The 133518-nt window shown below is 35.0% G+C and overlaps 7 protein-coding genes across 7 annotated transcripts in view; 5 read left to right on the plus strand and 2 right to left on the minus strand.

Annotated features, from left to right (window-relative positions):
* LOC132562887 (STAGA complex 65 subunit gamma-like) overlaps positions 1–10692 on the minus strand; it is a 14781-nt gene extending 4089 nt beyond the window's left edge. Inside the window, exons 1-7 of the mRNA XM_060227667.1 lie at positions 10638–10692; positions 9628–9800; positions 8243–8363; positions 7250–7368; positions 6617–6726; positions 2495–2616; positions 1704–1888 (exon numbers count right to left, since the gene is read on the minus strand). Coding sequence (XP_060083650.1) covers positions 1704–1888; positions 2495–2616; positions 6617–6726; positions 7250–7368; positions 8243–8363; positions 9628–9788 — 818 coding nt within the window. The 5' untranslated portion in view covers positions 9789–9800; positions 10638–10692. The remainder of the gene's footprint in view (positions 1–1703; positions 1889–2494; positions 2617–6616; positions 6727–7249; positions 7369–8242; positions 8364–9627; positions 9801–10637) is intronic.
* A 1086-nt stretch (positions 10693–11778) lies between these two features.
* Positions 11779–18231, plus strand: LOC132563072 (tetratricopeptide repeat protein 29-like). Its single transcript, XM_060227834.1, has 9 exons — positions 11779–12017; positions 12620–12843; positions 13171–13359; positions 14410–14625; positions 15135–15220; positions 15583–15674; positions 16063–16186; positions 17009–17243; positions 17876–18231. The coding sequence occupies exons 1-9, from the start codon at positions 11779–11781 to the stop codon at positions 18016–18018; spliced, it is 1548 nt and encodes a 515-aa protein (XP_060083817.1). The 3' UTR covers positions 18019–18231.
* Positions 18232–53924: 35693 nt separating this feature from the next.
* LOC132562602 (uncharacterized) lies at positions 53925–54779 on the plus strand. The gene has a single exon (XM_060227356.1). It carries the CDS (start codon positions 53925–53927, stop codon positions 54777–54779), a length of 855 nt encoding a protein of 284 aa, XP_060083339.1.
* A 100-nt stretch (positions 54780–54879) lies between these two features.
* Positions 54880–55599, plus strand: LOC132562613 (uncharacterized). The gene has a single exon (XM_060227366.1). It carries the CDS (start codon positions 54880–54882, stop codon positions 55597–55599), a length of 720 nt encoding a protein of 239 aa, XP_060083349.1.
* Positions 55600–58776: 3177 nt separating this feature from the next.
* On the plus strand, positions 58777–91204 carry LOC132562768 (uncharacterized). The gene is made up of 19 exons (XM_060227534.1): positions 58777–58921; positions 60306–61278; positions 61802–61943; positions 63089–63207; positions 63376–63562; positions 64835–64974; positions 65894–66038; positions 66996–67172; positions 68489–68617; positions 69287–69372; positions 71417–71616; positions 72887–73009; positions 83793–84077; positions 86024–86166; positions 87102–87254; positions 87976–88167; positions 88871–89044; positions 89458–89540; positions 90363–91204. The coding sequence occupies exons 2-19, from the start codon at positions 60330–60332 to the stop codon at positions 90617–90619; spliced, it is 3684 nt and encodes a 1227-aa protein (XP_060083517.1). The 5' UTR covers positions 58777–58921; positions 60306–60329; the 3' UTR covers positions 90620–91204.
* Positions 91205–98228: 7024 nt separating this feature from the next.
* On the plus strand, positions 98229–106938 carry LOC132562665 (leucine-rich repeat-containing protein 59-like). Its single transcript, XM_060227423.1, has 7 exons — positions 98229–98649; positions 99911–99970; positions 100212–100475; positions 100842–100914; positions 102186–102347; positions 102560–102610; positions 103032–106938. The coding sequence occupies exons 1-7, from the start codon at positions 98557–98559 to the stop codon at positions 103370–103372; spliced, it is 1044 nt and encodes a 347-aa protein (XP_060083406.1). The 5' UTR covers positions 98229–98556; the 3' UTR covers positions 103373–106938.
* A 4858-nt stretch (positions 106939–111796) lies between these two features.
* On the minus strand, positions 111797–113173 carry LOC132562752 (uncharacterized). The gene has a single exon (XM_060227514.1). It carries the CDS (start codon positions 113171–113173, stop codon positions 111797–111799), a length of 1377 nt encoding a protein of 458 aa, XP_060083497.1.
* Between the last annotated feature and the right edge of the window lie 20345 nt (positions 113174–133518).

Below are 133518 nucleotides of genomic sequence, written 5' to 3' on the forward strand. Positions count from 1 at the left end.
ATTTAAAGTAATGTTATTGTTATATTCAACTCTTTATTTATATGAATTAGTATAGGTATAAGGGAACAAATTATGAAATTAATCTCTGTTAATTAATTCAAAATCATAACATCAATAATTTTGTTGATTTATTTGCTACAAATCAAACTTTATAGTATTCAGTTGCATTGACAACACTACAAACCAAATCAAACTTTATAGTATTCAGCTGCATTGACAACACTACAAATCAAACTTTATAGTATTCAGTTCCATTGACAACACTACAAACCAAATCAAACTTTATAGTATTCAGCTGCATTGACAACACTACAAATCAAACTTTATAGTATTCAGTTCCATTGACAACACTACAAATCAAACTTTATAGTATTCAGTTGCATTGACAACACTACAAACCAAATCAAACTTTATAGTATTCAGTTGCATTGACAACACTACAAACCAAATCAAACTTTATAGTATTCAGTTGCATTGACAACACTACAAACCAAATCAAACTTTATAGTATTCAGTTGCATTGACAACACTACAAACCAAACCAAACTTTATAGTATTCAGTTGCATTGACAACACTACAAACCAAATCAAACTTTATAGTATTCAGTTGCATTGACAACACTACAAACCAAACCAAACTTTATAGTATTCAGTTGCATTGACAACACTTCAAACCAAATCAAACTTTATAGTATTCAGTTGCATTGACAACACTACAAACCAAATCAAACTTTATAGTATTCAGTTGCATTGACAACACTACAAATCAAACTTTATAGTATTCAGTTGCATTGACAACACTACAAACCAAATCAAACTTTATAGTATTCAGTTGCATTGACAACACTTCAAACCAAATCAAACTTTATAGTATTCAGCTGCATTGACAACACTACAAACCAAATCAAACTTTATAGTATTCAGTTGCATTGACAACACTTCAAACCAAATCAAACTTTATAGTATTCAGTTGCATTGACAACACTACAAACCAAATCAAACTTTATAGTATTCAGTTGCATTGACAACACTTCAAACCAAATCAAACTTTATAGTATTCAGTTGCATTGACAACACTACAAACCAAATCAAACTTTATAGTATTCAGTTGCATTGACAACACTACAAACCAAATCAAACTTTATAGTATTCAGTTGCATTGACAACACTACAAACCAAATCAAACTTTATAGTATTCAGTTGCATTGACAACACTACAAACCAAATCAAACTTTATAGTATTCAGTTGCATTGACAACACTACAAACCAAATCAAACTTTATAGTATTCAGTTGCATTGACAACACTTCAAACCAAATCAAACTTTATAGTATTCAGTTGCATTGACAACACTACAAACCAAATCAAACTTTATAGTATTCAGTTGCATTGACAACACTACAAACCAAATCAAACTTTATAGTATTCAGTTGCATTGACAACACTACAAACCAAATCAAACTTTATAGTATTCAGTTGCATTGACAACACTACAAACCAAATCAAACTTTATAGTATTCAGTTGCATTGACAACACTTCAAACTTTTAAACTTTTAACAACAAGACGAGGCACATGATATGTGTAATCTGATGATCACAACAATAATTTTCAAATTATCAAAATGTTGAATTATCAAAGAAAAGGACCATGTTAATCTATATATATATATATATAATCTAAACAACCCGCTGTTTAATTCACCTGATGACTGGCACAGTCTCCATCTTGATCATGGTTGGTAATTTCATCTTCTCATACTCTGTGACAAGCTGCTGACAAGTCTGTTCCATGTTTTTTTGATAGTTTATAATATGACTTTGATAGAAACTATGGAGTGTGGTCACACTACCAATCCCCATCTGGTGGAACACCTCTTCAACAACATCCTAAAACAGTCAAATGAAAGTTATGTTATCAATGTGTTAATGTATCTCCTTTCAAAAGAGTTCCAATCACAAATATGATCAATAAATTTCAATTAAATCAGTTTTTATATGTATATCTATAAACAAGTTGACTATTTCCTTTTTAAAAAGAATTATTTTTTCCTTCTGGTGTTACCTAGTATTAAAGTACTGTACAATGGGACCTCCTCTTAAGATACTAATTTACTACAATTTTCTATGTATCTGTTATTTGATACCATTCATGTGATTACTTAAATGTGAAAAGTGACATATTCAACAACATATTGGCCAACTAGAACTAGTCAGGATATGCAGGTCTTGAAATAATGTAAAATTAGGGTTCAGATTACACAGGATGTCAATTAACACAGTGATCAGATTTGACAGGGTTTACTGTATAATCACATTATATAAAACATTTGTTTCTGTACAGTATTTTGGTTTCACCTTTACAGTTATAGTGACGGATCTTTAGTGGGAATGAAAGATTTTACTGAAGCTGAATTTGATAACCCATAATGTCTGAACTGGACTATAGATCAACAGTGAACACATATACTGTAAGCATGGATGTATGTAACATACCGGAAAACTATTATATCCTTGTAGGAGTCGGTTGTCTACGGCAGTACAGAGGTGAGTGGTCAGCTGCTGGAAATACTCATGTGTGATGTCGGTCAGTGTCTCTAAGATTGACTCATTTGTGCCTTAATCAAAATAGAATGAAATAAATAACTATATTTGTAATGTAAGCTGTCATCTAATTATATATGTAATGTAAGCTGTCCTCTAATTATATTTGTAATGTAAGCTGTCCTCTAATTATATTTGTAATGTAAGCTGTCCTCTAATTATATATGTAATGTAAGCTGTCATCTAATTATATTTGTAATGTAAGCTGTCATCTAATTATATTTGTAATGTAAGCTGTCATCTAATTATATATGTAATGTAAGCTGTCATCTAATTATATTTGTAATGTAAGCTGTCATCTAATTATATTTGTAATGTAAGCTGTCATCTAATTATATTTGTAATGTAAGCTGTCATCTAATTATATTTGTAATGTAAGCTGTCATCTAATTATAATTATATTTGTAATGTAAGCTGTCATCTAATTATATTTGTAATGTAAGCTGTCATCTAATTATATTTGTAATGTAAGCTGTCATCTAATTATATTTGTAATGTAAGCTGTCATCTAATTATATTTGTAATGTAAGCTGTCATCTAATTATATTTGTAATGTAAGCTGTCATCTAATTATATTTGTAATGTAAGCTGTCATCTAATTATATTTGTAATGTAAGCTGTCATCTAATTATATATAATGTTTGTAATGTCTAATTATATTTGTAATGTAAGCTGTCATCTAATTATATTTGTAATGTAAGCTGTCATCTATTATATATATTTGTAATGTAAGCTGTCATCTAATTATATTTGTAATGTAAGCTGTCATCTAATTATATTTGTAATGTAAGCTGTCATCTAATTATATTTGTAATGTAAGCTGTCATCTAATTATATTTGTAATGTAAGCTGTCATCTAATTATATTTGTAATGTAAGCTGTCATCTAATTATATTTGTAATGTATATTTGTAATGTAAGCTGTCATCTAATTATATTTGTAATGTAAGCTGTCATCTAATTATATTTGTAATGTAAGCTGTCATCTAATTATATTTGTAATGTAAGCTGTCCTCTAATTATATTTGTAATGTAAGCTGTCATCTAATTATATTTGTAATGTAAGCTGTCATCTAATTATATGTGTAATGTACGCTGTCCTCTAATTATATTTGTAATGTAAGCTGTCATCTAATTATATTTGTAATGTAAGCTGTCCTCTAATTATATTTGTAATGTAAGCTGTCATCTAATTATATTTGTAATGTAAGCTGTCATCTAATTATATTTGTAATGTAAGCTGTCATCTAATTATATTTGTAATGTAAGCTGTCATCTAATTATATTTGTAATGTAAGCTGTCATCTAATTATATTTGTAATGTAAGCTGTCATCTAATTATATTTGTAATGTAAGCTGTCATCTAATTATATTTGTAATGTAAGCTGTCATCTAATTATATTTGTAATGTAAGCTGTCCTCTAATTATATTTGTAATGTAAGCTGTCCTCTAATTATATTTGTAATGTACGCTGTCCTCTAATTATATTTGTAATGTAAGCTGTCCTCTAATTATATTTGTAATGTAAGCTGTCCTCTAATTATATTTGTAATGTAAGCTGTCATCTAATTATATTTGTAATGTAAGCTGTCATCTAATTATATTTGTAATGTAAGCTGTCATCTAATTATATTTGTAATGTAAGCTGTCCTCTAATTATATTTGTAATGTAAGCTGTCATCTAATTATATTTGTAATGTAAGCTGTCCTCTAATTATATTTGTAATGTACGCTGTCCTCTAATTATATTTGTAATGTAAGCTGTCATCTAATTATATTTGTAATGTACGCTGTCATCTAATTATATTTGTAATGTAAGCTGTCATCTAATTATATTTGTAATGTAAGCTGTCATCTAATTATATTTGTAATGTAAGCTGTCATCTAATTATATTTGTAATGTAAGCTGTCATCTAATTATATTTGTAATGTAAGCTGTCATCTAATTATATTTGTAATGTAAGCTGTCCTCTAATTATATATGTAATGTAAGCTGTCATCTAATTATATTTGTAATGTAAGCTGTCATCTAATTATATATGTAATGTAAGCTGTCATCTAATTATATTTGTAATGTAAGCTGTCCTCTAATTATATTTGTAATGTAAGCTGTCATCTAATTATATTTGTAATGTAAGCTGTCATCTAATTATATTTGTAATGTAAGCTGTTCTCTAATTATATTTGTAATGTAAGCTGTCCTCTAATTATATTTGTAATGTAAGCTGTCATCTAATTATATTTGTAATGTAAGCTGTCATCTAATTATATTTGTAATGTAAACTGTCATCTAATTATATTTGTAATGTAAGCTGTCATCTAATTATATTTGTAATGTAAGCTGTCATCTAATTATATTTGTAATGTAAGCTGTCATCTAATTATATTTGTAATGTAAGCTGTCATCTAATTATATTTGTAATGTAAGCTGTCATCTAATTATATTTGTAATGTAAGCTGTCATCTAATTATATTTGTAATGTAAGCTGTAAGCTGTCATCTAATTATATTTGTAATGTAAGCTGTCATCTAATTATATTTGTAATGTAAGCTGTCATCTAATTATATTTGTAATGTAAGCTGTCATCTAATTATATTTGTAATGTATGTCCTCTAATTATATTTGTAATGTAAGCTGTCATCTAATTATATTTGTAATGTAAGCTGTCCTCTAATTATATTTGTAATGTACGCTAATTATATTTGTAATGTCCTCTAATTATATTTGTAATGTAAGCTAATTAATTATATTTGTAATGTAAGCTGTCATCTAATTATATTTGTAATGTAAGCTGTCATCTAATTATATTTGTAATGTAAGCTGTCATCTAATTATATTTGTAATGTAAGCTGTCATCTAATTATATTTGTAATGTAAGCTGTCATCTAATTATATTTGTAATGTAAGCTGTCCTCTAATTATATTTGTAATGTAAGCTGTCCTCTAATTATATATGTAATGTAAGCTGTCATCTAATTATATTTGTAATGTAAGCTGTCATCTAATTATATATGTAATGTAAGCTGTCATCTAATTATATTTGTAATGTAAGCTGTCCTCTAATTATATTTGTAATGTAAGCTGTCATCTAATTATATTTGTAATGTACGCTGTCATCTAATTATATTTGTAATGTAAGCTGTCATCTAATTATATTTGTAATGTAAGCTGTAATTTCATTATATTTGTAATGTAAATTGTAATTTAACATTACATTGTATTGTAAAATTGTAATTTAACAAACATTGTATTGTAAAATTGTAATTTAACAAAACATTGTATTGTAAAATTGTAATTTAACAAAACTTTGTATTGTAAGGTGTAGATTAACAATACTTTTATTGTTAGCTATTATTTAACTCCATTTGTATTTTAAAGTGTAATTTAACTATATTTGTATTGTAAGGTGTAATTGAATTATGTTTGTATTGTAAGCTGTAGATCATATCACAACATGCAATAATTGATATTTTCATGGTGATCTTATTTTCGACTTTCTAACATAAAAAATTATGGTAGGACAAGGGTGATGACAACACGAACAGCTCCTTCCCAATTCACAGTTTATTTATGCATCAAGTTGTTGACATGTTTCAGATAAAAAGTGGGCACTTTGATCTTGACCTACATTCTACCCTTTTTTAGTGAGGACTCTGTATACTTTTTGTATCCATGGAAGTTCCCGGAAAATTTACTAAATATGATGGATTGTAGGACGTTTTGCCTCCACCCAGTGATTAAAAAAATATTGTATTTAGTGTTGTGGTTGTGCTGATCGTAAATTCTGGAATTGTTTTCTATGGAGATTTTGAAAGCATCAAGATTTAGGGTGTACCAAATCATCATTGCACTTTTCTGTTTGTATCTGGAAATTGACTAAAATTAGAGCATACAAAACTATGTATGGGTACTTGAAGTAAAAGACAGGTAACTGTTCTGAGACAAGTCTGAAGAATGATGTAAGTAATTGTAGGTATTTGTTTAGCTTTCCAAATCTTTATAGTGATACCTACTGTCATAACCAGTATGTGCACACACAGCTGATACTGATCTCCGCAGAAGTTTCCTACAAGCGAGATCATCAATCTCTGGGGGTGGTTCACCAATGCCCTTCACAAAGTCACTGTGGAATTGATATTTAACATGTCCATTTCTTATCATAACATTTTTATGTTAACAATATGCCACTCCTTAAATGTTAAGATGATTCAATTTTTTTTCATAATTAGACAACATTAGATAAAAAAAATGGCTTCTATAAACCTAAAAGTGAAAAGACAAACTCTGAACTATAAAACTTGACAACAAGAGTATACCAATAAAGATGTTTTTTCTAAATGAAAAAATTTTTGCTTTTATGAGTTAATACACTATCATGCAAATTATCAAGCTATATATCATAGAAAATTCTCTTTCAATCATCAAATATGAAAACAATTCAGCACATATTCAAATAAACTGGACCAAATTAAAGAGATCAAGAGGTATCGGAGATCTCACTAACTTTAAGTCATGTATACATGATTTAACTTTCAGAATTACTGGTCCCTTATTCCCATAACCATGATTTGTTTCTTATTAATACATTCAAAATACTTTTGTCCCAAAGTCAGGACTGTCCTATATTACATGCATTTTTGACAAACCTTTCCATTTCCTTTGGCATAAATGGCACTGGCCCCTGAACTTTATGTTTTGGTCCTGAACCTGTGAATTCTGGGATAGGTGGTGTAACAGGATAAGTTATCTCACTCTCTCCATTTTTCTACAAATTAAAACATGTTCAACAAAGTTAAGGTACTGACCCAAAAATCTTAATCTCCAGACAAAATGAAAACAAAACAACCAAGATTACATTAGATTCTTTTTTCCCTTTTTTATATACTTGTCTACATCTTGAAAATTCCATATATTTGTAATTCAAATCTTTCAATTGTTCTTCTTTAGCCTGAGGCCTCTTTTTGACAATACTTTTCCAACTGTAAATTTATAAGACATTTTAAGGTGAAATAAAAAGTTGTATATTTCTGTTGCCTTACTGTCTATAACATGGTGTCTGAACTGTCAGAATTAAAGTAAGCCACATTCCAAAATAAGAAAGAAGCTTATTCATTTACTTCAATTTCCATATCTTCATGAGTTTTAGTACAGATAGTGGAAAAAACTGAACTACCATCGTAAGTAAAAAGATTTGTATTTAATGCATAAAATTCTTGCTATGTGTAAGTAATGTCTAGGAAAAAATAAATAATTCCATGTGTACTTGCAAACAATAAAAAGAAATATAAATGAATTTTATAAAGCATTTTGTTTGAAGTAAACGCTTGAATGTCAGCCATATTGCACTGCAACCCTTGGATTGAACTGGATGTAGTATAGATAGCACATTAGTAAAAAAGACTGCCTAATAAGGTAATTGCAGTTAATCTTGTTCTGAATTCAAACAAACGAACATTAATGTTCATTTATTAAAGGAATGGTTCGTTTGTTTTGTTTTGTTTGTTTGCTGGATTTATCGTCTCATGGATAATCAGGGTTATTTTGAGGTGGGGTCTTCTTGTAGCAGCTGATGGCTACCTCACTGAAAAACCAAAGGAATGAAACAAAACATGCTTAGAAACATGAGATTAAGTACATACTACAGCTTCCTGTTGCTGTTGGACACTGGAGATAAGTTGTCGGAGTTTCTTGGCATGTTGGACAAGTCTAATGGTGTGCATGACGATAGGATCCATCTCAAATTTTTCACTCGGTAAGGGACTGTAACATATAATGACAATGATTTCACTAAGTTTCAAAGTTATTATTTGATGTTTAGAAAAGTAATTTTGCAATCAAACATTTACCTATATACATACATGTACAAGCTCTACATCTGAATTAAGACATCTGCAAAAGTCTAAAAAAAAAAAAAACCCAGGCAAATTTGCTTGATTTGTCTCTCCATGAAACACCAGGATAATTTTAAGGCAGTTTCTCCTTGTAGTAGATGTTGGCTACCCCATTGAACAACATACGAGAGACTCATTGCCCTAGGACACAACTATGTCAACAAAGACTTGGCTTTTCCTTAGCTTCTTGAGAAACACAAACTGAAAGGAAGTGTCAAAACAGTGTCATCTCAGATCTTCACCTGAGTGTATGTTGGCCATTGTTCTATCTAACTGAGCTGTATCATAGAACCAGGCCAAAGGGTTCACTTCAGTAAATACTACTTAATTTAAAAAAATACACAAGTTCAAAATAGCTGCAATTTAAGCAACTGTATTTGTAAGCATACTGTATGTCACCCATTAAAAGGTGTTTCTACATGAAGGATGTAAATCTGAGATATCGTAACATAACACTGTCAATGGATGTTCTGGGGACAGGGGTACATGGTTACTTATTATTGTAGGTGTGGTGACAGGGGTTCATGGAAGGTGGTCGAGCGGTGCAGTGGTAACGCACTTGCCTTTCACCTAGCCGTCTGGGGTTTGATTCCCGAAATGGATGTCAAAAGGTATGGGATCACCTGTCTGACCACGTGGGTTTTCCCGAGTACTCCAGTTTTCTCCCACACTAAGACTTTTCTCGCGCTTCCATCTGGGCCAACAAGACTGATTAATATAAGTTGGAAAAACTTGCTTCGCAATTGTTGTAAAATAACTAAAAATTATTTATTTGCTACTTACTTATTGTAGGTGTGGGGACAGGAGTAAATAGATACATACTTGTTATAGAGGAGGGACAAGTGTACAAGGATACATACTTATTGTACGAGTGAGGACAGGGGTATAAGGATTCATACTTATTGTATGAGTGAGGACAGGGATATAAGGATTCATACTTATTGTACGAGTGAGGATAGCAGTATAAGGATTCATACTTATTGTACGAGTGAGGACAGGGGTATAAGGATACATACTTATTGTACGAGTGAGGATAGGGGTATAAGGATACATACTTATTGTACAAGTGAGGATAGCAGTATAAGGATACATACTTATTGTACGAGTGAGGACAGGGGTATAAGGATACGTACTCATTAGTTGGAGGATGGTGTCTACTAGATGGCTGGTGTAGTCTTGGACCCTCCACATCCATTGGGCGAGGTTTTGTCATCTGTTCCCTTTCGATGGCTGCAATTCCTGAATCTGTATCAGGGAGACTGGGTAGTTCACCCCAATATGATGAGGATGTCATTGTGTTTTTTCACTGTAAGGTCAAAGGTCATTCTTGAGTATGGATATCAAAGATATTTACGGCAAATGATGTTAGTAATTTTCACAGCAGCATAAGTTTTCCAATTTTTTACTTTACATATACATATTGTGTGCAACATTGTCTACACATGTCACTTCTAGGCTGGCCTTGTACTTACCACCTTGACAAAGCCATTTTGTAACCCAATGAAAAGTGAATCCCATTCATTTTTTGTAACAACAAAATAGGAATAAATGGAAAATCATTTATATTTCAATGCAACTGACAAAGGAAAAAAGTCTTCATATTTCATGCTGAAAGTAGAGTGCTATATAAATAATGCATGGTAATATTTCAGTTGCTCATAAAATATAAATGAATTAAATATTTGATTTGCCTATAAAAAAATGGAAAGACATTATTTATCATGAGAGTTAAATGTTCAATACCAAAATTACTTTTTACTACTAATCATTTGGAAAAGACTTGTTAAGTACTTTAATTTGAAGCAAAATGGTATACAAACACAGCAGGGGTATGCCGGTTTTTTTTTCGCTGTTAGGCCTATTTGTTTTCGGCCCTAATAATCAGGGAAAGTGGTTCACTAAAAAAGAATTCACGAATTTGAAATTTTCATAATCATCACCAGAACAAAAGCTAAATTTGTGACATTTAACGTAATGTATCAATGTTCGTCTCGTCCTTATTCACGGTCCTGTAGCCGACTGCAACTATGTATACCGTATAAGAGATAACGATACTGGCATTTAAGACTATAATTATAATTCCAACGTACGTATGAACGTCTTTTGCCTTAACCACCACTTTGTGTGTGATAGACAAATATACCTGAATAAACTGTGAAGATCCAGGTCAGTACCTACACATGGAACGGGAACAACAATATTATTCAACCGGAAGTTTACAGTGAGGTGCCCGTAGTCTCGGAGAGGAATGGAATTAATATTCGCATAAAGATTCGAACAAAATTGCGATGTTATAAGTTAGCAGTTAATCAAATATATCGTTTTAGCTCGATATTTGATGATATCACTATTTTCAGGATATGAAAACATGTTTGTGCCATACTTATATTCACTGCGCATCTGTTGTTGTCCTAGCAACGAAAAACTTATGGCAGCCGTTGACTTGCACTGTATAACGTCAACTCGTGTTTAGGAGGTAAATGAGGCTTATTCGTGATATATATTCACAAAATAAGAAAGTAGATAACAAATGCATAACGCTCACTGTTGTAAAATCAAAACAAAATGTTTCGTCTCGTTTGTTTCTAGCCTATTTTTATGAAAATTATTTCGTTCCTCAAACTTTATTTCATGATTGTGAGGTATCGATATGAAATACCTCCTGCATATCTAACTGTTGTAGACAGTGGCGTACATTGTTAAAGGCGTGTTTGAAATGTAAACACTGCAGTGTACTTAATTACGTTGTTATGAACTGTTGACATAAATTTTGCAGATTGTTTTGGACTGTCATTGACAATGTTGTATAATATGTTTGCAAATACTTTTAAGTGTTGTTAGATTATTGACTGTAAACTGATGTCGCATTTTCATAGCATTACTAACATAAATATCGATACCATTAAGCTGACACGATTGTAAAATTATCTAGAAGAATTCAATTCAGGCATCGGCTAATGAAAATAATACACTGAGCCTGCAGCACCAACTGATGTGGTGATGTAGTCAAGGTTTTCATTGGCACCTACATGAGATGTTTGAGGCATTTGGATGGACAGATGACCACACCAGATATCTGTCTAACAAAACGAGTAACATTTGGGGAATAAGACAGAGGAAGCCTAACACGCTGGTGGTGGTGCACCAATATTTTTCAAACCTATTATTGTGTTCACTTAATCACAATGATCTAGTACATACTAATATTAAACTATCACTTCGTAAAACATATGTCAGTGTCAAATATCAGGTCAAGTAATAAGTAACATTGTGTTTACAATACTATGTTTGTTTCAGTGAGGGCCACCATGGCGGCCACTCTGCCGCCGATCAATGGGTCTGCAGGGAGCAGGAAAGGGCAGAATGTACAGCACTTCATGCCCTCCCCTCCCAAAGGACCACCTAGTGGAAAGAAACTTAAACCACTTCGTAAAGTTCCTGGGACCCCAGACAGAGATATATTTGTCAAACATGATATACTTCGACAACAACAACCCGATCTTTCCAAAAGGCAAACAGCCAGGTATGTTTGTGTAGTTGATAATTATCCCATTACATGAGGAGGTATTTTACAACTTGGAGTGATATTGTTGTTTGTAAGTAATCACTTGAAAAAAGTAACATCAAATACATTTCCTAATGATGGGTTCACCTTTATTTCTTTCATACTGTCCCTTAATTTTCCATTTCTTCGTTCTGTATGCACAACCATGCTAAAATTTTCTTAAACTCATTAACCAAGGTTTCCTTAAGAGTTAGATGTTGTTTTATTATCAATTAAAGATTGATTTTAGATTCATATGCTGCAAGTGCAATGCTATGGATTTGTGGGCCCACATTTAGTCTAGTTTAGTATAGTATTTTCGTCCAGAAAATAAGTCTGTTTTTATATTGCATGTATTATTCACACGTTAACTTTCATAAAACATGTAGGGTTATTTTCAATTAAAAATATTGAGGCTTAAAACTTACTTTAAGTGATATTTAGGCAAAAAAAATAATATATAAATATGTTCTAGGGATTGTAAGATGCATTCTTAAAAAAGAAACTGAATTTAGAGAACAACTTCTTCCCTTCAATTTCACCAAGCTTATTTAAAATCTTTTCTGTTTCTCTGATTTCAGCTACAGGAATACATACAAGCATAATCTGTGTTTGGACATGCTCCAAGAAGGTTATCATAAATCATTTAGTGAACTTTTTGCATTAATAAAACAGCAAGAGGAAGAGCGCCTTGAGAGAGGCCCAGAATCTCTCATGTGGACAATGACTTTGTTAAAAGATCAACATGCAAAACTGGACATGTTAAAAGTGCATTTAACTAAAGCAGAGGAAGCTTATAGAAAAGGTAATAATAAACATATTTTTTTTTATTATTGCAAGATAATAAAACCCCATAAAGACGTTACACATAACTTACTCAAAAACTTATTGTTGTAAACAAAAGAACATTTAATACTGCTAAAATGTTGTTGCAGAAATGTTAATTACCTCCAACTCAAAGTCAGGGATGGGCTTATTACAGGACCCAAGGGGTGCAGCACATTACCTATGATTCATAGTCAGGAAGACTTGGCTTATTACAAGACATTGAAATGGTATTTGCTGAAATTGATTTGCCTATTATCGGGCATGTATATAAGGATGTGTCTGACTTTGTTTGTTGGTATTACAGGTGACTTTGCTGAAGTGTACAGAAACAGGTACGAGTTAGCCCGGTATTTTCAGTCAATGAGGGATGATAAATGGCTAGCAGATCACTTCTTCACAACTTGTTTACAAACAAGTATGGAGGTCAAAGGTGACCATGGAAAGATGCAGGCCCAAGGTCACTACAATGTAGGGGTGTCCTATGAAGAGAATGGTAAATTGCTTTATTTTTTTTTTTTTTATTTTTTCCATGATTTAATATAGAAAGTAACGGGATTTCAACATCTGTCACATCATTTGTCTAAATGCCTGTCTCTGTTTCTTCAAATTTCACAAACATTAATACACATATTAAAAGAAATTTAGCTTTCTCGCATTTAAGTAGTCATTTCTTCAAACAAAAATGTAAATAAAACATGCTTGTGTTTCAGATTCCCCATTCATGACTTTGAAATAAAAAGAAAAATTACATCTTTGTTAAACACAAAGAAAACTTAAAATAATTTAATATATTTCATATAATAATTATATATTTTGATATTCATCAGAAAAGTTTACAAAAATATTATTAATATATATGGGACATACAATTTCCACTGTATTCACCCATCATACTCAGAAAGCCTTTGCTATCTGGAACCTTAGTTAACTAGACATAGTGAAACTATATAGCACTGTAAAGATATCTCCAAACATAAAATGAACTTGTTCAAACTGAATACCTATATATACCAGACACCTGACAAGGTCATACAATATACATTTCTGTGTAAACTGAACCTGTATCACCTGAATATTTGTATGATCTGGATACCTGTATAAAAAGGATACCTGTATACACCAGACAGCCGACAAGGTTCTACAATATACTAGGTACATTTCTATGTAAATAGAACCTGTATATTCTGATTACTTGTATAAATTAGACAAATACATTTCCATCTAAACTAAACCTGTATTACCTAGAAACCTGTATAAAACAGACATTGAACAAGTCTTGTAGCAGGTCAGTTACAGGCTTACAATATCAATATCTATACAAACTTGACCTGTATATTCCGAATACTTGTACTAACCAGATCTTCAATTAAGATTCCTCTGTATATGATGTGCATTTAGTATAACCTGTGTAATAAGATGACTCAGTTCATCGAAATTATCTGCCACTTTCAACAGGTTTTACTCTTGTCATTTCTTTTTCATAACTACAAAGATCAGGACAAAATCATCTCAATGACCTCTGACTTGTCTATTTATGTCACAGGTGACAATTACGAGGCTGTGGATCATTTTGAAGCCTACTATAAATTAGCTGTGGATCACAAGGAGTGGATCACTGCAGATGATGTAACTTTCCACACAGATGCCTGTATCAACCTATGGAGAATCTACACTACCATTGGCTTGATCCTGGAGCGACAAGAGGAGCTAGAAAAGGCACTGGACTTCCTCACGAAGGCTCTTAACATGGCCAAGGAATGTGAGTGTTGTTTTGTGTCATATAATGATGTATCTGCTTTTCTTTCCTACAATACATAGTAGGCAGCTTCAATCTTAAAGTAGGTGGGTCAGTCATACATTGTATCCTGTATCAATGAAATAGCATTTGTTGTCATTTCTACTGAAAGTTATATTTTGTTGGCTTAATACCAAATATGGGGGCACTTATTGCATGATAAATGCTAGTTGCCTTTTACCCAAAGCTTCTTCATTTGGTTACGTAGTCTATTTTTTGTTAGTGCGGAACCTTTTCAGAATTCAGACTTGACAATCAAAACAATAAACTATTTATCTAGTGATTTCATTTTTGTTAATGAATTTCTTGTAAACGGTAGCTTTCCTATCTGATATAGAAACACTAAGTTGTTTTTATAGTTTTGCTTCCATTTCAGTAATTTTAGCATGTAATAACTTGGTGAAAAAAGACTCTTTCTATTTGCCTTGTATGTGTAAGTCCTAACAAAAATTATCTTTACTTCAATCCTGTAGGTAATGACAAGTCCCTTGAAGGACAAGCATCATACACACTTGGGCTGTCACATGAGAAATGTGGTGATGGCAAATCTGCACTTGTGGTAAGTTTAACTCCTCTTTCTGAAATGAAAATATGCCTTTCTTACAGAAATCTAACAGCTTTGAAATTTTCTAAAACATTATCAATAGAAATCATTGCTAAAGAAAATAATCCATGTTCACTTTCTATGTAGAAAATTCAGTTTCGAGTTCGACAGAATCTTTGTTTTCATTAAGTTTTAAAGGCCTGAAAATATTTGAAAAATGAATGTATTGGTATTACATTCCTAATTTATACCAACATTTTAGTTGAGATAACACTGATGTCAAGCTAATGTATATGACAATATTAAAGATTTAATGACAAGAAAGATATATGTACATAAAGTGTATTCATTATTATATGCTCATTGATTGGTTGCAGCACCTGAATAACTTCTTAGATGTATGCAATGAATCAGGTGACAGTGAGGGTATAGGAAAGGCTTGTGATGCTATCTCCAAAGCCTATGCCAGGTATGCATTATTCAATTCTGATTGATAAATTCATACCCATTTTAAATTTCAGCACAACCTTTTCCTCAATTCTGTTTCAAGCAATTTGATAGCTAGAGCTATCACAAGTCTTTTTGGTTAAATCATGGATATTATTTCTTTTTTTTATTATCAGTTTTTTTTTTTCAATGAGAAATATACTGCTTTTCATAATCTTTACCCTAATCAAATGACAAAAAAAAAATGTTTTAAATCCCAATTTTTTTTGCTTTGTCATTTAAACTTTCTTTTTTTTTTTATGGTAAACCAGAAAATTTCCATCTTGAGTGACACTTGTATATTTTGTCTTGAGGAGATATGATTGACCATTAAATCCAGGTGTTTTGTCAATATGCTATTCCTGTTGTAGTCAAGGTAAGCTTGAGGAGAGCATTGAATACCTAAGAAAGTTTGTGGAGGTTACAGAACAGAGTGGGGAAGAAATAGCTTTCAGTAAGGCTTGTCACAACCTGGGAAATATCCTGAATTCTTTGGTGAGTTATGATTTTCATTTCACCTAACAAGTTTTATAAGTGACAATCATTGATTCTAATAAAAAAAGAAACTACGAGTCATTTCACCAAGTATGAAAGCATTTAGGCCACCATTGGACTTTAATCTTCACAGATGATAGTCATGCATTGGTGGTTAAGCTTACTATAGTTTGAATATAAAGGCCCTCAACAGGTGATTATTTAACTACCTTTTTTATAGAAGTATATTTTTTCCTTTGTGTGATTATTTTCATAATCAATATTCTTGTATTCAAGTTGGTATGCCGTCTTTCCCCGAGAAGATTCTTTTAAAGCATTGATAACAAATTTTCATTCAAAATGAAAATTTCTCTATTCTTGATGTGGAATATTCATATAACTGGAGTACAATCCAAAGTCCTAGCTTATGGGTTTTGGAAATGACATTTAACAACCGAGTCAAGCCAGGGAAAAAATAAATGCAAAACTAAATATATTTAATAAGACTATTGGATGGAGATTACTGTTCTGTAATATTAATGCCAGTTTCAGAATATATTACAACTGTGGAATATTTTAGCATTTTTTTTTTTTTTTTTTAAACTTTAGCATTCTCAATACTTGAGATTGAAAGAAAGAAAAAACCCAACATGTTGTGACATTTTGGCTAATCAATTTGATGAATTTGTCAAGTTAGAAATTTAGGAAAGGATTAAGGATTATTGTAAGAAGGATACCAACAAGTAGATAAAACCTATGCATTCCAACACCTTAATATGTCAGAAAAGACACAAGTTCTACATAAATCTTTAACATGTCACACAATATCATTGTTTGATTCAGGGTCGTTATGAGGAGGCAACAGATTACTTCAGCAAAGCCTACAATATTTCCCGAACGCTCTCTGACAAGGAGGCCATCAACACCAATCGTGTACAGTTTGGTATTGCCATGGCACACAGAATGATGTCAGGCTTCCATGGTCACGTCGTCCTTGAACACAGAAATGCCCTGGAACGCATGATTGAGTGGAAGAGTGCAAGAACAGATGATTTTGAGAAACCATTCCCTGAACCAAGTAATTCACCTTTATTCCTTTTTTGTGAACAAGATTATATGTGTAATTTGAAATAGTGTTCACAGTTGTGCATTTTGTTTTTCATTAAAGATATTTACTTGATATACTGGATTTAAATTTTCATATATGTGAACTGTGGCTTCATTTGAAAGTTTGGATTTGAACAAAGGCCACCTAGCTAAGAGAACCTTTTTTTCCGTGGGGAAAAATAAAAAAAATAAGATGAAGATGTCTTTAATGTAGGAATACTTACTGCTTTTTAATCCAACAAGTAACTAAATGAAATTCTCTGTTGGCTTTTTTATACATATTCCAGACTAGTAAAAACATCAGCAAATTCTCTATCATTGTTTTGTAAAAAGTTCACCTTTATTTCAAATTAGTTACTCTAAGCATACATATTTCAGTGATAAAGTTTTTTTTTTTTTTTTGCACTTTATTTGCAATTTCTGGATTTCTTGATTACACCAAATTAGGCATGTTTACAGTATATGTTGGTATGTTTATTATTTTGAAAAATGGCTTCTTTTGTATATATTTATTTCTTTTATTTATTTATGTAGTTTATGTATTTATTTAACAATATTTCTGTTGGAAAAATTCTAATGAATTTTCTAATTTTGTTGGTACAGAAGAGGAAGAGCCGCCAAAGCCCCCCTCACCAGCCCCTCCTGCACCAGTGGAGGCTGAAACAACACAGGATGAGGATGCCACCAAAGAGACAGAACAAAAGGACAATACCATGACTGAAGATTCAGGCACTCTGGACAGTTGAAAAGCTCCAAGGCTGTGTGACCACACCTATTTACTGAACCACGCCCACCATGATACAGTAAATCATCTACAAGGGTTACAACCTTGAGAACTTTTTGTATTTTACTAAACGAATTACAGGCCATTCCTTATTTAGAAGATGCATGCTTTGTTGGAAAGTTGATAGTTTATTTTGGGGTGGTCTAAGTAAGATGGTGTAAGACATCTTTCTTAAAACAACATTTGAACATGTCATAATTCTTTGGCAAAAGGGGAGATATTTTTTAACAAAGCAAAATATCAGTTTTGTTTACTAGCATATTTTGTTAATTACTTCTCTGCCAAAATTAATTGATTTTTATATCAAGATGACATTCAATATGAATAAAAGATTGTGTGTTTTGAAAGTTTATGATATATGGTTTAAATTCTAATTAAGAAGGCAATATTGATATGAAAATATGATTTACTGATATTTATAATGAACAAAAGCAAAGTAAAGCCTAGAGATACATATTCTTAGTTACTCTGACATTCTGTCACTTTCTTTCATATTTGCCCCACATGGAGACTTGACTCCAGACCTATATAAAAAAGTTCATGGAAGGTTAGAATAATTCAGTCGAAGGGACACATATAGATGAATTTCTCAGTACGAACTTTGTTGAATGCATGTATCTTAGCTGTTTAGGACCATTTAATAAAAAGCAGTATAGCCCCATTCTGGCTACTTATTAAACCGGTACCTTGTGACTTCAAGGGTGCATATAACCAATAATCTACGATTGGAATTCATGTCAGTTACAAATTTATAATGAATTGTTAGAAGTCTGTAAAACAAATTTAAAAAGTTATAATTTTTTTGAAAGTTGAATTTATTTTTGAATTAGCAATTTCTCGAAAAATTGCTCTTGAATATTTGACATGAGGAAGTTCAGAGTCTGTGATGAAATGTGTTATTTATGTGGTTAAATGTTCTTCTTTTTGTAAGATCAGCTACATTTGTATTATATAGATTAAAGATGTCAAATAATTTTGTATCATTTTATCATTCACCATACTGAAACTGCTGTTCCTTAGTATACTGCTGATATTGTTGTTTTTAAATATTCATATGTATATGCACTGATGTTTGTTGTACATGTTTTTGTATCATCAATACTTTACTTTTATTTCTGTGTAATGTGTATATTGTTCTGAAAACATGTATGACACATCATATGCAGGTGTATACATTGTATTTGACATGTTTAAGACAAATTTGTGGTCAGGAAAAGTGAAAATTTACATGTCAAATTGATTCATGAATTCATAATTGCTTAATAAAAAAAAAAAAAAAATCCAGTCTTCACGAAAAAATTGAAGCTTGTCAGAACCTTTGAATCTAAGACTAAAATTTATCTAATGTACTTGTACAATGTTTCAGGAAAATTTCCCTTTTGGATAATGTAGATATGTAAAATACTTAATAAGAGTTTGTCAGAGCTTTAGCCTTTAAATCTCAAACAACAAACTGCTGTTTGAGTGTGAAAACATTAGTGACTTTACTTAGTGCTGTAGCTAGCTGCCTTAGTTAAGTGCCTGTTCTGGAACAGAATACCAGATTTGGCTTTAGGTTCTGTATTTAAAAAGAAAAAAAAAAAAAAAACGAAAAAAGAAAGAAAGAAAATTAACAATTTTCAAAGAAAATAAAACTAGCACCTGGTAAATCTGGAAAAGTTGATTGTCAGTGATCTCACAAAAAACAAACAGAAAATTAAGATTGGAAGTTTGTATGCATTTAATAATTTTCATCAACAAAAAATGTATAATTGTGAAAACCAGGTACTCATATGAAAAATGAAAAACAACTAATGCATTGAAAAAAACTCTTTTAAAATTCATTTTTTTCTGTCTTTGTCTCTCTCTCTTTTTTCAATTTATCTGTTGTTTCTGATTTCTTTTTTTTAGCAGCCAAAGCCTCTGGTGTTAAGTTCCATACTGCTAAATCATAGGCCGTGAAGCATTAACAATAGGCTCATGTCGTGTTTCATTCATTACTTTCTGCAGTTTTTTTGCAGATGGAAGTAATCCATCCAAAATCAATGTGATATTTTTACTACCTATTTGAAAATATATGCATTTTTGTAAATTGAATGTTAAATGTGTATTAAGACAATTATAAAATGTATATTTAAATTATCAATAAACTGATGGTACATTCTATAATTCTGTTGGTTTTTTTTTTTTTTTTGTTTTTTACCTAATTTAATTTTGTATAAATTAAGTTAGTATGTTGTCTCTTTTGCTTTGATTTTGGGAAGAAGACTCCTCATCCCAGATTTGCAAAAGTAATCTTTCATAAAATATTTACAGATTTACAGAATGGTGTTTATCCATTATTAGAGTTTGGTAATTCCTGAGCTTGTCTCACACCTTGAGTAGCCATTTAATAAGAGGGTAATAAATGTCAAGGTCATCCTATGAAAATTTTAACCAAACATAGGGGATCGCTAAAAATTATGACCCAATTTGGATTGAATGAAATTCTTGTTGGCAATATTCTGATCAGCAGCAGGTTCAGGATTTTGGATTAGTGGAAGGTGTGGTAAGGAAACATTTTAATACTTTAGACACCATGAAAAAAAAATCAATAAGAGCAACTCACAAAACCTCCAACATGGTGTTGTCAGTTATTTGGATCCCAAACTTTATATACCTTTCAAACTAGGAACCTACTTTTTAAAGGTGTTCAGATTCAGATGTTAAGAAAAAATTTTCAACACAGTCGACCCAAAACGTCTTCAGTTAAGGCCAAGTTTGCTTACGCAATTCAAACAAACAGCTGACAAACTAGCATGACGCCAAGCATATTTGTAATCGAAGAGAGTTCATGAAGATTTGTACATTTGTCTCCAATACCTCGAAAATTGTTGAAGGTCACCCCAGTTTGATATCCCACAATACACAGTTACTTCCCTTCGTTTTATGCCATCGGTACGACAGTCGATGAACTGGGCATGAGGTTACCTATTCCGATTTATTTTATCCGTTTTTTTCCCTGGAAAAGATGTTTTAAACTATTATGGTTGTAATATGAATTTTACCAATGTTATTTAGTCAAAACTTTAGTATCATTATTGATTGAAGTAATCAAAGATTGGTATTAAATACTTACACTGTCTGGATATAGGTTTACGGACAATCGGTACTTGGCAGTCTACCATGACCAACCTCTGATTACTCTAATACCCTGTATTCGTACTGTAAAATCACTAATTTTTGTGGGACTCAAATTGTGAATTTTCCATTTCTGGATAGCAATATTCCTGCATCAAATAATAATAAGCGGATTCTTCTTTAAGTAATTGATATCAAACGAGATCCTCTGTTTGAATGTCTCGGCGAATGTGATATGCGAGTCTTGAAGTGGATTACAAAATTGAATATTTTATTCTTCCGTTGTTTGTTACGTGATAACAGAATTTTCACAGGTCTGTGGTGAATAATAAAATTAATAACAGAATTTTCACCGGTCTGTGGTGAATAATGAATATGCTCGTGGGTGGTTAACATTTTATTAATTAAACAAAATGCAGAACATAATCATGACATAAAACTTGGACGTGATGGAACATCCAACACTTTTATTGGAAATATCGGAAAAAAAGAGAGTTAGTTTCCGGATTTTTTTTGTTCTCGAAATTAGCAACCACGGTATATGGAACTTTCTATCAGAATTACGTAATTAGGTTAAATACATAATCAGATACACAAATAAGTCGACCTACAGGGGCTGTAGCAACGATTGTACCAACGGTACAAAAACTAATAAGATTCTAATCGATTACAAGTTAACGCTTATGAATAGTATTATATAATAAGAGCGAGTGATCGATACACAATGAAATTGATCCCTAACAATATTGATGCACGTTTCGCCTGGACTAGTTTAATAATTTTGCCTTACTCTGCACGTGGACGGCCTTCTGGAACCAATCTGACCAGGTAAGTTAATCTTTTCATCATAATCATACACGTTTTGTATAGAAAATTTAAGTATTTTTCATATCTGTAAATCTAATCTTGCTTTGTATTGTTTAAAAACCATTTTTATTACTCAGTATTTCCATTTGTCCAGGTACTTTGAGTATCTAGATAGCATCAATAGTTTGTTATCTAAACAAAAGCCAGAACTCAGTGACGGTACATTTTACAGTGGTGTCCACATAAATCAGAGTTTTATTTAGAAGCAAACTGATTTATCGTTATAGCCAATGATTATCACTGATAGCAAAAAACATTGTTTTAATTTATAACGAGAGTGAATAACTCTTCATCCCATTATTGTTATATTCCATGCTACCATTAATTTGTAATATATCATCTTGAAAATTTTACATACAGATGCATCATACTGTAATCTTAAGGTTCTCTCATATTTTCAACCTGATCTTCATGTCAGCTGATCTGAGGAGGTTCAACTTCACTTAACAGAGAAGAATCTCAATCTTGGTTTTTCCAGCACATCTTCTTTTAATCAAGGATGACAGACATGATGGTATCTTCAATAACGACTGAAGGATGGAGAGAACAGAACATCCTTACCCCAGCCCAGGTGTGCGGTGACGTCATCAATGTACTGAACGGCGTGTCTCTTACAGAATGTGCTGTATACTGCTTGGGACAAATAGTCATGTGCTTCATGTTTGAATTCATTTACCTGAATAATGTTTGTCGTCTCTTCTCCGGTATCGCCTGCCCAAACGGTACACACTTGTTGTCATGGAAACCATTTTTGGCCCACAAAGGACTTTCCAGTGAGTATAATTATCACTTCCATATTTAAATAGTAGTTTGGTTAAATAATTATTGAATTATGCATCTATGACGTGTGATGCAACGGTTCACAATCTACGTCATGTTGCACCTCAATTTTTAGGCACTCTAACAGATATGGAAATGACGTAGCTTACAATATGAACGGAATATATCTACTAAACTTTTCTCCATTCAGTAGTTAACAGTTATTTACACAGATTGTGAACGGTCTGGATACACACATGTCAGGGCGGAGGAAGCTATTTGCTTCAAGGCATTTAAAACAAAATTGACCTGGCGTGATGCTCGAACAAAATGTGAAGAAGAGGAAGGAAGACTTCTCGTATTGAGGAACTACAGATATACTGAAACTGTCATGAACCTCGACCTAGGTAAGTGATATCTAGACACTTTGAAGTGGTATAATAAATCCAGCGTTGACTCGAAAACAAGGGATTCCCTTTCTAGCAATGTTCTTTCAAGCGAAAATATACATCTCGACATCGGAAAAATAATGTCGAACATGTCTTACACGATCTATGATGTTTTATAGAAAATATTTTATAATCCAAAAAGAAAACGACGGCAGCTATAGAACTGTCTTGAAAGCAGAAACTCGCACATAACATATCTGTTGTTTGAAATGGCATGAGAGTTACAACAAATAATATGCAGTGTCTTGACATTTATAACTAGTGTAACTAACTAGAAAATGATGACTAGAACAAAATGTCGGGAACATCAGAATAAATTTCTGCATAATAGAATGTAACAATTTCAATTATTTTGAAAGTAAATCTTTTACATTAAATCTATTTAAGTTTCATCATAATTAACAATTTCTGCGAAAAAGTGCCTCCGACCAAGAAAAAAATTCGCTTCGATTCATGGTCAGTCTTGCATATAACAGATTTAGACTATGAACCAAGATAAACAGGTTTGCATAGAAACTATGTTTAAACATGCAGATTTTTAAAAGTGCAGCGTTTACACCACTGCCAGTGAATAATGACACTGCTACACTTTTATTTCGGAAGATTTCGATTTTACTCAGCAGCCTTCTAGGTTTCCACCAATGGATTCTTTTGGCACCATTGACGAATCCGAACACAAAGGAAACGCTGGATTTTTATTCTTATTTCATTTTGAAGGATGTTTTACGCTATCCTAGATATTCTCGCAGTTACGATAACTTTTCCTCTGTACACCTTTGGAAGTTGCCATGGCAAAATTGAATGTTCTGTGTGCATCGCCTTGTGGACAAGACGAAAAGACTAGTTTGGTCCATTGCTGTTGTTCAAACGAATCTCTGGGTCGCATAACGGGATATTGTAATGGTTTGAAGTTGTTCGTACATGTAGACTTAAAATAAAACCCACCAAAAAACCCCAATCAAATCATGCAATCAATAGCTTGAGATAAAAGTCTGTGACGTCACTCGTGCCGTCAGTAGTTACTTAAAGTCGTATACCCACGAAAAACAAAATAGCAAGTCAGTACCTGCTGCGGGCACCTCTTGCACGAATCCTTGCACGGATTCTCCTCTATGCACAGATCATTAAATCGCCTTTTATACACAGCCAAAACGCATAGATAACAGTTAAGCTGTTTATTACACTTAGAGTATAATCATACAATGCAGCAGATGACGTCATAAAGAAAAACTAAAACTAAACTTTGGCGTATCGGGGCTACTCACTCAAACAAGCTAACTGACTAGAAACACTAACGAGCGTACACCAAACAGAATAACTTACAGCTCTGCAAGAAAGGCATCACCGATATAAATATACATTCCGGCAATACCTTTCAAAGTATGCCCGATGTCTCTTGAGCGATTCAAGACTAGTCAAGCATAAGAAATACCATCCTTAAGTATAAAGCTTTTAAGCGATTTAAAAGCGAAGGATACCTTGAGCGATTCAAGAAAAACCAGACTTAAGCGATTTAAGAACTGGTATAACTCTTAGCGATTAAGAGAATTCAGACTTAAGTGATTTAACAGCTGATAAGACAGCACTCTTGAGCGATTCAAGAGAAATCAGACTTAAGCGATTCAAAGCTGGTATGACAAATTCTCGAGCGATTCGAGAGGCTAGTGAATCTAAGTTAAAATGAAAATGCCATCAAAAACAAAGTTGATAAGCAATCAGAATCAAGACATACAATGTATAAAACTAATATCTAAAAAGTATTGGGGGAAAATTCCCCAGGAATTAAGACCCTATTAGAGTGAGTAACCCAACTTAAAACAAGATATTCAATGCATAAGTATAATTAAAACAACATGGTGTATTGACACAATGGCACAAAGACAAATAACCATGAAAAAGATAAAAGCTAACTGAAACGAACCCTAAACAAAGACAAAAATAAGAAAATAATTCCCAATAATCAAGGGAGTAGATGGGGAAGGTGGGTGGGTAAGTCACAAACAAACACCACCATTCATCAGAAAACAATTACTGAAGTCTGAAACTGCAATACATCATACCCCTCTAGGGGTTAATGGTGATTGGTCAATAATCCCAAAATTCCCCTAATTTGCATATCAACATAAACAAGCTTCATTAAATAGACTTACACAGGCCTTGGCAAAGCAAATCCTAGGAAATACACAGATACAAAATGAATAAAAACATAAGATTTAAGCCAATATAACAAAGGAAATAAACAGAAACAAAAATATACCAGTATGGTGAAAATTAAAGTTAAATTATCATTAAGAGGAATTTGTTCATTCTTCAGTTAATGCTGCGATCAACTGTGCGCGGTAAGTTTGGGGGTGTGTGTGGGGGGAGTGGTAAGGGGTTGATGTTTCCTAATACACCTGTCCACCACATCCTACAGATGCTCATTCGGAGACATGTCGGAGCTATATGGAGGCCATTTCAGAGGCTGAACGTTGTTTGCCGTGCGAAAATCACGACAGACTCTGGCAAAATACGGTCGAGCATTGTCTTGTAGGAAAGCTAGGTTATGACATCTGAGAAGTGGAAGGACATGTGGTTGGATGATCTGGTCATTGAGGTTTGGATCCAGGACCACTTAGGTGAATTTTGCTCCATGGCAGATGCCTACGCAAACCATTACAGAAGCCCCATCGAATATATCGCGTTCAACCACGCATGCGCCGGCGAAACGCTCACCGCGTCTGCGATATACCCTTTTTCTTCCGTCTGAGCGATACAGACATATTCTAGACTTGTCGGTGAACATCACACACCTGCACCGACGCATCCCAAACCTATTCGTGTCATGTCTGCGCATCCAATCAAGACGCCCTTACCCCCTCCATGGTGTCAGATGTGGCCCGACATAAGGTCAGCGCGTGATTTTCTGGCAATTTGAGCACTTATGTGTCTGCCATGAGTACCTAATTTATGCGACGCAGTTTCTACAGCAGTCTTGAATCTGTTGCGCAAGTGCGACAATCGAATCGCCCTGTCTTGTCCCGCGGTCGTTACACGCAGACGGCCGCTCCTGGGACGATTCCAAAATAACCCAGTAGTAGACAGCAGATTGGCTATGACCAACCATCAACATCGCATTTGCTTTATCCCCTGAATAAGCGTTAAGAGGGATGGAGGAGTTTTTGCATATCGGTCAATGAAATCAAAATGCCAACGTGAAAAATTGATGTTGAACTTAGATTATCCGTTGAAATTATACGTTTGAAAAAAGCCGGCTTGGCTTGATCACGCCGCTTAATTTGGACTAAAGAAGCTCACAAAGTCAGAAAATGACATATTCATTTTTAGCTCATTTTAGCGTAGATTTTCAAGAAGGGAGATCATTCTTGATGTTTTACCTGACAAAATTTTCCATTATTTCCTTAGTTCTTAGGTGTACTACAAAGGGGAATTTTGCAGAGAGCGAGTGATCGTAATCCCTGTAAAATCGAAGATGGGCTTATCCTTGTGTGTCATTTGTACAATATAAGACACAAGTTGAAAATCAAAATATTATATATGTGACATACTATATATCTATTGCAGATAAGTTAATAGTTAGATGTAAATGTTACAACAATGAATATGCAAACAATGTTTCATTCAATTGTCAAGTTTATAACAAAGTCTTTTTGATAAACATTTGATATAAAGTGACAAGATATCGTCAGTGCTTACATGTCAAAAACAACGATGCTGCTCTGATGTATTTTTTATTGTTACAGGTAGATTCAGTGCGTGGTTTTGGATTGGATTATCTGATGCGGAACGGAATGGTGACTGGAAATGGGTAGATGGTACCACTTTCAACACCTCAGTTTGGCACAGAATAACAATAGATGGTAGATCTAATACCTACCCAAGTGAGCCTAATATAGCTGACTGCATGAGAATCAAATGGACAGCCAATTACCTGAACGACGCTAACTGTAAAGGAACCTCGGTGTTTTTGTGTGAACGACCTCAGTTACTTTAAACAACACTACCAAATACATCACTTTCAAAGCAATACCTTTTTAACAGAGGTCGCTTTTGAAATTCAATTCATCTAGCAAGATTTTTGAAAATTCAACAACAAAAATAAAATGTATGATTATCTCTAAAGAATAAAGATAAATGATGATTTGAAATGATTTCTTGGCTATATGGTACGGCTATCTAGGAACCTTGAAGGGTGGTCTGGTGGTGGCGTAGTTGTCACACACTCGCTTTTCAACTTGGAGTTCCCTAAGATTTGATTCTACTAACGGAAGTGAAAAAAAAATGGAATTACCTACCCGATCACTTGGTTCTTTACTACGGGTAGGCCATCAAAAGTGATAAGTTGAAATAAATTATTCCGTAGTGGTTGTAAAACCCCAAGAATGTACACTTAAATTCCATAGTGGTCATAACTGGATATAATGTCTCTAGGTTTCCAGAAGGTAAGGGAGGAGGGGGGTGTCTTACATGATGATCAATGACCAATGAGAATTCGACAACGCCAGTGGTAGCCCAGTCTCACAAATCATTCTCAAAATGTCCATGTTATGGATCATATAGGTAAAAAGACAGTGATGTAGTAACACTCTCACAATAAAGAAATTAATCCGTATATTTCCAAGAGTCGACGTAACAAAGCATATATACTACTTTACTACTTTGTTGGGAAATGTCCATGATCATAACATATTCAATTAGCTAAGAATGAAGTAGGATAGAATGATTTTTCTTTGAACACAGCTGGATTGAAATGTGACGCATTTATCACACAAATGACCCCAGTGTGAAGCGTTCTAGCACTGACGTATACAGTGTACGAGTTGGTAAGGAATCTACCTTTTCGGCAGTACTATCATATAAACCAAGGTAGAAAATAGTGTGACAAGAAGGTAGAACAGACTTTAAGAATCTTCTACAAGTTGTGTTGAAAGAACTTATATTCTATTGGCATTACCAATCTAAAGAAAAACTTTGAAAGTATGTGTTGTTAAAAATTGGCGACATTTTAATGGTCCTTTTACTTGAAAAAAGAAATCTTAAATAACGATAAAAACGACTCGCTGTTAAACATTCACTCTGCTGGAAGATTTCAACAGTTAAAATCGACTGTTTGATAACACTACTTGCCATATATCAAAGGTTTCATCTTGATGTGTGTGTCGTGAAATAATTAAACAACATAACGAAGTTAGGTATATGGCAAGTTAAATGTAGAATTATAACAGAAATTCGTTTTCCCCCTTTACTCCTCATTGCAAAATCAGAACGAAGTATGAGAAGATCTTATAGGGCCCAAAACTATTTTTAAAAAGTGGGGGATAAGACAGGAGCTTAACTATATTGCTGGCCACTCAGTATCAAAATTTCTGGTTGGAAATGTGTAACAGTGTAAACGATAAATTTGAGAGTAATATATCTTTCATATTGACCTTAGATATTGTTATTAACCAATCATTTTTGTTTCTATTTATTGCGTTTGACCTTTTTTATTATTGACATGTTGGATACAGGCTACATTCTACTAGATAGGAAAACATGTTTATAAAGAATCATTCCATTATGTAATCAAAAAAATATGCACGACAATTGGTCCCGATTAATGTCAATATCAAATGGGCGGTACACTGATTTTTTTCTTTAATTTCAAACTCATTAATCCCTTCATTCATATAAAATATATGCGATAATATGGCGCAATCAATAAAGTACCTAAACCGAAGAGTATAGATTGCATGTAAGAAAAGTTAATTGAAAAGTTAATGGACGACTGCGTGGATTTTTGTCCGGTTCAAAATACTGTTCAAAGACAACAAAGACTACGGTAAAGGTTGTAATTTTGAAGGTAACATTTTTTCGTGGTTTTATAGATAAAGCTTCTGTAAAATGAACTTAATATTTGCTATCCCCGTACTGTCTCTTACACTCATCCGTGTCCACGGCACAGATCCTTGTACGCTTACACCATCCCAACATGTCAGCACCACCAATGTTTCTGTCTCTTCATGTTTATCAAACAGAAGAGTTATATAAGCTTGCCTTTAAACACAACAACGATAGTAACATTACAAATTCTGTTTGTCTCGATATATTAAACAAAGGAAGACCAAACTGATAACATCGCCAGTAACAAAAGTGTCAAGCTGTAAATTAAAGTTTTAATATGATCAGTCTTTTAATTAACACGAGTCTTGATTATCTCACCAGACATCGACATATTTGATACCAAAGCATGACGAACTGTGGACGGATTCAATAGGTGGTATACGAGTATAGCCTTAAGTTACATGAATTTGTTATAGCCTGAAATATTGTGGATATCACTTTACATATGGTATGTTTGTATAGTCTGAAGTATTGTGTGTGTCTGTTTATATATGGTATGTTGGTACGGTCTGACGTATGACGAATGTCTGTAAACTTAAGGTATGTTGGTATAGCCTGCAGTAATGTGGATGTCATTTTATACATGGTATGTTGATATAGTCTCAAGTACTGTGGATGTCATTTTACATATGGTATGTTGGTACAGTCTGACGTATGACGAATGTCTGTAAACTTAAGGTATGTTGGTATAGCCTGCAGTAATGTGGATGTCATTTTATACATGGTATGTTGATATAGTCTCAAGTACTGTGGATGTCATTTTACATATGGTATGTTGGTACAGTCTGACGTATGACGAATGTCTGTAAACTTAAGGTATGTTGGTATAGCCTGCAGTAATGTGGGTGTCATCTTATACATGGTATGTTGATATAGTCTCAAGTACTGTGGATGTCATTTTACATATGGTATGTTGGTACAGTCTGACGTATGACGAATGTCTGTAAACTTAAGGTATGTTGGTATAGCCTGCAGTAATGTGGATGTCCTTTTATACATGGTATGTTGATATAGTCTCAAGTACTGTGGATGTCATTTTATCCATGGTATGTTGGCACAGTCTGAAGTACTGTGGATGTCATTTTACATATGGTAGTTGGTACAGTCTGACGTATGACGAATGTCTAAACTTAAGGTATGTTGGTATAGCCTGCAGTAATGTGGATGTCATTTTATACATGGTATGTTGATATAGTCTCAAGTACTGTGGATGTCATTTTATCCATGGTATGTTGGTACAGTCTGAAGTACTGTGGATGTCATTTTACATATGGTATGTTGGTACAGTCTGACGTATGACGAATGTCTGTAAACTTAAGGTATGTTGGTATAGCCTGCAGTAATGTGGATGTCCTTTTATACATGGTATGTTGATAGAGTCTCAAGTACTGTGGATGTCATTTTATCCATGGTATGTTGGTACAGTCTGAAGTACTGTGGATGTCATTTTACATATGGTAGTTGGTACAGTCTGACGTATGACGAATGTCTAAACTTAAGGTATGTTGGTATAGCCTGCAGTAATGTGGATGTCATTTTATACATGGTATGTTGATATAGTCTCAAGTACTGTGGATGTCATTTTATCCATGGTATGTTGGTACAGTCTGAAGTACTGTGGATGTCATTTTACATATGGTATATTGGTACATTCTGACGTATGACGAATGTCTGTAAACTTAAGGTATGTTGGTATAGCCTGCAGTAATGTGGATGTCATTTTATACATGGTATGTTGATATAGTCTCAAGTACTGTGGATGTCACTTTACATATGGTATGTAAGTATAGACTGAAGTTCTACGGATGCCACTTAACATATGGTATGTTTGTATAGCCTGAAGTACTGTGTGTGTCTGTTTACATACGGTATGTTGGTACAGTCTGAAGTACTGTGGATGTCGCTTTACATATGTAGTGTTGACATAACCTGAAATACTGTGGATGTTACTTTATATATGATATGTTGGTACAGTCTGACGCACGGCTGATGTCATTTTACATATAGTATGTTGATATAGTCTGACGTACCAAGGATATCTGTTAACATATGGTATGTTTGAGTTGCCTGAAGAACTGTGGATGTTACTTTATATATGGTATGTTGGTAAAGTCTGACGTATCGTGGATGTCCATTTTCATATATGTTTGTATAGTCAAAAGTACTGTGGATGTCGCTTTACATATGGTATGTTGGTCTAGTCTCAAGTTCTATGGATGTCACTTAACATATGGTATGTTGGTATAGCCTGAAGTACCGCGGATGTTATTTCACATATGGTATGTTGACATAGCCTGAAATACTGTGGATGTGACTTTATATATTGTATGTTGGTATGGTCTGAAAAAGCATGGATGTTATTTTACATATGGTATGTTGACATAGCCTGAAATACTGTGGATGTTACTTTACATATAGTATGTTGATATAGTCTGATGTACCACGGATGTCTGTTAACATATGGTATGTTGGTATTGCCCGAAGAACTGTGGATGTCACTTTACATATGGTATGTTGGTAAAACCTGAAGTACCACGGATGTCTGTTAACATATGGTATGTTGGTATTGCCTGAAGAACGGTGGATGTCATTTTACATATAGTATGTTGATATAGTCTGACGTACCACGAATGTCTGTTTACAAATGGTATGTTGACATAGCCTGAAATACTGTGGATGTGACTTTACATATGGTATGTTGACATAGCCTGAAATACTGTGGATGTCACTTTACATATGGTATGTTGGTCTAGTCTCAAGTACTGTGGATGTCACTTTACATATGGTATGTTGGTATAGCCTGAAGTAATGCGGATGTCATTTCACATATGGTATGTTGACATCGCCTGAAATACTGTGGATGTTACTTTATATATGGGATGTTGGTATAGTCTGAAAAAGTATGGATGTCACTTTACATATGATATGTTGGTACAGTCTGACGTACGGCGGATGTCATTTTACATATAGTATGTTGATATAGTCTGACGTACCACGGATGTTTGTTAACATATGGTATGTTGGTATAGCCTGAAGTTCTGTGTATGTGACTTTACATATGGTATGTCGGTAAAGTCTGACGTACCGCAGATGTGACTTTACATAAGGTATTTTGGTACTGCCTGAAGTACCGCGAATGTCACTATACATATTGTTTGTTGTTATATTCTCAAGTACTGTGGATGTAACTCTACATATGGTATGTTGTTATAGCCTGAAGTACTATGGCTACACAAGATGGTACAGTTTGTATTGGAAAGTTTTGATATTTTTGTTGACTTTGTCTTGTAATAAAACGAAAACTGTACACCCAGAAATGTTATCTATATACTAATTCCTGCAAATAGTTCATGCTGAAGTCCCATAGTTTTTCACACAGGTCTGGAAACGTTTAGTCGCATTAAAATCAATAATATTTTCAAATATGTGAGAATTTAGGTGTACTTTCATTTTCACATATTCTTTTAGTTACTATGACAGCAATGTATAAAACAAAACAAAAATGCATTTCCAATGAAATGTTACGTGGGAGGAGAATCTCTTACACTCGTTTTGTCATCCCAACATGTCAGTGTCTGCACCACCACTGTTTCTGTCTCTTCATGTTTATCGAACAGAAGAGTTATATAAGCTTGCCTTTAAACACAACAACGATAGTAACATTACAAATTCTGTTTGTCTCGATATATTAAACAAAGGAAGACCAAACTGATAACATCGCCAGTAACAAAAGTGTCAAGCTGTAAATTAAAGTTTTAATATGATCAGTCTTTTAATTAACACGAGTCTTGATTATCTCACCATACATCGACATATTTGATACCAAAGCATGACGAACTGTGGACGGATTCAATAGGTGGTATACGAGTATAGCCTTAAGTACCAGGAATTTGTTATAGCCTGAAATATTGTGGATGTCTGTTTACATATGATATGTTGGTATAGTCTGAAGTACCGTGGATGTCTGTTTACATATGGCATGTTGGTATAGCCTGAAGTTCTGTGTATGTGACTTTACATATGTTATGTTGATATCTTCTGAAGTACCGCGGATGTCACTTTACATATGGCATGTTGGTACAGTCTGAAGTACTGTGGATCTCACCTTATTGTATGTTGGGATAGTCAGAAGGACTGTGGATCTCACCATATGGTATGTGGGTATTGCCTGACGTTCAGTGGATGTCTCTTTACATATGGTATGTTGGTAAAGTCTTAACTACCGCGGATATTACTTAACATATGGTTTGTTGACATAGTGTGAATGACTGTGGATCTCACCTTATTGTATGTTGGGATAGTCAGAAGGACTGTGGATCTCACCATATGGTATATGGGTATTGTCTGAAGTTCAGTAGATACCCCTTTACATTGTTAAACTATAAACCGTGTCGTGATATTAAGATCAGACAGAAAGTCAGTAATGATTTTCTTCTGTACTTACTATCATACTTTTTGTCTTTTGAGAATTATGGAATTTAAAATACAATATTTCCTTAAAGAATGTCATGCACTGATACTAGATGTGACGGGTTTACCGGCTGAGATTGAGGGAAATGTGCACGAGAACAAAAGTGATTACCGGCTGTCGGCGGTACCACGGGGGAATCGCTTGTCTTTGGGTTTGTGGGTAGGAGGGGGAGGGTCGCTTTCCACAGGATGGTGCAGTTTGTATTGGAAAGTTTGATAATTTTGTTGACCTTGCCTTAGACGGAAGAAAAAGCTTATATCACAGACGCGATGATAGTTTCGCCGATGCATGCGTGGTTAAACGCGATAAATTCGGTGGGGCTTCAGTAATGGTTTGGGGAGGCATCTCCCAAGGACTAAAATCCCCCTTAGTGGTCCTAGATTCAAATCTCAATGCCGTTCGATACAGTGACCAGATCCTGCGACCACATGTCCTTGAAATTATCAGACGTCATAACCTAATTCTCCTGCGAAACATTGCTCGACCGCATGTTACCAGAGTCTGTCGTGATTTTCACGCGGCAAACAACGTTTAGCCTTTGTAATGGCCTCCATACAGCCCCGACATGTGTCCCATTGAGCATCTGTGGGACGAGGTGGACAGGCGTATTAGGAAATCACACAATTCGATTGGACTCACAGAACAAAGTTTTTTAATGTGTTACATTGTATTTCGTGAATTCCCTTCTTTGTCGCGCTCGATCTACTGAATGGTGAAGCCATTGTACCAATAGGGCATTCCTGTCTTGTGCCGTAGTGGTAAGTGTCTTACTAGATGAAGAAAGCAGTCACGAAACAGCTGTCTGATTCAGTTTAATTCAGCTCCGCTATATCAACCTCTAATTTTGTATTTAAAGGTACCGTTTACGTGTGTGGTTTTTGTACAATCTTTAGCCCTCGAATTTTTACCGTAGCCTGTATGCTGCTTTTTAATAGTGACACATTAAGAATATACACATGGGATTGACGTTGTTACTTATGTAATCAGGAAATGTATTGAATTATGGGGTCAAAACATGTAAATTTTGACCATTCTATTCGATCGATCACTTTGGAAATTTCCGTCAGTCACCTCTTAGGTTTTAAGATGTAAACACATAACTGGTGATTACTAGAAGGACGATACAGCTTTATGATGAGAAATTCCTTGTTTCGTTCTAGATATTAAACAATAATTCTGAAATTGTATGTAAAAGTGCAATTCACTTTTACATGTTTTACACAAAAATAACTCGTATTACTGTTAAATAAACTGAAAGTATGTGAAAAAATATTACATTGTATAAAGAATTTTGTGTTAATGTTGAAACTTTGGTTTAAGACTTGTTTCCGGTTGGACGAACCATACATCGATTGTCTGCATTAGGTTTTCTACACCTCCGCTAGAATTAGCTTCGAAAACACAATATGTGCAGTCTAGCATAGAAAAATGGTACCACGTAGACGTAATAAAGTCTACCCATAAGAATTCTATATTAACAAGAAGAACTCGCGCTACGCTTATGGAGTCCAATAGTTGCGTTATAAGAGGACATTACAAACTTACATGGGTATATCAAGTTTTCGACTTGTGATCTTCAAGATGAAAGGTTTTTTAAAAACGGCATCAGTTTGGTTTCAAATATTTGATATCAAAATCTAGTTGTTTTCTCACTATTTAACCTTTAATCCCAGGTGCAAAATATTGAGTTTTGGTTCATATCTCGGTCACTGTTTGATGTATTGACATCCGACTCAGTATGAATGTACACCTTTAGTAGTGGTTCATTACACACTGATATATACCATGACCTTTCTATTTTAGATACGAGATTCACATTTTCAGCTATTATATTTATAATGTGAATATCGTTATGTTAACATAACGAAAATTAACCCCAAAAGTCTTTCTGTGTCTTAACATTTTCGTAATCTAAACACATTTTCCCATTCATTTTCAAGAAATAACGAGATATTTAATTTGCCTATATACACAAAAAATATTTCGTAGCTTGTGTCATTTTAGTAAAGAAGTAGGGTCGTTTCATTGGTTCAAGGTATGCATGTATATGCTTTCCTTTGAGATAATTAATTATCAAATATTTTGATATTCACTTTGGACATTGCACATCTCCCCATCTGAGATTTCCTCTGTCGCCTCCTAGCTAAAGGTTTCAACTGTATTGGTCATTAGTATCACACCCGAGTCCTGGTCGCATCAACCATTGGTATCATACAGTTAGTCGATATATAGAGAGTTTTATCGAACTCTTGATACATTTCTTTGTATCTATTGAAAAGTGCTATTCACATACAATGTGTATGTGGCTTCTTAATATTCTTCTCTCCGCAAAAATACAATTTTTGATAAGCTGTCTTGTTCCAATAAGGACATTCTTCTATGTGTTTAGAATGACAGCAAACATGGCGTCTTTAATGACAACTGAAGTTTGGAGAGAACAGAGCATCCTTACCCCATCCCAGGTGTGCGGTGACGTCATCAATGTACGGGAAGACGTGTCTCTTACAGAATGTGCTGTATACTGTTCGGGACAAGTAGTCATGTGCTTCATGTTTGAATTCATTTACCTGAATAATGTTTGTCGTCTCTTCTCCGGTATTGCCAGCCCAAACGGAACACACTTGCTACCATGGACACCTTTTTTGGCATATAAAGGGCTTTCAAGTGAGTATAATCTCATTATCGAACTTTCTTTAAACCTGAACCTATAACAGTTGCGTAGAATACAGGAGAAAAGCAACTGAAAAAATATTCGGAAATATACCGATCGAAATGATCATCATATAATTTAATATTCATACGTAATGAGCATCCGCCCACGTAAAAAGGATACTAAAGGAAGAAATATACCGGAAAGAACTAGTGATAAAGTGATATGGAAAAAATCTATCGGAAAGAAAGAGGTGAATAATGTAAAAATTTCATTGAAATATTAAAGGTACTTATATCACTTTCGGCACAAGTAATATATATACAATAATTTCCTCCAGGAAAGACGAGATGTAAGTTGCCATACTCTATCATCTTAAAATACTAACTCATCTTTGAAATTAGAAAATAAACCAAAATATATTACCCCATCAAGTTCGCGTACATACAATTTCTTCAAGGTATATGAAATTCAAGAATTCGCCTTCTAGATTTCCTTTCAACTGCTTCATCTTTATTAGAAAAAAAAGAAGTCATTTTAATTCAAATTCCATCTTTGGTTGATTTTTATACAGATTGTGAACGGTCGGGATATATACACGTCATGACAGACGAAAGTTTTTGCTTTAAGATACATCAGAAAAATGTGTCATGGTTGGACGCTCGAACTAAATGTGAAGAGAAAGAAGGCAGACTTCTCGTAATGAACAACTCCAGACGTGTTGATGCTATCTTGAATTTTTCAGGTAAACTGAAACTTATCGATTTCCGAAAAAGAACAATCATTTAAGATTAATACTAATTAATGTAGAATGTGGCACATAGGATTATTGATTTCTGAACCTGATAACAAAAATAGAATGTCTGCAAAATTTCATTTTAAATTCCAATAGATGGTAAGTCCATCACAATTATAGGAACAGAGGTACGAACCAAATTAATACACATATATTTATCAAGGTATTAAGTGCAAGAAAAATGAAAACAAATGTTCAGGAAAGGTACAAAAAATAGATTCGGTTTAATAACAGAGATGGTCGTGAAAAAGTTGACTATCCAGCGCTAGTTGACGTTAATGTAAAATATTACTGTTCACGGAAGGAATAGTTTATCCCTTTCGTTTTGACTGCTTGTCTAGACAAACTAGATTCTGACATAATTGATTAACCGTATGCGTTACGTAAAATCACTTGTTATTAATATTTACATACGTTTATAATCAATATTGATAAGTACTGGCTTACTTCGCCCGCCTCGTAATCTAACTGTTCTCTTTCCGCATACTTGATTTTAAATTACAGATGGAATAATTCTTCATCCCGAAAAACTTCATAACTTCATTGTCTTTATAACAACAATGTCATTGTTGATAATCTAGTCCACCAGTTTACGTCATGGCTTTCAGTATGGTCTTTTTGAATTGATAATTACCGTAAATGAAAACGACCCGAACTATAAAAGTTTATTTTGTTTTTTTATTTTGTTTTCTTTCTTTTTTTTCTCTCTTTTTTATTATTTTTTTATTTTTGTTTTGATTTGACTTTCAAGCACAACAGCAATTAAGTATTATAGGTAGATATACTATAAAATCCTGAATGGTTTTTACATCAAAGTTACAAAGAAATCTTTTTTTACTACATAGGATCTACTTTTGTCAGCTCTGAACATCGCGTCATAATGATGTCAAGATTACAAGATATACATGTTTACAGGTAACTTGCCTGCATATTTTTGGATTGGATTATATGACCCTAACAAAGATGGGAACTGGAAATGGATAGATGGCACCACTTTCAACACATCAACTTGGCACAAGGTTAACATAGATGGTAGGTCAGTGCAATATCCTGGTGCAAATGGCAAACCTGGCTGTATGAGGATTAAGCGCGAAACACAATATTTTCATGACACTTACTGTAGCGCTTCCAATTCCTTTTTATGTGAACGACCACAGTTACTATAAGTTACATCAACAATTTAGAGCGTATACCGCTCAGGAAGTTGTAAAATGATTTTGAAAAATATCGGTTTCGAACTAAATGTACAGATACAGCCATTTCACTATTACTTACATAGTTAGATGTTAGTTTGAAGAAGTACTTAACAAACAAGAAGACATGTAAGTCTATTTCGAATTAATTTCTCGGCAATAAAATACAGGTTTGAAAATAGAGAAGTAGAAAACAAACACATTTCAACGAGGTTTGTATACCGTAATTATGGGAGAATACCTAATTCATACATTTACTTTTAATTGATAGAAGAATCGCTCGTAGTATTAATATTATATTATATTGTTGTATAAATGTACTGATCCACCCCTACATTGTTGTATAAGTGTACTGATCCACCTTTACATTGTTGCATAAGTGTACTTATCCACCCCTACATTGTTGTATCAGTGTACTGATCCATCCCTACATTGTTGTATAAGTGTACTGATACATCCCTACATTGTTGTATCAGTGTACTGATACATCCCTACATTGTTGTATCAGTGTACTGATACATCCCTACATTGTTGTATCATTGTACTGATCTATCCCTACATTGTTGTATCAGTGTACTGATCCATCCCTACATTGTTGTATAAGTGTACTGATACATCCCTACATTGTTGTATATGTGTACTGATACATCCCTACATTGTTGTATAAGTGTACTGATACATCCCTACATTGTTGTATAAGTGTACTGATACATCCCTACATTGTTGTATAAGTGTACTGATACATCCCTACATTGTTGTATCAGTGTACTGATACATCCCTACATTGTTGTATCATTGTACTGATACATCCCTACATTGTTGTATCAGTGTACTGATACATCCCTACATTGTTGTATCAGTGTACTGATACATCCCTACATTGTTGTATCAGTGTACTGATACATCCCTACATTGTTGTATCAGTGTACTGATACATCCCTACATTGTTGTATCAGTGTACTGATACATCCCTACATTGTTGTATCAGTGTACTGATACATCCCTACATTGTTGTATCAGTGTACTGATACATCCCTACATTGTTGTATCAGTGTACTGATACATCCCTACATTGTTGTATACAGTGTACTGATACATCCCTACATTGTTGTACATTGTTGTATCAGTGTACTGATACATCCCTACATTGTTGTATCAGTGTACTGATACATCCCTACATCCCTACATTGTTGTTGTATCCACCCCTACATTGTTGATACATACATTGTTGTATGTACTGATACATCCCTACATTGTTGTATCAGTGTACTGATCCACCCCTACATTGTTGTATCTCTACATTGTTGTATCAGTGTACTGATCCATCCCTACATTGTTGTATATGTGTACTGATCCATCCCTACATTGTTGTATCAGTGTACTGATACATCCCTACATTGTTGTATATGTGTACTGATACATCCCTACATTGTTGTATCAGTGTACTGATACATCCCTACATTGTTGTATACATTGTTGTAGTGTACTGATACATCCCTACATTGTTGTATACATTGTGTCTGATACATCCCTACATTGTTGTACAGTGTTGTTGTTGTATCAGTGTACTGATACATCCCTACATTGTTGTATCATGTGTACTGATACATCCCTACATTGTTGTATATTGTGTACTGATACATCCCTACATTGTTGTATCAGTGTACTGATACATCCCTACATTGTTGTATCAGTGTACTGATACATCCCTACATTGTTGTATCAGTGTACTGATACATCCCTACATTGTTGTATATGTGTACTGATACATCCCTACATTGTTGTATATGTGTACTGATACATCCCTACATTGTTGTATATGTGTACTGATACATCCCTACATTGTTGTATATGTGTACTGATACATCCCTACATTGTTGTATCAGTGTACTGATACATCCCTACATTGTTGTATATGTGTACTGATCCACCCCTACATTGTTGTATATGTGTACTGATACATCCCTACATTGTTGTATATGTGTACTGATACACCCTTACATTGTTGTATCATTGTACTGATACATCCCTACATTGTTGTATATGTGTACTGATACATCCCTACATTGTTGTATATGTGTACTGATACATCCCTACATTGTTGTATCAGTGTACTGATCCACCCCTACATTGTTGTATATGTGTACTGATACATCCCTACATTGTTGTATCAGTGTACTGATACATCCCTACATTGTTGTATATGTGTACTGATACATCCCTACATTGTTGTATCAGTGTACTGATACATCCCTACATTATTGTATCATTGTACTGATACATCCCTACATTGTTGTATACATTGTTTTGTACTGATACATCCCTACATTGTTGTATCAGTGTACTGATACATCCCTACATTGTTGTATCATTGTACTGATACATCCCTACATTGTTGTATCAGTGTACTGATACATCCCTACATTGTTGTATCAGTGTACTGATACATCCCTACATTGTTGTACTGATATACATTATTGTATCATGGTACTGATACATCCCTACATTGTTGTATCAGTGTACTGATACATCCCTACATTGTTGTATCAGTGTACTGATACATCCCTACATTGTTGTATCATTGTACTGATACATCCCTACATTGTTGTATCAGTGTACTGATCCACCCCTACATTGTTGTATCAGTGTACTGATACATCCCTACATTGTTGTATAAGTGTACTGATACATCCCTACATTGTTGTATAAGTGTACTGATACATCCCTACATTGTTGTATCAGTGTACTGATACATCCCTACATTGTTGTATCAGTGTACTGATACATCCCTACATTGTTGTATATGTGTACTGATACATCCCTACATTGTTGTATCAGTGTACTGATACATCTCTACATTGTTGTATAAGTGTACTGATCCACCCCTACATTGTTGTATCAGTGTACTGATCCACCCCTACATTGTTGTATCAGTGTACTGATCCATCCCTACATTGTTGTATCAGTGTACTGATACATCCCTACATTGTTGTATATGTGTACTGATACATCCCTACATTGTTGTATATGTGTGTACATTGTTGTATGATACATCCCTACATTGTTGTATATTGTATACATCCCTACACATTGTTGTATACATTGTTGTATAGTGTACTGATACATCCCTACATTGTTGTATCAGTGTACTGATACATCCCTACATTGTTGTATATGTGTACTGATACATCCCTACATTGTTGTATCAGTGTACTGATACATCCCTACATTGTTGTATCAGTGTACTGATACATCCCTACATTGTTGTATCATTGTACTGATACATCCCTACATTGTTGTATATGTGTACTGATACATCCCTACATTGTTGTATATGTGTACTGATACATCCCTACATTGTGGTATATGTGTACTGATCTATCTCTACATTGTTGTATCATTGTACTGATACATCCCTACATTGTGGTATATGTGTATAAGGATTTCTCAGTCAATGGAAGCTTGGATACCTTGTAGTTTGTCAGACTTTTGATGTTGGTATTTTTTGATATGTAGAATGGGTTTTCTGTGCCACTGTTAGTTGAAAGTCGCTGGTCATGTTGATGCAAAGTACTCGCTTGTAAAGGAATATGTGGTTAAATGTCAGAGGTAAACCAACCGAAATTGTTAGAGAATCAGAGACCAACAATGAGAGGTATTGAAATTGGTTACAAACGCATCAACGAAGTTTATCATATGATATATCAGTGGTGAGCGTGATAAAATTATGGGATAAACTATGGTTTAGATTTATCTTGAAAAAAATGTTCATTTATCTAGTCCCCGATTTGTTAATTATCGCTTATTATCATTGTTCTCTCGTCATGTATAGAAAATAACATGCTCAACATCAGTCTTATCGACATGCTATAAATGCTATATCAGAAAATATAATTATACATTAGAGTGATACCTCTGTTGACAGTACTGTCGCACGTCACATCAGTTCACATTTTAATTTTTGTATCTATAGGTTAATTGTGTAATGTGGACAAATGTCGTTTTTAGGCAGTCTAGACTTTTTGAAGTTTGCTAATTGTAAAGGAATAAAGATATTTTTGTGTATTATGTAATATTTGACGAAACATACAACCATACTGAGATAGTTTCCAGCACGTATATGAAGTTACGAGGTATAGGCCTACGATGATGCCCACGGTGAAAGCTGGTAGGTTTATGTTAAATCCTCCACTTTGTTAGAAATTGTTAACGTTTCTCTGTAGATTGACATGGTCATATGATATGAACATGATGATACTGCAAGTACAAAGATGTTAGTCGAACATAACCATAACTTCTATAGTGTGTCGCCTTAAATCTCTAAATTATTTCTGTTGTGATATCCAAGGATCTTTAACTTAATAAATTATGTTAAGTTACATAGATTATGCCTAGCTGGATATCATGCGGTATATTTATGAAAAACCTTTGCTATTATGTCTGGAAAATTGTATGTGTGATCCATATTTTAGTTTAATTGAAAACGCAAGTATAAAATTTACATTTCAAGAATTGCACGATATGAGACTGAGTATAATTGACGTTAAGTTAAAGATATTTATTTTTGACTATAAAACATTATATAGCAGTATTGACAGGCTACTGACATATTTGTAAATATTGTTTTATTTACATTGCTGACGGGAATGTTGTATATCTAAGTTGTATGGATGTAACAAGGTTACATTATCATATAGTATAGGGGAAATAATCTAGTTCCAAATGTATATGAGTTATTCCCCTTCATCGTAAATCTTTTGATATTGAGATGTATTTGGATTCTAATAAACGACTGAAACTATAATGAAGTGTTTGTGGTCATCTTTTAATTTGAAAAGCGAGTTACCAACAGCTTCTCAATCACTTTATAAGATGTTTTAAATATATAACTAAATTATAGTTTTAATTCATTATTCTTTTTTTTCCCATTTATCAGTCAAAAGTTTCTGGCATTTGTTTAAGAGAATATTTACTCGACAGACGTGAGATTTTACATTATTCATTTGAGTCTTTTCAGAAGTGCACTTTGCATCTTATTTGACAAAATTCGAGATGATGGTCATTTTCTGGCCTTTCGGTCAAAAGTTACTCGTTCAATTACTTTTTTCTATTTTGTTCTTATGAAAATTTGCAGAGCGAATCTTCATATGACACTTTGTGACTTAAAAACATCGACATCGAAAACAAAAAGGCCTGAAATCGGAGGGTTCTGATGGGACGTAATTTAGGTAGACGCAGTTGTTGTCTGACGTTAGGATCACCATGACGGAGTCCATTAACATGTGAGAATATAACAACACTATCCTTCATCCAAGGGCCAGGACATTGAAAATGGTATTTGTGAAAAACTCACTTTAGCCAAAATTATAGTTTTCTCGGAGGTCGATGTAAGGTTATCGAAAGATTTAACATGTAGAGAAAACCACATAGACTTACTTATATCGATTTTGATTGCGATTGAAATGCCCCCATCACCTATGACCCCGAAAAATGGAATTTGAGTAAAACTCATTTCTGACCAACATAGGTTCCCAGAGAGATGATACAGGTAGCACAAGTGAGATTTTCGAAAGATGTTAATCATAGGGAACGTTACAAATATTATGAACAATGGATTTAAATTCTGATTGAAATGCCCCTTCACCTTGACCCAGGAACACGAAAATGAATTAAATTTGAGACAAATTTTATTTTGAGAATCGTGGAATATACATATGGTATTTTGGTATAGCCTGAAGTACTGTGGGCGTCACTTTTCATAAATACGGTATGTTGGTATAGTCTGAAGTACAGCGGTTGCATTTGTACACTTGTAAGTTTTGTACGATCTCTATTTTATATGTACGTCCATGATCATAAGCAAAAGCTGCACCTTGGTTTAAAATTTTTTGAGTGCATCTATAATAAGTCGTTGTTAGGGTTTTCCATCAAACGGTGAAAAGACCTATTGTTTTTGTTATGTTTCCTGTTATTATTCTTCTTCCGAACTTGTGGGTTCGTAATCTTTTAAACGGTAAGGGATAGGCACGCAAGCTTGTTAATGTCACATTTTTAAGTAGGTCAGAAATCTAATATGGCCGCCATGACCCAATTACCAGAATTACTAGAAAGGTAGTTGTATTTATACCAGCCATGTTAATTAACTGATGAAGTACTGATACACATTAAATAACAGGTAAACATGGATTAAAGTATACATGAGTTATCGACATGGCCTTGCACACATAAATGGCAATAGATTCGGCTGTTTACAACAAGATAGGATTACACTGACCATCGTACAACTGCTGAGATAGGCTTCAGGTAATGACTTATATAATCAGGGAACGAACTAATACATGAACATGTGTAGAAGATAAGTAACGACAGAATACCTCTGGCCACTGGTCAATACATAATTTTTCACCGTAGATGTCAGTACTAAATTAACACATGCAAATACATTATGATGAAACATCTGACTTATGTCTAGCATACTTTTGAATAATTGAATCTTACATATCAACTTTTAATAGTTCACCAGAAATTCTAAAAATAGTAATAACTTGAAAACTATTTGTCCTACAAATTTGCTACAATTATGTTTCATGTAGAGGAGGGTCATGTTAATAGAAATTCTTTCAAATAAAAAAGCTCGCCAAGAGGTCAAGGTCAACTAAAAATAGAAAACAAGATGCCGCAAAGCGTGGCATTATCCCCCGCGCACAGGTGCTGGTATTGAACCCAAATATGCTATATATAGCACTGTAATAATTTGACACTTCACACACTTATGTATCAGTACTTTGCACGTGAAGGTCTATTACAGTAAAAACACTAGTAGAAAATAATAAACTCACATCTCCTCAACTTCAACATTATAAATACATATATAGAGATACAATTGAAAATATAGAATCAACACAACAAATGTGTTTCAGTATCGTTTTCAGGCATAACAGCTATCTTCAGGCAACAAAAGATTTACTATGTAAGAGATGTAAAACATGTAATAATAATGATAATGCCTTAAAGTTGTAGCTCAGAAAAAGCCTTCTTTTGAGGTTTTTAACTATATTTTTGCAAAAACTGAAAAAATATTAAAAAAATGAAATGTTGTTAATAGCAAAAGGTTCAACTATGGCACTAAGTTAATATGTGCAGAAAGTTTTGTGAAGTTGAGTGGAACGGTTTGGAAGTTATAGCCCGGAAAAGCCCTCTTTTGGTGTTTTCTGATTAAGTTTCCATGGAAACAGAAAAAAATATATATAAAGTGAAATGACGGCAATAGCAAAAGGCACAAATAGGGCACCCACTTAATATGTGCAGAAAGTTTTGTGAAGTTGAGTGAAACGGTTTCGAAGTTATAGCCCGGAAAAGCACTTGGACGGACGGACGGACGGAGCCCAATTTAATATATTTATTTTTTTCATTTTTTCCCCACAGTTCAATGCAGAAGGTCAATCCGATCATTTAAGTGTCTTTCTTTGATGTTTTACGTCATCTTAAAAAAAAAGTTCAATGTTAAGTGCAGACAAAAAATTTTCTTCGCGAAGATTGCGAGACTTCCGGTACCACAAGTAGTTTGTTCATATTCGTCTTGGTTGGGATAGACATTAAAATTTTCGTGTAGCGAACCCGGAAACTCCTTACAACTGGAGTCTGAGCTCTGTAAGGATTGCTACATCACAATTTTGTTCGGATAGTACCTTGTGAATACACAAGGACGAGATAATTCCTCTAACATTCCAGGTAAGTATGGATAACGAAACAATGCATTTGAGATAACTCAAAGTTGATAATGTTCTACCACCCGTCATTGCCATTATCGTTGGTTACAGATAATTTTTTGCGCCATTCTCTATTACGTAGCCATCGGCAGCATTTCACTTTGTGCGGCCAAAATGAAGCCTCTTCGATAGTATGAGTCTGATCGCGAGGAATATTAAGTTTCGCGGAACGAAGGCCGTTTCTGACTCCAAAAAGAATCAGGTTGGTTACATGAACGTCCTTTTGGACTAGAAAGTTAATGATTCCATTCTCGGTTGCTCGTTCATCAATATTGCTGAGGAAGTACTGAGCATTTCTCCTTCTCGTAGCTCCTACGAAAACATCGGCGTTTCTTCCGTTTGAACATGCACTTTTAAAAGATTTAGCGTCCGAATCTCTATTTGCGATTCTCACAGTAATAGGAAATGTTTCGTTGGGGTTGCCCCCTCTTTAATCTGGGTACTATCATTGTTTTGTGTAGTTTTAAAACAGTTTGAGACTGTAGCGGAACGACGCGTAATGTCGGTGCACGACGAAGAAGGTGCGTTGTGTTAACGTTCATCTCTCCTGGGTTATCAAACTTGATTACCGGCCTGTGCACGGTATCGTGTGAAGTTTTCTGAACATGTGTGTAGCTGTGATGATTTTATTGAGTTTGAGTTATCTCCCTTCATGTAATATACCTAATTAATGTAATTAACACTGATTGAGTGATTTGTAAAGGAAACTGGTGTTTTCTATATATGTAATCATACTTTATAAATGAATAAATATATACATCTTACGTATTTTGGGTTATGAGATAGTTTTTGGTGCTTTATTAATCTGCGAAATAATGACACCCAGAATGTTACACCAAATTTTGTATAAAGGCTAATTGAAACCAGTACTGGAGGCCGAACATCACCAAACGTATCGCTATTACTGCATAAGACGTTAGATAAACATCACGACCCGATAGGCGCAAAACACCTAGCATTAGAGTTGATTGATAATAAATATAACAACTTCGTTAAATTTTATACCGATGGCTCTAAAAATCCAACCAATGATAGAGTAGGGATAGGTATATATAACGATACATATAACATCAGAAAATCTCTTCGACTAAGTGACAGAGCCTCGGTCTACACAGCTGAACTCATGGCTATTCAAATAGCATTACTAGGTATTAAGAAAAACCACACCAAATTTGAACGAGTAGTCATTCTTTCGGACTCCCTCAGCTCCCTACAATCCTTGACAACTGGAAATAGCAGTAGACCTAAACTGCTTAATGCAATTCATTATATGATCACCGAGATCGATCAATTAGGAATAGATCTAAAATTCGAATGGATTCCATCTCATGTCGACATTTTAGGTAACGAGATAGCAGATCAACTCGCTGGAGCAGCCTTAGGGTCACGTGATGTTTATCTAAATATAGACTTGAGTGTATCAGAGGTCGTCAGTATAATCAATAACAAAACTCAATTGATAAGGCAGGAAAATTGGTCGAAATTAACTAATAACTGGCTCTATTCCATCGAGAGCAATGTTAAGATCCAACCTCAGTTATATAGTTATAATAAAGTAGAGGATACTGTTATCACTAGACTTCGATTAGGCTACACCAAACTCGGTCATAACATCAACCGTATTAAAAAGGAAGTCAGTCCATATTGTCCAAACTGTGGTGAACCGGAAACCATAGAACACATTCTGTTCGAATGCACCATCCATGACAACTTTAGATCAGTTTTCCAAAACCAAATTGAGCATATAGACAATATGAAATTCGATTCCAAAACGGTACTCAACCCTCCAAAACAACATAGAAAATATGTATTCGACCAATTAACCTCCTATCTAACGGATATTGATTATATTGATAAAATCTAGGAAAGCGATATAATTATAAAAAAAAAACAAAAAAAAAAAAAAACAAAACAAAACACACACACACACACACGCAATATACGCAATTATGAGTCCACGTCCAGTATAGAATAAAAACACAAATAGGTACTACTTGTAGATCGTACAACCACTGCTTACTATAACTGGATAAACAGTGGACGTATTCGAATCTACATGTGCCCAATGGGTGTTCAGTAACTTATTGTAGGTAGGGAAACCAGGATACACAGCCCTCTGTAATTGACTTTACAGGGAGGTGTATTCAACACTGGACACAGGACTATAATTTCACCACCTCACATATATCAACAATACCCTTTAATACATGCCAATAACACACACCACATCCCTTAGCAGGGGACACTGTAGAAAAACAGTAAGATCCCCCCCCCCTTTTTTTTTAAGTAACCATACCCACAACACCACATACATACACAAAAACATCACCTACATAAATACAACATACACTGGGCCGAGACCCAAAGCCAACGACCTTTACAAAATCTCTTTCACTCTTCCTTCCACCTTCTAATATACAAATCCCTGTTCTAGTAGGGTAGACATGTAGACGATTATACACAGTAATCTACAGTCTCCCGAACGACATCGTTTGTATAATAATTCACATTAATTCTCACTAATCCCAAAAATCTACGCTAACCCAATTCCAGCACATTCTTTACATCACCCCATCACATCCACTCTCATAACTGAACTCAGTAATAACACAGTTCCCCACTTTTAAAATCCACTCTAGACCAGCATGACTAACCTTGTCAAATGGTGGCTAGTAATCCCATCTACAAATAACAAACCTACACCAGCTAACAAGCTAAACCTATTTTCCAATTTCCGACTTTCCCATACGCTCTCTCCCGCTATCTTCTAAAACTTCTTGTCCTTCGGAAGGAACGTTAAACGGGGGCCCGGTGTACAGTGAGTCACGCCGTGCACGTTAAAGAACCTCTGCTGGTTTTCGAAAAAGAGAAGGCTAGCCGCCACAGAGCATAGGTTTATAACAGGGAAATATAAAGTGAGACTAGAGTAGGACTAGGCGTTTCTGTGACAGTCCAAAATTTCCCCAGTTTTTTTTTTTTTTTTTTAGACGTTAGGGTATAGATTTAGTCAAATCTGTCCTCCCCATATTAGACCTGTTTGGTGATTACTAAAAAGCGAAATTGCACACCCTAATGCCTCGGCCCTACCAGCCCCCTCCCCCTTAGTGTCCTAGGCTCGGTTATAACCGGAACAAGGACGTTAAGCTAAAAAAAAAAAAAAAAATACTGGAGGCTGGAAGTTCTGAAGACACACAGAGTGTACAGCCAAAATAATAAGGTAAGCATTGGCTGCATACTGTTAACAGAAGCTCCTGCATAAGGGGTTGCCGGAATAAGGCTACTCGGGTAACAGTGTACGTGTGGTTGGTGCCAGTAAGTTGACGAGTCAGGTACGCCAGAAGCTCCTGGATAAGGAGTTGCCTGCAAAGGCTGCTCTGGTACGTCTGACTGCTGATACAAAAACTGACACCTTACCTTTGTACTTTGTAACAGCAGGACACTGGCAGGCGACGTCGGAGCTGTACGGTGGTCAGCTCGGCGACGTACCTGTAGTAGTGACAGTGTTGTGGTGCTGGCAGGCTGTTGAGTGTTGTTGTGTGTTGTAGCCTTGTGGTGTGAGCTACGTCCAGGCGACGGTGTAGGGAGAATAGGGGTACTGTCCATCCTATTGTAGTGTATATTGATATATTGTTTGTGTTATTTTGTTCAACTGTTCGGCCAGGTAGCCGAGGTATCCCGATCGCCTCTGGAGCAGGTAGCTCCGTATAAACTGAGAGCCCGGCGTGCACGCACGCTACCATAAGGGTGCACGTTACATTTTAATGGTGGCAGCGGTGGGATCATAGTTGAACGTAGCTGTATTTGTTGTATGTATTAATTTGCAATGGATGATATAAACAAGACCATTGAGGAGCTGGAGGCCCGTATCGCGTCCTATGGTGTGGGGCAGAGACCAGGAGGTGGTCCAGCCAGGCATTCGACTCCGAAGTGTACTAGCACAGTGACCTTAGACGAGGAGAACATAGCTGACTCCGGAATAGTGACTGTGCGCAGTTCAGATGTTGATTCCGGTGCTGGTTTGGGGCAGACGTCGAGGGATGCTGACCTACGTACTAAGTTTGTACAGTTTACCCCGCATACACCAGACAAGGAGAGATACAGAAATAATACTGGCGATAGGTTGTTGCAGGAGCAACCAGGTCCCTTGTCTGATTACTACAGAAGTACCAGTATGATGACAGTACATCCCAACCTCGCAGCAAGCGCCCGGATACAGACGACACAAAGACCAGGCGTATACCAACATTTAATATCAAGCCTGCAACCTACGACGGCAGTGGTTCCTGGTTGGATTACAAGGCGCATTTTGAATCATGTGCTGCGCTGGCTAACTGGACCGTGGATGAGAAGGGTTTGTACCTAGCAGTTTCCCTCAGGGGCCAGGCACAAGGAGTGCTCGGTAACCTTCCGGGGGGGGGGGGGCACTAAAAAAATATAAGGACCTGGTATGTGTTCTCAGTGAACGGTTTGCTCCACCAAACCAGACCGAACTCTATCGTGCTCAGTTAAGAGAAAAACGACAAAAGGCAACCGAGTCACTACCAGAGCTGGGGCAAAGCATAAGGAGGTTAGCAAACCAAGCGTACCCGACTGCACCGTCCTATGTCATAGAGGTGCTTGCAAAAGAGCAGTTCATTGACGCCTTGATAGACTCGGACATGAGATTGCGGATTAAACAAGCCAGGCCAGCTAGTCTCAATGAAGCTATACGCCAGGCCTTTGAATTAGAGGCCTTCATTAAGTCAGACCTGAAGCACAGGGAGTCGCAAGGATTCTTAAGGCCTATAGCACAGGAGGAGGCTAATGCCCAAGAGACTGACCAAGGAATAAAAGCTTTGACTGAAGCTATGAGCGAGATACAAGAATCCCTGGCCGGTTTAAAAACTTAAGTAGCGGACTTGGAGTCTAGACACCGCAATTGGATGCCGGCATCTAAATTCTGCAACAGAGGTACCGGCGGTAAATGTTTTAACTGTGGTGAAAAGGGTCATTTTCAGAGGAATTGCCCAGAAGAGAGAAAGGATAACCAGCAAGGTAATAAAAAAGAAAGAGCCAACTCCGCGACAAAGAAAGAACAAGCTGGCGTGAATAGACAAGCTGGAGAGCAGGGAATCTATGTCAATGTGGAGATTCAGGGAGTAAAAGGAAACTTTCTAGTGGACACGGGAGCGACTGTGTCGCTCGTATCTGACTATGTGTTTAAAGCAATATGCAGTAGAGATGAGTACCAGCACCCCTTGACAAAAGTGTCCCGCGACATCTTGTCAGCGAATGGAGAACCACTGGCAGTAAGTGGCCATACAGTTTTACCATTATTACTTGATAACCACTTGTACATGAAGGGACTGGTGGTAGCCAAACTATCAGTTGATGGAGTCCTTGGGTTGGATTTTATGAAAGATGAAGTGTGTTGTCGATGTAACAAAACAGAAACTTACAATTGGACAGCAGGAGGTTGAGTTGCTAAGTATGGGGAATATAGGATGTTATCGTGTGGCTGTTGCCAATACTCTTAGCATTCCCCCGCAATCTGAGATGGTTACATATGGACAGGTAATTCTTCCTCCTGGTACAGCTGTGCCCAACGGTGTTAGCATTATCGAACCTGCACTGACATTTCTGGACTCTGATCGAGCTTTGATAGGAAAGACTTTGGTCAGTAATAGTGCAACAGTCCCTGTGCGGATTATGAATGTATCCCCAGATGTAAAGGTGGTGCATGCAGGGACGGTTGTTGGGTCTCTCACACCGATAGACAGTGTTATGACGTGTGAACCAAGCAGCAAAGAGAAAGACATTTTAACTCCGGCACTTCAAGATCTGTTAGACAGGACCAGTAAAGGGCTTAGCAGAAATCAAGTGAAGCAAGTACGCGCACTGCTAGTTCGACATTCCAATGCCTTTGCAAAGGATAATCAAGACATTGGAAAGACCAGTGTTGTGAAACATTCCATCAGCGTTGGTGAGCATCCACCGATAAAACAACCCCTTCGTAAGCTCCCGGTGCATACAACACAGAGAGTAGACGAGCATATTGATGATATGTTGGACAGGGGGATAATCGAGCCTTTAACTAGTCCTTGGTCGTCTGGTGTCGTCCTCGTAAAGAAGAAAGATGGGAGTACCAGATTTTGTGTGGACTACCGGCGCCTCAATGACGCAACCATCAAAGACGTTTACCCTTTGCCCAGAATTGACGAATCATTTGATCAGCTCTCTGGGGCATGCTGGTTCTCTAACCTTGATTTGTGCTCTGGATATTGGCAAGTCGAGCTGGAGGTGGAAGATAAACCAAAAACTGCTTTCGGTCTTTGCAACGCCCCGGCAACTTTCGAAAGGCTGATGGAAACCGTGTTGCGGGGACTGCAGTGGGACATCTGCCTCATATACCTTGACGATGTGATTGTCACTGAAAGAACTTTTGAAGAAATGTTAAGCAATTTGGGAAAGGTACTGGAAAAAGTGTACGCTGTGTGCCAGAAAAGTTGAGTTCCTTGGGCATATAATTTCGCCTGAGGGGGTTTCCACAGACCCTGGCAAGATACAACTAGTGAAGGATTGGCCAGAACCAACGACTAACTGAGGTCCGATCTTTTCTCGGACTGAGTGGCTATTATTCGTCAAGGACTTCTCTGCCATTGCAAAACCACTGCATCGGCTCACCGAAAAACACAAACGTTTTATATGGACTAAAGAGTGCCAGGAAGCCTTTGATTGTCTCAAAGCAAGGCTATGCCAGTCCCCGATATTAGCTTACCCGGACTTCACTAAACCTTTTGTACTTGACACCGATGCAAGTGACCTGGCTATAGGAGGTGTACTTGCCCAGGTCCAGGATGGACACGAAAGAGTTATTGCATACGCTGGTCGGACACAGTCAAAGTCAGAAAGGAAATACTGTGTTATAAGAAAAGAGTTGCTGGTCGTTGTCTTTGTCAAGTAGTTTCGCCATTACTTGTATGGGAAACATTTCCTTCTTCGTACAGACCACAGTTCCCTGCGTTGGCTCCTAAACTTCAAGAACCCAGAGGGCCAACTTGCAAAATGGTTGGAAGTTCTGAGTATGTATGACATGAAAATCGAACATCGGCCAAGATCTCAGCACTAAAATGCAGACGCGCTTAGTAGACGACATTGTCAGAAGTGCAAGTTCGATCCTGAATGGGATTAGGTATCGAAGCTGTCTGTTGGTGGCTCGACAGAGACAGGGTCTGGCAAACAAGAAGAGGACGACAGGCAGAAAGATGAAACCGGAGAAAAATCTTTGTCAGTTCTCCAGCAAGAAGATCCAGATATTATGCTAATTAAGCAGTGGACAGAGGGCACTACCAAGCCAAACACTACAGACGTGCACATGGGCGGTACCATTGTGAAGTCCCTGTGGTCACAACGGGATATGTTGATAGTCCAGGATGACGTGCTGTATCGCAAATGGCAAGACTCTAAAGGCACCGCGTTGCAAGCGGTTGTACCGATGGCTGAGCGCAGGAGCATATTGATATGTGTCATGATCATCGGACTTCTGGTCATCTGGGAGTGAAGAAGACCTTGAGCAAGGTAAGACAAAGCTTCTACTGGCCTGGTCTACAGAGAGATGTGAGACAGTATATAGCAGGCTGTGAAGTGTGCTCAAAGAAAAAGGGACCGATGAAAACTCCGAAAGCGCTTATGCAGGTCGTTGGTGCCGGTATGCCTATGGAAAGGATAGCAACCGACATACTTGGAGATTTGCCAGTGACTAGCAAGGGGAATCGTTATGTACTAGTAGTGTCTGACTATTTTACTAAATGGACTGAGGCATTTCCAATGCCGGACATGACTGCGAAGACCGTGGCTGATATTATTGTTAGGGAGATCGTCACCAAGTTTGGCGTGCCAACGGTGATCCACTCGGATCAAGGAAAACAGTTTGAAGGACAACTCTTCTAACAGATGTGCGAGGTATTGCACATTAAAAAGACTCGAACCACTCCCTACCATCCAGAAGGAGATGGTATGGATAAGAGGTTCAATCGAACGCTGATTTCCATGCTGGCTTCCTATGTCAATGACCACCACACAGACTGGGATGACCATCTACCATTTGTTACTATGGCATATCGATCTGTAGTTCACGAAACTACTGGCAGCAGCCCGAATGCCCTTATGCTTGACAGGGAAGTATCAACGCCACTGGGCATTATGTATGAGATGCCCACAAGCGCAAAGAAAATTCCAACACACCAGTGGGCTTGGGAATTAAAGGAAAAAATGGAGACAGCCCATGTTCATGTCAGGAAACATACAAATGCAGAAATGCTGCGGCAAAAGATCTGGCACGACCGAAAGCTCAGCTGGCAAACCTTCTCGGCTGGGGATCAAGTCTATGTTTACTTCCCGAGGTATCTACCAGGCCATTTTCCAAAACTTACAAGTTATTGGAGAAGACCATATGAGGTAGTGAGCAGATGTTCAGATGTCACCTACAAGGTACTGTGTGGGGCTCGCGGTGCACCCCAAATAGTTCATGTAGATCGCATGCAACTGAAGAAAAGACAACAGCTAACAGGCGAGTCAACATTGGACACAGAACCGATAAAATATACCTCAGAACATAAAAAGGGTGAGGTTAGAGGCAGAGTTGGGCAAGGTCCCGAAACCGTTGGGGACGGGATCAAATCCAGTCCCACTGGGGATGACAGTGAAAGCGCCGAGAGGAGTGAGGGCGAATGTGAAAGCCCGTTCCCGTCTCGACGTACGAGACGGCCACCACGCTGGCTGGCCGAGTATGCTACTGATTTTGATTAATTAGAGTACTGATAATATTCTTGTATTCCTGATTTTGTTACTTGGTCACAATATTCATACATCCTTTGAATCCTTCCATCCCTTCTTATATGTTGTAGAGATGGTGAAGACAAAGACCACTCCAAGGAAGGAACAGCGATGTCCCATGTGTACATTCACTTGTGTGGATATTGAAAGGATGAAGGAGCAAATTGTCAGGTGTGGTTTGAAGGAAATGGAGAAGAAATCCTTCGTATGTGAAGAATGCTCCTTTGCTACCACCTCAGCAAGCAATCTTCTCCGGCACACAAGGAGAAGGCACAGTGCAGAACATACGGCACAGCCAGGACTCTCACACGAAGGAGGCAACCTGTCGACTGAAAGAGAGGATGAAGAGTCGTGGAAAGACAATGACCCTGGTGATCTTGCTAGCATCCTAGGTGATGTGTCGGACTCTGACAATGGAGAAGACAATAATGATTCTGCTGGCGTGGAACCTGATGTAGAGGCCATTCCCGATCCTACTGTGAGGAAGCTTACACGGCCAGATAAAGTGTTCACCTTTAAACGGGCGCCAGAGAAACTGAGTCCCAAGGATCCCAGGAATCGTATCCCACAGAAACTCCCAAGGGTAGAGAGGCCTCCTACTAATCTCCATCAAATTCCTAAGGTGTTAAAAGCAGTGGCGAGTGTGTCTACTCAGACAAAACCTGTTGTACAGAATCATGTGGTCTGGAAAACGACAAGGTACACCGAGGGAGATAAGGAAATCGGACTGGTGGAAATGCAGGAGACGGAGACCTTCTGTGGTGTCTGCGGTGCTACAAAACTGGACAATTAAATAAGTGTAGGCGGAAGTGTTTGTGTCCTTTGGACCTACTGAAAGTTTTACGTTTATTAAATGTGAAAGACTGTTGTTGTTACAATGTGTTTTGCATAAGTTTGTAAATATTGTATTTGTCATGCGGGACGCATTGACTTAAGGAGGGGGAAATGTGATGATTTTATTCAGTTTGAGTTGTCTCCCTTCATGTAATATACCTAATTAACGTAATTAACAATGATTGACTAATTTGTAAAGGAAACTGGTGTTTTCTATATATGTAATCATACTTTATAAATGAATAAATATATACGTCTTACGTATTTTGGGTTATGAGATAGTTTTTGGTGCTTTGTTAATCTGCAAAATAATGACACCCAGAATATTACACCAAATTTTGTATAAAGGCTGATTGAAACCAGTACTGGAGGCTGGAAGTTCTGAAGACACACAGAGTGTACAGCGAAAATAATAAGGTAAGCATTGGCTGCATACTGTTACCAGAATCTCCTGCGTAAGGGGTTGTCTGAATAAGGCTACTCGGGTAACAGTGTACGTGTGGTTGGTGCCAGTAAGTTGACGAGTCAGGTACGCCAGAAGCTCCTGGATAAGGAGTCGCCTGCAAAGGCTGCTCTGGTACGTCTGACTGCTGATACAAAAACTGACACCTTACCTTAGTACTTTGTAACAGCAGGACACTGGCAGGCGACGTCGGAGCTGTACGGTGGTCAGCTCGGCGACGTACCTGTAGTAGTGACAGTGTCGTGGTAATGGCAGGCTGTTGAGTGTTATGGTGTGTTGTAGCCTTGTGGTGTGATCTACGTCCAGGCGACGGTGTAGGGAGGACATGGGCACTGTCCATCCTATTGTAGTGTATATTGATATATTGTTTGTGTTATTTTGTTCAACTGTTCGGCCAGGTAGCCGAGGTATCCCGATCGCCTCTGGAGCAGGTAGCTCCGTATAAATTGAGAGCCCGGCGTGCACGCACGCTACCATAAGGGTGCACGTTACATAGGCAAAGTTCTTAGAAAGAGAATTACGTTGGACCCGTGTTGGATTGTCCGCCTCTATGATAGCGGGTGACGGGTCACCTCGTTCGTCACGGTCATGCTCCCGGGTACCGTTAAGTTCCTGAGTGAGATGCGATTCATCTGTCCTGTATCGGTGTCGGGTAGGCCAGTGTTACCTGTCTGACAGGCACTGGGGCTCTCAAGGGGGGCACATGTTACTTTATCACTTGCCTTTCAATTCGATTTCGAGATCCCATTATCGACAGTTGTTAGCTGAGTTAACTGAGAGCTTAGATAAGACAATATCGCGTCATTAATGCGGTAGTCAAACTCTCCAACATTTTTAAATACGCACGAGACCTGACGTTGGAACGCGTCGTATTTGGCTGATTTTGACCTTGTTTCCGCAACATGGGATACTAACGCTGAGCGCAGTGTGTCATTTTCCTCTTTTAGATATTTCAGTTCTTGGGATAACTTCTGTTCGTTCTTCCTGCGACCGTCTACCAATTTTTCAAGGGACACTAACCTTTCGAGGGCCACATGTGTATTGCTGGTTACCTCTACGAGTTTGAGTGAGGACGTTTTACTTACTGGGGGACAGGCAGGGGTTTCGATACTAACAGTACGCAAAAAACATCATCAATGTCCGTATTATCACCCTGTATAAACAGTTGTAGAATGTGACAGTCTTTAGCGTATTTCCAGGCACTACTATTCTAAGTAGTGTTTTTCCCTGATCGTAAGTCTCCCTTGGGACACCCCTCAATTATCCTTGCCCTGCCAGCTGATATGGACCTGTACCAAGTAATGGTGTCATTACTATTGTGCGAAAGTTCCAGTAATTTGACAATGTATTCAGTTCTTGTGATGTTCGTTAGTTCCCCATCAACGTTTACTATATGACTCTGTCCATCAAGAATGACAGTTTCCTGAGATTCACACTGAGACAGATTCAAGTCACAAGTTATATCACGGTCGGACTCAGGGTCCAGGCTTTGGTCATAAGATGACACAACAGATTTGTGAGAAATAGACAAATCGACACTTCCAATAACATCATCAGTGATACATGCAAACTCACCGGCTCCCGGCAACTCAACTGGTGTGAGAGTTGTGTACGTCTTCGGACTTGTATTGAGTTTACAGCTAGGCTAATGCCGTCACTTATATCCGCCATACTGGTTATCTCGCAATGCAAGAAGTAATTGCATAACCAGGTTATACATTTTCTGATTTGATCAACAGTTATTGACACTTTCCCCAAACTGGTAATGTAATGCCCAGTTCACTCATTTATTCATAAATGATCATTATTGATAATCAAAAGTTAGCTTCGGAAGAGTGTTGTAGAGATAATTACAAGGATCGTTTAGATGCCTCTAAAACGGTATTATCATCGTCTGACCATGCGATTTCTTGAAATACATGTAACTCTGCGGGAGCCTTTAAAAATGGCAATTTTACCGCTTCTCATTTTTTTTCTAAAATTTTCACGGTTTACTCTTCAGAAAATGAGCCAAATAATTTGATAAAAATAGTTGATGCACTAAAAACAGAAAAAAAGTAGTTTTTTTCATGCAAGAAAACTTGTTTTTTAACTGAGAAACTGTTGAAAATGTCATTTTCCTAGTTCGAGATTGTTAATTATTATTTCATTAAATATGTTTATATTAATTTTTGTCAGAAACATGTAACATAATATTATATAATATATACTTATTCAAAAATGACATTCTATGACTATATACACCATTTTTTAAACATTTTTTGAGAAAATACTGACCCCAAATCCCAACAAAATTGACTAAAATTGAAACAGTAATCGTTTGACTTTTAAATGGCAGCTTTACGGCTTCTCGATTTTCCTGAAATTTTCACCGAATGCTTTGATATAATGTATAAAAATTTTGGTGCGCTCCTTTAGTAAATATTAACCGCAATTTGACACAAAAGTCAAAATCAGCATGTGTCTGCACCGATTAGATGACTGGGGTGGGGGTTAGGGACACAAGCTGTAGAAATCTCAACAATATCAGGCCTGAATCCATTTTGGCACGGTATCCCACCGAACCTACTACTGCACTGTCAATGTATCGAACGAAGGGAGATAACTCTAATACTTTCGGCGCATGATTGTTGATGGTGCAATCGCAACAGAAGGCGGTCCATCCAGGAGTGCAATTAGCTGTTTCTGTTGTTATAGAAATGTTGCATCACTAAAATGTTTGGCGTATATGTACCAACAACTAGACAGGGCATTATAAATTGAACAGACTTGGACATCTTTGCAAGGGACTACGTTTAGATGGTGTACGTTTGTACAGGTATGTCTTTGCTGTTGTGATGAAAACAAACGCGGAAAGCAAAGTAGGCGTACGTATGTGATTTTAGTCGATCTGTAGAGTGTCAGAAAATTCTTCAAGGATAGTCTGAATCGTTTACCATTGACCGCGGGAGAGTATATTCCTGATACAGTACTGTAAATCCAACTGAAATGGCCGATTCCGATCCCGATCCAAAGTATTTTCCGAATTAGGCTAATCTGTTTTGTGATTCTGTCTTGGGACTCATTTATATCGGACGTTCAACAATGCCCCTCGTCCAAACGAGTCCCAAGAAGGAATCCCAAAAGGGATTGTTTCCGAATATGATTATTTTTGCTTTTGTCACAGACAAAGCACAAGTTTATACTCGTTTAGTGACCTAGCATGTATACTATATTTTTTTGTTTTAGAAATATATCACAGGGATATGATAACACACACACACGCAACCCCCCCCACCCCAACAGGGATATGGTAATGCACAGTCCGAAGGATTATGACTTTGTATCTGTGATTTTATTATTGTCCTCTTGTCCTCGGCAAAAACAAAATAAAATCGTGGATAGATAAAACATCAGTGTTAGTCATGACAAGAACGCTATAGACAAGATAACACCCTCTCCTTTTGTATAACCACAAGGGACCTAGACATATCTAACAGTAGCAGATTGGTATGGCTTGTATATAGTGTTAAATACGGTCTCTGTCACTCATTTGATGGAACATCTTTTTTTGACTCGGTTGGTAAAGTCAGTTGATTATCACCCCAGAGACCCTGGTTTGATTCCTGGTTTGGGCACTTGACAGGAATGTATACTCTCCCAGTTCATTTACATATGTTGGACAATTTAATCTAGTTTGTTGAAGATTTTAGTACTGTCTGTATATACAAGTTGGAATTTTTTCCTAATTTCATTACAGAAAATCTACTCTTTGTAAGTAAACAATGGGTACATAGCAAGTTGGTGTTCACAAGTTTACTTTATTTTCATATGTTGCTGGCAAGTGTAGATCCAGGACAGATGATCATAGCTTATTGAATTTAGAATCATTGTTTATGATAATTTACATGTAAATGCTTACTGATATGGTGTCTTTTGAAAGATGAATATATTTTTTAACCATTATTTTTACACAGTCATTCTTTCTGTCTTCGTATCATGTTCAAGATCACATAGTTTAAAATGCATATTTTCAATTGATTTTAAAAAACTTCTGTAAAATATAAACCCTGAGCAATGATATTGTCACAACCTAGTAATTGGCATGCACAATGTTATAAACAAAGTGTAGACAAAGCTTTTTGGTTTAAGGGAATAAGGTATCCTGTTGGACCGCTCAAACACCATGGACATAATTGTGCATTTATATTAACACTTTGCAGGATTGTGCAGTATAGTGTAACGAAATGGATGAGGAAGAGGGGCTGGATGTGCTGATAGCCCAGAGAAGCCAGCGACCATCTTATGCTCGTATGATATCTTGGGAGTTTGATGATGCAGAGGAACCAATGGTGGTGTCGATGCAAAGACGACGAAGAAGGAGGTCAAAACAGCAATCAGGGGAGACAAATGAGCACACAGCTGACCTTGACCCTGAATTGAGGTCAGGGGTATCAAGTCTGTCACTGAAGAGTGATTCAGATGAGGAATTCTTTTCAGCAGAAGAATGGTTAATTTCAGATTCCGAGTCGGTTACAGAAAATAGTATTGTATCTGAGAGAAGTGATGGAGTGCAGGAATTGACAGGGGCAGAATGTGAAAGTGATGAAAACTCAGTATTTTCAGATGAAAACACTAGTTTGACTACCAGTTCTTCAAATATTAGATCTTCTAGACTTAGCAAAAAACAAAAGAAAAAACGTCGAAAAGAAATGAGTACAATGTACGAAAATCAGATACGGCCATTTATGGATTTAGAATTTGATGATATCGAACACATACTGCCTGACCAACCTTCTGTTGATAGAATGTTGGACTTATCCAAAGATGTTCCATCACTGGTTCAATTGTGTATCAGATCATCTTACAAATTAAACTTCAAATTGATGCCTGAACTTCCGAACAAATTAAAAAGACTTTTCCATGTAGATGATGATTTCTCTTTACAAAAAATACAGTTGTCGTGGTTGCATTCAACATTAGCCCGTTTTGAACCCAAAGAGAAATTTACAGAAAACTGTATGTTCAAAATGAACCCTGATAGACCCGTATTATTGCACCCTGTCAGAAATGTTTGTAACAAGACGTCCAGTGTGAACCATACTGATCATACTGTACTGGCCACACTACCGCTAACAAGTATTGACTGGACTGACCCAAACTTGGAACAAAGGAGAGCGATCAGCACTTGGGCAGGTAAACATTGAACAGAAAATCTGAAGTAAAAAGGCAACATATGTAAGGAATTAGTTTTTTTTTTACAAACAATTAACATGCATTTTTGAGTTACAGTAATAGAGATCAGTTTTGTTCTTTATAAAACAAGTGGATCTTCAAGAATGATACCAAAATGAGACTATGATACAAGAATATATAATAGGCATTGTAGGTGTACTTACATGATGTATAATATATATATACAGAGTAAATATAAGCATGGAGGTAGGGACAGGCCAAAAGGAATGATTAATATCATAATTTTGTTTTCTTTGCCTAATATTTGATTTTATTGTTTCCAAAACAGTGAATTAGTTCAGCTCCTATGGGGAGCCCTGTGTATATAAATAAAATCCTGCTGTTATTAATTCTTGAAGCATAGTTAGTATATAATTCAATAACAAGTTGTCAAGTGTATGTTATTCAGTTTATGTATCTGACAACTATCAACTTATTTCAATGTTGAAATGGATAAAGGTTTAATTGACTTCTTTATTGATAGTGGTGGCTGCCACCTTGGAGCTGATGATGCCTCCATTTTTATCTGCCAGTGCCTACAGACACCAATCAGAGAGTGAAGATGACCGCATTGTTAGAGCTACAAGGAGTTTGATGACCAGATTGAAATTTGCTATGAAGAGCAGGTACGCAATATGATGTACACATGCACCAAAAAAATACTGATTTTTGAGTTTTTAGTCCTAGTTTTGAACTAGGGACCCTAGCTGAGGCATAGGCTGACGGAGGTGGGAGTGTGTGTTGTGTATCAAATTAGGCCACTCTGACCTTTATTTTGACCTTTGACCTACATCATTGAACAAGATTTTCTGTGTGCTATTTCCTTCACTACTTTTCACTAGAACTTTATACTGGGAGCATGGGTTTACTGAGGTGAGGTGATGTATATGTGTCGTGAACCAGACATAGGTCATTTGACCTACATTTTGACCTTCAACCTTAAGTAGGAACGTGGGTTACCTTTGATTCAAATTAGTGATATTGCCTCTTTGCCACTATGATGTAACTTAAATGATTTAGTGTCTGTATCACCAGCTAAATTAGTGATATTAGTGGAAGATAAGGTGTCATCATGTGTAGTTAAACAGTAAAATACCACCTCTTCCTGATTTACACCCAGCACATTCATTTGTAAGGCTGACAATATTGACATTACTGAATACACTAGATTTGGTCAATATTTATTGTCTAGAATTCTGTACAAATTTATCACATTTGCATGCTTAGCATTTCACATTTGCAGAGAAACTCTAATAATGAGCTTTTTTTATCCACTGGTTATTTTTTTTTAGGAAAACACAGAAGTTTCAGCCTTTCAGAAATCTTGTCATGTGATATCAAGTTCTTGTAACACACATTGATTGATAATGTGATGCAACAGTTTATCACAAATGATAGTGTAACTTTGGTAAAAACCAGCTGCAATATACCGCTCGGCTAGAGAGAACTTCTCTGTAGCTTGATGGGTTGAGCATTAGACTAGTAAGCCAGAGGTCCAGGGTTCGAATCCTAGCAGAGACATTGAAATAAATAATGACCTCTGTTAGCAAAGTACACATTTCTTTGTCAGATGATTTTTGGTAAATAATTGATAAAAGCTTGCAGAGAAGATGTTGACCTTACTCTTGATATTAATTAGTGTTTTAATTTTTGTGATTGTATAAAACAGTTTGAGACAGGTAGATAGCTAGTTATAATCACATAGATATTGCCTGGTGGATGATTTCATATTTTGGAGTTGTGATGTTGTATTGTGTGTTTTTATTGTCAGATTTCCCACTGTAGTGTCGCACTGTTTTGATGATGCTGTGCCGTATGCTTTGTGGGCTAGGGGAGACATCCATCAGGCTACTGAGTACTTCAAGTCACTTTCACAGAGTACAGATAATAGTGAGTATCAATGACACATTTTGATTCTGGATATTAGAGAAAGAAATAATTAGTAATTCAATGTGTCTACGTGATCTAAAATGAATGTCTTTTTTTCAATATTTATAAAATGCTTTAGAACACGAAATCATAACACAGGTGTATGTTAATATGTTTGCCTTCTTACAGAAGCCTTAAAAGCTGTTTACCATAATGAAGTGGGCCATATGCATGCCATGATTGGGGCCACAGAAACAGCAGCAAAATTCTACAGATTGTCCTCTGATATTTTACTGAAGGACGTCAAAAACAGTCTCTGTGCAGACAATATTACCACTAATATGTTGTTGCTGGTTGCTAACCTCTATGACCAGGGGTAAGTATTTGATGAGGTCACTATGGTCATCAAAAATACTCCTAATATTCCTAATATTTTCAGTACTTAGTTTGGTGTTTTTGGTGAGTGCCCTCTTTCAAAAAACTGGATGATTATTAACATAATTAGTTAAAATGTAGTAAGTCAGTGTTTTACACAAGTCACCCTTAGCTATAATGCTGTTTTCCTGGTGTTGGTGTCAATGTCAACGTCAGCATCCTGTCCAAAAACTGAATTTTTTGCAAACTTTCAAATTCATATGTATATATCCCCACATTTGGCTACTAGAAGTCTAAGATTGGTATTATAGCAACAAAATGCAGATTTTTGGGCTTATTTATTTCTTTTGCGAAATTTATCAGCTTTTGGACTGAACAGTTTTGACATCAACCTATTTAAAGTTTTTGGATGTCTGTATAAGTGCATAACTGTACCTCCAACACCCCTCCTATTTGGCACACTCATTTCATTTACATTCCAGGAGCGATCATGATGTTACAGAATTTTCATGTTCAACTGTTGTATGAACAATATTTTTGTTTTATAACTTTGGAAAGTAAAAATTAAAAAAAAAACATTTTTGCTAAGCTGGGTTCATTTGAAAATTTTAACACGAAGAGAAAAAATGTCCTTATTTTTATGTTGCTGTACCTTTTTAGAGTTTACAATGCATAACATACACATAAAAAATCAATGTGTTTCTATCTCTCTCTTTGGTATTATCCTGTTTCATATTGTCTCCCCTTGAAATGCCAGAGGGTACAAATTACATTTAAAGTTTTTGTGTTGCAATAAGTGTATTATGAATTTGTGTAGTTGCGATTAGCTGAATGTTTCTTTTGTCATAACTTCATGACTTGATGTCACAAAAGAAAAAGACGTATAGTAAGAATATCACTGATATAAATTGTCTACTGCAGTCTTATAAAATGCCATTGGTACAAATATGTTGATATGTTATCTAAGAGTCTAAGTTCAGTTATCTTACATTTGTTTTGTATAAAGCCAGAAGTTGTGAAAATAAAAATGGGAAGACTTCTTTCATAAACTTCATATGAAAGAAATCCCAAGATAGATTCTCTATATGTCTAACGCTGTCAATATTCTGATGGCAATCAAAGTTCAAATGTCATGCCCTTCAATTCTAGGTCAAAGGTCATAGAAGTTATTCCTTTGAGTTAATGCAGCCTGAAAACCTAACAGATGTCATTTTGTTTTTCTAAACATTCGTGCAATGTTGATAAATTTATGTCACAATCTTTCTCCGATAAGGATCTTTACACCTCAGAAAGGAAAACAATCAGCCCATGCTTGGAACGTTGTATTGACCAGTAAGTACAGTCAAAAGGTCGAAGGTCTGGAGCGACACATCATGGATTCTTACCTTTGCACACACTGTGGATCAGTTCAGGGTAAATTCATTTTTTTCTTTTCCAATCTTTTGCTGAATTTTTTTTAACCTCTTCAAATTCACAAAAATAAAATGTTTAGAGCATTATTGCTGCTGGATGTTTCGTAGTGTGTAATTATATTCAAAGTGGTTTGTATCCTCGGTTATGTAGTAGCATAAAATAAACAAAAACACATTTACATTTAGATGATCCAGCATGTTAATTGTGTCTGAGCCAGAGTCTGTACAATTAAGCTTTTTACATGTAACAGTCAATAAATATACAAATTGCTTTCAGTAATTCAAATATACACTATAAGTTAGTTAATATGGTATGTCTTGTTTACAACTTACTATGATTAAACAAATTACTGTAAAATTACTGTAAATATATAGATACAAACTGTATTTGCTTCTCGGAATATTTCAGCATTTATCCAATTTTAACAGATTCGAAGGATGAATTTTGCAAAATCACTTTTTTTTGAATAGATATATAAAACAAACAAAATCTGAAACCATAATTGTATACGGAATTTCCATTTTCATCTTGCAATAAGCCTATGCCATGTAATAAGCCCATCTAGTAGAATTGATGTATGCAACAAGCACTATTTCAGTGTCTTTGATAAGCCCACTGATTCTAGTAATAATGTGTTGGCATTCATCCAACAGTAATCCCTTTTAATAAGCCTACAGTAGCATTTCCAACAAACATTTGAATGTCATGTAATAAGCCCACTCCCAGACATTGAGTAAGTGGAAATATGCTTATTGCAGAATATATATACACCAAGATGCTAGAACATATTGATAATCACTAAAGTGTTGGTGTTTTATGGTGGAGAGGTTTGATTATGAATACACTACTGATATTAAATTTACCTTCCTAGTTCCTCTGGTTAGCCAATAGCATGTGTACATTGGTCGTCTAATTTCAGGAATAGAATGGTTGGAGCAGGCCAAATCCATGCTGACTGATCTTTCGACCTCTGACCCTGAACTTGTATACTACCTCAGTATGGTCCATGCCTTATTAGGGGAGGAAAAACAGGCACACACTGTCTACATGGAATATGTCAAAATGTATTTATATCACATAAATCTTAGAAACCATTTCTGTGTACATGTATTGTGTAATTGGATATTTTTGTGGTGAGGTAATTTTTGAGGGTTTAATGAGTGACCTCAAAAATATAAATAAAATAATTGAGTCATTGGTCCGCTAATTGTATGTTTTTATATTCACGGAGTTTTTAAATTTAACAATGAAATTTCCAATGTTTGAACGATAGAAATGATATAAAAATATACATCAATTAGGCTGTTTCTTGTAAGACTTTGAGTTTCATTACATGTGGGAATTTCTGTCTTATTTCTATTTACATGTGGGAATTTCTGTCTTATTTCTATTTACATGTGGGAATTTCTGTCTTATCTCTATTTACATGTGGGAATTTCTGTCTTATCGCTATTTACCTGTGGGAATTTCTGTCTTATCTCTATTTACATGTGGGAATTTCTGTCTTATCTCTATTTACCTTGGGAATTTCTGTCTTATTTCTATTTACCTGTGGGAATTTCTGTCTTATCTCTATTTACATGTGGGAATTTCTGTCTTATCTCTATTTACCTGTGGGAATTTCTGTCTGATTTCTATTTACCTTGGGAATTTCTGTCTTATTTCTATTTACCTGTGGGAATTTCTGTCTTATCTCTATTTACATGTGGGAATTTCTGTCTTATCTCTATTTACATGTGGAAATTTCTGTCTTATCTCTATTTACATGTGGGAATTTCTGTCTTATCTCTATTTACATGTGGAAATTTCTGTCTTATCTCTATTTACATGTGGGAATTTCTGTCTTATCTCTATTTACATGTGAAAATTTCTGTCTTATCTCTATTTACATGTGGGAATTTCTGTCTTATCGCTATTTACATGTGGAAATTTCTGTCTTATCTCTATTTACATGTGGGAATTTCTGTCTTATCTATTTACATGTGGAATTTTCTGTCTTAACTCTGATTGAAAAATTTAAGGTTGGGAGAAAACTCTTTTGAAGCTGCTGGTAGAGAGATTGTGTCCCTCAGTGGAAAAGGGGCCAAATGTAACCCCTGGAAACCTTTGGTTACCATGGTGAAAGAACTTGATAATAACGTCAACTTCTTGCCTGTGATATGGAGAGTTCAGCTTGGACATCTAAAAATTTCTACTGGGTAAGTTACCACTCCTCTATCACAAGGACGTTAAATGTATCAAACCTTTTCACCCTGTAGATCACAAGGACGTTATAAGTATCAAACCCTTTCACCCCGTAGATCACAAGGACGTTATAAGTATCAAACCTTTTCACCCTGTAGATCACAAGGACGTTATAAGTATCAAACCTTTTCACCCCGTAGATCACAAGGACATTATAAGTATCAAACCTTTTCACCCCGTAGATCACAAGGACGTTAAATGTATCAAACCTTTTCACCCCGTAGATCACAAGGACGTTATAAGTATCAAACCCTTTCACCCTGTAGATAACAAGGGTGTTATAAGTATCAAACCTTTTCACCCTGTAGATCACAAGGACGTTACAAGTATCAAACCTTTTCACCCCGTAGATCACAAGGACGTTATAAGTATCAAACCTTTTCATCCCATAGATCTCAAGGATTTAAATAGATGTGTGAGAGAAAATGAACAGATACTTAAAGAAGAGACAAAAAGGAAAGAAAATGAAGGATCAGAAGTTTGGTTTACTGTTGCTTTATTTCCTACTAAGAGCATGAAGTGTCATTTAAGGAAGTCCAGTGCCAGGTTTTGGGTGGTGGAGGAAAGCTGGAGTTCCCTCTAAAAAACTCCTGACCTGCGGTCATTGCCTGGTGACTGTCCCAGGTCCAGAATGTGGGACATCGAGGTGGAGGGTTAATGATAAAGGTGGTCAGACACCTTCCCATTCATCCAGGACATATTGTTCTTCTGTGCACTAATTAAGCACAAAATAGAGTACTTTCCCTCCCCTAACGTAAAGTGGTTTCCGTCTTGACCTTGATTTCATTCCATGTCATGACTTAACCCTGAGGTATTTTTATACGCAAAATATCACTTACCAAAGGTAACCACTAGAAGACCCGAATATGCACCCATTCATTGGTTAAATCCAAATTGACATACCATACAAACAAGGAATGTATATGATTTTATGTTGATATTTTAAATATAGATCAATTTACTCCTTGCCATGATTTAAATATGGATATAGTGCCATATTTCATTATAAGTATTCCTAATGTCTTTATTTCTGTATACTATACAACAAGATGAATCACATAAATGTCCCTGAATTATTTTTTCTTCAATTTTTGGTTCGTGTGTTTTCATATTTATTTCATAGATCGGTCTTATATGTATCTTAAGTAGGTACACTTGATTAGTGACTGTGGAGCAGAACAAGGGCAGAAAACTCACATTGTCTTTATCAAATGTAAAAATATTTTGTTTCTAAGTCTTTTAAAAGGACATTTCTTTCCGATATTTACAGGAAAGGCTTAGAGAGTGATATTTGCAGTAAAACACTTGACCTGCATTTTGATAACAATGGGTATTTGACTGGAAATATGCAGATGTATCTGCCTCCTATCCGAGGGATACAAATCAACCCTTATACAGGGTAAGTTAACATTGTCTTTATCATGCCCCAACAAAGGGTAATAAAGGGCCACATGTGGCCCTAAATGGTTAGTATATGGCAAACGTAACCTTTTCTTGGGGCAAGTAAGGGTAACAATAGGACCCTAAAAGGGCCATAAAAATGAATGCTCACACTTGGATCTTAATGGTTAGTAAGGACATGCTCAAGCTCCTCCCCCCATCCTACACACCAGGTAAACAAGGTTGCACTAAATATCCAAACAAAAAGTATAGAAGGTAATACTTTGGCATTACATAGGACAAGAAAACAAAAAGTATAGAAGGTAATACTTTGGCATTACACAGGACAAGAAAACAAAAAGTATAGAAGGTAATACTTTGGCATTACACAGGACAAGAAAGCAAAAAGTATAGAAGGTAATACTTTGGCATTACACAGGACAAGAAAACAAAAAAAACGGAAAAGAAAGGAAAAGATCCAAGTTTTAAAGAACAAAAAAAACCAAACAATGGTTTTGCCCTGATCTCTTGATATGTGGAAGAATGAATCTTAACTGAAATGATTGATCTCAGTGTTGTTGTCAGAATAGAGCAATAGTCAAAGGTAAAACATATGATTAAGGAAACATAGAAGGCTGCAGTCTGATGTAATTAAGATGGAGTTACCATTGTCTTCATGTTGTTTCAGTGCCTTGCATTTCAACCAGCACAAAAGTCCAACAAAGGTACTAACAACATGGGATTGTAACAGTGATCAGAAGTATATCACAGCAGGTGTGTATTGAATCTCCATGTCTACTGGCTAATTTGAGCTATTTTTTATCTCACCTGCTCCAGAGGACTATTAAACTAATGATATGGCACAGTATCTGTCGACTGTCTGTCAACTTTTTCTACCAAATGGTAAGAAGCATGAACGATTGAACAGATTTTGACCGAAGAAGCATTCAGGGAAGGGGACTTTAGCAAATTGTTTAAAGGGTTAAGTGGCATTGCCTTATAAGGTAGATAAATGTTATTTTTGAAATCCATCTTTTTGGTTTAGGATAATCAATTTTATGAAAGTCATTGGTCTGTAGAGAGGCCCTTTGTTGCAAATGGAGGTAAGGGTTTCAACTATACTTTTTCTATTTTGATGAAGGTATTTTTTTTTAAAATCAGTTTGGAGCTGTAAAATTCCTCATCATTTTTTGGAAAAATATAACATGATGTTTGTAAGTAAAATACAGGCCTTACGGGCCTGTTTTTCTATTTGAAAAAATCCATTTGAACTTGAGGCCTTTGGCTATAATGGTGTCCAGTTAGATGTATGACTTACTGATCACAAGACATGGCCTGTGATAAGATTTCATGAATATTATCATAAGTACTTTTAAAGTATGATAGCATCTTGAATATAAATATTTATAGCTTTTGTAGTTTTGTTCTTTTCTATCCTTCTTTCTTATCTTTGTTTATTGTAACTGCTGTGAGAATACACTGCATCTGTTGCAAAAAGAAGCAGCAGAAATGGCCTCCAAATCTTTGAGAATTTCACAAAATTTAGCTATTGAATTTTCAGAAATGGTAATCCTTCATTCACTCCAAAACAAAATTATCTAGATATTGTTGAACCTGTTCAAATTACATGAAATTGCTGTTGTGAATATAAATCAGAGTTTGACCTATCACAGTTGAAATAGCCCAAAATCATGACAAAGTGTTGAACAGTGTACTAGCAAGGCATGAAACTACTGAAAGATAAAGGCATTTTCTGAAAAAAAATCTGTTGGTCATGATATGACTATGACTGTCAAGGTTACTGTACTGTAGTACATATTAACTGGCTGTTGAGAAATCATTTTTTTATTTTGTTTGTCATCACGTTGGATATCATGATGAAGAAACCATGTTAAATGTAGCCATTAAGAAGGATGTGTGATGTCTGCTTGTGTATTGATTGGAGTTTGTGTAGATGAATGACTATGTGGAGTGTGGTTGGAGACTTAATGTGACTACATATTAATGTTTGTTAAAATCTCTATGACTCGTACAATTCTTGGGATAATCTTCACATAAGTATCTTATATTTGAGAGTACACATGCCGACATCTGTACTCTATGCACCTAACGCTTGTAATACAGAATCGGGGTCTCAGATTATGCTGACTGGCCTGAGCAGAGTTTTACAAAAAGATGTGAAAGAAATCACATTAAATCAATGCTAATTAAGTGACATGTATGTGTATAATTTGTGTTATCTATTGCTAATACCACAGCCATTTACCGCTAGCTACCCACAGAATCATGTGAATAGTGACCACATATAAAGCCATTATTGGGATGCCAATATCTTTATCAATAGTTATGTGCATTCTCATGATAACTTTTAACATTTCAAATTGTAAATGAAACAAGACTTGAAAGGGTTCGAGCTATCTTTACTGTAACTATGTTTAATGTTTATGTTGAAAAAATCATGTGTACAATCTTACCCACATATTCTAACTGACTGGAGATTTGCCTCAACTATTACATTATTTTCAGATAACTGTTTTATATCTAATGTAAAGCATTCATTGCCAATTGACTTAATTTAACTGAGATCTTATTTCTAGTATTTTGTGATTTATCTCTGTAGAAAAATTGAAAGCAAAATTTGATTTTATTGCCTTTGGTAAGGTATTTAAAACACAACTACAGTTGGAAAATTGATTCATTTATATAAGTTTTGATAGATTGGAGTGTCAGGATCACTTCTACAATTATAATTATATATGGTTATTGAAACAGAAAATATTTAAAACTTGAATTCACAAGCATTGAATATACTATATAGGTACATTTGTGATACCAACACTGCTGGAGATATATAACAAAGATGGCGTCAAAGTACACATCATGCTCGGACGAAAAGCAGGAAATTTGAATAATATCAACAAAAACTTCCTTGACATGGCAACTCTGATCTGGACAGGTCCTGATGGACAGAAAGCTCGCTTGAACATTTACAAGAAGTTCCGCGAGCATTGTATCAAGGTGAGTCAATTCTAATATTGTTAAAATATTGTTCTCATTTTGTTATTAGCATACAAAGAATTACAAAGAATTGCTTTGTAAAATTATCTACCAAAGATGTCTTACTAGGTAGTGCTTTCATATACATTTTAGCATATGTGATTAACTTTATGTAGCCTACCATCTATATATATATGTGGTCTATCTTAAGTAATACTACTGTTATAGCTATTTCTTCAGAAGTACTAAACAGATTATTTTGTTCCTATGGGTCCCTAGTTTTCTTGTAATATTTTCAGACTGACTGGATTTCATACAAAATGGCCAATATGCAGCCACATTTAAATAAGACAGTAAATTAGTTTGTTAGTCTCTAATTTTTCAGAGGTGTTGTATTATTTTTACTGAATTTCATCTGTATGTTCCACTAAAAATTGTCACCAGGTGGTCATGTTCTGTTCATTTAGGGAATTATATGAAAATTGACTGAAAAACAGACATCTTTGATGGTTGTTGACACTATTTTGCCTACATGCATTCTGTCATATCTGATTTTAGGTCTAAAATCAAAAATGAAAAAGGAAAGATGTCTTGGATTTGGACATGGAGAGTTTATAGATACTATTTAGAGTCCACCATCAACTGATGGATGATCATTTAAAGTGTCCTATGGGCATAGTCCATCAACTGTCTGTTTGCTAATTTCTTGTTATCACTATTTCTTGCAAAATACCCGAGGAATCTTTCTCAAATCTTACATGATAAGGTTCCACTTGGTCCCTAGACTGATCAGAAAAAGAAAATGGCTGACAAACAACCATCTTTGATTTTGACTTTGAAAAATTGTTATCACTATTTCTTCAGCATAATTGGATGAATCTTCTTCAAATTTCATGTAAAGGTCCCTCTTGATCCTAAATAAAGTTGTGTCTTTTTTATTTTGACACCTATCAGAAAAACAAAAAGGTTGAATGGACACCATCATGGATTTTGATAATTAAATTTTATTCATTAAATTTCATTTGTAGATTTCCTTTGATCCCTTGTTGAGCTTGGAAATGATCACAAATCAAAAAAAGAAATGACTCTTTTTCTAAGGAAATGAAATACTATATTTCCTAACTTCTGATTTGATGCAGGCATTAGTTTTTTTTCTGCAAGAAACTTGGATAAAACTTAAACATATGGTACCTTATGATAAGATAACTACTGATACTGAGAAAATCATCAAGTTCTTTATGTCTTTAAATATGCACTTTAATGTGATAAGCCTCGTTTACCTCTTTTTCAGGATGCTAATGATAAAATAGAGGAGATTTTAAAAACAAAACTTAAGGATAAAGATTTCCAACATGAGGATGGGAAAAAGTTTCTCAGATTGTGCATTGACAAGTATCGTGTGGTTGATTACAAGGTAAGTATTACTGTATTATCCTGAAACAAGCCCAGGGAGCAATCCTGACTCAAAGGGCTTATTACAGGCCAGTGAAACAGCATTGTTGGTGATTCTAATAATATGTGAGTATATTACCAAATTGGGCTTAGTGTGATTAATATGGCTGGATTAGGGCATTCGTTTGCAATTTAGTTTTCATCCTCAGAACAGGTGAGGAATTCAGGCCTATAGGGTCTCATGCTACTTTTATACATGCAATTTGTGCTGACCAATGTTTATGTTGTAATCTGACTATCTCTAGTCTGACCAATGTTTATGTTGTAATCTGACTTTGTCTCTAGTCTGACCAATGTTTATGTTGTAATCTGACTTTGTCACTAGTCTGACCAATGTTTATGTTGTAATCTGACTTTGTCACTAGTCTGACCAATGTTTATGTTGTAATCTGACTTTGTCTCTAGTCTGACCAATGTTTATGTTGTAATCTGACTTTGTCTCTAGTCTGACCAATGTTTATGTTGTAATCTGACTATCTCTAGTCTGACCAATGTTTATGTTGTAATCTGACTATCACTAGTCTGACCAATGTTTATGTTGTAATCAGACTTTGTCACTAGTCTGACCAATGTTTATGTTGTAATCTGACTATCACTAGTCTGACCAGTGTTTATGTTGTAATCTGACTTTGTCACTAGTCTGACCAGTGTTTATGTTGTAATCTGACTTTCACTAGTCTGACCAATGTTTATGTTGTAATGACTTTGACTAGTCACCAATGTTTATGTTGTAATCTGACCAATGTTTATGTTGTAATCAGAATGACCAATGTTTATGTTGTAATCAGACTTTGTCACTAGTCTGACCAATGTTTATGTTGTAATCTGACTATCACTAGTCTGACCAATGTTTATGTTGTAATCTGACTATCACTAGTCTGACCAATGTTTATGTTGTAATCTGACTTTGTCACTAGTCTGACCAATGTTTATGTTGTAATCTGACTAGTCTGACCAATGTTTATGTTGTAATCTGACTGACCAATGTTTATGTTGTAATCTGACTATCACTAGTCTGACCAATGTAGTCTGACCAGTGTTTATGTTGTAATCTGACTTTGTCACTAGTCTGACCAATGTTTATGTTGTAATCTGACTTTGTCACTAGTCTGACCAGTGTTTATGTTGTAATCTGACTTTGTCACTAGTCTGACCAATGTTTATGTTGTAATCTGACTTTGTCACTAGTCTGACCAATGTTTATGTTGTAATCTGACTTTGTCACTAGTCTGACCAATGTTTATGTTGTAATCTGACTTTGTCACTAGTCTGACCAATGTTTATGTTGTATTCTGACTATCACTAGTCTGACCAATGTTTATGTTGTAATCTGACTTTGTCACTAGTCTGACCAATGTTTATGTTGTAATCTGACTTTGTCACTAGTCTGACCAATGTTTATGTTGTAATCTGACTTTGTCACTAGTCTGACCAATGTTTATGTTGTAATCTGACTTTGTCACTAGTCTGACCAGTGTTTATGTTGTAATCTGACTTTGTCACTAGTCTGACCAATGTTTATGTTGTAATCAGACTTTGTCACTAGTCTGACCAGTGTTTATGTTGTAATCTGACTTTGTCACTAGTCTGACCAGTGTTTATGTTGTAATCTGACTATCACTAGTCTGACCAGTGTTTATGTTGTAATCTGACTTTGTCACTAGTCTGACCAGTGTTTATGTTGTAATCAGACTTTGTCACTAGTCTGACCAATGTTTATGTTGTAATCTGACTTTGTCACTAGTCTGACCAATGTTTATGTTGTAATCTGACTTTGTCACTAGTCTGACCAATGTTTATGTTGTAATCTGACTATCACTAGTCTGACCAATGTTTATGTTGTAATCTGACTATCACTAGTCTGACCAATGTTTATGTTGTAATCTGACTATCTAGTCTGACCAATGTTTATGTTGTAATCTGTCTAGTCTGACCAATGTTTATGTTGTAATCTGACTATCACTAGTCTGACCAATGTTTATGTTGTAATCTGACTTTGTCACTAGTCTGACCAATGTTTATGTTGTAATCTGACTATCACTAGTCTGACCAATGTTTATGTTGTAATCTGACTATCACTAGTCTGACCAATGTTTATGTTGTAATCTGACTATCACTAGTCTGACCAATGTTTATGTTGTAATCTGACTTTGTCACTAGTCTGACCAATGTTTATGTTGTAATCTGACTTTGTCACTAGTCTGACCAATGTTTATGTTGTAATCTGACTTTGACTAGTCTGACCAATGTTTATGTTGTAATCTGTCACTAGTCTGACCAATGTTTATGTTGTAATCTGACTACTAGTCTGACCAATGTTTATGTTGTAATCTGACTATCACTAGTCTGACCAATGTTTATGTTGTAATCTGACTTTGTCACTAGTCTGACCAATGTTTATGTTGTAATCTGACTATCACTAGTCTGACCAATGTTTATGTTGTAATCTGACTTTGTCACTAGTCTGACCAATGTTTATGTTGTCACTAGTCTGATCTGACTATCACTAGTCTGACCAATGTTTATGTTGTAATCTGACTTTGTCACTAGTCTGACCAATGTTTATGTTGTAATCTGACTAGTCTGACCAATGTTTATGTTGTAACTGACTATCACTAGTCTGACCAATGTTTATGTTGTAATCTGACTTTGTCACTAGTCTGACCAATGTTTATGTTGTAATCAGACTTTGTCACTAGTCTGACCAATGTTTATGTTGTAATCTGACTATCTCTAGTCTGACCAATGTTTATGTTGTAATCTGACTATCACTAGTCTGACCAATGTTTATGTTGTAATCTGACTTTGTCACTAGTCTGACCAATGTTTATGTTGTAATCTGACTTTGTCACTAGTCTGACCAATGTTTATGTTGTAATCTGACTTTGTCACTAGTCTGACCAGTGTTTATGTTGTAATCTGACTTTGTCACTAGTCTGACCAATGTTTATGTTGTAATCTGACTTTGTCACTAGTCTGACCAATGTTTATGTTGTAATCTGATCACTAGTCTGACCAATGTTTATGTTGTAATCTGACTTTGTCACTAGTCTGACCAATGTTTATGTTGTAATCTGACTTTGTCACTAGTCTGACCAATGTTTATGTTGTAATCTGACTTTGTCACTAGTCTGACCAATGTTTATGTTGTAATCTGACTTTGTCACTAGTCTGACCAATGTTTATGTTGTAATCTGACTATGTTGTCACTAGTCTGACCAATGTTTATGTTGTAATCTGACTTTGTCACTAGTCTGACCATGTTTATGTTTAGTCTGACCAATGTTTATGTTGTAATCTGACTTTGTCACTAGTCTGACCAATGTTTATGTTGTAATCTGACTTTGTCACTAGTCTGACCAATGTTTATGTTGTAATCTAGTCTGACCAATGTTTATGTTGTAATCTGACTATCTCTAGTCTGACCAATGTTTATGTTGTAATCTGACTTTGTCACTAGTCTGACCAATGTTTATGTTGTAATCTGACTTTGTCACTAGTCTGACCAATGTTTATGTTGTAATCTGACTTTGTCACTAGTCTGACCAGTGTTTATGTTGTAATCTGACTTTGTCACTAGTCTGACCAATGTTTATGTTGTAATCTGACTTTGTCACTAGTCTGACCAATGTTTATGTTGTAATCTGACTATCACTTGTCACTAGTCTGACCAATGTTTATGTTGTAATCTGACATTGTCACTAGTCTGACCAATGTTTATGTTGTAATCTGACTATCACTAGTCTGACCAATGTTTATGTTGTAATCTGACTTTGTCACTAGTCTGACCAATGTTTATGTTGTAATCTGACTTTGTCACTAGTCTGACCAATGTTTATGTTGTAATCTGACTATCTCTAGTCTGACCAATGTTTATGTTGTAATCAGACTTTGTCACTAGTCTGACCAATGTTTATGTTGTAATCTGACTTTGTCACTAGTCTGACCAATGTTTATGTTGTAATCTGACTTTGTCACTAGTCTGACCAATGTTTATGTTGTAATCTGACTTTGTCACTAGTCTGACCAATGTTTATGTTGTAATGACTGACTAGTCTGACCTAGTCTGACCTGAATGTTTATGTTGTAATCTGACTATCTCTAGTCTGACCAGTGTTTATGTTGTATCTGACATTGTCTCTAGTCTGACCAATGTTTATGTTGTAATCTGACTATCACTAGTCTGACCAATGTTTATGTTGTAATCTGACTTTGTCACTAGTCTGACCAGTGTTTATGTTGTAATCTGACTTTGTCACTAGTCTGACCAATGTTTATGTTGTAATCTGACTTTGTCACTAGTCTGACCAATGTTTATGTTGTAATCTGACTTTGTCACTAGTCTGACCAATGTTTATGTTGTAATCAGACTTTGTCACTAGTCTGACCAATGTTTATGTTGTAATCTGACTTTGTCACTAGTCTGACCAATGTTTATGTTGTAATCTGACTATCACTAGTCTGACCAATGTTTATGTTGTAATCTGACTTTGTCACTAGTCTGACCAGTGTTTATGTTGTAATCTGACTATCACTAGTCTGACCAATGTTTATGTTGTAATCTGACTTTGTCACTAGTCTGACCAATGTTTATGTTGTAATCTGACTTTGTCACTAGTCTGACCAATGTTTATGTTGTAATCTGACTTTGTCACTAGTCTGACCAGTGTTTATGTTGTAATCTGACTTTGTCACTAGTCTGACCAATGTTTATGTTGTAATCTGACTATCACTAGTCTGACCAATGTTTATGTTGTAATCAGACTTTGTCACTAGTCTGACCAATGTTTATGTTGTAATCAGACTTTGTCACTAGTCTGACCAATGTTTATGTTGTAATCTGACTATCACTAGTCTGACCAGTGTTTATGTTGTAATCTGACTTTGTCACTAGTCTGACCAATGTTTATGTTGTAATCTGACTTTGTCACTAGTCTGACCAATGTTTATGTTGTAATCAGACTTTGTCACTAGTCTGACCAATGTTTATGTTGTAATCAGACTTTGTCACTAGTCTGACCAATGTTTATGTTGTAATCTGACTTTGTCACTAGTCTGACCAATGTTTATGTTGTAATCTGACTTTGTCACTAGTCTGACCAATGTTTATGTTGTAATCTGACTATCTCTAGTCTGACCAATGTTTATGTTGTAATCAGACTTTGTCACTAGTCTGACCAGTGTTTATGTTGTAATCTGACTTTGTCACTAGTCTGACCAATGTTTATGTTGTAATCTGACTTTGTCACTAGTCTGACCAGTGTTTATGTTGTAATCTGACTTTGTCACTAGTCTGACCAATGTTTATGTTGTAATCAGACTTTGTCACTAGTCTGACCAATGTTTATGTTGTAATCAGACTTTGTCACTAGTCTGACCAGTGTTTATGTTGTAATCTGACTTTGTCACTAGTCTGACCAATGTTTATGTTGTAATCTGACTTTGTCACTAGTCTGACCAATGTTTATGTTGTAATCTGACTTTGTCACTAGTCTGACCAATGTTTATGTTGTAATCTGACTTTGTCACTAGTCTGACCAATGTTTATGTTGTAATCTGACTATCACTAGTCTGACCAGTGTTTATGTTGTAATCTGACTTTGTCACTAGTCTGACCAATGTTTATGTTGTAATCTGACTTTGTCACTAGTCTGACCAGTGTTTATGTTGTAATCTGACTTTGTCACTAGTCTGACCAATGTTTGACCAATGTTTATGTTGTAATCTGACCAATGTTTATGTTGTAATCTGACTTTGTCACTAGTCTGACCAATGTTTATGTTGTAATCTGACTTTGTCACTAGTCTGACCAATGTTTATGTTGTAATCAGACTTTGTCACTAGTCTGACCAATGTTTATGTTGTAATCTGACTTTGTCACTAGTCTGACCAATGTTTATGTTGTAATCTGACTTTGTCACTAGTCTGACCAATGTTTATGTTGTAATCTGACTATCACTAGTCTGACCAATGTTTATGTTGTAATCTGACTTTGTCACTAGTCTGACCAATGTTTATGTTGTAATCTGACTTTGTCACTAGTCTGACCAATGTTTATGTTGTAATCTGACTTTGTCACTACTTTGTCTGACCAATGTTTATGTTGTAATCTGACTATCACTAGTCTGACCAATGTTTATGTTGTAATCTGACTATCTCTAGTCTGACCAATGTTTATGTTGTAATCTGACTTTGTCACTAGTCTGACCAATGTTTATGTTGTAATCTGACTATCACTAGTCTGACCAATGTTTATGTTGTAATCTGACTTTGTCACTAGTCTGACCAATGTTTATGTTGTAATCTGACTATCTCTAGTCTGACCAATGTTTATGTTGTAATCTGACTTTGTCACTAGTCTGACCAATGTTTATGTTGTAATCTGTCACTAGTCTGACCAATGTTTATGTTGTAATCTGACTTTGTCACTAGTCTGACCAATGTTTATGTTGTAATCTGACTTTGTCACTAGTCTGACCAATGTTTATGTTGTAATCTGACTTTGTCACTAGTCTGACCAATGTTTATGTTGTAATCTGACTTTGTCACTAGTCTGACCAATGTTTATGTTGTAATCTGACTATCACTAGTCTGACCAGTGTTTATGTTGTAATCTGACTTTGTCACTAGTCTGACCAATGTTTATGTTGTAATCTGACTTTGTCACTAGTCTGACCAATGTTTATGTTGTAATCTGACTTTGTCACTAGTCTGACCAGTGTTTATGTTGTAATCAGACTTTGTCACTAGTCTGACCAGTGTTTATGTTGTAATCTGACTTTGTCACTAGTCTGACCAGTGTTTATGTTGTAATCTGACTTTGTCACTAGTCTGACCAATGTTTATGTTGTAATCTGACTATCTCTAGTCTGACCAATGTTTATGTTGTAATCTGACTTTGTCACTAGTCTGACCAATGTTTATGTTGTAATCTGACTATCACTAGTCTGACCAATGTTTATGTTGTAATCTGACTTTGTCACTAGTCTGACCAATGTTTATGTTGTAATCTGACTTTGTCACTAGTCTGACCAATGTTTATGTTGTAATCTGACTATCACTAGTCTGACCAGTGTTTATGTTGTAATCTGACTTTGTCACTAGTCTGACCAATGTTTATGTTGTAATCTGACTTTGTCACTAGTCTGACCAATGTTTATGTTGTAATCTGACTTTGTCACTAGTCTGACCAATGTTTATGTTGTAATCTGACTTTGTCACTAGTCTGACCAATGTTTATGTTGTAATCTGACTTTGTCACTAGTCTGACCAGTGTTTATGTTGTAATCTGACTTTCTAGTCTGACCAATGTTTATGTTGTAATCTGACTTTGTCACTAGTCTGACCAATGTTTATGTTGTAATCTGACTTTGTCACTAGTCTGACCAGTGTTTATGTTGTAATCTGACTATCACTAGTCAGACCAATGTTTATGTTGTAATCTGACTTTGTCACTAGTCTGACCAATGTTTATGTTGTAATCTGACTTTGTCACTAGTCTGACCAATGTTTATGTTGTAATCTGACTATCACTAGTCTGACCAGTGTTTATGTTGTAATCTGACTTTGTCACTAGTCTGACCAGTGTTTATGTTGTAATCTGACTATCACTAGTCTGACCAATGTTTATGTTGTAATCTGACTTTGTCACTAGTCTGACCAATGTTTATGTTGTAATCTGTAATCTGACCAATGTTTATGTTGTAATCTGACTTTGTCACTAGTCTGACCAATGTTTATGTTGTAATCTGACTTTGTCACTAGTCTGACCAATGTTTATGTTGTAATCTAGTCTGACCAATGTTTATGTTGTAATCTGACTATCACTAGTCTGACCAATGTTTATGTTGTAATCTGACTTTGTCACTAGTCTGACCAATGTTTATGTTGTAATCTGACTATCACTAGTCTGACCAATGTTTATGTTGTAATCTGACTTTGTCACTAGTCTGACCAATGTTTATGTTTTAATCTGACTTTGTCACTAGTCTGACCAATGTTTATGTTGTAATCTGACTATCACTAGTCTGACCAGTGTTTATGTTGTAATCTGACTTTGTCACTAGTCTGACCAATGTTTATGTTGTAATCTGACTTTGTCACTAGTCTGACCAGTGTTTATGTTGTAATCAGACTTTGTCACTAGTCTGACCAATGTTTATGTTGTAATCAGACTTTGTCACTAGTCTGACCAATGTTTATGTTGTAATCTGACTATCACTAGTCTGACCAGTGTTTATGTTGTAATCTGACTTTGTCACTAGTCTGACCAATGTTTATGTTGTAATCTGACTTTGTCACTAGTCTGACCAATGTTTATGTTGTAATCTGACTTTGTCACTAGTCTGACCAGTGTTTATGTTGTAATCTGACTTTGTCTCTAGTCTGACCAATGTTTATGTTGTAATCTGACTTTGTCACTAGTCTGACCAATGTTTATGTTGTAATCTGACTTTGTCACTAGTCTGACCAATGTTTATGTTGTAATCTGGCTTTGTCACTAGTCTGACCAGTGTTTATGTTGTAATCTGACTATCACTAGTCAGACCAATGTTTATGTTGTAATCTGACTTTGTCACTAGTCTGACCAATGTTTATGTTGTAATCTGACTTTGTCACTAGTCTGACCAATGTTTATGTTGTAATCTGACTATCACTAGTCTGACCAGTGTTTATGTTGTAATCTGACTTTGTCACTAGTCTGACCAGTGTTTATGTTGTAATCAGACTTTGTCACTAGTCTGACCAATGTTTATGTTGTAATCTGACTATCACTAGTCTGACCAATGTTTATGTTGTAATCAGACTTTGTCACTAGTCTGACCAATGTTTATGTTGTAATCTGTTGTACCAGTGTTTATGTTGTAGTCTGACCAGTGTTTATGTTGTAATCTGACTATCACTAGACAGACCAATGTTTATGTTGTAATATGACTTTGTCACTAGTCTGGCCAGTGTTTATGTTGTAATCTGACTATCACTAGTCTGACCAATGTTTATATTGTAATCAGACTTTGTCACTAGTCTGACCAATGTTTATGTTGTAATCTGACTTTGTCACTAGTCTGACCAATGTTTATGTTGTAATCTGACTTTGTCACTAGTCTGACCAATGTTTATGTTGTAATCTGACTTTGTCACTAGTCTGACCAATGTTGATGTTGTAATCTGACTTTGTCACTAGTCTGACCAGTGTTTATGTTGTAATCTGACTTTGTCACTAGTCTGACCAGTGTTTATGTTGTAATCTGACTAGTCTGACCAATGTTTATGTTGTAATCTGACTTTGTCACTAGTCTGACCAATGTTTATGTTGTAATCTGACTTTGTCACTAGTCTGACCAATGTTTATGTTGTAATCTGACTTTGTCACTAGTCTGACCAATGTTTATGCTGTAATCTGACTTTGTCACTAGTCTGACCAATGTTTATGTTGTAATCTGACTTTGTCACTAGTCTGACCAATGTTTATGTTGTAATCTGACTTTGTCACTAGTCTGACCAATGTTTATGTTGTAATCTGACTATCACTAGTCTGACCAATGTTTATGTTGTAATCTGACTATCTCTAGTCTGACCAATGTTTATGTTGTAATCTGACTATCACTAGTCTGACCAATGTTTATGTTGTAATCAGACATTGTCACTAGTCTGACCAGTGTTTATGTTGTAATCTGACTATCACTAGTCTGACCAATGTTTATGTTGTAATCTGACTATCACTAGTCTGACCAATGTTTATGTTGTAATCTGACTATCTCTAGTCTGACCAGTGTTTATGTTGTAATCTGACTATCTCTAGTCTGACCAATGTTTATGTTGTAATCTGACTATCACTAGTCTGACCAATGTTTATGTTGTAATCTGACTTTGTCACTAGTCTGACCAATGTTTATGTTGTAATCTGACTTTGTCACTAGTCTGACCAGTGTTTATGTTGTAATCTGACTATCACTAGTCTGACCAATGTTTATGTTGTAATCTGACTATCACTAGTCTGACCAATGTTTATGTTGTAATCTGACTTTGTCACTAGTCTGACCAGTGTTTATGTTGTAATCTGACTTTGTCTCTAGTCTGACCAATGTTTATGTTGTAATCTGACTATCACTAGTCTGACCAATGTTTATGTTGTAATCTGACTTTGTCACTAGTCTGACCAGTGTTTATGTTGTAATCTGACTTTGTCACTAGTCTGACCAGTGTTTATGTTGTAATCTGACTTTGTCTCTAGTCTGACCAGTGTTTATGTTGTAATCTGACTTTGTCACTAGTCTGACCAATGTTTATGTTGTAATCTGACTATCACTAGTCTGACCAATGTTTATGTTGTAATCTGACTTTGTCACTAGTCTGACCAATGTTTATGTTGTAATCAGACTTTGTCACTAGTCTGATTATAATGTTCAGGTTGATGTCGTTTCGTGCTGACCAATTTCAGATTACATTTTAATGCATACTATGTGTCATTTACATCCAAATTATTCCAGGTTCTAGATTAGGAATGCTAGGTTAGGGAAGAGGACAGATGAAAAACCAATAATAATAATAAGCAGGTTGTTTTATTTGGAAGTTTGATTTCAGTTATATTCAGAACCTTTCATAAGCAGGTATTTGATTGTGACAAATGAAATTTATAGCCAGGTGTATATAGACATGTTGTAGACACATCACATTTAAGTCATGTTTACCATTAGCATGAATTGTTTTAATTGTTGCCATTTTATTTTTAAATCTTTTGACAGTGGTTGAAAACGTCGATGGACAATCTGTCTTATACACGAAAACAGTTTGTTTTGAATGAGGAAAGACGAGAAAAGTTGTTACAAAGACAGTATGAACCCAAGGGAAAAGGGAACAGATTCAAACCTGCAGATGTGAAATTTTCCTATACAAAAGCACCAACTTTGAAACTGGACTACTATGCCCATCCTGATGTGTATGCATTAAACCTTACCAACCTTACTGTGGTTGGAAATACCCTGACATTCTTTACACGACAAAATAGTTCAACTTCACAATATGTATGGGTAAGTTGAAATATGCCAATCGGTGAAATGTTTTGAATTCTGTAAAGTTTTAATCTCACCATTCTCTAAGCAATTTTCATCAAGATTTCCAAATATTTTCATGTCTTTGATCTCCTTCGTCATCTGTTTTCAAAATAGATGGTCTCTGGATCAACACTTGATAATCTCCTACTGTCTCTAAATGAGTAATATGACTACTCCCCCTGCTGTCTCTTACTCAGAAATATGATTTCTCCCCCTGCTGTTTCTAAATCTATGATTTCTCCTCCTACTGTCTCTAAATCAGTAATATGATTTCTCCCCCTACTGTCTCTAAAAACCATAATATGACTTCTCCTCCTACTGTCTCTAAAAACCATAATATGACTACTCCCCCTGCTGTCTCTTACTCAGAAATATGATTTCTCCCCCTGCTGTCTCTAAATCAGTAATATGACTTCTCCTCCTACTGTCTCTAAATGAGTAATATGACTTCTCCTCCTACTGTCTCTAAATCAGTAATATGACTTCTCCCCCTGCTGTCTCTAAATCAGTAATATGACTACTCCCCCTGCTGTCTCTTACTCAGAAATATGATTTCTCCCCCTGCTGTCTCTAAATCAGTAATATGACTTCTCCTCCTACTGTCTCTAAATGAGTAATATGACTTCTCCCCCTAATGTCTTTTAATCAGTAATATGACTTCTCCCCCTAATGTCTTTTAATCAGTAATATGACTACTCCCCCTACTGTCTCTAAATCAGTAATATGACTTCTCCCCCTACTTTCTCTAAATCAGTAATATGACTACTCCCCCTACTTTCTCTAAATCAGTAATATGACTTCTCCCCCTACTGTCTCTAAATGAGTAATATGACTTCTCCCCCTACTGTCTCTAAATCATTAATATGACTACTCCCCCTACTGTCTCTAAATCAGTAATATGACTACTCCCCCTACTGTCTCTAAATCAGTAATATGACTTCTCCCCCTACTGTCTCTAAATGAGTTATATGACTACTCCCCCTACTGTCTCTAAATGAGTAATATTACTTCTCCCCCTACTGTCTCTAAATCAGTAATATGACTTCTCCCCCTACTGTCTCTAAATCAGTAATATGACTTCTCCCCCTACTGTCTCTAAATGAGTAATATGACTACTCCCCCTAATGTCTTTTAATCAGTAATATGACTTCTCCTCCTACTGTCTCTAAAAACCATAATATGACTTCTCCTCCTACTGTCTCTAAATCAGTAATATGACTTCTCCTACTGTCTCTCAATCAGTAATATGACTTCTCCCCCTACTGTCTCTAAATCAGTAATATGACTTCTCCCCCTACTGTCTCTAAATGAGTAATATGACTTCTCCTCCTTCTGTCTCTAAATCAGTAATATGACTACTCCCCCTAATGTCTTTTAATCAGTAATATGACTTCTCCCCCTACTGTCTTTTAATCAGTAATATGACCTCCCCCTACTGTCTCTAAATCAGTAATATGACTTCTCCTGCTGTCTCTCAATCAATAATATGACTTCTCCTTCTACTGTCTCTAAATCAGTAATATGACTACTCCCCCTACTGTCTCTAAATCAGTAATATGACTACTCCTCCTACTGTCTCTAAATCAGTAATATGACTTCTCCCCCTGCTGTCTCTAAATCATACATATCATAACTTCCCTTTAACATTTAAGCTAGGACAATGAAAGTTAGTGTTGATCATACTAAGAATGTCTGCAGTATTATAAACTTGGGGTTTGGAAATTGCAACCCCTCAATGACAGAATAATTGCCCTTTGTAAAAATTTGTGTCTGATCAAGTATTTATTTGGCGTTATAGGTAGATGTTGGTATCTGTATGAGATATAAGGTATAGGATTTAAGCATCTGCTACAAGATTAGACCAAATATGATACCCTCAACATTGCTGTCCTTGTAACTGGCTCAATCCTTTACCATTTCAGGCCATTGATCTTACATCGAAGGAATCTTTCCTTGCCTGCAAGGATATGCCAGTGGCATACACAAATTATAAATTCATCAGTTTGCCAGTTCGTAACAAAATTCGTCATACCATTCCGGATGCAACCATCTTGCTCGATCATACGTAAGATGTTTTAAAGCAGATCTATCTCAGACAGGTTTTTTTATTAATATCTAGATGAATTTAAGAATGAAATCAAATAAAACATAAAATGAACAATGATGCTTTCTAAGGCCAATTTTCCATTGGTCGAAAAGGTGTTCTTTCTTCGGAGAACATAACTTTCCTGATGTTTTTCTGATACCATATCATATTAAAAGATTAAGATTTATATGTCCAGAACAGTAATGGCTATCTTTTCAAGGAGTTATGTTTTGTCTTGTTTCGGAGAAGAGAATAAAGTCAAGAAAAATAATTACAATGAAAAAAAATGTGTGGAAAGATAATTGTGGTCTTTTATATAACTTCTACAGAAAAATGCTTGAAATCTTTGGTCATACCAGCATGATATGAACTGTTAAAAAACCTTTTTTGAGTAGAAATATGCTTTTTTGGATGTGGTAAGCTTCTCAGGTCACTTTTTGTTTGTCGTCTTGTCTGTAAACTTTATACATTTTTTACTTCTTTTGGAAAACCCCCAAACTGATATCAATGAAACTAAGTAGAAACCTTCCATAGCCAAAGATCAAGCAAAATTATAATTTACATTGTCGTCATCCCCAGCGTCCTGAGGGGCAGGGACTAAATGGGTAAAATTTGTCAAAATTTTTAAAATCTTCTTCTTAATACCTAAATATTAATATTGTAGAATCAAATACTCTTATTGGATGAATGGTCTTGAGGCACTTTACCAAAATTGTAAATTTCATGACCCCAGGGTCTCACCTTTCCTCCTGGGAAAGGGGTAAAATTTACTATTGTTTATCCAGGAAATTTACATTTTTTGAAGATAATTTGTATATTTTCTGTTGGAAATAGTTCAGACCTGGTCAGAATCTCTAGTTCAGATGACAATCAGATGGATTCCAATTCTGTCATTTATTAAATTTGTTTTATAGAGGAACTCCAGGTTTCACAGTGATGGGAGTAAAGCATTTAGGAGAACAACGGGTATCTGTCACTTGTCCACGGACAGACACGTCTACCTGTGCTGATATACAAAGAATGTTTATATTCGGAAGCCAGTTAATTGGTATTTCCTATAACAGCAGGTAAAATTTGACAAATGTATCTATTCAATAATAATGCCTGATTATAGATCAACTTTTGTCTGCAAGTTAAGTAGAGCTACTAATGAATGATGGACCAATCAGAGACAAGAATTTTCATGTTGGCCAGCTGTCTGGTTTTAATGTATCTTTACTATACAACATTGACTTAAGCAGAGGTGAGATATTTTAACACAAAGATTGTGGTAATGACTGACTCAAAGATTTACATTATCATGATATTATACCTTGGTCCCTACTTGTGCTTTTTAGGTCATCTGACTGAAGGGTCTGATGACCTATTGCGATTGCCTTTTGTCTGGCGTCGTCCGTCATAAACATTTTCAACTCCTTCTCAAGTTCTACATGTCTCATTGAGCTGAAACTTACCTGAAATGATTGTGACATGATCCTGACCAAAGTTTGTTAATTTCAGGTTGGTCCAAAATCCAACATGGCCGCTATCTTGAAAACACATTTTCGACTTCTTCTCAAGTTCAAAATTTGAAATCTTGTATTTTATGTCAGATGACCATTAAGGCCCATGGGCCTCTTGTTTGACAAGTTTTATTTTTAGTTTGTTTGTTGTATAGATTTGAAATAAAACAATAACAGAATCAATGAATGAAACACTTTCAGACAGCTATGGTTATTTGATCAACTGAGGGCCTTGATTAATTAATACTATGAATAAAATCTTGATATTTTCAATGGATGATTTCAGAATCTGGAGCTGGGATAATAAGAACGGCCAAAGAGAGGTAGGCGAGGCATTTACAAGGGTGCGTGACCTTGACCTGATAGGCAATGTCCTTGTGGTCAGTATGGAGAAAGGAATTCAGTTTTGTAGCGTGCCTTGTGACAATGATCATGTGTTTGCTCCACTCCCTGTAACTCTCTCTTCTCAGTTCCAGGGGTAAGTTTTTCTTTCCTCAGTTTTGTGTCTTAGTTTATAGATTGTGTACCTGGTAGGTCTTGAATTTGAAATAATTTCACATTAAGAAGCTATTTGTTGTTTGTGAAATAAATTACCTACGTACACATATCTACATTTCTAAATCATTGTTGTTTTGTTGTCCAGGATCTAGTTGTTTAAAGCATGGTTAGAGTTAACCAGTGATTCCTGAAAAGATTCATATCAGAACAAAGAAAATTGAAAACATTCTTTATCATTTCACAGTAATAGAGTTGAGACAGAACACATTGATGGTTTTTGAATGTCAATTTTTTGAAAGCTTGTCTTTTTTCTGACTAACCAACCTTTCAGCTGCTGCAGATATCTGTGGAATGTATAGGACTCACAGGATATAGAGAGTGGGGAAGTGTGGGATTTAGAGGGTAAAATCTTCTGGGATATAAAGAGTGGGGACTTGTAGAATATTAGTTTGGAACTTCTGGTATGCAGGAGGTGACTTGTGGGATAGACGGTGTCAACTTGTGGTTGACTCGAGGATTGAGACTTCTGAGATATAGTGGATTAGGGCTTGTGGGATTAATTTTGGGGGTTTGAGGGATTTAGACAGTAAGGTCTTACAAGTTTTGAACTATCTCTCTCCGATTTCCCTTCTGATTCTTTTGATATTTTCTTGGATAATCTTATTGTTGTTTTGCTGATGAAGGACTGAACTGACTTTGAACAATGAAGGCACAGTTATCAGCACCAGTAGAATAAAGATAAAAGTTACTGGTACCCAGAAAGAACTCAGAGATGGAAAGGAAATGTATAGGGCTGCAATTTCTCTTGATAACATAGCTGTTGTGATGTTAGTGCCAGCAGATGTATATGGACCAAGGTATATATTGTCTTCATTTCTACACTTCTATAGTATCATCATCATATTGTTTAAAGATTTCTCATGAGGATAAATTTTTACCAATTTTACAAATATTTAAACTGTTTTGTGTTTTTTCTGAAAGTAGTAGTCTGACAAAAACTAGATTTTATGCATAAAAATTTATAGCATTATGTGACGGTATAAACTGTGAAATCTTTATGTGACACTTCAGGAAGTACACATATCGGGACACCATCTAAAAATAAAACATCAACTAACTTATTGACAGATTTTAATGAAATCTGACATTTTTCCCACCTTTGAAATTAAAAGAAAAGTTATTGAGATAACTATTTTTGCAATATATCAGATGTCAAGCTTGAGAAATTATTTTTAAGAATTTGGATGAGATCTGTGATTGTTAATTTCAGGGATAGTGTGAGTCCTATTGAGATCCTTTTGGCTGTGACTCTGCCAGGTCATGGTACTGAGACATGCTTCATAAGTCAGCAAGGTAAACAATATTCTATACTTCTGTGTAATACTCATACTTGAAAGATATGCTTTATTATTGAGTTAAACTAAACTCGCATACCGGGTAGTATTAAGTGCCAGTTTGGCGAAGACACATTAATTTTAATTCAAGATCCTAAACTATGCTATAGACAAAACATGCAGATTTGAGAAAGGGATACACTATTATTCAGTGTGATAATTAAAGACGCTGATAGACTAGCTATAAAGTGTCAGTTAATATGTAGCACTATTTGTTCAGAATGTCTGTCTGAAAGTTTTGAGATCCTAGGTTCATATTCCAAATAATTTTACATATTGAAGGGTGGGATAGAGTTCTGGGATTGCTCAGACTCGCAGACATTATTTGGAAGCTGACTAGGGTGGGGTTGACCACTGTGGATCAAATTGTATAACTCTGAGAGAAAGGTGCAAAGAACTTAGTTAGCAATGTCAACTATATATAAGAACATATTTGTCCTGCAATAAGTCCATGTCTGGTGATAAGTCAATGTTTAGTAATAAGCCCATGTTTAGTAATACTCCCATTTCTTGTAATAAGCCCATGTCTGGTATTAAGCCTTTTTCTGGTAAAAAGGCCATGTCCAGTAATCAAACCATGTCTAGTTATAAGCCCATGTCTGGTGATAAGCCCAAGTCAAGTAATAAGCCCATGTCTGGTAATAAGCCCATTATATTTTCAGAAGAATTACCAACAACTGCTGTTACCATGTATTTGCTGTTGTTGCATGATAATGTCTTTCCTCAGGGCTTATTGAAGGGTAAATCTCGAACACTTTAATGATCATTTTATTTATGACAGACGGAATGCTCATGGGATGGTCACAGCACAACGAGGACTCCATGCATTACCGAGAACACATATTCCAGGTGGATTATGAAGCCCGACTCAGGAGCATACTACCTTTCCTTGGCTATGGGCCACGCTCCCTTTTGCCTGTGTTTCTACCAGGTGACCCAGATATACAGGCCAAACATCCTGGTCATGGACAGCCAGGGTGGTATGTGTTTATGAGGGATGGCTACGAGGGCATCATAGGAGTTAAACTGGTTCATTAGAAGGATGTCAGGAACACTGGAAAAATGATCTTACAAAGCCATTTCTGTATCAATTAAGATTGTTGGAGCTTCCTCTACAAAGACCCAGACCATTTAACATAGTTATTTAACAGTGAGTCAAGGGATTATGGATCAGGATATGTATTCATTGCTTTACGATACTTCACATTGTTCATCTAGTGAGACAATGGTTGTCTGGTCCTACAGAACAGGTAAATTTACCCAAGAAGGGATTTATCAGAACAGGTAAATTTACCCAAGAAGGGATTTATCAGAACAGGTAAATTTACCCAAGAAGGGATTTATCAGACATTTGTAGGGTCTGGTAATGGGCTCCATTCCTAATAGAAAATAGCCAATATTTTCCCAAATTCAACCTTTTTTTCTCCCCCATCAGCATTTTGTATGAGAGAAAGATGAAAGTATTTAAAAGGTTACTCTGTGTAATAATAATATAATAATATACACAATTTGTATGTTGTAAATTTCTATGGCAGAAAAAGTTGAATTTGCACTGTAAAAATAAATTTCAAGTGAATTTCAACTCTAATCCTGGTATATCTGTATATAATACTCTTTGATATAACATACTAATACATTTTGAATCAGTATGTTAATACTTGGTTTTCTTTTTCATTAGTTAATTTTGTTTTATATGTATATATAGCTTACATATGGTGCAATATTGTGTCTACATCTAAGAATTATGTCTGTGTGAGTTTGAATTGGTTTCAATCTTACTTTTTTATGCATTTGAACAAAACACATATTTCTAGCACATTTTTCTTTTATATTTTTTTTATGTTTTTTGGTGTTTGAATTGAATTGTGACAGAAAAAGGTTGATTAGACTGTTTCTGTGATATCAGGGTGGATTATATACTGTTATTAGCTCATAATTCCACATATAAGTATCTTTATGTAGTACATACTTAAAAGTATTATTGCCAAATGCATTTATGTAATTTGAGCTGAACAAACTCTGTAGTGATATTTTGTAACAATGTCGATTCTAAGTATAAGTGGTGCTTATAATCCTGGTTTTTATCTCTTCTGGCCAATTAAATGTGAGTTACCTCCCTTGAAAAAACCTTTCACAACTTGAAGTAATTAGAGGAGAGTATGCTTGTTTTTAACCAGATACTGGAGATGTACCATGTTAAGATAAAAACTCATGATCTGATATCCAGTATATGCATAAAAAAAGGATACTATCACCATTCTAAAATAATTTGAATCTAAACTTAATGAAATTATCACAATCTCAACGAAATTTAACAAAAGCTAAGAGCTTCACATTTTTGTTTGAAATGGCTCTTTACATGTTCTTAGCCAATCAAAATGTTCCTTTCCACTATCATTAACGCAGAAGTTCCGCCTACTTTCCAGTCATATTGTCAATAGATACAAAAAGGCACAAAATGTATCCCTATATGGATTATCTGTCTAAGTTGTTGTATTGTTGATTCCTGCTGTATATACCTGAAATTTGTTATGTCAATCTATTGAATTTTTTTATGTGTGTGTTTAGATCAATTTATTTCCATTGAGGGCAGACATTCTATGATAAAGTTTCCTTGTGAGATTGAGATGTTACAAAATGTCAATCTGAGATACTCTTGCCTGAAAACAATCACAGATAATATTTTCTTTTTTGCTTTTAGAAATTTTGTTAAAATTGCATGAAAATTGCATCTACTTTTTTTCTTTCTGATTTATTTGATAAAGTAGATTACCTCTCTTGTGGGTTACATGTAAACATCAAAAAAAAAATTGAATTTGACATCTTCATTTTTTAATTTTGACAACAATTCATAACAAATATTAAATCAATGTACTAGACATAAGATTACTGTCTGATGAGGAGATAACGCATTCAGGATTGGTTTTACACCAAACTCACGTTAACTGGTAATGCATGGTTCCAATGTTTCTTGATGTGGAAGACAAGTAAAATACCTGTAAAATCTATGTTGCCAAGTGATACATCATCACATCCAACCAAGATACCAAACTTGGGATGGGAGAATCCTTTATTTTATTGTTCAATAAGAACATCGCTATTAAAATTGAACAAACTTTTTTTGCTGCTACTGTCTGTTTGGGATTTTCACTCAAAGATTTCACTGCATTTAACTTTTGCACTTGAACTTACACTTTTTCATCTTAATTCATATAAAAAAAATTGCAATTTATTTCTGTTAAGAAATCCATCGAAGAAAATAGAATGCAAAAGGTTGTTATAAATTTACTGTAATAGTAATAATCATTAATGTGCATTGTAGTTCAAAATTTGTGGATGTTTTGCTATAGGAATGTTTACATGCTTCAAATTTGTGGATGTTTTGCTATAGGAATGTTTACATGCTTCAAATTTGTGGATGTTTTGCTATAGGAATGTTTACATGCTTAGGAATGTTTACATGCTTTATACCTATTTTTTAGTCATGATCTTTTATTTATATTGACGTATATTCATGACAGTCTATATTGATGACTTCTGAACATTTAAATGCTTGACGAGGGTTTATATAACTTCAATTGTATTATGGGATAAGTTATGGTTATAATTGATATCAAATGAAGGTCCAAAATATTAAAACTGTAATATAGGTCATGTTTTTTGTGCTCTTTAGTTAAAGTTTTTATGTCACTACCAATTCTCATTCTAATTAACAATTATTTATAAAGCAACACATCGGTCATTAGTATGTAAATAAATTTCTTCATGAATAGATTTCATGTCCAGCAAAAAATGAAGTGTATTTCCTGGTTAAGGAATAAGATCTTGATCATTTACTGATAACTTCTTGCTTTGAGGGTTGAAGATGGATAATTGGACTCTGGATAAGTGTCAACTTGGAAGAAATAAAAGCATGTGTTGACATTATGTATTTGTTGTACTTGTTTTTTTACATAGGTAACAGTGTCAATTATTGGTGAAAATACTTCACACATTTTATGATCTCATTTAATTCTGTTTGAAGTTACTTAAATTAACAATGTATTACTTCCATATACATATAAATATTTACATGGAAGAATCTGAATGACTCTGATTTAAAAAAAATTAAGATTGATATCAATGGTATCTGAATGATTATAATGTTCAAGCTTAAGCTGAACCAAGATTTACCAGAAAGTGTCTTTGCGACCTGGATTTCTAAGCTTAAAAGTGACCAAGGCTGACATAAATAGTACCTGCTTGACTGATTGTAAACATTTTACACACCACTCAAACATTTGACAAAATATTGTATGGTGTTGTATGTTGTAAATTTTTATTTGTATGGAGATCTCCCACAGCTTTCAACCGATCACTTTCAAACTTGATAGGATTAATAGTCATATGAGGAAGTGGTGTTTTTCTGAATGGCAGTTTGATTTGGAAGAGTCACTGTCCATTATTGTTTTCATAATGTGATTTTTTTTCTTGAGATCTGCTCTTTCAGTTTTTGACCAATTTCTTTCAATTTGCTAGGCATAATTGCCATGACATTAAGTTGTGTCTTCCTGAATGGCAGTTTGATTAAACCATATTTGGAAGAGTTACTGCCCCACATTGTTTTCATAATGTTAATCTTATCTCGAAGTCTCCTCTCTCAGTTTTCAAACAATTTCTGTCAAGTTTGGTTGATCTAATTACTCTGACATAAAAGTGGATTTCCCTTCACTGCAGTTTGGTTCAATATTTAAAAAAAATCATCGCTTGTTGTTCTTTTCAGCATTTAAGTCCTGTGATTTTTTCAGTTTTCATCAATCTGATTAAATTTTGGTAGGCATTAAGTTATCATTAAAACATATTTTTTTCTGTTTCTCCTTTTCTCTTTTCTTGACATTTTTATCTATTATTACCATTTACACATTTGTAATCTTTTCTTTGGTACCCTTGATATATGTAGATAATAGTGACTACTAGAATGACCTGGATTTTCAAGCTAACTGGATACAAGATTGAAAATAATTATTTCAAGGATTCAGGATTTAATGTTTTTACTGACAAAAATTTACATGGAATCATATGAATGCTTGTCATTTTAAGTTTTAAATGGCAAAGATTTAAAACGTTGGAATGAATCAGATTGTGATTTGAAAATGATCAGCTGGTACTGTGTTTGCTGATTATAATTGCAGTATATTTGAGGTCATATTACAGACATGATAATGGGAGGGGTTTTATGTTTTGGCTGTTTTCAGAAATTGTGAATAATGGATACTATGAAGATAAAAATATTTTAGATAACCATGACTTAGTCGGTTTCATGTCGTGGGTGTAGTTAAAAAATTCAGTTTGTTTCAAGCTTTAGGAAATCTGAAAAAAATAAACCAAGTTACAGCACATGTGATGACATGGCAATGTCTACAGTCTTATAAAGATCTAAACTTAAATTTTTATTTTCTGTTTAAGTGGTAAGAAACAATAACATTGCAATGGGGTATACTTACCAGGGATTTCTGTCCTTGAAATGTACTTGTTTATCATGTTAAACCAAAGCTAATTGTTTGTCATACATTTTAGGTGTCATTGGTGAAATAGAGGAACCTATCACTGCAGAATGCATGGTTTTGTTTGTTTCCTACCTACAAATATATTTACTCACTTATTTGGCATCATAATATCATGGAAACATTCAAGCTTCAGGGTCATTGGGTCAAGGCCAATGTTATTATTTTTAGAGAATCACTGTCAGTGCTCTAGTGGCTTGAAGAATTCTCATCAAACTTTTTATGATTATAAAGCATAAAATCATCTTGGACAAGTGTGAGTTTCATGGTTGCTAGGTCAAGGCCAAAGTCACTTGTGGAGGGTCAGAATGGGTCATGTATTGCTTCAGCAATACTCAATATCACTGTTATTCCTTCAGGGGTCTGTGTGTAAACCCATGTAAAATGTTTCCTTAGACTAAAGATTTTCACAGTGAAAAGTGCACATTAAATCAAGTACATTTCTATTAATCATGTCAGCAGAATTTGTATTACAATATCATGTGAAATTATTTATATATAGAAACATTTGCTATCAATATATTTAATCATCATAATCAGTGGAGACATTGAACAACATCTCTTGCAATCTTCACGAGTGACAACTTAAATTTCATTCAAATGTGTTCACCTTTTACTTACAAGGCAGATTGTAGAAGTTACCATTCAGTGAATTTACCTGTATGTAGATGATGCTTTTGATGCGAAGGAAAACCAAATAGCAGTACAATGCTTCAGTTTATCATCTTTCAATTGCCATCTTGTTATAAAGGGAGGACATCTCAGGTTTAGCTCACCTGCCCAAAATGTCAAGGGTGCTATGAAGGGCTACTGGCTTTGTTCAAATAAATGACCTTGTCAACCTACTATCAAAGTCACAGGGGTAAAATCTGAAGAACCAAAAGGTGCAGACTACTGATATTAGGCCTACAGCATGATGGGAAGAAGGGTTAGGGGAATAAAATGTGTCACAATATCCAACAAATTCTTTTCAATAACCAAAAGTTTCATTGTGCCAATGTAGGACTTGTAGTGAGTTGAGATGATAGACTACTATATTTTTTCTAATTACCTTCAACAAATGTGTTAAAATATGCAAATGACTTCTCGATAACTTTTAAGGTTCATGGTACTGATGTAGGGCCTGTAGCATGTAGAGTCCATCCATCCATAAACATTTTTTGTTATCGCTATTCCTGGAGAATTTCTGGATAGATCTTTCTCAAATTTTATATGTAGGTTCCCCTTGATTCTTAGTTGTGCTTTGATTTTGAGTCTGATGATGAAAACAAAATGGCTGATAGGTGGCCATCTTGGATTTTTTCAATGAAGTTTGTTATTGCTATTTCTTTACAAGTACTAGATGGATATTTCTTAAATTTCAAATGTAGGTTCCTGTTGGTCACTAGTTGTACCTTTCTACTGTTTGGACTGATCAGAAAGACAAAATGGCCAAAGGTAACCACTTTCCATTTGGTTGGTAAAGATTATCTTCACTATATATTCAAGTTAAAATTTCTCATCATTAAGAGCAAACACAGAGAAAAGAAGAGAAAAGAAGGGAAAAGATCCAACTTTCAAAAATGCAAATAAAGATCAAACAATGATGAATGCCATGATCCTTCTGGGATAATTTGATTTCAAATGATCTTGACCCATTTTCAAGGTCAAATGATTCAAATGTGTTAAAAAATTCAAATAACCAAAATTGCTAAAAGCACTGGTATTGGAGCTTTATTATGCTGGAATGAAGCTATCAAATATGTTGAAATGGTCGACCTTAACCCACATCCAAGAGATCAAATTTGTTTAACACTCCAAAACAAAAGACTTCTCACCTAAAATCAAAGGCCAAAGGTGATATTAGGCCTTAATATGCTGGGATATAGGGCTACCAAGTTTGATAAAATAAATGACCTCGATGCACTATCAAGGTCACACAGGTCAAAGAGTTATAAACAACTTCTAACTAACCACAAGACACAGAAGCACGATATCCAGCTGATAGGCCTGTTGGATGAAGCCTGACAAAGTCTACACTAAAAACAAAAAGAAAAATGAAAAAAGGGAAAAATGACCTTGAACCATATTCAATATCACAGAGGTCAAATTGACAAAATTGTTAAAGACTTCTTCTGATAAACCAACATTCAAGGAAGAATGATATTTGGTGGAAAGATGTTTCTAGGTTAAAGCCACCTTGTTCTCATTTGAGAACATGGCATTACTCATTTGGATTCACCAAGGTTTACATGACGAGTGCCGTTGATAAAGCAGAAGACACATTTTCTCTTCCAGAGCACCTTGTCTGTTTTCCTTATACTTTTTCAGAAGTCGCCATATAAATTTTTTCATTTGTACTTTGCCCTAGTTTTATTATGTTGACATGTTGGTTTTTCTTCATATCATTCATATTAGCTGACATCCTCTTTCCGTTTCAATAAATTTTTTAAAAAGTGTAAAATATGAACTCTTTTATTGAAATGGTTTTACGTCCACTTTCGTGTAACTCCATTGAAACGGTTCAGGTGGTCTGGAATTATTTCACTATAAAACAAACACCTATGTACCGGATGTCGTATAGAAGTTGAGAGTACAGGTTGCCTTTCTAGAATCAACTATTGGGAATTTCCCTTTAGTCAAATGGTAGTGTCCAGCTAGATAGTTAAGGGCTAGTTCGAACCCCAGCGGTGGCAGAGTGTTTTTTTATTACTCCTCCCTCTTACAGATTTGGTGTGCCTTTGCCCACTCCAAGGATAGAAGCTATAGGAGATTGAGATGCCTCTTGGAGATAATGAACCATGGTTGTTGTTTTCCTCGAGGTCGAAGACTTTGTGAAGGAGGGAGTTGTATAGAAGGTGAGAGTACATGTTGCCTTACTAGAATCAACTAGTGGGAATTTTCCTTTAGCTGAGCGTAGAGTGTCCGGCTAGAGACCGAAGGATCGCTAGTTCGAATCCCAGCGGTGGCAGAGTGCTTTTCATTACTCCTTCCTATTACAATTGGACCTGATATATTTAAAGTTCATAAATGCACTGAATCGGAATTTCCTGCCAAGCATAAAACAATTAGCTAAGATTAAGCTACCATTCATTTCATTATGATATCTTAATTTTAGGTAGTTATTATAGTGGAATAATTCCAGACCACCTGAACCGTTTCAACCGGGCTACATATGTACGTTAACACGCGACTTCGAATGCAGCCGTAGTTTCGGACAGGTTCAGCTGGATCCCCTCAATATGCACGTGTAAGATATTCCGTAGTCCATCCTCGGTACCAATCTTTACCATGCGTTTTTCCGGCAATTTCAACTGGTCATGCCATTTTAACCGCCTACGCGAAAACGACCTTAAAGTTCGAATCGATAGACCGCTTGAGGACTGTTCAGTATTCACTGCGTAACTGACACGTACTTCCGGTGTCACAATCGTCTGAAAGAAGACCACCAGGATGCCGAAAGAAAACAGCTTGCGTGATAAGTTAGAGGGAAATGAACTGGACCTCAGCTTAAACAACTTAAGCGTTGTTCCTGTTAAGGAACTGGTCAGTATTTGATACATTTAGCCGAAAAAATTTGATTACATGTGTACTTTCTTTTCCCCAGCGTGTAACACGGACATCTCATTGTGACTACTTTTTCACACTGATAAATCATAATTTAATCATCTCTATTACATCTATTTGTCGTTAAACAAAACAACAGGAATGGGACGTTCTGTGTGTGAAATATATTTGTATGCACCAATAAACACGGTTATTTATATACTGAGAGAAAAAGAAGCAACTAATTTTTACTTCGAATATTGAACCATTCTTCTTCAAATTTTCTGAGATTTTTAACAAAATGAGGACTCCATTAGGAGGCCATGACATGGGGTACTCTAATGTACACAAAGTTGAAAGTTGTCTCACTAATCCCTAATATTTCGGGTGTCCTCCCCAACAGCTAGGGTCTCTAATTGTGCGTGGCATGGAGTTCATAAGTAATATTTTTGACTGTCCATATGTCCATAGAAGAATGTTGTTCCACCCCCTAGGTAAGAGAGTTGATCAATTGGGGATGGGGGTGTATGTTTGCTTGATTCTGAACTCTTCTGTCTTATTCATCCCACACATGTTTGATTGGGGACAAATCAAGGCCTAATGGAAGCCAGTCAATAGGGATGATATTCTGGGTTGCAAGAAAGTCCCTACAAGCTCTTGCAAAGTTTTGGCCTAGCATTATCATACTGAAAGGTAAAATGGTACCTGTTAATGATCACTAAAGGTGTCTTTGGCCCATAGCAAATTTCTTCCCAAAACAAGCCTACTGGCATTGTGTGTTTAATGTCAAATGAAGTCACAATGTCAACTGGTCCTGTGCTGATTGAATTGAAAAAAATGCACCCCAGCAATCATGAATTTATCAATGGTAACTGAAAATGTTCATTGCTTTCATTGAGTTTTGATATTCTGCCCTTTGAATAATACAAATATATTACTTATGCTTCCTTTCCCCATCATTTCAGTGCAAGGTCACATTTCTAAAATACTTGATAAAATCCTAGATATATAGAAGGAATTTGTTTACTGTTGATTATTATATATGTACCTTACATCTTTAAGTATACATCATTCAAATTATTTGAAAAGTGAAAAAAGCTGAAATGTTTTGAATAATTCCACATAGAACTCCCAACTAAAATTTTCTTTATCAGTGGCCATGAGAACCTGAAGTAACTATGAGTGCCCTACCTTTTTCACGATACATGTTTGTTTTTAAATGTTTACAACATATGATTTCAATTGTGTTTCAATGTTCCAGGCAGCCTTACCAAAAGCCACACGACTGGACCTCTCTTGTAATGCTATACCAAGCCTTCCTGTAAGTTTTCATTATTTCTTTATATTAAGAACAGTTTGAGTTGTTATAAATGTCATTGATTAATGATTATGTTCTGTGTTCTCCACTTACTTATTTGAGTCTATTTTCATTTTTCAATCAGTGTCAGGAAAGTGTTTTGGTTTGATGGAATGATGTTGTTGTCAACTGTTTTACTCCTACATTGTAACTGTTGGATGTGAATAAAAAGCAGTATTCATAACTTTTATCCTTTGATCTGTAGGATGCCTTCTGTAGCCTCATTCACTTGGTGAAGATAGACCTGAGTAAGAACCAGCTGCAAGAACTGCCACATCAGTTCGGTCAGCTTCAAAATCTTCAGCATCTAGATCTTCTAGGAAACCAGCTCTCCGTCCTCCCAATCAGCTTTTTCCAGTTGCGTAAACTCAAATGGCTTGATCTCAAAGACAATCCCATGAAAGAGGATCTAAAGAAGGTCGCAGGTGACTGTCTGGATGAAGCTCAGTGTAAAAAGTGTGCCCAGAGGGTAAGATTTTTTAAGATAATGGAACATTTATAAGCTTATATTGCCTTAGAATTATATTATCACCCAGGTTTTATTTTAGCAATGAGGGTCTTGAAATGCTAAATAAATAAGTTTAATTTGTGCTCAGACACCTGTGAAAACAAAAAATGTATGTGTATGCAATTCTGACTGCTGAGAATCTTAAGGTCTGCTTATATAACCGGTGATGGTCAACTTTCAATTCAGTACTCATTTGGCTTTAAAGTTATTTTGTAGGTTGGCTTATTGGATTAAAACTTAACGTTAATGATGACAGATTTGTTGTTGTGCATTTTAAAGAATTTTATGGGGGAGAATCCTCAATATATTATTTTTTCTGTTATCCAGGTTTTAGACTACATGAGAGGAATCAATTCTGCTGTGGAAAGGGAAAAACAGAGAAAACTTACCATTCAACGAGGTTGGTTTTGTTTTTTCAGGACTTGTTTACTTAAAAAAATTCCATATGAAAACATTGAAAGTTTGAGAAATGCTTTAGCTACTGAAGTAGATAAGCTACTCAATAATTGTTTTTGACAAATGCTCAAGTTCTTTCCCCTGCCATTTTATATGGAGGGTTGGGATTGAGGTTGGTGCTGCCTGCTGACTTAGAAGAACATTAGTATGTGCACACTTATGTGCAAATCTGAGATGTGTGGTTTGACATTACTTATGGAGGTTTGTTTCTCAGGGTGCTAAGAAAGCAACCATTCTGTACTCCAATTGTTGTGCCTTGTACAAGGCGCTTAACCCAGACTGCTCTGTGACAGGCCTCCTGTATGTTATTAATTGGGGTAACTACCAGTTACTACAAGGCATTCTGATCTCCCAGAGTTACTGCCCTTCGTTTTCACCCTGTCAGATATTATAGGGTTATGCTTGACAGCTGATGGGGGCCGAGAATACTACAAGGAGACCCTGTCTCAAATGAACCTGGGTTTTACAGGGATGATAATTAACCAAGGCATGCAAACAATCAAACAAACAGAGTATCGGTAGGTTGTGTAATGATGTTTTTCCATGCCATCCCGTCCAAACATTTCATGTCCAATGTTCATACATGTATTATGTAACAACTGCCTTTGTTGGTATTTTGATAAAAACTTATACAAAGACCAATTTTGTGAGTGCATTTGTGTGTTAAGTCTCACACATACTAACTACACAATACAAGTAAATGTGTGTGATTTCCAAACTTTAAGTTCTCAGGTTCCTTATTTCAGAGATCAAGTTCACAATTGCTTTTAATAGCAAAGGTTGAACTTAATTGTATTAAAGCTGAGTATTCATATCAGATGTCTGCCATCTACCTTCTGTTAACTGTGATAGCATTAATTTCTGTAGGGGATTTAGTTTTGTTCAATTGATGGGTACTCTGAATCTACAAATTTGTATGTAATACATGAAATGTTGATGTGGATTATGGTGAGCAAAATTTAACCAAGAAATCAAGTGTCAACAAAAATGTCAATTTTTGGAAAGCCACAAAATTTTACAGAATTTTACATTTACCTTGGACTTATCCTGCTGTCTCTCTCATTTCATTTTGATAATAGAGTTTAAGGGTCTAATCAAGCTAAATCTCAAATGCATTGTTTGTTGCGATACACCTGGTATATTGTATTTATAGTCCATCATCGGCATTTATAAATAAATTATAACACAGGAACATGTTTACTTTTTTAACAACAGAGAAAGAGGCAGCAATAAAGGCTTTGGAGGAAGAAGAAATGCAACTCAAACGTGAAAGGCGTAAACAAGCTAAGGCAGAACGTCAGCGGCAGTTACAGGAGGAACGACAGATGATAAACAACAGACACCAGGAGAACAACTATGAGGAGGAAGAGGAAGAAGGTGAGAATCTTATCTGAAATAAGATTAAGTTATATATTTAAGTCTTTAACTATACACAGTCTAGCTTTATTTCTGATCCCTCTTTTGCAAGTCTAAACGATTGACAAATGAATTTTCCACTTCTGATAAATGGGAATGCTATTTTCAATTCATTGTATTGTCCGTTCCTTATTTGTAAATTTATTGAACCTAACCCTTTCCATGGTTTTCAGTCGATGAGGTTGAAATTGATGGGAATCAACAGACACCGTCTCATCAAAAAGGTAGAGTTGCTTCCCTTTAATGATATTTTGTAGATTGTTTGCAGAAACTGTTTAAAGGAAATTCAATCTGATGAAAACCAGAACTTTATCTATTTCTGGTTTGTTACACTGCATTAGTGTACATGTACAAAGTGAAATTTGGATATGACTTCAATAAACATCTTACTGGAATATTTAAGGAATTTGAATGACTCAGTTTATACTTGATAAGAATGGTGAGATAAGACAGGTTCTCAGATAAATGTAAAATTTGTTTCATCCAAAGAGATTCACAAAAAGAAAAAAGATCCCAATTTTCGTAACTCCCAGAGGATTCATTATAATCATGTGCTACAATACATACCTGTTTTATAAATCTCAATCGAAGGGAAACTGGTGTGAGAGCCTCTATACAGAAAAAATATTAATTTTTGAATTGCAGGCAGTGGGTGCTGTTCCTGGATATTGTGGATGGCAATGTTCACGATGGTCATTGCTTTATTGGTTGGAACTTTTAGTATTTACCAGAAGGATATTGAAGCTAATCCAGTCTACAGTCAGCATGTGAAACCTGTCTGGGACAAGTATGGAAGTCCGTATTGGAACACTTATATCATACCACCTTGGAATATGTATGGTGATCCAACATGGCAAAAAATGAAATCATTTTGTCTGGAAAAAACCAAAAAGCTGCAGGATTTCATCAATACGAAATTATCATCAAAAGATCAAAAGAATAAAAAATTAAAAACAAAGAAATCTAAGGGGAATAATGGTAGCTGATAACAGGCAATGTATTTGAAATGTCTGTGTTGTGGAGTACTGAAGAATACTTCGCAAGTCCTACTTAAAGGTACTGGGTTCATGCTTAAGACTGAAATTTCTTTTGTAAAATTTGCATACTGGTTGTTTAACGACCTGTTAAAGATTTTGTTAAGCTATTGGTTAGATGACAGTTTCATTCCATTGGCTGAAAAATAATGAATATAACAGGATTACTGGACACTTGATTTTAGTGAATAAAATAAGTGTTTTTTATTTGTAAGATCCTTTGTTTATAATATTAGATTATATTGCATGATGCCAATAAATTATAATGGTATTATTAATTCATTTAGACAGAGTAACAAATTTAGATTATTGTCTAGTTTACAATTTGGCCACACATATATGTGATATACAGCAAAATATATTTAGATTTACATGGAAAATAATGTTTTCACTAGGACAAAGTACAAAGGATGCAATTTAACTAAAACACATCGATCGACCAAAAATGATATAGATAAATTATGCTGTGAGATTGCATCTAGAATTGCATATTGTAATCTTTTGAAAATGATTATGAAATTCATATTTTCATACTGCTGTTTTTCTACAAGCATCATGTGTTTAGTTAAAAATTGTCTTATATATTTTGATGAAAATTTGTGGAGTACGATTTTGTGCAATTTAATGTAGTTAGTTAATAACTGTCAGATAAAAGAATTAATCTTGAACTGAATTAATTTTAAAGTGACATATTGGTATTATTTTTGAGTAATTATGACAAGAAAATGATCCATTGATAAAAATATCAGAATAGGTTTTGTTTGATGTAGGACTCAAACAAGTAAACATGGTCTTAAAATAATGGATAAAATAAGATAGAATTGTTGACATTGCTCTGAAAGTACTGACAAATGATTTGATTCAGAAGTGTTAAAATTTAACCAATTTCCCTAGAAGAGTGCTGGCATGCATACAATTATACTGGGGACTGCTACATACATCATATGCTTGTTTCTATTCGTAAAAAACTGTTCAAAAGACTTATTAATGACAGTCTGCCTCAATAAAAGTCTTTGAATGTGATATATATATGTTTTGTTTTAAATTGAGCTTGATGATAGTATCAGTACGCTAAATCTTTTATTTTTTCAAACTATTAATTCTTACAAAAGTAGAGGATAGTGTTGAAAAAGAAATTGAATATTGTCCTGAAAAGTCTGTTTGAGCTATGTTAAAGATCATCCTCAAAAGTCTAGGTGTTACAATCCCTAAAAGAACATCTTGGGCCATTGAAAGTTTCTTTGAAAATTTCATGCTCAAATTTTCTTAACAAAACCCTAATTGTTGACAAATACAATTTAAATATTCATAATTTCTGCAATGGTTTCATTGCTGTATTTTGAATACAATAATTTCATACTTGCTTTACCGTACCAAGATTGCACAACACATGCCATTCAGTTGTGTTGCCCTTTTGTTTGATTATTGAATGTCAATCTGTTGCTAATTAATTGAAATCCGTAAATTATCAAATTTTACCAGTTCAAAGTTTTCATTTTTCTTTCTGTGTCAATAACATTTTGTTTAATAATCAACTTATTAAATTACAAGTTTTCTTTGGCAATCATTTTGAGACCGATATTTAATGAATTTCTTGTAACAAAGTCTAAAAATGAAAATATTTTGAATAATTCAAGAGGACATACAAAGATTTGAATTGTAAATTTACATTCCAAAAGTAAACATTGCTCACTTTAAATTATTCACAAGGGTCATACTGTGGGACGAAACCAGAGTAACTGTTAATACCACATGTTTTCACTTCTATTCAAGAATTCAACCATGTGACGCTGGAAAAGACAACTTGTTGCCAAGTACCAGATAAGAGATTCAAGGTTCAATTTACATTCATGAATATGATTGAGATTTCTTACTCCTTTACCCTTTCATGTAGAATCCTAAACCTCATTTAGTGTTGCGTCTTGGGAAGCTGATTTGTATCAAACAACTTCTAGATCTGCAGAAATCTTAAAACAAAAAAAAATATATATATATGTGTAGAATTTCTTCAGTTCAGTGTCATGCAAGATTCTTGAACTTTTAAATAAAGAAATAAAGAGCTTTGATATTGTGTCAAAAGGAAATGGATGGTCCCCCTAAACCATCATTTTAAACTGATTTTAAATAGTAAGTTTTTTTATTCTTAACAAGTCACTATTTTTGAAATACATACATAGATCTATCAAAAAGCAGTCAGTAGCTGGACTCAATATTAAAACATTTTTACACTGTTCATTTAGTCATATCACAAGACATGATCTGCCACATCCTTGAGACTTTGTAATGAATGTTTAGCCTGAGAAAGGTTTGTGTGTACATTGTTATTGGGTATCAAATGCCAAGTATGTGTGTTTGTTATTTCATATGTATCTAAAGCATGAATGCTGATTATGTCATATATAATATGAACATTGTCAAATCCTGAATTTAAAAACATTTGAAAGATGCTTTTTGCTTGAAGAACAAGTCTTAATATTTTTGTAGCATACTGGGTGTTTGAGGAGAAGTTATAAAGATATAACGCAAAGGTTACAAGATAGCGTATACAGCTTCATCTCAACCATTTGATCATTGTATGGTACATCTTTTGATGACGAAAGATGCTAAAAGTATTGACAAATTTTGCTTGCTGTATGAGTGGTCAATCTTATTATCAGAATAATAAAATATTTCTTATTCATAAATTGAATCTGTAAATATCACCATATAATTCTCGGCTTCAGAAAGTCTAGCTTTGATTGCTTTAATCAGAAATTGATAACTTATTATTAATCATATCACAATATGGAATTGAGAACTACTATCATGACAATAGCGTCTAATGGGTTGATTTCATCACACACACAGTGTTCCTCATTACCCCTGAATGGGTAATCATGAATTGGTGAAATTCAATACATGTACCCTTGGTTTTGAAGGACACTTTTATATCATGTATTGTTAACACAATTTTGGTGTATTATAATAAGGTTTAACGTTTACCTATAGAATCGCATATCATATTCTGTAATTGTATTCAATACTTCAAAATACAAGAGAGGAAACTCTCATGGAAATATTGCCATTAGATAGCATAAACAGAATATCTTACTTTAGCCTTGTAACAGAAATATTTCTCAATCAAAATTCACCAGTTAAGTGTTGACAGTGCAATCTTAATGGTGAAAATATATAAAAGAGAGACGACACTGGTTATTTAAAACTGAAAACTGTTTTCATTATTGAAAAACCCACGCAGTGACATTAAAGTGGTATTGTTTGTTATAATATTTATTAGGGAAATGTGGGTAATTATGCTTCAAATTGTGTTTATAACCTGCATAGTGTTTGCTAGCTTTATCATTGCCATCATAGTTAAAATGCTTAAAACAGATAAGAAAGTGCCTGTTTTATGCTTATCCTTTTTGAATTTATTTTCACTTTTGTTTTATGATCATACACTTCAGATATCATGTTGACTATATCTGAGAATGATTGAATTGTATTTTGAAATTTGAAATAAAACATTTGAAATTTTACTTGGTGTTCTGATTAATTCATTGATTGATTGCACTGGCTCTGACCATTCTCAATATATAAAGATTTTCTTAGGTCGAACACGTATTAACCATGTAATAGAAATTTTAACCATAACTAAAAAGTGATTAAATGAACAATGTGTGAGATAAACTGCATGACAAGGATTATTCTGAATGTAGCATGGTATCTAAAGAAAACTGGCAATGTTTTTGGGCTAATAGGTTCCTTGCATGAAGCTTAAAATTCCTATGTTTGCAGGAAGAAATTATCCTTTTCAAGGTCACAGATGTTGTCAAAACACAAATAAATGACTTCTGATTAATCAAAAGAGCTAGAATCTAAATATTAGGCAAGCATGGATTGGGAATAAATTCTGACCAAATTTGTGAACAAAAGTGACCTTGACACATTAAAGGTTGCAGAGGAGAGATTGATTAAAACTTTAATTTATGATGAATCACACATGAAACCTGATATTTAGTATTAATTAACGTTGTTAAAAGATATGACCTTGCCAAATTTTCAATGTCATGTTTGTTATAACTATAAAAAGGTATAGAATCTTGATATTTAACCAAACTGTTGCAGCGAAAAGACCCAAGTTTGCTGAATGGAAATGACCTTGACCAAGACTCAAAGTCATAGGCGTCAATTTTGTGAAACACTTACATATACATAGAGGTCTTTCTCTGATCAGTCAAAACAGTCTAAGAACTTCACATTTGTCCAGAATGTTTCAGGGCTGAAACCCATCAATGTGGTGTAAGCAAAATGACCTGGGATTATAACAGTCAGAGAAATCATTTTTTAAACGTCACTTGATTAACCAAGAGGCAAAGAATCATTATATCTCATGAAAACATTTGAGGGATGATACTTACCCTGTTTTATGAAAAGATAAGACCTTGAGCAATATTTAATGTCATCGGTGTCAGATTTGTAAAAATGCTAAAAAGAAGTTTTTGCCAGATATACTTGCAAAAGATATTGAATTCCATCTGCAGGCAAGTTGGTTCTCTTGCCTTACACTAAAAATAATAAAATATTTTTTATTTAGTCCTTGTCAAGTAATGTCTTCTGAGACATTTTTTTCAATATATATGTTATGTGCCTATGTGACGTTCCTATCATTCTAGATAACCAAAAAAAGCTTATTTCCAGTGCTTGACCTTGACCAATTTTGAAAGTAACTGGGGTCAAACATGTTTCAATCATTTGAGCCTGTAGCATGCTGGGATGACTGACTACCAAGTGTGTTAAGATGAATGAAGTTGACCCACTTTTGATGCCACAGAGGAGGTCAAATAATTCTAAAATTTTCCAAGAACTTCTCAATAACCAGAAGGCCCCGGCTATTGTTATTGTTCACGTTGTATGCTGGGAATGGCTACCTACTTGTTCAAGTAAGTGGTCTTGAACCACTTTTGAGGTTACAGGGGTCAAACATATTAAAATCCTCAAATGACCTCTTTTTGATAACCAAAAGCCTTAATTTGCTGATTATAGCTCTTCAGAGGCTGGATGAATGACTTTCAAATTTGTTGAAATAATTCATATTGACCTACTTTCAACGTCACAGGAATCAAATTTGTCAAAATCTTCAAACGACATGTTCTTAATATCCAGAAGGGTCAGGGTGCTGATATTAGCTCTGTAACATAATTGGAAGAAGAGCTAACAAATTTAATCAAATCATTGACCTCGACACAATTTCAACGTTTCAAGGATCAAATATTTTGAGAACTCATAATTTATTCATTTAACCAACTATAGGTCCTGGGTCATGGTATTTGTATGGTACCATATGTGAGAAATAGGATTTGAAGTTTGCAGAAATTTACTTTATGAAACCTACAAAGTCTTCTGTGTAATATGTTAAACAGTTAAGCGATTCATGCCCATGGGGCCTCTTGGTGGCATTTACTGGCAATATAGTCTAAACCTGAACCAATGTAATAACTGTTCCTACTCTAACTGCTTATATTATACCATATATAATAACGTGGCCAGATATCCGTTAAGGCCCCATGATCCCCTTGTCTCATATGGGTACATCTATAATTCGATCCGAGAAAGAATCATTCACAGAGAAAGAAAGTTCTTTGTCTTCATTCTTTTCATTTTTTTTTTTTTTTTTTATTTTTGTTTTTCTTATGAGTTATGAATCTTCTTTGAATGTTTTAATGGACAGCTCTGATATTTTTTTTTCAAATGCAGACATGCATTCCATAAAACAGGTGCAAGATTACATATATTATGTTTTATTTACTCATTGTTTTAAACTTTTATCATGTTTTGTATCTGATAAGAAATATAAAGCAGATTTGAAATGACACATGTAAACTGACTTGTCGCGGTGAGAGTAAGCACATGTGTAAATATATCAATATGAAAATTATATTTGAAAGCGGGCAAGGTTAATCATACACATGAACTTCTTTTAAGGTCGTCATTAATTTGAAAATTATTACGTGTTGAATGATGTGATTTTAATGACCTAATTCCCCATGTAGATTTAAAATTTTTCTGTCGCCCAATTTTGATATCATCAGCTGCGTCCTGGATTTTAACACTTAAGTGCCTCAACATCAATGACGAGTCCTGGAAGGACGGAACAACTGTATAGTGTGTTTTGTGTTTTAATTGATTAATTGACGCAATCTCCGTCTAGATTTGCAGATATAATGTTTGGTACATTCACAACTTGTTTGGATGTATAACTGCAGATTTGAAAGATAATATTGCTAAATGTTTCATCTTTCTTAAAAAGCAACGGTAGTAATAAATCACGTGAAAGCTTTGCTTCTCTCTTAAATCACTTTGCAGATTTCCCCACTGTCAAGTGTTGCGAGGTGAATAATCCCAAAGCCAGGCTTGCATACGATACGATATTTTAACAAGCTCTTCCATTTTTGAAACGTTTTAACATTATTAAAAAATAGAAACATTTAAACTATTGAAATAAACCAATAGAGACCACAGGAACCTACCTAATGCAATCAGTTTATGTTTTCATCTACTCTGATTATTACCAATGAAAATGTAGCCGTCTTATGACAGAATCAGAAAGATGAACAAAATTCGAGATAAAGGACGTACCAACCAGACTATGTGGTTCTAAAAAAATAAACCTCTGGTTGTACAGTCAATCCCAGTGAAGCAGTAGACTCATGAAGTATCCAGTCTGATGATGACATCTAGACTAAGAACTCAGACTCAGAAAAGAACATGTATAATATTGCACAGACAATTGTCTGGGTGATCTGAACATATGTAGACATGTCAAAAGTGCCTAAACTGTCATCATGATTCATTTGGTTTTGGAAAACTTATTCTAACATACATTTACACAAAAATGTATATGCTAAAAAGCGGTCCATTCAATCAAGTGTTTTAATTGTGTGTCCTCACGGAAAGAACGCCTTTTGTCAGGCCAAATGAATATTTAGAATGCTTTCGTCTCCTTGTTGACATTTATATATAACTGTGCATAAAACAAGACAGTTAAAGAAATATACTGTCATATTGAGCCATATTTCAGGCGAGATTCTTGAGGCTTGATGATTGCTGAAAGAAAATGACAGAACGTTTGCCAAAGTTTGCACAAAGAGCATGACACACATTTCCTCCGGAGACAGTGAAATATGATTATATAAAGTGCAACGTAACACGTTATCCAACCTTTTATTGATATCTATCAGACACACGTGTTTCCACTAAAGAGATTAATCATTTCGCACTGTAGGTAATACATTATACGCCGCCATGCCTACCAAAGGTGAAATGATTGATACAGTTTGTAAATCTAGAAGATGATTTATACAAATGCCCTAAAAGCCTACCAAGGTGTACAGTTACACAATTATATAATCTATTTTGATATCGGATAAATGGTTTATGTAGACTTAACGGACTGACGGGTATCTAGCTGTAGCAGATGTGTCTGAAATATCAAATTAAAAATACCATCAAAACGTTTTATGTTTTATGAAGAGGTATTTTGATATCACCACAACTTTTCTATTGTATAGTGTTACGATAAAAACATGTCTGTGTTAACTACTGTTAACCTCTTAGATTTCGTGAATGTTTTATTTCGCGAACTTATCTCTTCAGTCATTTTCGCGAATACATAATTTTGCGATTGCTAATGTAGAACGACTTTAAATTTGTGAATTATGAAGTATATGAGAACTTGACTCTACAAGACGTCGATATCAGTAACCAAATAAACAGGGATATCATCCATTGTTAATTTCGTGATTTGGAATTCGCGATTGACTGTCCTCGCGTATTAACGCGAAAATACATCCCGCGTGAAATATTAGTGATTTACAGTTGTTTATTCTATGATGAGAACAATAGAATGCAGTTTAGAACATTTTGAAATACGTTAAAATTATTTTATAGATAAGTAGTGTTCACAATGAAGTTCATGTTTTCGGTCAATATTTTTCTCAGTTTGATAAAACCATGTACTGACTTCATCAAAAGTCTATAAATGTATACAATATCGTTGGATGTGGTTAGGTTTCTGACCCTACTGAAAAAACCCAATTATTCATATTATTGCTTCAATGATACGACAAGCAAATGTTCCAAGTGTTGTTTTCACTACTGTTCATTTTATCAGTTGGTGTCAAGAAATCTCATTCGATTTATTTTAATGTTAATTTGTGTTTCGACGCGAATCGACCAAATTTCGATGTTTATTGTTATAATGAAAATATTTATTAAATAATTTAAGCGTTCATGAGTTGGTTGATATCAAGAGATTATTTGTCTTATAACAGCTATGGATGAATGGATATTTGGAAATGATTTAACAAAGTTTACAAATTTTAACTTGTACAATTTTCACCTCCATGGAGTCACAATTTTACTTCGCGATTTCCCCCGACCTAATCGATGTGGATTGTTTTTGTTCATAATAGAACCTAAATTATAAGTCGCACTCCTCTTTGGAACTCTAGAGTTTGGTTCAATACACCATACCATGTCGTTGCTGGTCAATCCCAAACGTTTGACCATTCTGTCATGGTGTTTACTGGACTCAATGTTGGGAGGGTTATATTTAGCCATTTCGTAGCCAGATATCACAGTAGGGACTGAAGTGGACTTTTTCATGTCAGTGTTTCCGTAAAATTCATAATTCAGTAACGGATGTTTCCAGGGATCTAATTTCCCGTGGCTGTCGTGAACTGGTGTTGGAGAATCCTTCCTACGAATATTTGAACTGGTTGTATGATCTATTTCTGTTTGGATGCCAACAGAAACACCCCTTTTGACAGTGTTAGGGGTTATAATGTGCTCCTTGGTATGATCTGTATTAGTACTGGTGTCAACAAGATGTTTTCCCGCAGTGGCAGGACTTCTGTCTCTGACATTTTCTTTATCACGTGGATATGTTCCTGATGAATGTTTGGTATCTGGAGACAGACTGCCAACAATAGAACCCTTTTCACTGTTGCTGGGAAAGTTTTGTTGACTCCCTACAGTTTTTATTGAACTGCTTCCGAACGAACTAGTTCTATGAACTGGTGCCCTACGTCGTGGCGGTCTTGTGTTGTCCTCCACGTGCACGGCGCCATACACTTGCGGTCCAGTTGGGCGTCCGCCATATCTATCGTCTATACCTGTAAAATCAGGTTCTTGAAACTCTTGTTCATCATCTTCATTACTCCACACAACCCTTTCATGTCTATTTTGATTTTCGTTGTTATGACGATCTTGATTCGATGGATTATTTTCCGAACTATTAAAGCGTGGTCGACCTTTGGGACTATTGTTTTTATTTCGTTCTCCTGGACTTGACCGCACGTGCACAATATGGCCTTGACCTTTCCCGGGTGGACTTTTAGACACCAAATGCTTTTCACCGCGTTTCATGTTCTTAACGAGAAGTTTATAATTGTCTGTTGCACCCACAGCAAGGTCTTGGTACGCGAACCCATCATCGGGTTGTCCATATAGGCTCCTCTGATACACATTATTTCGAATATCCGGAAGTGACGTTTGTTCAACAGGAAATGAAATTTCGGTCTCATCTTCCATTCCGTATAATCCATTTTTCACCAGACGACCATTTTGCTTGTTTGTGGGTTTGTATCTGGTATCGTCTATTCTTTCATCATCCCTATATAAAGGACTTCCGAATGTCGGCTTTCGGAATCTTGATGAAGTCTTATCGCTTTTGGCAGACGACCGCGGGAAATAGGATGAATAGACATTCATTTGTGCAGACGATAGAGCAGTCACGTCTCTTTCATATATACTGTCATCTTCATCTTTATCAACATCGACTATCACGTCTGCAAATTGAAAGGAAATACACTATAAGTATATCGGTAAATATGCAAAGAGTAGTCCTTTATTGATATTGACTCATTTTGCCGATATGAACATACGAATAAATGTACATAAAACACAAGAAATATTCACATGGAGATTCCTGAAAAAAAAAATTAAGGAGGATAGGACCAGGTATTCCGGAAGAGTAAGCGTCTTCTGCTTCTTTGATGACATCCGCCATTAAAATCTTAGGCAATCCAATTAAGGAATGTTACGTTCTTAAATGAAAACAAGGTAAACAACAACGGAACCAACAGGCAATGATTTGTCATGTATGTGAACCGAACGCACCAAACAAACATGTGGAGTGTAATAGGTTTGCAAAATATGTAAAAATAAAACCTATTTACGATGTTTTTAATATCATGACGGCAGACACTACACTATTAGAAGCATGCAAAGAACTGCATGTGTAAGGGTGTATAAAATCAGAAATTTATCCTTGAAAATTTGACAGGAATACGAGTGCGTCACCCTTGAAGATGGTTTGTTTTTGGTACCAAAGTCTCAGAGGAATTGTCTCGGATCTAAATGTCGTGTCTGATATATGTATTGTGTTGAATATCTTCTAGCACCACGTATGTGGATTTATGTTTTAGGAAGAAGTATACATATGATATGATACGTTCCTGATGATGTGTATTGTTTTCAATGGTCTAATACAGCTTGATGTTGTTGAATATTGTATTCTACTACAACTCGTGATCGGCAGAGATATGTTACATTGTATAAACTGTTCTGAACTCTGCAATATGTCCAAAAGTTGTGAAATATACAGTGGTATGTCTTCTCACTCACCTGTGTCTTTTGACTTTACTTTAGTGAAATATACAGTGGTATTCAATGGTTTCTCACTCACCTGTGTCTTTTGACTTTACTTTAATGAAATATACAGTGGTATTCAATGGTTTCTCTCTCACCTGTGTCTTTTGACTTTACTTTATTGAAATATACAGTGGTATTCAATGGTTTCTCACTCACCTGTGTCTTTTGACTTTACTTTAGTGAAATATAGTGGTATTCAATGGTTTCTCACTCACCTGTGTCTTTTGACTTTACTTTAGTGAAATATACAGTGGTATTCTATAGTTTCTCACTCACCTGTGTCTTTTGACTTGTGGTTTACTTTAGCGACTTCCTTTACAATGATCACTGTTGCTTTTGATTTCTTACAGCAAAGACAGCCAATCAGACAGATAATAACTGCCACTAGAAGGACCAGGCCCCCTGTCACGCCTCCGATAATACCTGCTAATGCGAGAGTCCCTTCAGATGACCCAGTCGTTTGATCTGTTGGCACTGAAACATACAGTCAGACTCATACCGCCACGAAACATCATTATTGGGTAATAATAATACGTATAACCCCTGTACAATATATGTGTTAAACCATATATACTTTCAGAGAACATGAACGTACATTCAAACACTATAACCTTCACGATAGTAATCGCTGGTTAGGTTATCGTAGGTCCATAAATGAGTTCCCAATTTTAGATATAACATATGGTGAGTTTCAGAGAACCAATCCTATACTAAAATATCTACCCAACGAGTTCACAAACAATATTTGTTCAGGAACATATCTATAACATGTCCCTGAAAAGATGAATGATTTTTATCCGGACGCCAGTTAAGTTGACAATGCTTTTGATGATTTGTCCAAACTGTATATTGTCAAAGTTGGATGTTGCTTTATGTGACATGGCAAGTTTATTGGGACACGTCCAAAAGTTGTTGAAGATTGATCGGTTCATTCTTGTGTTCAACCATATCGCGTTTTGACTACAGTAAATCGTGTCCTATACATTGTATGGTCTGGTGACAATGGGGTACTCGATACTGTACATATACCTATATATGTATATACCTATCACGTATACGCATGTATATAAGATGTCACACCTTTTAGTATAAATGAAAGATAATGAAATAGTTTATAAATTATAATGAAGATTATCTAATTAATAATTATCAGTATAAGCTATTCTAAATAATCTACAGCCGAAAGTGTGAAATATATTTATAGCATAACTTACAACGCGAACAAATATTTTTCTACCTTGTGATACCATGATATATGTTTCCATCAATTTTGCCATCACTGTGTTCCATTTCTATATTGTATTGTAAAAAATAACTTTATTACAGTGTACAGTTTCAATAATAAAAAAAACACACTTTTACTCGAACAGTGTTCACTTCAAATGATTATTTCTAGATATAGCAATGTGCTTAATATTAAAATGTCGTGAAATTTATACTCACCACAGTTTTCTGAAACGGGAAGAAGACACTTACATCAATGATAGAGTTTGTAAAGTCAAAGTGTTGAGAGTAGAACAGTTCACATAAATTTACATCTCCCTAAGAAACCTGACGATTGCCTCGACCATCCCCAAGTCTCCATGTCTGACAAGCCTCATACTCATTTACATAGAAAATATCTTTAAATTACCTTAAAATACATGTACCTAGAACAACGACTGCCAAATAATTACCTGTATGGGGTTTACTGTAGCGTCTCTTACACAAAGAGTAATTGTTGTGTGTGCGAATTCCCTGGTAAAGGTTCGAAGCAATATTACAGTGGAAACGAAAGTTTAAATGACCAACTTAGAGTGTGCTGGAATTTATTAACGATTTAAATAGATTTGAACACGGCATATCTTGTTTGGGTAAACACAGGTTGTCTGATATGTGCTTGATTGATTATTGACAATATCAATTTACTATGTGTCGGATTACTGTGTAACTATTGGGATTCTATACAGGGTCGGTACATGTACTGACTGAATATCACTTATTGGATATATGTGTATTTTCGCGGAAACGGATGGTGTGTATACCATGGACACTATCAGTACCAAATGAAACAACGCGGGACCACCTATATCACCCGTACAGTGTATATGTGTAGTACAATTAGACAGTTGTGTTAGATTCTGTCACAATTAATCTACAAGATGCCTGCACGTCATGTTTTTGTTTTTACCAGATAAACACTTAAGTAATTGTGGACGGACGGATTGAATGAAATACGCAAGAGGTAATACAGACGGGTTAAATGAATTTATCAACTTGTATTCCTTTCCGCGTAAACCAGCTGGAGATTAAGACTAAATTTAACCTTATATAATCATGCTTACATCTTAGTTTGTTTTGACGCTCCTAGATTTTAGAGAATATGTATTTATTTACAAATTAGTACAACATTGTTGTAATTAGTATACCGTAATACGTATTCTCTGTTTTAGACCAATATACACGTCTACAATTTCGCAATCATGATATAAGCACTGAAATATATAAAATCACAGTAATCATTTCAAAAGAATTTTAGTCATGTTTATATTCAGTCAAAGTACACAATCCAAACTAATCTTGTTCACACGAAACCGATATTTTGTAATCATTACATACCTATACATCAGCGACCCAAACACAAAAACATGAATTGTTTGTTTATTTGATAAAATTCTCATGTACCTGTAACATTCTGCATGGTGATGTAGACGCCCCCTGGTGGACTATACTGACTGGTTTGATTGTAGTGACACCTATCGGGGACCTCGGTTCCAAAAGTGACGCCATTTGTTTCCTGTATGGCCTGACGGTCATATAAAAGTGATCAAGTTTAAAGAATATTTATATTATACAAGCATTTCGAGCCATTAACATTGCATGCTCTCTCTGTATGTGCTCTTTCTTGTCCCATGTGTTTGAAATAAAGCCTTAATTTATACTATCTGGAACATTTTGGCACCTGTACACCATAAAGCTTTAAGCAATAAAATTCGAAAAGTAAACTATTCATATTGTAAAGCACGTAAACGTACGTTTCTAACCCAGAAAACATTTCCTTATACACGACCATGGAGGAAGATCTTAAGTAACGATACACATGGGACACAAAACTAATCCTAAGTAAAGCGATATTCCTGCAGAAACAAACAAATGTTTTTGTTTTTGTTTTTTTGACTGATATTGCATGTTACGTGAATTGAGGCTAAGAAATTAGTAAAAAAAAGCCAGAAAACACACGTGAAATCAAATTACTGTAGAAAAAAGTGTAAAATAGACATAATATTTTATATTGAATGTAAGAGTATAACTCACATAACAGGATGTTCTGTAGGTTTGCCCAGCTGTGAGGGAGGCATCAGTATTCCATAGGGCGATGTACGTCACGCCATTCTCGATCAGATCAAACAGGCAGACGAATTCTCCACCAGCTGGGCAGTAAAATAATACTATTATATAAAAGATGGCACGATAACAATATTTTTGTTCTTCAATTATTCATAGTTCTTAAGATAATTCTCATGCTACCGACAAAACATGAATTCGGACAGTAAATTATCGGTTTCCAGTCCCTCTAACATAGAAACCAACATTTGAGAAGTGAATGAATTTGTGATCTCTTTAAGCAAACCTTCAGATTTAAGATAGAATTATACTATCGGACTTACTGTGTTTATTCGCAAATATCGTTTTATTTAATCGATATATCTTCTTTTCATTTCCGCAATGGTGTCTGCCAGGGCTAACCTATCCATATAAATTGTTTTTACTTGCTAAATTTCTAGTGTCCATTGATGAGAGGGACTCTAACTGACGAATGTATAGTGTTATCACTTTGAAATATCATAACTAGGACAGGATTGAATATCAAAATGATTACATTTACTGCAATCGTTACTGTTTTGTTGAATTTCAAACTTAGAAAAGCAAACGACTATTTTATTCAATTTTATTCGCCAAGACACGAGACACTATCAAATATTGTAAAAAGAAGAAAACAAAAGATGAAATTTAAGTTGAATCATGCAATGGGGACAATAGCTACAACTTGTAAGCATCGAACACATATGGTGCAGTATCAACAGGAAGGCCTCGGACTATCACGAAACACAATAAACATCTTAAAGTATTTGTTATGTTGGTGTAAGATTAACAATACTTTGTATATACTGACCAGAGAAGACTATAGAAGCAGGACATGATTGGTACGTTATGTTTAATACGCTGGTGTTGGTACACACATCCAGTTGTATATCGTCACATCTCGCTGATCCATCACTGGACTCGATGGACACATTCTGGAACTGTCGTAGAATCAGGTTTGGACACGTCCGAGAAATAGAGCTTAAACCAGCACCTATACAAAATAAAATCAGTTTCACGATCCAGTTTTATATTGTCAGATGCGCTCTTCGAAATTACAATATTTAAGTAGACAGCGCATCGGATATTTATAGAATTAGTAACCAAGTAATAAGTTTTAATAGAATTAAAGTATCATGAACAGATAAAGTTGTTAATAGACTGCATCTCCATTTATACAAGCAAGTGTTTGTGGGAGGCCGAGATATTCTTGTGCATTCTTCCACATGTGATAGTGTGTAGATGAAACCGACTTTTTAATGATATCAAATGCTAGCAACGACAAACCAGGCAGTACACTATCACAGTGCTGAGCCTAGAAAAGGCCCACCTTCACGAACCAGCATGATAAAGGTGCCAGCTTCAACAGGCGCATCTCTGTTACAGATATCGTCTGCAGTTACTGTGAAGTTGTCGTCTCGCACGAATATCCGATCGTTGTTTGAACTCTCCAGACCTACATAAAAATCGAACTTTTATTAAACATGGTTCAATCGTATAGCCGAAATGATAAATTGATAACTAAATAACTATTGACATTATTGACCCCAACCTCCCTCCCCCCACCCACCCGATCTCCCCACCCCGCACCCCCACCCCCTTTTAAAAAAAGAATGTTATAGACACGGGTACAGTTTCAAACAGTATTAGTTAGGATTGCTAAGAAACGCTTGCCATGCAATTAAAACAGAATGATTTTACGTTATATTTTGATCTAGATAAGCCTTCATTATGTCATCACATCATTAACCCATGTGAGGCCTCAGTGGATGTAATCGTTTAAGATATCATATTTTGCTGCAAATAATGCCTTCCTCCCAATTTCAAGCTGTATGTATGTCTTTGGGATATGTAATCCTTGATATTGAAAGGAATTAATAGAAATCTACGTGCCGTTGTATATGGTTATTGGCTATGTAAAGTTATAAATCATAGGAACATTACGAAATTGTTTTCGATTTTTTTTCGATTACTTTGTCTTTACCTTAGTCGCCTCCAAGGCTTCACAATTTAGGCCCTTAGCATCAGTGAAGAATCCTATATGGACGAAACAGTTGTCTGGTGCAGTTGAATTAATTGTTTGGCGCTACTCTATCTAACTTCACGTTTATTTGTATTAGAAGGTGCTATTCACTTGTGCGTCTTTTGTAAAAAATCTTTATAACGCTGTGAAGTGGAATAGGTATTATTTGAGTTTAATCTACATTGATATGTAAGCGCGTAGTGCAACTTTTTACAGGATTGTCTCCATATCACAAGTGAGACAGACGACGTTATTAAAAGATGATTAAATCTGACAGTTGTACAGGTCATCACTAACATGTATGTCTATATTACAGACATGTTTCCGCGACCACCCGGTACGTTGCAGATTTTAGCCATAAAGCAATGCATAATTTATAGTGTAGCTATTTAATGACTTGATTTTCTTACGAATTAAAGGGCGGTGTGCCGTACATGCTGAAATGTAACACCAGTCATGATTTTTATAATAATCAAGCCGGGAACGCGGGGTATTAATCTGGTACAGCTCTCCCCAACAAAATTAATGTATCTGCAAATCTGTTGCACTGTATAGTTAATTGTTTTTCGTGGCCGGCAGACTTATCTTGTGATATTGATTGAGCCATTAAGAAAGCACCATTCCGTTTCTATTAACTGTCATGCTGGTATCAGGACATGTATTCTTGAAACTCTAACTTACTTTGTATCTAGAGATTTACTCGGTTCAGTATATGTATCGTTGGTAATATTCGCTGGGATTTGATTTCACTTTATTCGCGGGTCATTAAAGATAAGAACGAAAATAAATACTTAGCAAACAAATTTAAAGTGAATTCAAATGTCAGAAAATGTGTTATACGTCGAAATCCAATGATATCAATTGCTACACATGTACTCCGCAATTCCAGACTGAGTTAATACCGCGAAATTGAACTATACATCAGAACGTTTATTTTGTGTTTTTGTTTTTGTTTTGTTTTGTGTTTTCCCCTTGTGTCTAAGCTATCTTTTTAGATTTTTGATCCCTTCTGTTTTGTCATAAGTTGTCTGACATTTATGCCAGCGTTCTGAATGTAGAATTGAAAAGTAGTGCGATTTATTCCATGCTTCAAACCACGTTTACAAAGGAAACACGGATCACGTAAAGGATGTACCTGAGCTAATATGGAAGTTAAAAAAATAAGTACTAGGTGATTTATAGATTCGACCTATTGTGTCAAACTTGTGATGTTCGGATCTCAAAAATGTTTGAAGAACAAAACACTAAAATATACATGTAACACCACGAAATATCAAAACGTATCCTACAACTATAAGCTATATACAGTGAAACCTCGCCTATAAACGACCACCTCAAAATTACGACCACCCCGCTATTACGGGCACTTTTTTTCAGTCCCGTTTTTTTCCACTATATATCTTTGTATTGGTCGCTTCAGTATTACGACCACCCCGCTATTCCGTATTACGTCCACTTCCTACAGTCCCAACGACCACTTTAATAACGATCTCACAATTACGACCACGGTCTGATCAGTGATTAAAGTTTACCTGGTGGGCAGTGAACCGCGAACATGTGTGTCGTTCACGACCATTGTTTTCGTCAAGGGGTACCGACCCTGTCACCAGGTGGCGTTAAACGAAGTAAACATCATTATCGGATTAACTTGGCCTACCCGTCCGAAACCGCGTGCTGGACACGTTTTAATAGCGATCTGTTTGTTAATTATATATTGATAGATCGGTAGGTATGCTGTTAAACACCTTAGAAGCCCTGCATACCCAAAAGTGAATTATGTAGTCGTTTCGGCCGATATTCCTTGGCTTCCACGCGCACACGTTGTCGAGGGTTTTTAACTGTTTTTGTAGTAATGTTACACTCTCAATATCGTTTGAACAATAACAAAACGTGTATGTGTTCCAATTTTTTACGACACATTTTCTCTGTCACAAAACTCCGATGAACTTAATCAAGCAATGACGAAACCACGGAAACGAAACGAGCTATCGCGATCGGTAAAAAGGACGTATGAAAGAGGAGGCTGTCCAGATCCGTAGCTCTTCGCAATATTGTGCACTGGACTCTTTTTTAAGTGTTGTACTGAGTGATACACTGATAAAGATAATGTTTGCGAATTTAAGTGAAAAATGAAGCGTTGAAAGACTTTATAGTGACTTCATTAAAGTTGTTACAAATACTGAGTAAATGTGTTCGTAAATTTATGTGAAATAGTTGCAAAATTAACGTTAAATTCCTATTGAACTTAAAATGGATTGTTTGTTTCCTTTTATTCAATGTTTACAATAGTAAATATTCATGTATATTATGATATAAACTAAGGAATATATACATAATTATTCTTCTGTCAATTCAGCAATTTTGTCTTTTTTACATGCATTTCATAAAATTCAACATTTTAGTTTATTATTATTAGTTATTATTGATGAATAATATACATGTACATTACTTAATGATATATATACTCTTTATTTTAAACAGAGTTACGGTTCTTTGTGGTCAATCTGATCCACCTCACTATTAAGACCAAGTCGCTATTAAGACCACTTTTGTCCAGTCCCCAAAGTGGTCTTAATAACGAGGTTTCACTGTATGATTAATTTGCTGTCAACAACTGTATTTTTTATATAAGTAAGACTCACGGTTTAACACATAATAGTAAAAGACATCCTGTGACACCTGTGTCAGAGTGAGGCAGAGATAGGGCCGGAGCTCGTTACCAAACACGGTGAATGTTGTGACCCCTCTGAAACAAGTACATTTACTAAATTGAAATGTCAGACGTTTTGTTTTAATTTGGAGCGAAATAAATCAAGCTAGTTAGCAACATGACAAACGACAAATAGGGGGCGGGGTTAATGCTGGGGTATTATATAGGAAAGGAACATACAAATACAAAAATATTGATTATATAAATTAAAAAAAAAAACCCAAAAAACAATCAATTTAACAATTCTTAACAAGACACCGAGTATTTTTCACCTTGATCTTTTGCAGGAGTCTGAGTGTTAATTTTTATTTTGTTCATATTTTGCTCATTTTGGGTTATGATTCCGTTTGACATGTTTGTATTTTCTTGTTTTTTTTTTTTTTTGCTTGTCCAAGTATCTGTCTCAATCTGGTTTCAATGTAAACAAAATAGTGACGTCATATGTAGCTAACGTTGTGTATGTATATTGGACACTGCAGGCAGTCATTCAATACTTACTTGAGTATGTATCTGTTTGCGTTGATTTCATCACAATTAAACGTCATGTTGCTTACATTACTTGATAGAAAGACAGGGTAGTCTACAAGGCTGGATGACGTGAAGTTAAGGACCCCCTTGTCAGTACTGTACCAGTCATTTCTCAGTGTGGTTGGAAACTCGCACAGTCCTTTCAAACAGAACACAAGTAATCTCATACAAGAGCAGGGTTATGGATTTTATTTGAACAAAAGACGTGTTAAGAATCGAATTATGAATGATAGTATGGAACCAAAATAAAAAATGGCATTGTATGATATATGGAATGTAGACATTTTAAATGGGGTGATTTATTCATTACAGTAAGTTGGTTTTATTCACGACCAGCATCGATAATGTGATATAAGGCTACACACAATGATAAATACACACAATCCCTACGGAAAAAAATCTGTAGATGCCTTCTAATTTCCAGCAAGAAATCAGATATGTATATATATATATATATATATATATATATATGATTGAAACAAAAGAACCTTATATCACACGGATAGCATCGATTTTTATTTGTGATTTTCCACTATATGTTATATAATACATTCATATTTTAGTATCTTCCATTGGATTAAAGGGGAAAATTTTGCGTATACAGAGATACTGAAAACACTGATTATGTAGGAATAGGACTTTTGTTAACAGTCCCATTTACGGGGTAGATTAAAACAACCATTTCTGTTATTATTACTGAAAAAAAATATATCGAAGGACACTCTTTGAGTATCAGTCATAATACTGATTGTGTATTTTTTCATGGCTGTGTGAAAGAAAGTGAAATATGATATCTTTGATTTATATCTGCTGATGGAGTGTACGGCTAATTGAATCCAATGGGTTTTACAAACGCATTTGATTCCTATCAGATTCAATCACCTGCGGTTAGAAAACTAAAACTGGAGAATTTCACCTTTGACCTCAACGTTTATGAATAATTAATTCTTACCTATACAATTATCTTATTTCTCACTATTTTGCCAAAGCTATATTTAGACTATTCGGTATTTCGATGTTAATCTTTTTTGATAAACAAAAGTTTATATTTACTTCAATGAAAATACGACTGAAGATAACAACACGTAGTGCATTTGCTTAGGTGTATTTCACATGTAGAGATTACGATTGAGTTGCTCAGTTTTTGACAATATTGATTTTGTGTTGTTATTAGATACAGATATAGTGAGGATATGAGATGTAGCTAACTTTAATGTGTCGAATATTTTTCTTCACTTTCTTATCTTCTTGATCAGATAAACTATCGTTTCCCAACAATGATAAAAATAAACTTTATTTCTTTTACAAGAATTGTGAAACAAGTTCTTCAACTTCTACTAATCACTCTTGTTGGCCAGGGCGTATGCTCGAGAGGGGTCTTATTGTGGGAGGAAACCGGAGTATCCGGAGAAAACCCACGTGTCGGGCAGGTGAGTCGTTACCTTTTTACTTCCGTTCCGGGAACCGAAAAGATGAGTGATAATAAAGATATGTTACTAAAATCACTAAACGACAATCACACACTCAAGATGATAAGTTAAACACAAACTTCATTAATGTATCCACATAAACAAGGAGGTTTACACACAGCGTAAACTGTTTGGTAGACTAATGAACTTGACATTCGAGACCGCGTCTTACATAAGGTTACATCGGGTTACTTTAAAGTGTCATGTTAATGGCTTATTAAACCAGGGACACATTTGAATGACACCCCTTTAAGCCCCGTGGATTGGATCATTTATATTTTATGGCTTTGCCATGGAAAAGTCTTCCGCTCACGGATAGCTTCACAACTCAACAGCCAAAAGTCGTACAGTGTCATCGCAGACAGGAAGATAAACATTTAGAAAGAAGAGTTTATTAATAAAACCAGAAAACATTTTTTGAATTATAAAAATGTTTGTGAAATTAGTTGCCTTCCTTTTGTACTAGCTGATATAATAATTTGAGATGACACAAGCTATACACCGAAATAAGTTTTTACGTAATAGTCGACACATGTGAACATAAATCGATATAAATAGGAAGATGATAATAGATGTAAATACATTTATATCCATATATGAATATTGTATCTTAATTGTATACTTAAGAAATTTTGGGATTGATCACCAACAAGCAGACGTTGGACTTAATTAATTTTTCTCTGATACTGACTTGTTATTTGATTTCATACAATTTCCATCTGATACTGAAGTATTGTGACAGTCTTAAGCATGATCTGAGAGTTCTAATCTTCTGTTACGTGATGATAGCCAGTAATTTATTGAAGAGTTTTAGAAGCGCGTACTAACTGAATGACGTAATCATCATGATTCAGCGCTTTATTTATCAAATAAACACATTGGTAACGTGCTAGTCTAATTTTGTAAATTAGTCGTTTGAACTTATTAATATATGACAAATGCATAAGGGCAAAACAAGAGGTCATTTACGATAGAAATGGATTACAACAGAATCGAAATGTACAACGAAGGGCATGTGTATATTAAATACATGTAAATGGTACTGACTATTAGTGGATGTTGACAACATATGTTTTAGAGGGAAGTATAGTGTACCGCGGTATGTATCGAATGTAGATGTTTTCAGCATTACAATGAATGGTAAAAAGAAATTAATTTGTTAAAGTTATCAATATGCTTATAATGCACTTATAATTCAATAAAAATTGGAACTTGGGTTTTGAAATAATATTCAAACTAAAACTATTTTTATATATAAAATGACCGTCTGATGGGAGAGAATTATGTAATAATTTGCTGTGATAACAGATTGCATTAGACTAAAGTAAACATTTTTCATCGATATTTTTTGTGTGTATCACTATATGTTTGAGTTCGCTAATATAAAAGATCAATCGCGCATGCGTGAAAGATGTCATTCAGATGTCTTACATCAATATATAATCAACAAACTGTTAAAAAATACTTACCTGTACAACATGGTATGATAACTCCAAGAATAAGAATAAAAAGCACAATGGTATTTGTCATTTTGTCATCAGTGTATTTCATCGAACATTTCCTACTCTGCAAACTTCTTTCCTCTTCCCTGACAGCAGTTAGAGGTAGGTACTAACAAAATGATTATGTATGCAAACAAATGATGATATACGAGATACGTATGATATGAATTTGTTTTACATTAAACTCTAAGAGTTTATAGGAAACGAAAATATCAAATACCCATTTTCATTGGTTGACTTATTGGTCGACGCCTATCCTGGCTGATCACGTATGCGCAAAAAATTCTGACCATTTAAATCAGTTTTCGCCAAACAATGGTATCACCTTGCCTTATCGATCCAGAATAAATTAAGCATTGTTTTACCTGACCGGATTTTATTACTACGGTGTTGACATTGTCAGAACGTTCTAAACTACCCTTTCTATCGTCGTATCAATTTAGGATATTCTATATCATACAAAACAAATGCTTTTTTTTTTAAAATGCATGGAAAACATCCGTAACTCTAAGTGAATATTTGATATCAAAATGATTAAATATGAGAAGGGGGGAAGTAAAACATGAATTAAGTACACTTTCATGGCGCAGATTGTTTATTTCTTTCGTGCAGGTGGTTAGATAGCAAACGCGTAAAAGTGATTTAAAAACTGATAGAAGTTTGTGTTATTTCCGTCTCATTAAATGTACATAAGTAGTTCTATATTACCCAGAACACATAGAATCATTCACCCACAATGTAATTGTGTCGCTGGTTTGTCACCCCGTGTTATTTCACATCATTGGTTTTATATACTGTTTTGTTAATACGCCCAGTATATGTTGGTCAGTCATTTCGGAATTCCACTGTTAACCAATAAATAGATCTTACTGAGACTTCATAGTGTAAAAAAAAAAAAAAAGAAAACAATTAAAAAAAGCGATACGAGTGTTATTGCAACCGTTTTAATTGTTTTACTTCAAAAGTACAAAGAACAAGCGAAGTGATATCAGGGAGCAGATTCAGGGTGAAAGCCGGACGGAAATAGTTATAAATGCTGTAAATACAATTAGACCTGCCACCTGCAAATATAGATGTGTCACAAAAGAAATGGAAATAGGCTTTTCCGGGGGTGACACATACATCAATGGAAAATAAAAGTTTTTTTTGTAAGTACAGTGTTATTGACACGTCAATAAGTATACAGCTTTGGAATTAGCTATCTTGTGTAAATCTACACAAGCCTTGTCATTTATAAGGTTATACTGAACATGTTATTGGCTATGAAATATACTTGTACTGCAAATGCGCTTTAGTGTCACTAAAGAAATCTAGAAAAAATGTGTTCCCGGTTATGAGCTTAGAGACTGGAGTAATATTGTTTTGTTTGGAGTATTTCAATCGCTACTCAGTCAATTTGTTTGGAGTACTTCAATCGCTACTCAGTCAATTTGTTTGGAGTACTTCAATCGCTACTCAGTCAAAATAAGAAAACACCATTAATAAAGAAGTTTTTTTCTTTTATTTTTTTCAATCTTAAAAACGAGTCGAGATTCATAAAATATCTTTCCAAATACAAGTGACGTTTTAAATTTCATACAACGCAGTTTTGTTTCCATGACAATGCTTGTTCAACTAATGAAGCTTGCCGTCAATGAAAGTTGTATACATCTTTAAACAATTGAAACTATAAGACATTTACATATAATCATTTAGCATTACCATGTTCTAAATTATGGTCCTGGGCGTCTGTACAGGATTGCAGACAAATTATCATAACGAACGTTATTTGATTTGTCTGCAATCCTGTACAGAATCCTAGAACCACAAATTGTGAAGGCTAAAATAATCAAGTGATGACTTTTACCAGTACATTTGAAGAAACACAGATTTTGATAAGATATAAAAAATGAAATGTGTTGAAACGTGGTATTTTACACATCTATTCCCCAACATGGCTACATTTAATTACCTTAAAACTTGAAAATTTAAAAGTTTCAGTCCCATTTTTTTTACATTGGTGATATAAATGCCTGTTTTATGCTATTAAAACTATCGTTTCTTACATGCTTGCCCATACTTTCAAGTTATCGCCATATTTTGAAAATCAAATTAAATCATTTATGGACCTTCGTCAGGATGTTTCTATATGGCAGCACTTTGAGTTCGGCTTCCGTTCCACAACTATCACAAGCAGGCTTACAAAAACATGTCGTACATGCAGTCATTAAATGAACATGGTTGATAGGATGTTCTAAAGCATCCTCCAAACCAAACCAAACTAAACTTAATCCTATTGTATATGTTAATATACTAATTAGCAGTCACAACAGTTCTGAAGTTCTGTTTTCCCTTTGATGTCATTCCTCTGTTTCGATTGTACATCAAAACGTGTCGTTTTATATGCTGAATGAGTCCTTCTGAAACGGAACACATTTGAGATGTGTCTGTTTTAAGTAGACAACGTTCAACTGAAATGAATGTTAACGAACCTAGTATTGAAATCAAGTTTGAATTGAAATATTCAACCTTATTCTGGTATCCACGGCCCAACACACCGTATTGGCGATTACCATAAGAAGCAACTACTAATTGCTACACAGTAAATCCATGTCAATTTCTTCGTTTGAGTATGTCCTTTTCTTTTCGAATTACTAGTTCTAATTACTAATTTTCCATTGCTAGATATTAATTTTCCTTCTGTCCCAACCTATGTTTGTTACATGTAGCAGTTGATTCAATATTCAAGGACTTGTTCACAATATTACGATTGGCATGCAAAATATTGACAACTAACAAATACAGTTTCGAGGGCTTCTGTCGACATGTGATACTTTCAAATGGTATTTTCTATACATGTAGTTCATATTCTGACTACAGCATCACACCATCATATTCTATGCCATTTTAGATCTAAAAGGTCATAAAACAACGTTTCAGGCAATAGGTCACACTTTTGTCACTTTCAAAATAAAGAGTATGTGTACAAGTCTCTTTGGATTGGTCCTGTTATCGACTCACTTTTTTCATATACTGTATGAATATTTTATTCCAAACATATCAGAACTGATTAAGCTTGTTTACAAACCGCTTTCTCCATTTTAACATTCATTGATATTAATCATTTGGGTTTTGATTTGATAAATTTCAAATTTATATAATAATTGACACCAACTAACGCTCAATTCATTTACGTTGATTTAATATCTAGGTATTTTGTTCCCTTATTCCGTGATGGACTCCATTTGTCGTTGGTACCAAGCTTTGCATAAAATCGATATATAAAACCGTCGCAATCAGCCCATCAACAATATATATTGTTTTAGTTCATAGAATAATTGTATCAATTCTAGTAGTCGAAAACGGGGTCGTGGTTTACGTCAGAGATATTCTTGACTTGTTTGCAATAAGAGCAGCGATTCAAATTATAGATATTTGCATTACTTCTGTTCTACAAGAAAGAGATATATATAATTATCGTTTTTAATTCCAGTGTTTGATTTGGCGTTACAAGCTGTTGGAACTAGCATACATAAAAGGGACAGATGTACTTGTAAACAATATTTGCCATCTGATTCTACAGGGAATTTCCCGCTTCTACTCTATTCTAATCAAAACATGAGTGACTGTACTGCTCCTCTCTTTAAGTCAGCTTTTAATCACTTTCCAACACCAATTACAACAACGACTAGAATCATATGACGACGATTTCCAAGGATGGCTGGGTCAGTGAAGGGTACGTTTGAGGTAAAATCACACGGAAACGTTAAAACCTGCTCACGCTAGCATTGTAATCTAATCTGGACACAACCTGAAAACAGGCTAACCTGTTACTGGTTTAAAATTGTCATCGCAGGAGGAGCGTGGGAATTGCGCCTGCTTTCCGCATTCCATAAATCAAGTTAGGCGACTTTATTTGGAAACCTCTATATCTTTCGTTTTCCCCCTACCCCCGGAAAAAACCTTCTTTACGCTTCCCTAGACAATACCTCGCTATTGGCCTTGGCGTTGAACGTTCTCACAAGAGAGTAAGGTTTGGGTTGTGATCGCAGTTCGAGACTTAATATCGTCTATATTACTGGTATTTGCTGCTTTCGGTATTTCAAACAAGTCAGCGGTAACAATAAGTGTCTCTGTCAGTATTATAAGAATGCATAAAGTGCCAGGCGTGTTAAAAATATCTATCTCAAACCATATCACTAACATTAGCTTTACTCTTAAACTAAATATAACAAAATTTTTATCAATCAATTAATGATACACATTAGTTGAGATTAATTGATGTTATTACAATAACAGGTTGTGAAAAATGACTTCTAGTAGGTAGGGTACAGCGGTAAATGAACTTCATTTTCTCTGTATCATTCACGATCATTAAACGTATGGTTCACTGGATCATAATTCTAATTCGATTTGATATTTTTGTTAACCTCATGAATAAACGCTATTGTTGTAATTTATAACTACTTAGTAGGCCTATATTTTCAGGGTCCATACACATGACTAAGCATTGTATTTGTTGACGCTGTGTATATTTGTATATATACAAATAGCGTCGAATCTGTCATGACAAATTAGAATTCAACCTGACACACACAGTGATATTTGATTATATGTGTTGATTTGTGAAATCCTGTTCATGTTTATTTGGTATTTTTGTGAATGAAATATTAATATTAGACATGCAAATTATACGTCATTGTGATATTTACACAAAACATGTCAAATTCATACCAGATATGAATTAATAATTGGTTATTTATAAGCATCTTTAAGCAATATTTGAATTGTCATCGAATTTAATGTATATCGTACTCGCCCTAATTTATATATTTTTTGACTGTTTTCTTTGTCACGTTTTGTCTAACTCCTAAGTAAATGTTTGTATGTGCATGCTTCTTATCACACTTACTGCATGTGTCTGCCATGTCCTCTCTAGCTGCATTGCTGTTGCTTGTATTTCTTGTCTATCTACATCAACCAGGAATTTATCTGTGCAATGGCGATTGCAATGGTGGGGAGATGAGGGAAGGGAGGGGATGGGGGCGGAGTAACTAGTCATTTTTCAGTGCTGTACCGTGAAACTATTTTATATAAAAATGTTTCAAAATTGCTTCATAGTTCTAAGACAGTCACAAGCAAGCAGCATTTATAATGACTATGGATGTCAACACAAATCGTCATCATATGAATGTACATAGCGTCAACAGAAATTTCTGGTTATAAACTGTACATGAAAATGGCCAGATAGAAGGTTTTTTAAAAGTACCACTCCACTGAAAAGTTCCGTTTCATTTGAACTGGCTTGTAATCCTTCTCAATTCACTCTACAAAAAGGGACATGTCATCCTTTCCTTTAGTAATGGGTGCACGCTATCCCTACCAATCACCTATACTAACATCGGGTTGAGCTAGTTATGTCTCCCTGGTCACCCCATTTAGTACTGTGTGTCAAGAACATAGCGTCAAGTACCAGCTTTAACGATTAGTTTGTCTCAGCCTAGGGACAGAACACATAACCTCATACAGGTGAACGCTCAAATGGCAAAATGATAGGCAGAATCAATAGAGGTTGTGTTTTCGAAAAAAGGGAAGACATAAGGATCCCGAACTTAATCGCATCTTACGGTTATGTTACTCCGACAGCGGACATAGATCTTGTGCCCAATCTACATGATGGTGATTTGTTTTGGGGTTCATATTCTCGTAATAGCAAAGGTCATATGAAAAATTGATTTAGTATATATGACGATATGAAAGCAAAAATCTGCAGTTTGTGTGGTGCTTTACAATTAAAAAACAACAACAGAAAACAACGATTTGTAAAGTAAAAAAGTTAACAACTCAAATATAATGAATCTAGGACAACAAACGAACGTATGAAATATTCATCCCTGACCAGTAGAAGACCAGGTGTTCCGGAATGTAAATTTTAATTAATCAAATGAGAGATGTCATAATTTCAAAAAAAAAAAAAAAAAAGAACAAGGCAAACCACATCTGTGATGAATGAGTAAACAACTGGATGGAGAGTAAGTCTGTTGGCTTCTCTGTCAGTAACGGCTTGAATAATTAATACTGTTTAATTTCGCCTGGCTATTTCGAGAGTGTCCCGGATTTGGCAACTTCAAGAGTATTAGGTATATTAATGTCCATGTACAAAACAAAACAAATATTGCTCTGAGATAATCATTCACTGTAGAAAATATATATAAACCGCGAATATAGCGAGAATAACACACACTGCTCTCGCGAATATTACCATCTATACAGTAACCAGAAGACTACAGAAGATTACAAATGTATGTACATTTTATCATAATCCTTTCCAGATATATTCTGTAAACAATGTTTAGTTGATTCCGTTGAAAGCGAAAATTTCCCTGCATATAGATAAGCAAGTATCGTTACACTATGAATACACGCTAATTCTTTTTCGTAATTCAATCATCAACACCATAGACATTGATCAATTCTGCATGAATGAATTTCTATCTAAAACCATGAAAATAATTATATTTTCACACGTGCTACTCCATATGAAGAATTTCCATTTAAATGTATCCAGTATTAATTATATTCTAAGCGGTCATGTGCAATACATCGTAGTTAATGGTTTTTTTCTTATAAAGTAAAAATGTGGATTAACTTGATGGCAGGGTAAAAAATTATCACCTTTTTTAATGAACGTTGTTTACACGAAATGAATCACTCTTGGCGCGTGTTAAATCATAGTCAGAAAAGTGTGATTAATGAGTTAGTGCTAATGAAACCATTCCTAGCAGAGACGGATTAGTAATCAAGCAGGCGATGTATCACTGTTGGGTTTTTCTTTTTTATAAATCAGATACGTGACTGTTTTCGTTATTGTTATTTTTTAAATTCATTCATAGAGCTGATAACAGCTTCTGTTTGAGTCCAGTCTTGCACAAGGCGGTGTTATAATTGTTTCTGTTGGGGTAGTGTATACACATTTATGTTATTGTGTTTGCTCTATTGTTCCTATATTGGGACGGCGTGATGGAGGCAATGCTAACTCGTGGTAACCGGTAGTACTTTCCCAGGGGTCACAAGCATCACGGAAATTTCCACCTCGTAACAGTACTTCCTCGTAATTTGTCGCTGTTAATCAGTTTCCTCAGGGATGTCGGAACGTGTTACCACGATTCAGTAACGATGTTATGTTCCCGGAATTCATATTTCATATTATTTGTTTTGTAAATATTTCACCATTTTTGGTAAAATAATAAAAAATCACATTGAAAAGTATCGTTATCAAAGATGGGTATAATAAATTTGAGTCATATGTGACCAATAAACAACAATGAAATGAAAACATGTCAACATAGTCATAATCCAAGCTCAAATTCAATAAAACTTTGGCTAAATATTAACAAAAGAAAGATTTACACGGAGGTCCCTGAAAATGTACAAGAGTAATAGGATCAGCTATTCCGAAAGAGTAAGCGTCATATCAGACACGTGACCTTCCAGAAAAAGTTAATGAAAAGTTGAAAATGCACTATGCGACCTGTTTTGGGTGTCGCGACTAGGACCTCTAGGGTCATGTAGGGCCAGCAATTTGTAAAATATGAATTATGTTTTACTTACGGTTATAATCATTGATATCTAGATATTTCAAGATTGAGTATAAGGAATTTTTTTCAATTTCTTCTTCAGATCGATGCAGAACATCCTTCCAATGAATTTAGTGTTTTCAGTTCTTCTGAAACATTTACCATTTCCGCTGTACGCCATTTTGAAAATTTCCTTTGATCTTTTAAAAATGCCGACAAATAGGAAAAACTCGTTCTAGATCAATATTGATGGGCTATATTTTATCAAATTGT

This window comes from Ylistrum balloti, unplaced genomic scaffold (genome assembly GCF_031769215.1).
Source record: "Ylistrum balloti isolate Yb309-2 unplaced genomic scaffold, AGI_CSIRO_Ybal_v1 Utg369672, whole genome shotgun sequence".
NCBI lineage: Eukaryota > Metazoa > Mollusca > Bivalvia > Pectinida > Pectinidae > Ylistrum > Ylistrum balloti.

What these genes read in the sequence shown, in the direction of transcription:
- LOC132563072 (XM_060227834.1), top strand. Translation starts at nt 11,779, where the DNA reads ATGTTTGTTTCAGTGAGGGCCACCATGGCGGCCACTCTGCCGCCGATC. An exon ending in AGAGGAAGCTTATAGAAAAG is followed by an intron (nt 12,844 to 13,170) that starts GTAATAATAAAC and finishes TTGGTATTACAG; the next exon opens with GTGACTTTGCTGAAGTGTAC. An exon ending in GAAATATCCTGAATTCTTTG is followed by an intron (nt 16,187 to 17,008) that starts GTGAGTTATGAT and finishes TGTTTGATTCAG; the next exon opens with GGTCGTTATGAGGAGGCAAC.
- LOC132562602 (XM_060227356.1), top strand. Translation starts at nt 53,925, where the DNA reads ATGTGCGAGGTATTGCACATTAAAAAGACTCGAACCACTCCCTACCAT.
- LOC132562613 (XM_060227366.1), top strand. Translation starts at nt 54,880, where the DNA reads ATGGTGAAGACAAAGACCACTCCAAGGAAGGAACAGCGATGTCCCATG.
- LOC132562768 (XM_060227534.1), top strand. Translation starts at nt 60,330, where the DNA reads ATGGATGAGGAAGAGGGGCTGGATGTGCTGATAGCCCAGAGAAGCCAG. An exon ending in CATCTAAAAATTTCTACTGG is followed by an intron (nt 67,173 to 68,488) that starts GTAAGTTACCAC and finishes CGATATTTACAG; the next exon opens with GAAAGGCTTAGAGAGTGATA. An exon ending in TCAGAAGTATATCACAGCAG is followed by an intron (nt 69,373 to 71,416) that starts GTGTGTATTGAA and finishes TATACTATATAG; the next exon opens with GTACATTTGTGATACCAACA.
- LOC132562665 (XM_060227423.1), top strand. Translation starts at nt 98,557, where the DNA reads ATGCCGAAAGAAAACAGCTTGCGTGATAAGTTAGAGGGAAATGAACTG. An exon ending in AAAACTTACCATTCAACGAG is followed by an intron (nt 100,915 to 102,185) that starts GTTGGTTTTGTT and finishes TTTTAACAACAG; the next exon opens with AGAAAGAGGCAGCAATAAAG. An exon ending in TGAGGAGGAAGAGGAAGAAG is followed by an intron (nt 102,348 to 102,559) that starts GTGAGAATCTTA and finishes CATGGTTTTCAG; the next exon opens with TCGATGAGGTTGAAATTGAT.
- LOC132562752 (XM_060227514.1), bottom strand. Translation starts at nt 113,173, where the DNA reads ATGAATGTCTATTCATCCTATTTCCCGCGGTCGTCTGCCAAAAGCGAT.